This window comes from Blastomyces gilchristii (assembly GCF_000003855.2).
Source record: "Blastomyces gilchristii SLH14081 genomic scaffold supercont1.2, whole genome shotgun sequence".
In the NCBI taxonomy this organism is placed as follows: domain Eukaryota; kingdom Fungi; phylum Ascomycota; class Eurotiomycetes; order Onygenales; family Ajellomycetaceae; genus Blastomyces; species Blastomyces gilchristii.
Genome location: NW_003101681.1, coordinates 6,373,460 through 6,511,280, shown reverse-complemented (window position 1 = coordinate 6,511,280; position 137,821 = coordinate 6,373,460). Strand labels below are relative to the sequence as shown.

Sequence of the window (137,821 nt, the reverse complement as noted above, 5' to 3'; positions counted from 1 at the left end):
CTTAATTCTGCACTCTTTTTTGCAGCTGAATCAGTCAATTCATTGCTATGAATATTCATATGAGCAGGAACCCAGTGCAGATGAATTCTCAGCTTTGATGTTCTTCTCTTTTGAATTTTTAAAACAGAGTTTAAGATCAGTTCAAGATTCATTTGATCATTATGAATCTGACTATTTCTAAGTCTTTTTAAAGCAGCTTGACTATCAGAGAATATCCATGCCTCTTTCAAACAATTTCCTCTTTTATAAGATTTTATTTCAATGAGTTTGAAAGCTTTCACTATTGCAAATAGTTCAGCATCAAAGACTTCACATTCAGAGTCTAGATTCCAGAAATCTGAGATAAAATTAATATTATCTTCAGTAAAAGCAATGCCTGCACCTAATCTATTCAAGTTCTCATTTTTTAAGTCATCTGAATAAATCAGAATAGAGTCTTTTACATTGATTGTAGAAATTCTCTTCAAATGCTGTTCATATTCTTTCTCTTTTGATAGTTCACTTATTTGTAAGTCTATAAGAGATTCAAGCTTTTTTCTCCAGAGAGATAACTTCTCATGATCAACTTTTTCAACATTTAAAGAAGAAAATTGATTTTTGATCAGAGAGCATAGTCTGTACAGTTGAGAAGGCATTTTCTTTGAAGAATTATTTTCATTTCAATCAAGAAATCTATTCCAATCCAGTTCATTTCCAGAGTTAATTGATGAAAATGAAGAAGAGACTCTTTCTCTGATTATATGATTTGAGCTCATCTTTACAACTCTCAGAGCATAGTTCATACAGGCCTTTTCAAATCTAATAGTAGGAGGAGGAATTGAAGCTTCAATTTCCATTGCTTTAATAGGAGATGATTTGAATGCTCTCAGAATTCTTCTCAAGGCTCTGTTTTGCAGACTTTGAAAGAGTTCAGTGAAATTCCCTTGATTATTTCATCAAACTTGAACTTCATAATCAGCTACTGATGTAATACAGGCTATATATAACTGTCTCATAGCCTGGAAGGATAGACCCCTCTCTGTATTTGATAGTCTGATTATGTTATTCAATAGTCTTTCTGCCTTGACAGTTCTTTGTTGAATGTGATATTTAAAATTCAACTTGGAGTTTAACCATACTCCTAATCATTTGACATTTACACTGGGTTTAATCTCTCTATTTAAAAGAGTTAGAGATAGTTCTTTCTCATTGAATCTAGGAAAGAAATGAATTAACTCAGTTTTATCCATATCAAATTGAATTTGATTGATATCTGCTCTAACAAAGATTTCCTTTGCAGCTTCTTCAATTACTTTCAAATTCTCTTTGATAGTTTTTGAGCTGTAGACTAGACCAATATCATCCACATAACTCAGAGATCACACTATTCTCATATTTCTATTTTTGAATAGATATGCAGTGTATATTGCAAATAAAATGAGTGAGATTGAAGACCCCTGTGATACTCCTATTTTTATCTCAGTCTTGTCTTGTTTCATTCCATCAAAGAAGAGTTGTATAATTCTTTTAGACATAAAACAGTTAACTCATTTTATTAGAGAAAGTGGCAGTTTTAATATCTTCAATGTCTGAATTAACTTTGACTTTGAAACATGATCAAATGCTTCTTTTATATCAATAAAAACTGCAGTTGAGACCAGATCCTCATGCTTTGCTATTTGAATATCATGAACAACTGAGAGAACAGTGTCAATTGCAGAACACTGTTTTCTACCTCTCATTTGTTCACTGAATAAAAGAGAATCATCTATAGAGCTTATAAAAGATAGTTAAGTAGCTATTATCTTTTCTAAAACCTTTCCTAGGCAGTTCAATAGAGATATTACTCTATATGACTTAGGAATTGAAGTTTTTCTATTAGGTTTTGCAAGAATCACTCCAGTGGCTTCTCTCCAGCATTCAGGATGATATCCATTTTTCAAGAGATTAAAAAAGAGCTCAAAATATTCATTCTTTAAGTAGGAATATGTATTTTGAATAATCAAGTGATTAATTGAATCAGGATCTGCAGCAGTTTTAACAGAACTTGAGAAGATAGCTGACTCTAATTCATCTTGTGTAAGATCAGACCATTCTCAGTCATTTTCATCAATGTAGTTGAGAAGTGATATATTCTCTTCCTCTGAATCTGAATCTGAATCTGGTGAGTTCTGAAAGAGAATTCTCATGAAAGCTTGACATTTTTCCTCAAAAGAGTTTGCTGTATATGATTCATTCTGAAACTCATATTCTAGAGCTGGAAGTTTTACTACACTTCTTATTTTAGTATAGTTAAAAGCTTTAAAAACTTCCTTCTCTTGTGCTTCTTCAAGAAATTTATTCCAGCAGTCTGTTTTAGCTCTTTTAATATCTGAAAAATATTCATTTCTGATAGCTTTGAACTCTTCATCAGATATTACATCATTCTTTCAATCTCTTCTAGCAGTAGCTAATTCTTTCCTTTTAGATGAGATATTCTCATTCCACCAAGGTTTTGAATACTCAGAAGATTTTCTTTTTGGAATATTATCTCTAACACTTGTTAGAATAATAGATGTAATAAGCTTCACTCTATTCTCAAGCATTTCATTTGAGATATCTTGACCAGAATTCCAATATAGCTCGAGATAGTTATTTAAGAAGCTGTATAAGTAAGCTTGACTATCTTGCTTAAATAGCAAGCTTATAGACTACAGAGTTATTATGAGAATATCACAGATATAATACTAAGTATACTAAGAAGATTATATAAGAAATACAGTAACTCTTATATATATTTCAGTAGAAGAAAAACAAATCACTGACTTCTTTGATAGAGAGTCAGCATCTAGCTATTCTATATAGATAATGAGTAAATACTCTTCTCTCATTTCATAAGTAAGAATAGCTAGAGTGATACCTCAGCAGTGTCTCACTATTAAGAAAGAGTAATCTGCTGACCTTGTATAGAAGTGAGATTCTTATATTTATCAATCAGATCTTTCTATAATATATCTGAATAATGTTATAAAGTGATTGAAAACCTGTTCAGACAGTCTGTGAGATGAATGAAATCATCCGTATGAAAGTAATGAGCTGTGTGAAATCATAGTGAGGTCTTGACATGGTCAGAAGTGTAACAACTTCTCACAGAATTTAATAATTCAAAGAACATTTATACTCACTACATGATGAAGTTGATCATAGATGTGAGAGAACATCAATATAAAAATGCCTATATATATAAAGTTAATAATCTTGATTACAATCTTATATTAGAACTTATCTGACTATCTGAACAAGATATCTTATTAAACACTTAAAATAGAAGCTTGATATTCTCTAATAATAATAGAATTCACAAAGATAATATTCACAAGATTATGAATCTGACACAGATCTCTGTTTACACTTACAAGATGCTCTGAAAAAGAAGTTATTATTAAAACTGCTGACAGAGTCACTAATAAAGTCAATAAGAGTAGAATTATGTATTAATCTATTCTATCAGTCTGATCAATATTAAGAAAGCTCTAGAAAAGTTATTCTGTACTATAATAACAGATTCTTACACAAAACTCTCTTAATAATATTATAAATATCTAGATGTCTTCTGATAAGATAATATTATAAATATATCTTCTTTATAAGACTTAGAAGTCAATCACAGTATTAAGTTAAAAAAGAAGAATAATAAGAACTCTGAGTTATCATGAGACTCTCTTTATAATATATCTTGAGATGAACTTCTTCTTCTTCAGAAAACACTTAATAATCTATTAAATAAGAGATTCTGTGATAAGCTGCATCTGATTAATTATATAGACTATTTCATTACACTTCATAGATTCTTTCACTTCATTCTTGAATGTGTACACTCTGATTCTCAGTCATTCTCAATCACTGATTCTCAGCTGTTATAAACATGTATAGATTCTTCTGCTCTGAAGCTTCACTACTTACATTATTATATATATGTATAAATATTCACTCTGATCACTGATTCTTATACTTTCTCTTTCTTTTCTTCTCTAATATTTTTCTCTTTGTTATATAAGATCTATCAATATTATATTGATCTATTCAGCATAGGCCTCTTATACTAGAAAAATGTTCATTATCTTCTTATTAGAAATGTGGCGGGCTGCGCCCGATCAATCATATAGACTATTCCGTTACACTCCACAGATTCCACGTACGCTCCGATCCTCGGCCATTCTCGATCGCCGATCCTCGGCCGCCACGAACGCGTACACTCCGATTCTCGGCCATTCTCAATCGCCGATCCTCGGCTGCTATGAACGCGCGTATATTCTTCCACCCTGAAGCTCCACCGCGTACACCATCACATACATGTATAAATATTTATCTCAATCACTGATTCTCACACTTTCTCTTTCTTTTCTTCTTTAATGTTTTTATCTTTGTTATATAAGATCTATAATATTATATCAATCTATTCAGTGTAGACCTCTTACACTATAAAAACATTCATTGTCTTCTTATTAGAAAATGATTATTCACACATTATCTTCTTATTAGAAACAATTATTCATTAAGAGATATTTAAACACATAACAACATATAAGAAATAGAGAAACAGTTAAATAGTTAAGTGAATACTGAGTTCTCAGATAGAAGCTTACTTATCAGTTACTCTGACTCTGTAATAAAATCTTATAAAGAGAATATCAGTGAAAGATCTGAGAGTTCTGATACTCAGATATATGAGAATATAATTACACTTCTTCAGATTTTACAGATATTATATATTCAATAATTAATATAATCATATTTAATAATAATATGAAACTCTTGAATATGAGTATAGATATAGTATCACAGTGACTCTGAGTAATGTTGAAACTATAATAATAATAAATAGCTGATATGTATACAACTCAATAACATTAATATGAAGAGATTCAATAATTATTATAATAAGAAACTCATGCAATTTTAACATCTACAGAATTAAATACAAAAGTACTGAAAGAATGCTTAGATACTTCTGCATATTTTAATACTTCTGATCTCACTCTCTACTCATTATGAAGAATGAAAATGCGTACAAAACTGAGTGTAGATGAAGATTTCATCAGTTCATTAATTAATCAAGATTGATATATCAATGAACAATTGAAGAATCACATGAAACAGAAGTTTTATTCATGAATGAAAGTATATAAATCAGCATTGCAAATATCTGATAATATTATAAAACATCTTGATATTCTGTTCTGAGACACTGTTATATAATAGAAAGTATTAGATTGATTACAGAGTATCTGACAGAGAAATACTTCTCTTACAACATTTATCTCTGACTTCAACATCAAGATTCTAGAAGCAGATGATTAATCTTGAAAGAATTAAATAAAGATTAGCATGCTTAAGAAGATATTAACTTTTAAAATCTTACAGACTCTTATAAGTGTAGATAAAGATCAGACTTATAAAGACTTCTACACACAGCTTCAGATAATAAATGACTGTCTTATCAAGCTCAAGAATATACAGAACAGTGGTAGAAGATGTTACATCTCAGTGACTTATACACCCGCACTGAGAAATAACAATGATGCAGATGCTATGAATTGAGTAGACTTAAATATCTATACATAAGCAAGAGTCTTCATTATCTGAACAGGCTTTCAAGTCTCTGAGATCACTTCTGAAGAAGTCATTAATCAATATCAATGTGAAGTGTGTATCAACTGTAATTAATCAGAACATATTGCTTTCAACTGCTGATCAATCTATATATCTTTATATTTGAGAGAAAGATCAGTGTCTTCTCATTCAAAGAATGAATCAGTGTCTGTTCATATCAATTATGTTACATTAGAGAAAGATTCAGAGAATAATTATGAGAATACTCTAATGAAACAGAGAAAAGATTAGCTTCTGTTCAAATTCACAAACAGAAGCTTGAAGAGATCAGATGATAATAATTTAAAGAGAAGATAACAATGAATATGATTCTTATATTTACTGTGATTAATAACATGTATAATATGAAGATCATGATAGACAGTGATCTATGTTACTATACAATGATAAAATCTTCAGTTATAAGATATCATAATCTTCAGCATATTTCTCTATCAAAATCTCAATCTCTCACAGAATTTGATGATTCAAAAGATATTTATATCTGTTACATGATGAAGCTGATCATAGATATAGAAGAATATTAATATAAAGATGTCTACATGTATGAAGTTGATAATCTTGATTATAATCTTATGTTAGAACTTGTCTGACTATCTGAATAAGACATCTTATTGAATACTTGAAACAGAAGCTTGATATTTCCTAACAATGATAGAGTTCATGAAGATGATATTCATAAGATTATGAATCTGACACAGATCTCTGTCAATGTGTATGAAATACTCTGAAAAAGAAGTTATCATTAAAATCACTGACAGAGTCACTGATAGCAGAATCATGTATCAATCTATTTCACCAGTCTGACTGATATTAAAAAGGCTCTAGAAAAGTTATCTCATGTTATAATAACAGATTCTCATACAAAACTTTCTCAATAATATCATGAATATCTAGATGTCTTCTGATAAGATAATATTACAAACATACTTCTCTTATAAGATTCTGAAGTGAATCACAGTATCAAGTTAGAGAAAAAGAATGATAAGAATCTTAAATCATTATAAGACTCTCTTTATAATATGTTCTGAGATGAACTTCTTCTTCTTTGAAAGACACTCAATGATCTGTTGAATAAAGAATTCATATACATTAGCAACTCTTTCATCACAGTCTCTATTCTCTTTGCAAAGAAATCAGATAAAGAACTCTGATTCTGCATGAACTATTGAGGTCTGAATAGATTGACAAAGAAAGATTGATATCTCTTATCTCTCATCAATGAAACTCTAGCACAGATTAGACAAGCTCAATGATTTATAAAACTAGATATCATTACTGTGTTTCATAAGATTCATATCACTGAAGAAGATGAATGACTTACAGCATTCTGAACATATTATGATCTCTTTGAATGAATAGTCACACTCTTTGAACTGATTAACACTCTCAGTACATTTCAGAAGTATATCAACTGAATACTTTGAGATTTTCTTAATAAGTTTATATCTGCTTATCTAGATGACATTCTCATCTTCATCAATGAATTCAGAAAAGAATATCAAGAATATATGTGAAAGATATTATAATAACTATAAGAAGCAGAACTACTGATAGATATTGATAAGTATGATTTTAAAGTTAAGAGTATCAAGTATCTGAGTTTTATTATAGAAGCTGATAAGAGAATTTGAATGAATTCTGAGAAAGTCTTCATTATTCTTGAATGAGAAGCTCTGCATACTGTGAAAGATGTATAAAGCTTCATCAGATTTGCTAACTTCTATCAGTGATTTATATGAAACTTCTCAGATATTATAAGATTACTTACAGATCTCACTAAGAAAGACTCAGTATTTTAATAATCAGTAGATGCTGAAGCTGCATTTACACAGATGAAGAAGATGTTCATTAATATCTCTCTGCTGATAATCTTTGATTCTGATTGTAAGACAGTTATTGAAGCTGATTTCTCTGACTACATGATAGAAGAAGTGATATTATAATATGATGATGAAGATGTTCTACAATCATATGTTTTCATGTCTAAGAAACTGAGTCTCACTGAATGCAATTATGAGATCTATGATAAGAAACTTCTTACAATTATACACTGTTTAGAAGAATGAGACTCTGAACTTTAAAGTATTTCTGAGTTTGAGATAGTCACAGATTATAAGAATCTCAAATACTTTATAACTATCTGTAAACTTACTGAATAATAGATATGATAATCTGAGTTCTTAAGCTGCTTTCATTTTACAATACACTACTGTTCTGACAGTTAGAACTTGATAGCAGATGCTCTCTTACAATGAGAGTAAGATATATCATTCAATGTAACAGATACTTACTGAATGAATCAAGAGCACTGACTTCTGAATTCAAAGATACTAGTGAATCAAGATGAAACAGCTCACAGCACTATACATACTTCTCTAATTAGAACTATCACTGATATCTCAACTTCTTTCAAATCTATATTAGATGAGCTATAACATATAGTAGCTCAAACTGATGAACTTCTTCAAACACTCACTGAAGCAGTATAATAAGAAGCACTCTGATTTCTCTCAGAATTATAAGTAAGAACTGACATCTCAGAATATTCAATCAATAATAATAACACTTTACAATTTCATAAACAATGCTGAGTCTCTCACTTTGAATTCTTATACATCTGAATAATGCAAGAGATGCATCATTCATGTATAACTGATTATTCAGACTGTGAATAACTGTATAGAATGATCTTCTGAGAGTTCTATTAATCTGATATATTAAACAGTATCAGACACTTCATCTGAAACTGTAATCACTATTCTTTCATTATCTTATGAAAGAACTGTAGAAAAGATCTACTGAAATCACTTGATATTTCTGATAGAATCTGATAAGATGTAGTAATTAACTTCACTGTTAATCTATCTAAGAGTAAGAGTTGTAGAAACATTCTGATCATCATGAATTAATTAAGCAAAGATATAATATTGAAATCTTATAATAAGATTAGACTGACCGTGTGACCGTGTCTGGGACCAGGACCAGAATTTTTGATAGTCTCATTGTCAATTCGACAGATCCCATTACACGGTTCTAACATTAGATAGTAGTCCCATACTGTCTCAGTGGGACTTACTGTCTACTCTTGTCACATTTTTCAAATGGGACCATGATTTCCACTTCTCAATTTAAATTATTTTTATTGCTTTAAATGGCTTTAAATCTCATTTGAGCGTTACCAAAAAGCGTTACTTTTTAAAAAATTAAAAATAGTCTAAAAAAACCTTAAAATGTCTAAAAATAGTAACTTTATGCCAAGAATGGGACTAAATGGGACCAAATGGGACCACTTTCTCATTTTTTTCAAGTCATGGTTTCATTTTGAGATCTGATATATAGTCACTTTGCATGTTTATTTAATGATTAGTCCCAGCGGGATTCACGCCAAGAAATGTATGAGACCAGACCAAATGAGATCAAACATGAAATTCATGGTCCCGGCGGCCAGTCTAAATAAGATGAATACTGAACAAGTCACTGAAGTCTTTCTACAGAGTCTGTTCTATTGAATGCATGAATTGCTGAGATTCATAGTATCAGATCAGAGCTGTCAATTCATGAGCACTCTCTGAACTAGAATCTGTCAAGTTCTCAAGATTATACATTATCTGTTAACTGCTTATCATCTCAAGATCAATGATGCATCAGAATAGATAATTCAGACTGTAAAGAATTATCTTTATAAGTTCTATAATTACTTACAAGATAATTAATATAATCTTCTTCTACACACAGAGATCACTATCAACAGTCAAGATGCTGTTTCAACAGATATAAGCCTGTGCTTTCTTACACACAGATATTATATGAAAGTGTTGAATCTTCTAGAGACTACACAGTTCACACTGAACTCTCACAGTTCAATTCAGATCACTGATAATATAGTAATAAAGCTCTGAGATATCTGTGATTGAACAGAGATCTTCATAACAACTGTGAAACAAGATTAAGAGAATCAAATCAATGTTCACTGAGACTTCACTGAATAATATAAGATAGAAGATCTGATATGATTGAATCTTAAGAATACATAAATTACATGTTCATTTCATACACTAGATTATTATCATATCAGATATAAAGTAATAGAAGTTCTAGATAGTTATAACTATCACTTTGACACATTATCAGAGATTTATGATATATTTCACACAAGCTTGCTTAGACTGACCGTGTGACCGTGTGACCGTGTCTGGGACCAGAATCAAACTTTACAGTTGTCATGTTGCCTAAAAGCATTACTTCTGGTCATGATTTGTGTTCATCATATTGATCTCAAATTCTGTTATTTCAAATATTAAAGGTTCCAGATTCACTTTTCAAATAAAAATCTAGTCTCAGATAAAGAATATGTTTGAATTCTTAGTCACATTTTCATTCTGATCTCATTATTGAAAATGGCATCAAATGAAACTATGAAATCATTTCTCACTTACATAATATCATAACATAGTGCTCATTTGTTGAAAATTCAACAGAGAGTGTTATCAAATATCATTACTTTTCTGAACACAGATCATAATCAATATCATTTTAATTAAAAAAAAAAATGTAAAATATAAAAAATAATAAAAAAACAAAAAATAAAACAACAAGAAAAAATCACAACAAAAAAAAAAAAAAAAAAGAGAAAGAAAAAAAGAAGAGAAAGAAAAAGATAGAAAGAGAAAGAAAAAGATAGAAAGAGAAAGAAAAATTAAAAAAAAAAAGAAAAGAAAAAGAAAAAAACAAAAAATAAAAACAAAAAAAAATCAAGATTGCAGAGCTGTAGTACTCTCAAAATACTCACTTCTCAGAGTCTTTGCAATATTCATCACTAACTGTATATCTCTCACAGTGAGAGTAACACAGCTGTGATAAGCTATTATCTTAATATCATCTAACAAATAATCAGTATATATCTATATAAATGTGAATAATTAGAAAATATACACTTAAAAAGTGTGATCAGGGTGAACTCTGCTATCACTTGAATAACATCAAGAGCAGAATGCTGGAATTGATGATTTCTCTCATCAATTTCACAGACAAGGTGTGTGAAGATGATCTTGAGAAATATAAGATTCTCTGACTTCTGATAGAAACAGATCTCACAGAGAGACTCTATTTTCATCATATCAGAGACTGAGTGTTATCAAAAAGTATTACTTTAATGCATATACACTTACTGCAGTGATTCACTCTCTGTGCACATGACTGAGAGTTGCAGCTTTCTCACGCTGCATGGCTCTCCCTGGGATGCTGTCATCAGTTTGCAACTCACACAGTCTCTCAGTTCAGCACACACTGCGCATATACAGCCCTGCATGCTGAGGCTGTGTTGGCCATTATGGCCTGGCATGGTACTTGCTTTTCACAGGCCATGTTTTGTTTGATTGAGAGGGAGGGGGGGACGCGACTGCTGTTTTATTTGAAGAGAAATGAGTAATTGAATCTGTAGAAGATAATTTGATTTCTTCTGCATTTGAAATTTGATTAGTCTATACTCTTCAATTTGAGGGTTTCTGAGAGTGTTTTAATAGTTTTCATATCAGCTTGAAATTAGTGATTGATTGAAGAAGAGAAAAGAGAGAAGAAAGAAATGAGAACAACTTATCTTTATAATATAAAAAGAGAGAATTGCTATAATCATTTGTTCTAGTAACAAAGATCTGTTTTCTGCATATATCTCTGATACAGATTATATGATAACTGCATACAAAGAATATTAACAGTGCATGTATTGAATGAAGATAATGTTACTATGCAATACTGTAGCTGTTTCTGTACATCACTGAAAGCTGTTAATATTTTCTTTGAGTCTCTTTATATTTGATAAGTCAGTAATATATTTCAATGCACTCTCTCTTTCATTATCATCATCATCATTATCATTATTATCATTATCATCATCATCATCATCACTATCATTATCATCATTATCATCATCATCATCATCATCATCATCATCATCACTATTATCATTATTATCATATTATTTCTGACTGTCTCTTCTGCCTTCACCTCTCTTCAACACTCACTGAAATCAATCATGTCATTTCTCTTCAAATATTCTGCGGTCCTGCAGATTACTAAGGCGCGTGAGCGCTGTCACAGATTGAAGAAAGAGAAGAAGAAGATATTCAAGTGAGAGAAGACAGATTGTAAGACATGTTATAATGTCTTGAAGAGACTCTGTAAGAGAGTAGAATGATAATGATTTTAAGTAACACTTCTGATAGATTTAGACTGAACTAAGTATAGAAATAATGCAGATGGCACTGTCTGTGAGAGATTGAAGAAGAAGATAGTGAAGAGTCTCATATAGCAGCAGTGAGACCAGGAGAAGTTCTGAGAATGATTTGAGATCAAGATGAAGAGAGAGAGAGAGAAGAAGAGTGTTGCTGCAAATAAGTAGTAGTAGAAGAAGATTGAGAAGATGTTAAAGTAGGAGACAAAGAAGCTAAAACTGATAAGTTTTTTATTTATTGAGAGATAATGATTTTTGATAACACTTCTGTTCTCTAATTGATTAGTAGAAGCTGGCAGAGAAGGAGGGAATTGAGGTCTTGTTCAGATCTCAAATACACTCTATGATTCAGAATATTGAGAAGGCAGCCCTGCTCTCTGAGCATGTCAATCTGCTTGTCACTGAGATGAAACCTGAGGCAGCAGACCAGGAAATGCGGGATTTTGAGGTGCAGATTAATCTGACTGAGAGAGAGCAGTGAGAACCCTTCTCTGAGAAGGCAGTGAAGAGAGATTTTGAGATGATTATCATCTCAGATGAGGAGGAGAAGAAGGAGAAGAAGAATGAGAAGTGAATTGTGAAGAATGATAAGAAGAATAAGAAAGAGAAGAAAGATGATGAGTAGAAAAAGTTTTTTTCTTTTTATATTAGTTAGTTTAGTTGTAAGTTCATAATTATTAATAATTGAAATTAATTTTGAGTTTTTAAAAATTATTGTACAAGTTGTAATCAAGTCAGGAACAATATATATATATATATATATATTTAACTATCATGATTCACAAATCACTATAATGTATAAGTATCAACATTTTTTCAACATTGATATTCACAATATTAATATATTTTTAATAATATCATCTGATAATGCAATTTAGTAACACTCTCTTTCACAATATTAATATATTTCAAGAAATATGACAGAGATTAATCAAGATTGTTTATTTACTTTTATACATTGATGATATCCAATCTGAGTTAGTACTAAAATTATAACTAAGCTAAGAAACAAGATTATTTTCTCTTATATTAATTCTTCTTACACACATCAGTGATCAGTTATTGAAAATAAATTATCATCTTTCTTAAATTATTATCATGTCTTCTGAATTCACTTCTTTTACTTCTATTGAAGATTCACAAACTCTTCAAGAAATCACTGTGAATCACAAAGTCTATATTGTTTACAATTCAACACAGAATACTCTCTTTCAATCATGATGAATGATCACTTTATTCTTCACATCTGATTTCAGATCACAAAATTTATGAAAAACTCAACACAAACATTGAGATGAACTATGGAATAATTATCAACAGATTGCATTGCAGATTACTGAAGAGTCATCTCTCTGCTACAATCACTGCAACTTCATTCAGAAACATTCATTATAAACTGATCATAGCTCTGAAGAAATTTTTCAACATCTGAAGTCATCAGAATGCAGACAATAAAAGAAAAATAATCAGAAAATTACTACTGAGCTGATAAGTTACTCTACCAGGTAACAATTTTTGATAATGCTAACTTTCTAATTTGAAGAAAATCATGTGAAAACAATCTCATATCAGTACTCTGATTTCATAACTCTCATCTGATAACTTCTGTGAACAATTACTTTGCATGTGTATATCTCTGAATCTTCCTCTTTGATCAATTGAAAATCTCAAATTCTGAACACTTCTTCAAATGCTTAATTCAAATCTTTATATTCCACATCAATCCTGTCTTCAGTTCAACCTTGAGACACACTACAAAGTCAATATGCAACATCTAGGATCAGAGTTGAAGAATCATCAAAGAGTGTCTCTCACAGTGAATGCATGAACTAGTACAAACAATCTTGCATTTATGAGAGTTACATGTTATTACATTGATGAGAACTGAACTTATTAAGAGACATTAATTGAATTTGAATCATTGATCAGTAGTCATACTGAGAATTATATAGCAGAGATATTAATGACTGTGATTAAAAATGACTATTGAAATATTAGTCTCAGTCTTCTTACAATTACAACTGACAATGCTGCAAATAACTACACTATGATGAAGAGCTTGAAGCAAAAATTGACTTTGCATTTCTAAAATGATAAACAAGGTCATATTCTCTGTATTGCTCATGTGGTTCAACTTGTGATGCAAACACTGATAAAGAATCTTAATATCAAGATAAAGAATAATGAGATGGCTGATTCTTGAGATGAGAATAAGATGAAAGTGATTACTCAAGTAACTTTTGCATTCACTTTGCAAAAGATAATGTTTTTTGATAACACTTTTTGATATTGCTTTTTGATAACACTTTTTAATAACACTACTGTTAATTTTGAATAGATTGACTAATAATTTAAATATCATAGATTCAAAACATTGCTAATGTGATTTGTACCTCTTCTAAACAATAATAACAATTCCATGGTATTCAACAAACAAACAAATCAGTCACATCACTGAATATGATACAGAATGTTAGAACACAGTGAAGTTCAACATATGAGATAACTGTTCAGACTCTTCAATTGTATCAGATGATTGATCATTGAGTACAACACTCTAATCAGAAAAAGATTCAGATATTGAAACTTTCTGATATGAAGTGAACTTAGTTGAAATATGTGATTGATTTACTGTTTCAGTTTTATAAGATAACAAAGACAGTCTCAATCACTTATACACCAATGCTGCAGTCAGCCTGGTGAGTGTATAACAGTTTATTTACTCATCTTAAGAAGCAGTTGAATCACTCAAAAAGAAATTCAGTCTGAGATGATGCTATAGCACAGGCTATTGTTACTGCAAGGAATAAACTGGCATATTACTACAGCAAAACAGAACAATCTTTTGCAGAGTACTATACTGTAGCAGCTCTACTAGATCTCTTCTGTTGAGTTAACATCTACACTTCTCAAGATTGAACAGAGGAGGAATGAGACTCATATATCAAATTAGTCCAAGACTACTACAATGTCAACTATCAGAGATTTGAATGAGCAGATGTTTGAGATGTGAAGACAGTGGAATACAATTCTCTAGTAAGTAATGATCTTTGATAATACTTCATATCACATAGAACTATAATACTAACTTTGAAACAGAACTTGTATACATTGATTACAACTGAAAATCAGGCAAAACTACATGCTTGTAAAACTGAATTTGATTGCTATCTTCAAGATGATTCAATGAATTTACACACCAAATCAATTCTAGAGTTATGAAAAATTGTTGAGAGTATATATTCAACTGTTGCACTGATGATGTGTGATATTCTGACAATTCCATTGACAGAGGTGAGAATGAAGTGAAAGTTCAACTCAAGTTGAGATATTTATCACTATTATCAGAGACAATTACAAGGAGAAACAATCAAGAAACTCATGATTGTAAAACATGGAATTATCAGACAGTTTAATACCTCTGATCACAGTATATCAGAGAAGTGTAGTTTTCATGAGAAAGTGAAGAATAAACTTACACAAGAATGTATTTAGTTGTTTCATGAGCATTATCAATAATCATTACCAAATTCTGATTATATAAGCAATCACTGAATGAACTGAATAGGACTGATTTTGATCTTCAGTCTCAGTCTCATTCTGATTTTGAAAGAATGATCATCTTTCACAGTTTATTCTGAAAAATTACTCTCATTTCACTGTTCTTGAATTAAATCTGGTCATTTTTCACGCCATTTCTCTCAGAAATGATCCATTTTCAGATTTTTTTGAGGCTTGGTCCTGGTGGGACTCACGCCAAGAAATGTATGAGACCAGACCAAATGGGACCAAATGTGAAATTCATGGTCCCAGCGGCCAGTCTAAGCTTGCTTCACTGTATTATCACTGATTTATTCTCTTCTCAACTGACTTCTGACTGACAACTGTCAGGAATCATAGAAGAAGATAATGAACTTGAGTGAGAGATTGAAGAAATTCTCAATAAGAGATCACACAGTCATAGCTGATAATATCTTGTGAAATGAGTCAGTTACAATCAACTGATCTGAACTCTGAGTTTCATATTATCTGAAACAGCAGCTTATGACTGATGAAAACTGCTTCTGAAAAGAGAGAGCTAATGTGGCAGGCTGCACCTGATCAATTATATAGACTATTTCATTACACTTCACAGATTTCATATACACTTCAATTCTCAGCCATTCTCAATCACTGATTCTCAGTCATTATAAATACATACACTCCGATTCTCAGCCATTCTTGATTATCAATTCTCAGCCGCTATAAACACGTGTATATTCTTCCACTCTGAAGCTCCACCGCGTACACCATCACATACATATATAAATATTCATCTTAATTACTGATTCTTGCACTTTCTCTTTCTTTTCTTCTTTAACATTTTTATCTTTGTTATATAAGACCTATAATATTATACTGATCTATTCGGTGTAGACCTCTTATAAGAAACAATTATTCACACATTATCTCCTCATTAGAAACAATTACTCACTGAGATATGTGAATATATAATGACATGTAAGAAATAGAGAAACAGTCAAACAGTTAAGTGAATACTGAGTTCTTAGATAAAAGCTTACTTACCAGTTACTCTGACCTCATAATAAGATCTTATAAAGAGAATGTCAGTGAAAGACCTGAGAGTTCTGATCTCAGATATATGAGATATTTATATAATTACACTTCTACAGATATCACATATCTGATAAAGCGATATAATCATATCTAATAATAATATGAAACTCTCAAATATAAGTATAGATGTAATGTCACAGTGACTCTGAGCAATGTTGAAATTATAATAATAATAGATAGCAGATATACACGCAACTCAGCAACTTCAATATAAAGAAATTCAATAATTAACTCATGTGATTTCAACATCTACAGAATTGAATAGAAAAGCACTGAAAGAATGCTTAGATACTCTTATATATTTCAATACTTTCAATCTCACTCTCTACTCATCATGGAGAATGAAAATGCTCATGAAACTGAATATAGATAAAGATGTCATCAGTTCATTAATCAATCAAGATTAGTATATTAATGAATAATTGAAGAATCATGTAAAACAGAAGTTTCATTCATGAATAAAAGCATGTGAATCAGTATTATGAATAGCTGATAATATTAAGAAATATCTTGATATTCTGTTCTGAGACACTGTCATGTAACAGAAGATGTTAGATTAATTACAGAGTGTTTAACAGAGAAATATTTCTCTTATAACATTCATTTCTGACTTCAATATCAAGATTCTAGAAGCAGATAATCAGTCTTGAGAAGATTAAATGAAGATTAGCATGCTCAAGAAGACATTGACTTTCAAACTCTTACAGACTCTTATAAGTGTAGATAAAGATCAGACTTATAAAGACTTCTGCACACAGCTCTGAACATTAAATGATCATCTTATCAAGCTCAAGAGTATACAGAACAGTAATAGAAGATATTACATCTCAGTTACTTATATATCTGCACTAAAGAGAAGTAACAGCAATGATACAGATATCATGAATTGAATAGATTCAAATATCTATATACAAGCAAGAGTTTTCATCATTTAAACAGGCTTCTGAGTTTCTGAAATCACCTCTGAAGAAGTAACTGATCAACATTAATATGAAGTGTATATCAACTGTAACTGATCAGAACACATTGCTTTCAACTACTAATTAGTCTACATATCTTCTCACTTAAAGAATGAATCAGTGTCTGTTCATGTCAATCACATTGCAGCGAAGAAAGATTCAGAAGATAACTATGAGAATATTCTGATGAAACAGAGAAAAGATTAGCTTCTATTCAAATTTATAAATAGAAGCTTGAAAAGGTCAGATAATAATGATTTAAAGAGAAAATAACAATAAATGCAATTCTTATATCTACTGTGATTGATAATATGTATAATATGAAAGTCATGATAGACAGTGATCTATGTTACTATACAATGATAAAATCTTCAGTCATAAGATATTATAATCTTCAGTGTATTCTCTTATCAAAACTCTGAATTTAATGATTCAAAAGACATTTGTATCTGTTACATGATGAAGTTAATCATAGATGTAAGAGAACACTAATATGAAGATGTCTATATATATGAAGTTAATAATCTTAATTATAATCTTATGTTAGAACTTATCTGACTATCTGAATAAGATATCTTATTGAACACTTAAAACAGATGCTTGATATTCTCTAACAATGATAGAATTCACAAAGATAATATTCATAAGATCATGAATCAAACACAGATCTCTGTCAACACATATGAAATACTCTGAAAAAGAAGTTACTGATAGTAGAATTATATGACAATCTATTCTATCAGTCTGACTGATATTAAAAAGACTCTAGAAAAGTTATTCTGTGTTACAATAACAGATTCTCATACAAAACTCTCTCAATAATATCATGAATATCTAGATATCTTTTAATAAGATAATATTATAAATATACTCTTCTTATAAGATTCTAGAGTGAATCACAGTATCAAGTTAGAGAAAAAGAATGATAAGAATCTTAAACTGTCATGAGACTCTCTTTATAACATGTCTCAAGATAAACTTCTTCTTCTTCAAAAGACACTTAATGATCTGTTGAATAAAGAATTTATATATATTAATAACTCTTTCACTGCAGCCGCTATTCTCTTTACAAAGAAATCAGATAAAGAACTTCAGTTCTGTATAAATTATTAAGAATTGAATAGATTAATGAAGAAGAACTGTTATTCTTTATCTCTTATCAATGAAACTCCAGCTTACATTAAACAAGCTCAATGATTTATAAAGTTATATGTTATCACTGTATTTCATAAGATCTGCATCACTGAAGAAGATAAGTAGCTTACAGCATTTCAAACATGATATAATCTCTTTAAATAAGTAGTCACACTCTTTGAACTGATCAATGTTCTCAGTACATTTCAGAAGTATATCAACTGAGTACTCTGAGATTTTCTTAATAAGTTTGCATCTGCTTATCTAGATAACATTCTCATCTTCACTGATGAATTCAGAAAAGAGTATCAAGAGTATGTATAAAGAGTATTACAATAACTATAAGAAGCAGAACTATCAATTGATATTGATAAGTATGATTTTAAAGTTAAGAGTACTAAATACTTAGATTTCATCATAGAAGCTGATAAGAGAATTTGAATAAATTCTGAGAAGATCTCTGTCATTCTCAAATAAGAAGCTTTATATACTGTGAAAGATGTATAAAGCTTCATTGAATTCACTAATTTCTATCAGTAATTTATATGAAACTTCTCAGATATTGTGAGATCACTTACAGATCTCACTAAGAAAGACTCAGTATTTCAATGATCAGCAGACACTGAAGCTGTATTTACACAGATGAAGAAGATATTCATTAATATCTCTCTACTGATAATATTCAATTCTGATTATAAGATAGTTATTGAGACTGATTTCTCTAGCTATATAATAGAAGAAGTGATATTGTAATATGATGATGAAGATGTTCTATAATCATATATCTTCATATCTAAGAAACTGAGTTCTGCTGAACATAATTATGAGATCTATAATAAGAAACTTCTTGCAATTGTACACTGTTTAGAAGAATGAGATTCTAAACTCTGAAGTATCTCTGAATTTGAGATAATCATAGATTATAAGAACTTTAAATACTTTATAACTATCTATAAACTCACTGAATAATAGATGCAATGATTTGAGTTCTTAAGTCACTTTTATTTTATAATACACTACTGTCTCAGTAGTCAGAACTTGATAACAGATGCTCTCTCATAATAAGAGTAAGATATATCTTTCAATGTAACAGACACTCATTGAATGAACTGAGAACATCAGCTTCTAGATCTGAAGATATTAGTTATTATTATTATTATTCTTCAATTATAGATGTATGCAGTCAGAGACTATGACATCTACCTGAGAACTTTAGTTCTCAGGGTTTTTTCTATGTCTGTAAAGTTAACTATTGTACATTCATCAATTTCAGATATGCAAAATCAGAAAATTCCAGCCCAGAATACAAAAACTGTTTACAAATTGCAGTGTTTTAACATCTTTTGATACTTTGAAACCATTTGACAATATCATGACAAAAGAAAAGAGAACACAGTCTTAAAGATAGACACATTCAATAGATAGACAGAAAGAAATTTAAAGAAAAAGATAAAATAAAGAAAGACTGTAACAAAACAAATTATTAAAAGAGAGTGTATAGCTGTTTTAACAGACTATATCTGATTGATTTCCTCCTCTTCATATTCAGATAATTCTGAATTTAGCCATTTTCTTGTAGCTGCTTGAGTTTCTGATAGAAAGTCTATTAAGTATTTAATTCCTGTCTCAGTTGAGAATAAGAATCTCATATTTAATTGATTTAGATCATACTTCTCTTTCAATCTGGCTCTGAGACTATTGTATAATGCACAGTACATTATAATATACTCAGGGTTCTCATTTGTATTGTAAAATGAGCATTCTATTGAGTCAAATCTATCATCAAATCTTTGTATATAAGATTTGAAATAGCCATGTCCTAGTTTCAGCTGTATTATAGATGAGAATATTTTCTTTTTACATTTAATTGAACAAGATTTCCACTTGAGTTTTGTTTCAAATCTTGAATAATGTATACTCTTCTTTTGTTTCTGCCAGCTTTCATTCCACTTGTCTAAACAAGATTCTTTTATTTTTCTCTTTATAAAAGATCAGGACACAATTTTTTGAATAGATCTGCTTAATTCTGCACCCTTTTTTACAGCTGAATCAGCCAATTCATTGCCATGAATATTCATATGAGCAGGAACCCAGTGCAGATGAATTCTCAGCTTTGATATTCTTCTCTTTTGAATTTTTAAAACAGAGTTTAAGATCAGTTCAAGATTCATTTGATCATTATGAATCTGACTATTTCTAAGTCTTTTCAAAGCAGCTTGACTATCAGAGAATATTCATACCTCTTTCAAACAATTTCCTCTTTTATGAGATTTTATTTTAATAAGTTTGAAAGCTTTCACTATTGCAAATAGTTCAGCATCAAAGACTTCACATTCAGAGCCTAGATTTCAGAAATCTGAGATAAAATTAATATTATCTTCAGTATAAGCAATGCCTGCGCCTAATCTATTCAAGTTCTCATTTTTTGAGTCATCTGAATAAATCAGAATAGAGTCTTTTATATTGATTGTAGAAATTCTCTTCAAATGCTGTTCATATTCTTTCTCTTTTGATAGTTCACTTATTTGTAAGTCTATAAGCGATTCAAGCTTTTTTCTTCAGGGAGATAACTTCTCATGATCAACTTTTTCAACATTTAAAGAAGAAAATTGATTTTTAATCAGAGAGCATAGTCTGTACAGTTGAGAAGGCATTTTCTTTGAAGAATTATTTTCATTTCAATCAAGAAATCTATTTCAATCCAGTTCATTTCCAGAGTTAATTGATGGAAATGAAGAAGAGACTCTTTCTCTGATTATATGATTTGAGCTCATCTTTACAACTCTCAGAGCATAGTTCATACAGGCCTTTTCAAATCTAATAGCAGGAGGAGGAATTGAAGCTTCAATTTTCATTGCTTTAATAGGAGATGATTTGAATGCTCTCAGAATTCTTCTCAAGACTCTGTTTTGCAGACTTTGAAAGAGTTCAGTGAAATTCCCTTGATTATTTCATCAAACTTGAACTCCATAATCAGCTACTGATGTAATACAGGCTATATATAACTGTCTCATAGCCTGGAAGAATAGACCCCTCTCTGTATTTGATAGTCTGATTATGTTGTTCAATAGTCTTTCTGCCTTGACAGTTCTTTGTTGAATGTGATATTTAAAATTCAACTTGGAGTTTAATCATACTTCTAACCATTTGACATTTACACTGGGTTTAATCTCTCTATTTAAAAGAGTTAGAGATAGTTCTTTCTCATTGAATCTAGGAAAGAAATGAATTAACTCAGTTTTATTCATATCAAATTGAATTTGATTGATATCTGCTCTAACAAAGATTTTCTTTGCAGCTTCTTCAATTACTTTCAAATTCTCTTTGATAGTTTTTGAGCTGTAGACTAGATCAATATCATTCATATAACTCAGAGATCACACTATTCTCATATTTCTATTTTTGAATAGATATGCAGTGTATATTGCAAATAAAATGAGTGAGATTGAAGACCTCTGTGATACTCCTATTTTTATCTCAGTCTTGTCTTGTTTCATTCCATCAAAGAAGAGTTGTATAATTCTTTTAGACATAAAACAGTTAACTCATTTTATTAGAGAAAGTGGCAGTTTTAATATCTTCAATGTCTGAATTAACTTTGACTTTGAAACATGATCAAATGCTTCTTTTATATCAATAAAAACTGCAGTTGAGACCAGACCCTCATGCTTTGCTATTTGAATATCATGAACAACTGAGAGAACAGTGTCAATTACAGAACACTGTTTTCTATCTCTCATTTATTCACTGAATAAAAGAGAATCATCTATAGAGCTTATAAAAGATAGTTGAGTAGCTATTATCTTTTCTAAAACCTTTTCTAGGCAGTTCAATAGAGATATTACTCTATATGACTTAGGAATTGAAGTTTTTCTATTAGGTTTTGCAAGAATCACTCCAGTGGCTTCTCTCCAGCATTCAGAATGATATCCATTTTTCAAGAGATTGAAAAAGAGCTCAAAATATTCATTCTTTAAGTAGGAATATGTATTTTGAATAATCAAGTGATTAATTGAATCAGGACCTGCAGCAGTTTTAACAGAACTTGAGAAGATAGCTGACTCTAATTCATCTTGTGTAAGATCAGGCCATTCCCAGTCATTTTCATCAATGTAGTTGAGAAGTGATATATTCTCTTCCTCTGAATCTGAATCTGAATCTGGTGAGTTCTGAAAGAGAATTCTCATGAAAGCTTGACATTTTTCCTCAAAAGAGTTTGCTGTATATAATTCATTCTGAAACTCATATTCTAGAGCTGAAAGTTTTGCTACACTTCTTGTTTTAGTATAGTTAAAAGCTTTAAAAACTTCCTTCTCTTGTGCTTCTTCAAGAAATTTATTCCAGCAGTCTGTTTTAGCTCTTTTAATATCTGAAAAATACTCATTTCTGACAGCTTTGAACTCTTCATCAGATATTACATCATTCTTTCAATCTCTTCTAACAGTAGCTAATTCTTTTCTTTTAGATGAGATATTCTCATTTCATCAAGGTTTTGAATACTCAGAAGATTTTCTTTTTGAAATATTATCTCTAACACTTGTTAGAATAATAGATGTAATAAGCTTCACTCTATTCTTAAGCATTTCATTTGAGATATCTTGACCAGAATTCCAATATAGCTCATTCTGTCTTTCAGATTTTAACAGTTTTATGCTTTCTTCAACTGCTTTTCAATCAGCTTTTTCAAAGTTATACTGATTAGAGAGAAGAGGATTTTCACTCATTTGTTTTTCACTCAGTTCAATATCAAATTGAATAATCTCATGACCTGATCCTGATGTCTCATTTGAATCAATAAACCAGTTTACAAGTCTTCTCTCCATTAGATTTTGTGACATAAATGTTAGATCTATAATAGACTTCTGTTTCATGCCTTTTCTAAAGAATGTTTGTTGATCAGACTTATTAACCAAATCTATTGAATGCTCAAAGGTTCATTCAACCAGATTATCAGCTCTCACTGCTCTCTTGCATTCTGAATTCCATCAGAGATGATGTGCATTGAAATCTCCTGCAATTATAGAGTTTCTTGATGGAGTTATGTTCAGAAATCCTCTATCAATTGTCCAGATATTGTTATTTTTCTTCAATGACTTTTCATTATAGATATTTATGAGCTGTATAGTATCAAACTCATTTTCTTTATCTATAATATCACCCACCAGAATATCAGGGTCAGACATGATATCAAATCTTAGATTAAATTGATATCTTGATCTCTTTCTTCCATAGATCACTACTCTTGACTTTATCTCAGACTTTTGAGATAAAAAGCAGTAGTAGCTTGAATGAGAAATGACATATTTTTGCTCAGCATCAAAATTCAGCTCCTGAAGCAGTATAAAATCAACTTTTTATTCAAATGCAATTTGAAGACAAGAATAAATGCAATTTGAGTTTCTATTCACATTATTTTGAATAAATGTGATTTTTGAAGAGTTTTTAAACTTTTTTTGTTGTTTTTATTGTATATTCATACTAAAAGAGAGTAGAGAAGAATCTAATCACTATCATCAGATAGTAGATTATAACTGTTCTGAAAAGTAGGAATCTCAACTGCTTGCATTATATCTAGTTTATCACCAGAGTCATTTCTCAATTCTCTAATCTTAACAGGAGTTTAAGAATTCAAATTCTGTTTACATTTCACTGGAGAATTGAAGTTTGAAGACTTAGATAATTAAGAGTTTCTTCTTTTTGAACTTGCAGTTATGAGTTTACTGGCTTGACTCTTCTCTTCAGTTCTAGATTGACTTTGAGCTTCATCTTTTCTCCAGTTCTTTTGAGTTCTAGGAGCAAACATACATTCTTTTGAGCTAGATGCATGTTTTTCTTTGCAATTAGAGCACTTAAGCAGAGTATGTTAACAAATTTCATCTCTTTTTAAGCATGTTTCACATTTATACTCACTAGTTTTATGATCTCTGATGCAGAATGCACATTTTGAGTCTCTAAAACATGAGATTGCAAAGTGTCCATATCTTTGACAGTTTGAACACTGTGTTTGAGCTTTGAGATTCATTCTTGAGTCTTTGTATTCATGAACTCTCATTTTCAAACCTGCTACTCTTACTTCAGAGATCTTTGACTGTTCAAGTGTTTTTGTATATACTAGAACAGAGGCATTTCTTCTGCTTTGTCTAAACTCAATTGAATTTAGTCATACAGGCTTCTTTCTCAGTTGAATGGAGTTGTATTCTTTCAATTCATTTTTGAGAAGTAGCATTTCTTCTTCACAGTCAAAAATTTCAACTGAAATATCATGAAGAATGAATTTGTCCCACTTTTCATCTCTTTCAGATAGAATTATTGTGTTTAGCAAAGATTCTACTGCTGACTTTCAGAGATTCTCATTCTGAATAAGGAATTCAGCACTGAATTCAGGCATTGTAGTCAGAATGATGAAGTTTCTAAAGAATGATGATTCAATTGAAGCTATAACTGATTTTTGAACTTCAATATCAGTCATCAACTGAGAAAAGAACTGCTGATTAATTTCATTTCTGATTCTGAAAATGAGATTTGAGTTTAGCTTGTTTCTTTGCAGAATGTCCTGATTTGAGACTTTGAGAATAAGTCTTCTATTTCTGGAGATTTGAAAGTTTTTCTCTTTTTGCATTTTCTTTTCCACTTTTCTATGAATAGAGGCATGAGTAGTATTCTTCTTAGTTTTCTCAGGATTTTGAGCAGGTTTTGAGACAGCAGGTTTAGAGACAGCAGATTCAGCTGCTTAAGCATATGTTTTCTTCTGATTCAAAGAAGAAGAAGAAGTAGGAAGAAAGAAAGAAGAAGAGCAAGATGAAGAGTCAGTGATTGTACTAGGAATTTTCAAGGTTTTTTGAACTGTGTTTGAGATTCCAAGTTTGAACTTGATCATCTCCTGTAGTTGTCTAGCCTGAGCATGAAGAATTAACAGAACTTCTTTATTCATCTCACTCAGACACTGCTTTCCAAGAATCTTGCTTGCTTTTTCAAGTTCCTGTATTTCAAGAACTTGTTGTTTCTCTATTTCTTCTTTCTTTCTTCTCTTCAGAATTTCAATCTCAGAAATAGCATTTGAGAAAGCATCTTTTTCCACATCAACTGAGTGTATTTTTGAACTCATTGTTTTCACTCAATGAAAAGTTGGTCAGACTGTTTCAATTGAGATATTTCTAAGTCTGTTTTCAATTGAAAAGTTGGTCAGACTGTTTCAAAAGAAGAATAAAAGACTTTTGTGTATAAAACACCTGATTTTTTTCACACTAGTTCAGTAACTAGGTTAGATTTTTGAAGAGAATCTAATAAACTAAAATTGATTTTTAAGATAAATCAATAAAATCTTTACAATCTCTTTCTTGGGATACAGTGAGGAAAAGTATGATATCAATTAATAATAAATCAGATGATATGACAGTTTTTAAGAGAAAAACTGACAAAAAATAAATCAGTTTTTTGCAGAGAAATTGATTAAAACTATTCAATTTTATTCTAAATTATCCAATTCTCCTCACACAACAAGTGTGCAACTCAAATCAGTTAATAAAGAGTGTAAAAAAGAATTAAGTATTAATGAAAGCTCTTCAGTCACTGAAAAAGTAATTCTTACTTAAAAGAATATGAAATTATGACAGAAAACAACTCTGTTTTTAATTCTTTGTAAGAATATTGTGTAAAACCCAGAGAAAAACACCTTACTTTTTCAAGAGAAGTAAAAAACTATTTCTAAGATCTTTTTTTTGCATTAACTGCTGCAGAAGAATAAGATAGAAACTGCTAAGATATGCACTACTGTATACTCTCTATCAAGACTTTCCCTCTTCAGAGTCTTGATATTATAGAGAATATAAGTCTGTTTCTATATGATAATATAAATATTGCCAGCGGGATGTAGAGAAACTGGTTATTTATATCTCAAAATAGAAGACTTTGTCAATGATTATATCAATATAGAGTTAATTCTCAAATTCAATAGAAACCTAGTGTTGCTGTTCTCAATTCCTTGCAGAATCTATTGAATATTGAGATATTAAAACTAGATTTAATATATCTCACTGTGCAGGGATCAAAGGCTCAGTCAGACCTTGGGGTATACTGATTTTATAGTTGTTGATGTGCTGTTGACTCATTGTTCACTGATTATGTATTGAATGCTGTTGCTGAGGTATCTTTTTGTATCATTCTGCTGGGGATGGGCCAGATTGAGAGGGGTAGTACAGGGGTGAGACTTGGTGTTGAAGTCTAGATACACTGGCGGCGGACCGTGGAGGTTGCACTTCAGAAGAGTCTGTTGATTATGTGCTTGATATTATCGCTGAGGTATCTTTTTGTATTTTTCTGCCGGGGATGGGCCAGATTGGGAAGGGCGGTACGAGGGTGAGACTTGGCGTTGGTGTTTTGGAACATCAAAGATGGACAGGGTTTTCGCGGAGGTCGCTCCTCGGATATCTCCACAACTACAGGTCGGGGATCTTCCAAAATCGAGAAGATTGGTGCATATGGCTAGGTCACTTCACCTTACAATTTGTATGGCACTCTGGCCCGGGGTTGTGGTGTGGTAGGGGAGAACGGGGGATAATCCCACACTGGAGCTTTGAACAACGTCCGGTTCACGTTTGGCTGGATAACTCCACCACCACACGGGGTATGCGGTCGGCGATGGGGTCAAAATGCTCGTATGATCGAGGGCTTTTCGATGGATCTATCGGCGGGTTCTTATTCGAAAAATCGAGCGAGTTCGTGGTGGAGCGGTTTTTGTTTTTTGAAGATATTAGTTAATCAAGATGAAATAACTCATGATACTATACATAGTTCTCTGATTAGAATACTCTCTCTCTGAACTGACACTGACACTGATATTGATATCTCAACTTCTTCTGAATCTACACTAGATGAATTATGACATGTAACAGCTTAAACTGATAAACTTCTTCAAGCACTCACTGAAGCACTGAAGCAGTACATCAAGAAGCATCTCAATTCCTCTCCGAACTACATATAAGAATCAACATCTTAGAATGTTCAATTAATGACAATAACACTCTATAATTTCATGAATGATACTGAGTCTCTCACTTCAAACTCTTATACACTCAGATAATGCAAGAGATGTATGATTCATATATAACTGATTATTCAGACTGTGAATAACTGTATAGAATAATCTTCTGAGAATTCTACTAATCTGAGATATTAAACAGTATCAGACACTTTGTCTGAAACTGCAACTATTATTCTTCTGTCATCTTATAAAAGAACTGTGAAAAAGATCTGCTGAAACTGCTCAATGTTTCTAATAGAATCTGATAAGATATGATAATTAACTTTACTATTAATCTCTCTAAGAGTAAGAGTTGTAAAAACATTCTGATCATTATAAATTGATTAAGTAAAGATGTAATATTAAAATCTTGTGATAAAATGAATACTGAACAGATTGCTGAAGCTTTTCTACAGAGTCTGTTCTATCAGATATATAAATTATCAAGATCTATAGTATCAGATTAAGACTGTCAATTTATAAGTACTCTCTGAACAAGAATCTGTCAAGTTCTTCAGATTATATGTCACTTGTTAACTATCTATCACTCTGAAACTGATAATGCATCAGAATGAATAATTCAGACTGTGAAGAATTATCTTTATAAGTTCTGTAATTACTTATAAGATGATTGATATAATCTTCTTCTACATACAGAGATCACTATCAACAGTTAAGATGTTATTTCAACAGATATAAGCTCATTCTTTCTTATATATAGATATTATATGAAAGTGTTAAATCTTCTAGAGATTATACAGTTCATACTGAACCTCTGCAGTCTGATTCAGATCACTAATAATATAGTAATGAAGCTCTGAGATGTCTGTGACTGAGTAAAGACCTTTATAATAACTGTGAAATAAGACTAAGAAGATCAAATTAACATCTGACAAGATCTCACAGAGCAGTATAAGATAGAAGATCTTATGTGATTGAATCTCAAGAATATATGAATCACATGTTCATCTCATACACTAGATTACTATCATGTCAGATATAAAGTGATAGAAGTCTTAGATAGTTATAACTATTATCTTAACATATTATCAGAGATTTATGATGTTTTTCATACAAGCTTGCTCTATCACACTGTCACTGACTCATTCTCTTCTCAACTGACTTCTGACTGATAGCTGTCAGATATTATAGAAGAAGATAATAAGCTTGAGTAAGAGATTGAGAATATTCTCAATGAGAGATCTCACAGTCACAGTTAGTAATATCTCATGAAATGAGTTGACTATAATTAACTGATCTAAACTCTGAGTTTCACATTATTCAAAATAGCAGCTCTTGATTAATAAGAACTGCTTCTGAAAGAAAGAGACTAATATGATGAGCTGCACTTAATCAATTATATAGACTATTCTGTTACACTTCATAGATTCTTTTACTTCATTCTTGAATATGTACACTTCAATTCTTAGTCATTCTTGATCACTGATTCTCAGCTGCTATGAACATGTATAGATTCTTTCATCTTGAAGCTTCACTGCTTACATTATTACATACATGTATAAATATTCACTCTGATCACTGATTCTCATGCTTTCTCTTTCTTTTCTTCTCTAATATTTTTCTCTTTATTATATAAGATCTATCAATATTATACCGATCTATTCAGCGTAGACCTCTTACATTTATCTTATACACTGAATTACTGCTATGTTAAGTATAAAGTGATGGAAATTCTAGATAGTTACAACTATTATCTTGATATATTATCAGAGATTTATAATGTCTTTCACACAAGCTTACTCTGCTACACTATCACTGACTGATTCTCTTCTTAACTGACTTTTAACTGACAGCTGCCAGGCATTATAGAAGAAGACAATGAGCTTGAGTAAGAAATTGAGAATATTCTTGATAAGAGACTTCACAGCTGCAGTCAATAATATCTTATAAACTGAGTTAGATATAATCATCTGATCTGAACTCTGAGTTTCATATTGTTTAAAACAGTAGCTCTTGACTGATGAGAACTGCTTTTGAAAAGAAGAGGCTAATATGACAAGCTGCACTCAATCAATTATATAGACGATTTCATTACACTTTACTAGACTGACCGTGTAACCGTGTCTGAGACCAGAATCAAACTTTACAGTTGTTATGTTATCTAAAAGCATTACTTCTGATCATGATTTGTGTTCATCACATTGATTTCAAATCATGTTATTTTAAATATTAAAGGTCTCAGATTCACTTTTCAAATAAAAATCTAGTTCTGAATAAAGAATATGTTTGAATTCTTAGTTACATTTTCATTCTGATCTCATTATTGAGAATGATATTAAATGAGACTATGAAATCACTTCTCACTTACATAATATTATAACATAGTACTCATTTGTTAAAAATTCAATAAAGAGTGTTATTAAATATCATTACTTTTCTAAATATAGATTATAATTTATATAATTTTAATTATAAAAAAAATATAAAATACAAAAAATAAAATAAAAAACAAAAAATAAAACAAAAACAAGAAAAAATCAGAATGAATAAAAAAAAAAAAAGAAAAAGAAAAAGTGTGGTTCGGAAGAACGTACGACCATCGGATAATAACGCGGCCGCTTCCGAACTACTAGTGTACGCGTATGAGTGTAAAGGGGCCATAGCGGCCGCTAATTAATTTAGCATATGATATTATAATATATAAGAAGCCAGCATACACCTGTAATTATACACTGACTTAAGCAATCTTTGAATCATATCTGGTAGCATGTCTAAAAATCAGTGAGAAGTGCAGGCTTCTTCAGAGTGTGATAATTCTGTCTACAAAGTAATTTATAGTTATTATGTCAGTGTGGTTCTAGAACATCTTAAAAGATAGTGTATGAAGAGTGATGAGTGAAAGAGCATCTGATTGATACTGCTTCACTTATTGAGAGAAAACTTCATACTCAGGCAAATATCATGTATGCGAATAGATGAGGTGTGAGAAAGAGAATGAAAGTGATAAACCAGATTCAAAGAAGTTCACTCCCTACTCAAAAGAAGAATAAAAAGAGAGAGATGATCATTATCAGAGTTGTATGATGATAACAGAAATCATATAATGATATAGTGATACAGTAATATAGTGATATAATAATATAGTAATATAATAATAGACATCATACAATCAATGAGAAATCACTGAAATGAATATCTTTTCTAGCTGATATAAACAACACCCTTCTCTGCTACCTGAATCAGAAGATATGCAGAATCTCTCAGAGAGTTTACTTAAAGCAGTAAGAAAAGTAGCTGAGACTGCTGAACTGAAATCAAAGCTCTGTATATATACAAGAATTCTAAATGAGATTGAGGCCTTGTGTATGCAGTAGCAGGCTGAGGCAGAAGTCAAATAATAATTAACATTCACTGTGAATCAAGCATTCACTATGAAGAGCTTCACTGATGCAATTATCATTATTAATAAGAATAGAGAAAACCAGATCTTAGATCTGCAGTAGAAGATTGAACATTTACACAGATAGATAACTACACTGAATCTGAAGATCTTATCATAATCATTTACAATCTCTTTAGAAGTATACATATCATCAGAGACTGCTGTGCAGGATGAGAATCTGAGTATGAAATACATTAAGTCAGAAGATCTGCTGAAGTTATTAAGCTTTAATAATGACTGAAAAAATAATGCTGCAATCAGCTGACTAAGTCAGATATAATTATATTATTGAATTGAATGTGAACTCACAGACAGACAGTTAATGAAATTTTAACAAGTTTTAAGATCTGCTGTATTTCTATATAGAAAAGTGAAGTCATTATAAATAACTGATGAAAAGATGAATCTTACAGATCTGAAGTGATATTCATTTTTACAAATATGAAATGAGTTTTTCAAATGAATCTTGTATAACTTTAAGAAAGTGAATATATGAGATAAGTATTATTAGACTGGCCGCCGGGACCATGAATTTCACATTTGGTCCCATTTGGTCTGGTCTCATACATTTCTTGGCGTGAATCCCGCTGGGACTGGCTATCAAAAAAACAGGTAAAGTGACTATATATCAGATCTTAAAATGAAACCATGACTTGAAAAAAATGAGAAAGTGGTCCCATTTGGTTCCATTTAGTCCCATTCTTAGCATAAAGTTACTATTTTTAGACATTTTAAGGTTTTTTTTAGACTATTTTTAATTTTTTAAAAAGTAACGCTTTTTGGTAACGCTCAAATGAGATTTAAAGTCATTTAAAGCAATAAAAATAATTTAAATTGAGAAGTGGAAATCATGGTCTCATTTGGAAAATGTGACAAGAGTAGACAGTAAGTCCCACTGAGACAGTATGAGACTACTATCTAATGTTAAAACCGTGTAATGGGATCAGTCGAATTGGTAATGAGACTATCAAAAAATCTGGTCCTGGTCCCAGACACGGTCACACGGTCAGTCTAAGTATTATGAACACTTCACTGAGTGTAGACAAGTGAGTGATCTTACATTATACTTCACACACTTCAGCTTACATTATCTTGTATTGAATGAAGAGCTTTTAATATCTTTCTGTTTACAGATCTTCATTCATAATCTTACATCTAAGTTGAGAGTGAAATGAAAATGCTTAATCTTATAGTCAGATACAGTGAAGAAAACATACAACATTCTCATTATATAGAAATAAGCAAGTCAATTATGACAGAAAATACTGCAATTGAGTATGTCTCAGTAAAGAATAGATAATCAGACTTCTATGACACAAGTTACATATCTGAATGTAATGAATCTAGATCTAAATATCATTGCTAAAGTACTGAATTCTCTGAAAAAGAGATCTTCTGAGTGAAAATCTTGATATCATAAGCATCAAGCTTGCTTCAACTGTGAATGCTAAAATCATAGTGTAAAAGATTGCACTCAGCATGCACAGTCAAGAGAAGCAAGAGAGTTAAAAAACTAGCAGAATCAGTGAGCTCAGAGACACTTACTGATATTCTATAAAAAGTCTTCAAAGTGAAAGAGATGCCTGTATTAGATGACTCTCTGAATTCTGTGAATGTAAAGAAGAAGCAGGCTTCTGAATGAGATACAGATGAGAATGATGAAGTGAATACTCATCTCAATGTCTTAAGACCTGAAATGTTAATGTATAGAGAGCACTTGAGTAAGAATTAAGAGATGACTGTAAAAGTGTTAGTGAATATAGAAGCTTCTACACAATATATTGATAATTATATAATTTAAAGATTGAAAGAGATCTGCTGAGTGAAGAATCTTCAATGCATAAGATTATCTAATAACTGATATTTGATATCATCTGCAAGAGTAAGAGTTTCCTTGCACTTCAGAGAATGATCTTGCTATATTTAAGTGTGAGAGCTGCAGAACATGAAATACAACCTTATTCTTAAACTCAATTAGTTTCAAAGATTCAATTCACAGATTCAATGATGTACATGTCATATACAGTTGACTGATAGAAAGAAAACAGTTCATACAATTCTATCAACTGATATGAGAAGAACATTTCACATCTCTGATATAGAAGGATTAAATCTGCTTATACATTAATAAGCAAAGAGAATGATTCACAAGACCTCATCTGAAAGCATTCTGTGTGTTATATAGAATCTGAAAGTGAAGAAAATCAAGATAAAAGATATGCAAAAGAATAAGTGTATGAAGAAGCTTCTGAAGAAGCATGAAAAGATCTTTCAAACAGATCTTTCATCAGAATTGCTGCTGAAATGAGGATTTGTACATGAGATTGACACAGAGGATGCAAAATCAGTCAATCAGAATGCATATTCTCTGTTACAAACATATCTTGAAGAACAGAAGTATCAGATCACAGATCTTCTAGAACATAGTCTTATATAATTCTCATCAAGCACATGGAGCTTTTCAGTTCTATTCATGAAAAAGATGAGTGAGAAGTGATGAATGTGTATTGATTACTAAGCACTCAATAAGCTTATAATTAAGAATGAATATTCACTGTCACAGATTCAACAACAGTTGAATATAATTGAAAATACTTAATATCTATCAAAGATTAATCTTCTCTCAGAATACTGGCAGATTCATGTAGATGAACTGTCAGTTCTGTGAACTATGTTTAATACACAATGAGAGAAGTTTGAATTTCTGATAATATCATTCAGTCTGACAAATGTGCCTGTTATCTTTCAAATGATGATGAATACAATTTTTCATAAACAGAATGAAATCTCATATCTTATATATCTTAATAACATTCTAGTCTTTTCAAACTCATACAATGAATATCTGAAGTATCTTGATAAAGTGCTTATAACTCTGACAGAGCATAAGCTCTACATCAAATCAACAAAGTGTGTGTTTGAAATAAAAGAGTTGAAGTTCATAGAACATGTAGTGAGTGATGACTGTATACACCTTATTTCAGAGAAATTGAATGTCATAGTGAATTGACTGTGACTGAGAAATATACATTATATACAACAGTTTCTTAAGTTAATCTCATACTACTGCAGATTCATCAAGGATTTCACATGAATATCTACATCACTCTCAGATCTCTTAAGAGAAATGAATGCAAATTTGTGAAAGAAGAAGTTTTATTCAATTATCTGAAATACTGTATGCAAAGAGACTTTTCTCACACTGAGAGAATATGTAACAATATTCTCAGTGCTTATTCAATCAGATCATGATAAACCTTTCTACATTGAGACAGATATATCTGAATGAGCTATCAGAGATGCTCTTCTACAGATAAGTAAGAATGACAAGCTGCATCTGATGATGTATGATAATAGGAAACTATCAGATGCTGAGCTTAATTATTCAGTGTATGAAAAGAAATTGCTAGTAATTAAGCACACACTGGCATTGTGAAATAGATATATTAATAATAAGTATATGATAACAGTGATCACAGATCATAAAAGCCTTGTCTATCTACAATTGATAACAAAACCTTTTAAATACTTAGTATGTTGAATCTCAGAGTTTTAAGTGTATAATCTTTATATTAAATACTGAAAGAGATTGAATACTGTAATATCTGATATAATCAGTTGCAGACCTGATTTCATGAGTGAGAATTCTGTGAATTAGATATAAGAAATGTTCATGTTAAATATGCTGAGAGAATGCAAGAAATCAGAATAAGTGAATATTATAATCTCTTACTTAGAGAATGACAAGATGTTGAATAACAAGTATCTTGTGAAAGTAGTAGAAGAGATACTTTCAAACTTCAAGCTGAGAAAATTGAAAAATAATATTGTGCTTTACTGTGATTTAGAATACATAGAAGCTCTCTATCTAGAATCTTTATTTAGACATGACTTGATAGCTCACATGCACAAGAAATTCAGTCACTTAGAAAGCTCTGAACTTATGAATGTACTTGAATCAAGAGTATACTGATCAAGCATGACTGAGAACATTCAGATATATGCTCATGAGTGCCTGAATTACCAGGTTATGAAAGAATCTAAGAAAGGATTAGAATGTGAGAAAGCACAATATCAGATGAAGTGTATAATACAACTGTTTAAATGATGAGAGATGAATCTCATAGACATATTACTGTGAATGCTAAATGAAAATTGATGAATAATCACTGCTATTGATTACACTACTGACTGGCCAGTTGTGAAAGCAGTTTCAGAGATGATAGAGAAGATGATAGTAAAGTTTCTACATGATAAGATCTATATTAACTATGAAATGCTGCATGAGATTCTAACTGATAACAGTGTGAACCTTGTGAGAGAAGTAGTAAGGCATTTTGTAAGCTAGTTACAGATAAGACATTGTAGAACAATGTCATATCATCTGTGAATAAACAGGAAGATGAAACACTTGAATGAAATCTTGAGCAACATGCTGATGAAATATCTAGTGAGTAAGCCTATGAGACTATAAGATGAATATCTCAGACAGATGCTATTGATCATGTGAATTTGACAGCATGCAGTCTTCAAGTGTTCATTATTCTACCTGTTGTATGAATTGCATCCGCGCATCCTGAAGAATGCTTCAGAAAAGATGAGAGAGAGAGCAGTTGCAGATGCAGTAAGAACAGCAGTTGTAAACACAGCAGAAACAGCAGTTATGAATGCAGCAGTAGCAGTTGTGAACACAACAGTCACAGACATGAAATCAAGATTGAAAGAGATCAGCCACACATGTATAAAAGCTAACAAGTTACTTCTGAACTGAGCAATTCAATTGAAAAGAATATAAGACTCACTAGTTAAGAAATTGAGTCTCAAGATGAGAACATGAGTTCTTATATATAATGAGAGTTCTGAGAAGTTTCAATCTAGATGATTTAAGTTATATAAGATACTCAAATCACATTCTCTGAGAATGTATGCATTGAAAGAATCAGAGAAATGAGTCTTATACAACTTAATCAATAATTCATAACTTATAAAAGTAAAGATATAAGATCTGAGTGAATTATAATCATCTGCAGCACTATCATCAGTGTTGAAAAAGAAGAGACTTATAATTAAAAAGTCTCATGAGATAAGAGAAATCATAGATACTTATGAATCAGATAATCTTACTTATTCTGATCTTTTCACTATTATAAGAAAAGAATGAGAAGTAATGAAGAAATCAGATGAACATCACACTTTAATAAGTGATAAGACTGTAGCTGATTATATAATAACATACTGCAGACAGTAGATGTAACATAGTAAAGAGCAGTCTCAAAGCAGCAGACTTGCATATAGATCAGATCACAGAAGAAAAAGAAATTCAGAGTTAAATTTAACTGTTTATATCAGTTCAATTACAGAGATCACAGAGAACAAATTATCAGAAACATCTGCAGACATGTGAGACTAAGTTATCTCAATCTCTGAGAATACTCAGAGATCAGATGAGATTAGTTTTAATGAGCTGTTTACTGTAGTAATCTGAGCAGATGAAGAGAGATAGTATAATGCATGAGACAGAATTATAAAAGATAAAAGCTGTCAAATCTAGTCACTGAATACTATACTATATAAAGATCATGTAAGAGTGATGACTAGCAGATAAAGAAAAAGTGTAAGAAAAGAGATAATAAATTAATCATTAATTATAAGAATCAGCTGCAAAAGATAAATATTATCATACACACTTTATTCATTTTTATATATAACATATTTAATCTATTTTCAATGCCACATCATCTGAAAAATGTCAAAAATAAAGAAAATCTCAAAACTCAAGATCTGTAAGAAAATCAAGAGCTGTAAGCTGCTCTTGCAACAATGTTATACACATCTCTGATTTCTCTATTACTCTGTGTACAACATTAATATCATTTATCACAAGATTGACTGAAATGTCAATATAGAAATGCACACGCGTATACATAGAGAAATTGAAGAAGAGTGTGAGACCTGCAGAATCAGAAGTCAGAGCAGAGAAGATGAAGATGAAAGAAATAGAAGAAGAAGAAGATACAGAACTGAACAAACAATGATAAGAGTCACTCAGAACTGAATACTTATGACTCAGTATATACACAATCTTCCCTGCAGAAGAGAGAGAGAAAGTGATAGAAGAAGCTTGAGAATGAGAGAGAATAGTCTCTGCAGTGTTATTATCTTCAATTAGAATGATCTCTGACACTGAAGCAACTAAGAATCATTATTAGTGTATGAAAATTGAAAAATCAGAGGTGAGAACAGTTATCAAATAAACACTCACTGATCTTAGAGTTGTATGTATAATTACAACACACACAAGGCTTCTCAGAAAGAGAGAGAGAGACATGAGAAAATACAGAAAGCAGAATGCAGTGTGTAAACAGCTCATTCTTACAATGACATCTCAGATAAGATGTACAAGCCTCACATCTGCAGGTGTAAAAGAGTATAATATTCATATTTCTGTTTCTAAAAACATGAATATCTTTCACCTGCATTATGAAGTTAGATGACAGATATCAGAGAATAGACTAATACAGATCTATTATTCTGATAAAATTCATTAGAGTGAATATCTCTGTAATATTAAACTTTACAGTTATAAAAAGCTTCTTAATATCTGTGAATATCATGACTTCATACACAGTAAAACTTATAACAATTTTTCCTAAGAACAGAAAAATCAGTGTTAGAAAGAAAAGATGAAAAAGAAAAAGACTTACAATCTCAACACTGTTGAGAAAGAGAGTAATTCTCTGATATAAATGAATAATTGTCTTATTATAAATATTTAAAATGAATATAATAATCAGTGTCTGTGACTAAGCTTCAGATAGTTATATTATATACAGTCTTTGTACAATAAATTATTCTGAGAGTCAGTAAGAAGAGTGAGAGTGTACATGCTGAAAGAGGTGATTCATTAAGTCTATATAACATCTTCTTGAAACAGGGAGAGCTGATAATAAAAGCAGAGACAGTAAAACCAGAAGCAGCAGGAGTAGAGGTCGCGGGAACAGAAGTAGCAGAAGCAGGAGAATCAGACACAGAGGCAAGTGTAGAAGATTGAGAGAGAGCAGCAGAGAAAGAAGCAGCAGAAGAGACAGAGAGAGATGTGAGAGACTCAGTCACATATGACACAGACAATTTCTTCATTATCATGTTCTTCAAGTTCTTGATCAATGATTCAATATTGAGTTCACTATCATCAGTAAACACAGATCTGTCAATATGTGAAGATTCTATATAAATAAAAACAAACATATCAGCATCTGTGTTCATGCAAAATTGTGCTAGAAAACATGATCAGAAACCTGCTGAGAAGAAGAAACAGTTGAGAGTGTATAAGAAGATGAAGAAGATGTGTCATTTATGATAATATATTATTCTGATAATTGTTAGAAGATAAACAAGTTCTGATCACATTTTACAATGTATTACACTTACTGCTAACAAACTGCTCAGTATAAGCACTATGATGATGCTTGTTGTGAGAATGAGAGACTATTGCTAGAAACATGTATGATGTGATAGATGAACAGATAGAAAGAGTTGAACAGAAGAAGAAGTAAAAATCTTGAATAATGATGATATTCAATGATAATAATGATGAAGAAGATGATTGAAGAATGAAAAAAGTTAGTGAATGAGTGATGTAATATAGTGAAAGTTTCTTTGTGAGAGTGTATGCAGAATGCTAGCTGAATCAGAGATAGATCATACAATTGTGAAATGCTAGTAGCAAGTTAATTCGCATGAAGCTAGAGTGTATGATATGATCATATGAGTGTGACTGAATCTGGTGAGAGAGAATGTGATTCAGAAGAACATACAACTGTCAGATAATAACACAGCTGCTTTCAAACTACTAGTATATGCATACAAGTGTAAAGGGGCCATAGCGGCTGCTAATTAATTTAGTGTATGATATTACAATATATAAGAAGCCGGCGTACGCCTGTAATCATACACTGGCTTAAGCAACCTTTGAATCACAAAAGAAAAAAAAAAGAAAAGAAAAAGAAAAAAATAAAAAATAAAAATAAAAAAAATTAAGATTGCAGAGCTGCAGTATTTTTAAAATACTTACTTCTTAAAGTCTTTATAATATTCATTATCAACTGTGTATCTCTCATAGTGAGAGTAATACAGCTGTGATAAGTCATTGTCTTAATATTATCTAATAAATAATCAGTATATATCTGTATAAATGTGAATATTTAGAAAACATACACTTAAAAAGTGTGACTAGGGTGAACTCTGCTGTCACTTGAATGATATTAAGAATAGAATACTGAAATTGATAATTCTCTTCATTAATTTCACAGACAAGACAGATGAAAATAATCTTGAAAAATATAAGATTCTCTGACTTCTGATAAAAACAGATCTCACAGAGAGACTCTATTTTCATGATATCAGAGACTGAGTATTATTAAAAAGCATTACTTTTATGCAATACACATAGACTGACCGTGTGACCGTGTCTGGGACCAGGACCAGATTTTTTGATAGTCTCATTACCAATTCGACTGATCCCATTACACGGTTTTAACATTAGATAGTAGTTTCATACTGTCTCAGTGGAACTTACTGTCTACTCTTATCACATTTTTCAAATGAGACCATGATTTCCACTTCTCAATTTAAATTATTTTTATTGCTTTAAATGACTTTAAATCTCATTTGAGTGTTACCAAAAAGTGTTACTTTTTAAAAAATTAAAAATAGTCTAAAAAAAACCTTAAAATGTCTAAAAATAGTAACTTTATGCCAAGAATGCGACTAAATGAGACCAAATGGGACCACTTTCTTATTTTTTTCAAGTCATGGTCCCATTTTAAAATCTGATATATAGTCACTTTGCATGCTTTTTTGATAGCCAGTCCCAGCGGGATTCACGCCAAGAAATGTATGGGACCAGACCAAATGAGATCAAATGTGAAATTCATGGTCCCAGCGGCCAGTCTAAATACACATACACTTACTGCAATGATTCACTCTCTGTGTATGTGACTGAGAGTTATAACTTTCTCACACTGCACAGCTCTCTCTGAAATGCTGGTATCAGTTTGCAACTCACACAGTCTTTCAGTTCAGCACATACTGTGTGTATACAGCTCTGTATGCTGGGGCTGTGTTGATTATTATAATCTGACATGATAGTTGCTTTTCACAGGCCATGTTTTATTTGAGAGAGAGAAGAAGAAAGACATGACTATGATTTTATTGAGAGAGAATGAATAATTAGTAATGTTGAATGTAATTTAATTCTTCTACATTTAAAATTTGATTAGTCTATACTCTTCAATTTGAGAGTTTCTAAGAGTGTTTTAATAGTTTTCATATCAGCTTGAACTTAGTGATGAGTTGAAGAAGAAGAGAAAAGAGAGAAGAAAGAAATGAGAATAACTTATCTTTATAATATGAAAACAGAGAATTGCTGTAATTATTCTCTCTAGTAATAAAGATCTGTTTTCTGCATGTATCTCTGATATAGATTATATAATAACTGCATACAAAGAATATTAACACTGTATATATTGAATGAAGATAATGTTACTATACAACACTGTAGCTAGACTGGCCGCTGAGATCATGAATTTCATGTTTGATCTCATTTGATCTGATCTCATACATTTCTTGGCGTGAATCCCGCTGGGACTGGCTATCAAAAAAACATGTAAAGTGACTATATATCAGATCTTAAAATGAAACCATGACTTGAAAAAAATGAGAAAGTGGTCCCATTTGGTCTCATTTAGTCGCATTCTTGGCATAAAGTTACTATTTTTAGACATTTTAAGGTTTTTTTTAGACTATTTTTAATTTTTTAAAAAGTAACCCTTTTTGGTAATGCTCAAATGAGATTTAAAGTCATTTAAAGCAATAAAAATAATTTAAATTGAGAAGTGGAAATCATGATCTCATTTGGAAAATGTGACAAGAGTAGACAGTAAGTCTCACTGAGACAGTATGAGACTACTATCTAATGTTAAAACTGTGTAATGGGATCAGTCAAATTGGCAATGAGACTATTAAAAAATCTGGTTCTGGTCTCAGACACGGTCACACGGTCAGTCTAACTGTAGCTGTTTCTGTATATCTCTGAAAGCTGTTAATATTTTCTTTATCTCTTTATATTTGATAAGTCAGTAATATATTTCAATGCACTCTCTCTTTCATCATTATTATTATTATCATCATCATCATTATTTTCATTAACATTATTACTATTATTATCATCATTATTATCATCATCATTATTACTATTATTATCATTATTATATCATTTCTGACTGTCTCTTCTGTCTTCACTCTTCTTTAACACTCACTGAAATTAATCATGTTATCTCTCTTCAAATATTCTGCGGTTCTGCAGATCATCAAGGCGCGTGAGCACTGTCACAGATTGAAGAGAGAGAAGAAGAAGATGTTCAAGTAAGAAGAGACAGATTGTAAGACATATTATAATGTCTTGAAGAGGCTCTGTAAGAAAGCAGAATAATAATGATTTTAAGTAACACTTCTGATAGATTTAGACTGAACTAAGTATAGAAATAATACAGATAATACTGTCTGTGAGAGATTGAAGAAGAAGATAGTGAAGAGTCTCATACAGTAGTAGTAAGATCAGAAGAAGTCTTAAGAATGATTTAAGATCAAGATAAAGAGAGAAAGAGAGAAGAAGAGTGTTACTGTAAATAAACAGCAGTAGAAGAAGATTAAGAGAATATTGAAGTAAGAGATAAAGAAGTCAAAACTGATAAGTTTTTTATTTACTAAGAGATAATGATTTTTAATAATACTTCTGTTCTCTAATTGATTAGCAGAAGCTGGCAGAGAAGAAGAGAATTAAGATCTTATTCAGATCTTGAATACACTTCATAATTCAGAATATTGAGAAGACAGCTCTGCTCTCTGAGTATGTTAATCTGCTTACTACTAAGATAGAACCTGAGACAGCAGATCAGAAAATGTGAGATTTTAAGACACAGATTGATCTGGCTGAGAGAAAGCAGCAGAAACTCTTCTCTGAGAAGACAGTGAAGAGAGATTTTGAGATAATTATCATCTCAGATGAGAAGAAGAAGAAGAAGAAGAAGAATAAGAAGTGAATTATAAAGAATGATAAGAAGAATGAGAAAGAGAAGAAAGATAATGAGTAGAAAAAGTTTTTTTCTTTTTATATTAGTTAGTTATAAGTTCATAATTATTAATAATTGAAATTAATTTTGAGTTTTTAAAAATTATTGTACAAGTTGTAATCAAGTCAGGAATAATATATATATATATATATATATTTAACTATCATAATTCACAAATCACTATAATGTATAAGTATTAATATTTTTTCAACATTGATATTCATAATATTAATATATTTTTAATGATATCATCTAATAATGTAATTTAGTAACACTCTCTTTCATAATATTAATATATTTCAAGAAATATGACAGAGATTAATCAAGATTATTTATTTACTTTTATACATTAATAATATTCAATCTGAGTTAGTACTAAAATTATAACTAAGCTAAGAAACAAGATTATTTTCTCTTATATTAATTCTTCTTACACATATCAGTGATCAGTTATTGAAAATAAATTATTATCTTTCTCAAATTATTATTATATCTTCTGAATTCACTTCTTTCACTTCTTTTACTTCTATTGAAGATTCATAAACTCTTCAAGAAATCACTGTGAATTACAAAGTCTATGTTGTTTACAATTCAACACAGAATACTCTCTTTCAATTATAATAAATAATCACTTCATTCTTCACATCTGATTCCAGATCACAAAATTTATAAAAAAACTCAATATAAATATTAAGATGAACTATGAAATAATTATCAACAGATTGTATTGCAGATTACTAAAGAGTCATCTCTCTGCTATAATCACTGTAACTTCATTTAGAAACATTTATTATAAACTAATCATAACTTTGAAGAAATTTTCTGACATCTGAAGTCATCAGAATGCAGATAATAAAAGAAAAATAATCAGAAAATTACTACTGAGCTGATAAGTTACTCTACTAGATAATAATTTTTAATAATACTAACTTTCTAATTTAAAGAAAATCATGTGAAAATGATTCTGTACTAGTACTCTGATTTTATAACTCTTATCTGATAACTTCTGTGAATAATTACTTTACATGTGTATATCTCTGAATCTTTCTCTTTGATCAATTGAAAACCTCAAATTCTGAACACTTCTTTAAATACTTAATTTAAATCTTTATATTTCACATCAATTCTGTCTTCAGTCCAACCTTGAGATACACTATAAAGTTAATATACAACATCTAGAATCAGAGTTGAAGAATCATCAAAGAGTGTCTCTCACAGTAAATGCATGAACTAGTATAAACAATCTTGCATTTATAAGAGTTACATGTTATTACATTGATGAGAACTGAACTTATCAAGAGATATTAATTGAATTTGAATCATTGATCAGTAGTTATACTGAGAATTATATAACAGAGATATTAATAACTGTGATTAAAAATAACTATTGAGATATTAGTCTCAGTCTTCTTACAATTACAACTGATAATACTGTGAATAACTACACTATAGTGAAGAGCTTGAAGCAAAAATTGACTTTGCATTTCTAAAATGATAAACAAGGTCATATTCTCTGCATTGCTCATATGATTCAACTTGTGATATAAACACTGATAAAGAATCTTAATATCAAGATAAAGAATAATGAGATAACTGATTCTTAAGATGAGAATGAGATGAAAGTGATTACTCAAGTAACTTTTACATTTACTTTGTAAAAGATAATATTTTTTGATAACACTTTTTAATATTGCTTTTTAATAATGCTTTTTAATAATACTACTGTTAATTTTGAATAGATTGACTAATAATTTAAATATCATAGATTTGAAACATTGCTAATGTAATTTGTATCTCTTCTAAACAATAACAATGATTTCATGATATTTAATAAATAAACAAATTAGTCACATCACTGAATATAATACAGAATATTAGAACACAGTGAAGTTCAATATATGAGATAACTGTTCAGACTCTTCAATTATATCAGATAATTAATCATTGAGTGCAACACTCTGATTGAGAAAAGATTCAGATATTGAAACTTTCTGATATGAAGTGAACTTAGTTAAAATATATGATTGATTTACTGTTTCAGTTTTATAAGATAATAAAGACAGTCTCAATCACTTATACATCAATACTGCAGTCAGTCTGATGAATGTATAACAGTTTATTTACTTATCTTAAGAAGTAGTTGAATCACTCAAAAAGAAATTCAGTCTGGAATAATGCTATAGCACAGACTATTATTACTGTAAGAAATAAACTGACATATTACTACAGTAAAATAAAACAATCTTTTATAGAGTACTATGCTATAGCAGCTCTACTAGATCTCTTCTGTTAAATTAATATCTACACTTCTCAAGATTGAACAGAGAAGAAATAAGACTTATATATTAAATTAGTCTGAGACTACTACAATGTCAACTATCAGAGATTTGAACAAGCAGATATTCAAGATATGAAGACAGTGAAATATAATTTTCTAGTAAGTAATAATCTTTGATAATGCTTCATATTACATAGAACTATAATACTAACTTTGAAACAGAACTTGTATACATTGATTATAACTAAAAATCAGGTAAAACTATATACTTATAAAACTGAATTTGATCACTATCTTTAAGATGATCTGATAAATTTACACATTAAATCAATTCTAAAGTTATGAAAAATTGTTGAGAGTATATATTTAACTGTTGCACTGATGATATATGATATTCTGATAATTTTATTGACAGAGGTAAGAATGAAGTGAAAGTTTAACTCAAGTCAAGATATTTATTACTATTACTGAGAACAATTATAAGAAGAAATAATCAAGAAACTCATGATTGTAAAACATGAAATTATCAGACAGTTTAATACCTCTGATTACAGTATATCAGAGAAGTGTAGTTTTTATAAGAAAGTGAAGAATAAACTTATACAAGAATATATTTAGTTGTTTCATGAGTATTATTAATAATTGTTATCAAATTCTGATTATATAAGTAATCACTGAATAAATCAAATGAGACTGATTTTAATCTTCAGTCTCAGTCTCATTCTGATTTTGAAAGAATGATTATCTTTCACAGTTTATTCTGAAAAATTACTCTTATTTCACTGTTTTTGAATTAAATCTGATCATTTTTCACATCATTTCTCTCAGAAATAATCCATTTTCAGATTTTTTTGAGGCTTGGTTCTGGTGGGACTCACGCCAAGAAATGTATGAGATCAGATCAAATGAGACTAAATGTGAAATTCATGATCTCAGCGGTCAGTCTACACTTCACAGATTTCAATCATTTCATTCTCAAATGTATACACTATACTATAATTCTCAGCTATTCTCAATCACTGATTCTCAGCTGCTATAAACACATATAGATTCTTCCGCTCTGAAGCTTCACTATGTACATTATCATATACATGTATAAATATTTACTTTAATCACTGATTTTTATACTTTTTCTTTCTTTTCCTTTTTTAACATTTTTCTCTTTGTTATATAAGACCTATTAATATAATACTAATCTATCCGGCGTAGGCCTCTTACACATGCATATCAGCTATTTATTATTATTGTAATTTCAACATTACTCAGAGTCACTGTGACACTGTATCTAGACTGACTGTATAACTGTGTCTGAGATCAGAATCAGATTTTTTGATAGTCTCATTATCAATTCAACTGATCTCATTACACAGTTTTAATATTTAATAGTAGTTTCATACTGTCTCAGTGAGACTTACTGTCTACTCTTATCATATTTTTCAAATGAGATCATGATTTTCACTTCTCAATTTAAATTATTTTTATTGCTTTAAATGACTTTAAATCTTATTTGAGTATTATCAAAAAGTGTTACTTTTTAAAAAATTAAAAATAGTCTAAAAAAAACCTTAAAATGTCTAAAAATAGTAACTTTATGTCAAGAATGAGACTAAATGAAATCAAATGAGATCACTTTCTCATTTTTTTCAAGTCATGATTTCATTTTAAGATCTTATATATAGTCACTTTACATGTTTTTTTAATGACTAGTCTCAGTGAGATTCATGCCAAGAAATGTATGAAATCAGATCAAATGAAACTAAATATGAAATTCATAATTCCGGCGGTCAGTCTAACTGTGTCTATACTTGTATTCAAGAGTTCTTCTATACTATTATTAGACATGGTCACATGATTATATTGATCATCAGATATGTAATATCTGTGAAATCAGAAGAAGTTTAATTGTATGAATATCTCATATATCTGTAGTATTAGAACTCTCAGATCTTTCACTGATATTTTCTTTGTAAGATCTTGTTTTCTTTATAAGATCTTATTATGAGATCAGAATGACTGATAAGCAAGCTTCTATCTGAGAACTCAGTATCTGCTTAACTGATTGACTGTTTCTCTATTTCTTACATATTGTTATGTGTTTAAATATCTTCTCAATGAATAATCATTTCTAATAAGAAGATGATAAATGTTTTTCAAGTATAAGAAGTCTACACTGAATAGATTGATATAATATTTATAGGTCTTATATAACAAAGTGAAAAATGTTAGAGAAGAAAAGAAAGAGAAAGTGTGAGAATCAGCAATCAGAGTGAATATTTATACACATACATAATGATATACATGATGAAACTTTAGAGCAGAAGAATAGAAGTTTTTATATACAGTGAAGCTTCAGAGCAGAAGAATAGAAATTCTGTAAATTTTCAGCTGAGAATCAGTGACTATGAATCGGAGTGATAGAAATCTGTGAAGTGTAACAAAATAGTTTATATAATTGATTAAATGCAGCTCATCACAGTTCTGATCTTTTATAAAGAGAAAGATAAAAGAATCTTGTTTAAATAAGTGAAATAAAAGCTAATAGAAATAAAAGAAGAGCATACATTATTCAAGATTTAAGATAAAATCAAAGTGAAAATCTTGTTTAATTAAATGTAAAAAGAAAATATTCTCATCTATAATTCAGCTGAAACTAGAACATGATTATTTTAAATTCTATATATAAAGATTTAATAATAGATTTGATTCAACTGAGTGCTTATTCTGCAATACAAATGAAAATCCTGAGTATATTATAATATATTATACATTATACAATAGTCTCAGAGTCAGATTAAAGAAGAAGTATGATTTAAATTAATTAAATATAAGATTCTTATTCTTAACTGAGACAGGAATTAAATACTTAATAGACTTTCTATCAGAAACTTAAGTAGCTATAAGAAAATAACTGAATTCAGAAGTATCTAAATATGAAGAGATAAAACTTGATTAAATATAGTCTATTAAAACAGCTATATACTATCTTTTAATAATTTTATTTTATTATAGTCTCTCTTTACTATACTTATTTCTTTCTGTTCTTTTCTATTTATCTATTTAATATGTCTATCTTTAAGACTATATTCTCTTTTTCTTTGTCATGATATTTTCAAATAATTTCAAAGTATCAGAAGGTGTTAAAATACTGTAATTTATAAACAGTTTTTGTATTCTGAACTGAAATTTTCTGATTTTATATATCTGAAATTGATAAATGTATAATAGTTGACTCTATAGATATAGAAAAAACTCTGAGATCTAAAGATTCTGAGACAGATATCATAGTCTCTGACTGCATACATCTATAATTGAAGAATAATAATAATAATAATCAGTTAAAAATCTACAGAATTTTTATTCTTTCCCTCTGAAGCTTTATTATGTATGAAAACCTCTATTCTTTCACTCTGAAGTTTCATTATGTACATCATCACATACATGTATAAATATTCACTTCAATTGCTGATTCTCACACTTTCTCTTTCTTTTCTTCTCTAATGTTTTTCTCTTTATTATATAAGGTCTATATATTATACTAATCTATTCAGTGTAGACCTCTTATATAAAGTATATTATTATTTCAGTAATCTTATCAGCAGAGCTATTTTAAGTAAGTGTAAAGTATTCTATTAAGAGAAAATCTTCTCTCTCTCTTATATTATAATCTGTGTTTATTTTAATTTAAATTTTTCAAGCTGTCTGAGATAATGATTGCAGCTTAAGCAACTCTTATTTAAGAGTATTATAAATATATATTAACTGTATCAGATATCTTCTACTTCTAGTAATTAGTACAGATTTAAGTAAGATAATATTATCTTTAATAGTGAAACTGCTTGCAGAAGTATATTCACTGTCTATATTTCTATTCATATAAGAATATAAAGATTGCTTATGAACTTGTTATAAAAGTCTGTAGTAAGTTAATTGATTTTGAAATTAATAGAGTTCTTTTTAATTTAATTTATAATAAGTGACTGCAGAATTACTAATATAGTATTTCAGAATATAATTAAATCTTTAATTTTAAAGCATGAAGTATAAGAATTTGATTTTTAAGATAGTGAATTTTTATGTGTAAGAAGGAATATAATCTGATGAAGATGATATAATAAAGTATGTGACGGGCTGCACCCGATCAATTATATAGACTATTTCATTACACTTCACAGATTTCAATCACTTCATTCTCAAATATATACACTTCGATTCTCAGCCATTCTCAATCACTGATTCTCAGTCATCATGAATGTATACACTCTGATTCTCAGCCATTCTCAATCACTGCTCTGATTCTCAGCCATTCTCAATCACTGATTCTCAGCTGTTATAAATATGTGTATATTCTTTCACTCTGAAGCTTCACTGCATACATCATTATATATGTGTATAAATATTTATCTTGATCACTGATTCTTGCACTTTCTCTTTCTTTCCTTCTTTAACATTTTTATCTTTGTTAAATAAGACCTATTAATTTAATACTGATCTATTCAGTATAGGCCTCTTACACTATAAAAATGTTAAAGAAGGAAAGAAAGAGAAAGTATGAGAATCAGTGATTAAGATAAATATTTATATACATATGTAATAATGTATGTAGTGAAGCTTCAGAGTGAAAGAATGAGCTTATATCTATTAAAATAATATCTTGATTATTAATAGTAATCTCTGCATGTAGAAGAAGATTATATTAATTATCTTATAAGTGATTATAGAACTTATAAAGATAATTCTTTATAATCTGAATTATTCATTCTGATGTATTATCAGTCTCAGAGTGATAAACAGTTAACAGATAATATATAATCTTAAGAACTTGACAGATTCTAGTTTAAAGAGTACTCATGAATTAATAGCTCTGATTCAATACTATAAATCTCAGTAATTCATATATCTGATAGAATAGACTTTATAAAAAAGCTTCAGTGACTTGTTCAGTATTTATCTTATTATAAGATTTCAATATTATATCTTTACTTAATTAATTTACAATGATCAGAATATTTCTATAACTCTTACTCTCAGATAGATTGATAGTGAAGTTAATTACTATATCTCATCAGATTCTATTAGAAATATTAAGTGATTTCAGTAGATCTTTTCTACAGTTCTTTTATAAGATAATAAAAGAATAATGATTGTAGTTTCAGATAAAGTATCTAATACTGTTTAATATTTCAGATTAATAGAATTCTTGAAAGATTATTCTATACAGTTATTCACAGCCTGAATAATCAGTTATATATATATTATACATCTCTTATATTATCTAAGTGTGTAAGAGTTCAGAGTGAGAGACTCAGTATCATTTATAGAATTATAGAGTATTATTATCATTAATTGAATATTCTAAGATATCAGTTCTTATATATAGTTCTGAGAGAAATTGAGATACTTCTTAATATACTGCTTTAATGAGAGTCTGAAGAAGTTCATCAGTCTGAGCTGCTGTATACTATAGTTCATTCAGTGTAGAGAAAGTGAAGATATCAATATCAGTTTAAAGAGAAAGTGTTCTAATCAGAGAAGTATGTATAATGCTATGAGTTATTCTATCTTAGTTGATCAATATCAAAGACTCTTAGATTTGAAGATATTAATTGATCAAGATAGAACAACTTATAACACTATATATACTTCTTCAATTAGAACACTTTCTCTTCAAACTGATATTAATATCTTCACTTTCTCTACACTGAATAAACTGTGATATATAGCAGCTCAGACTGATGAACTTCTTCAGACTCTTATTAAAGCAGTATATTAAGAAGTATCTCAATTTCTCTCAGAACTATATATAAGAACTGATATCTTAGAATATTCAATTAATGATAATAATACTCTATAATTCTATAAATGATACTGAGTCTCTCACTCTGAACTCTTACACACTTAGATAATATAAGAGATGTATAATATATATATAACTGATTATTCAGGCTGTGAATAACTGTATAGAATAATCTTTCAAGAATTCTATTAATGTGAAATATTAAACAGTATTAGATACTTTATCTGAAACTACAATCATTATTCTTTTATTATCTTATAAAAGAACTGTAGAAAAGATCTACTGAAATCACTTAATATTTCTAATAGAATCTGATAATATGTAGTAATTAACTTCACTATCAATCTATCTAAGAGTAAGAATTATAGAAATATTCTAATTATTATAAATCAATTGAGCAAAGATATAATATTGAAATCTTGTAATAAGATAAATACTGAATAAGTTACTAAAGCTTTTCTACAGAGTCTATTCTATCAGATATATAAATTACTGAGATTTATAGTATTATATTAAAACTGTTAATTCATAAGTACTCTCTGAACTAGAATCTGTCAAGTTCTCAAGATTATATACTATCTATTAACTGTCTATCACTTCAAGACTGATAATACATCAGAATAGATAATTCAGACTATAAAGAATTATCTTTATAAGTTCTGTAATTATTTATAAGATAATTGATATAATCTTCTTCTATATACAGAGATTACTATCAACAGTTAAGATATTATTTTAATAGATATAAGCTTATTCTTTCTTATATATAGATATTACATGAAAGTGTTGAATCTTCTAGAGATTACACAGTTTATATTAAATCTGTGCAGTCTGATTCAGATTACTGATAATATAGTAATAAAGCTTTAAAATATCTATGATTAAGCAGAGATCTTTATAATAACTATAAAATAAGATTAAAAGAATTAAATCAATATTCACTGAGATCTTATTAAATAATATAAGATAGAAGATCTGATATAATTAAATCTTAAGAATATATAAATTACATATTTATCTTATATATTAGATTACTGTTATATCAGGTATAAAGTAATAGAAGTTCTAGATAGTTATAACTATTATCTTAATATATTATCAGAAATTCATGATATATTTTATATAAGCTTGTTTTATTATACTATCACTGATCTGTTCTCTTCTTAACTGACTTTTAACTGATAATCATCAGAAATCATAGAAGAAGATAATGAACTTATATAAGAGATTGAAGATATTCTTGATAAAAGATTATATAGCTGCAGCTGATAATATCTTATAAAATAAATCAGTTATAATTAATTAATCTGAACTCTGAGTTCTGTATTATCTGAAACAGTAGTTCTTGATCAATGAGAACTGCTTCTGAAAAGAGAGAACTAATGTAACAAACTGCATCTGATTAATTATATAGACTATTTCATTACACTTCACAGATTTCAATCACTTCATTCTTGAATGTGTACACTTCAATTCTCAGTCATTCTCAATCATCAATTCTCAGTCATTATAAATATATACACTTCAATTCTCAGTCATTCTCAATCACTGCTCTGATTCTCAGTCATTCTCAATCATTAATTCTCAGTTATTATAAATGTGTGTATATTCTTCTGCTCTGAAGCTTCACTGTGTACATTATTACATATGTGTATAAATATTTATCTTAATTACTGATTCTCACACTTTCTCTTTCTTTTCTTCTTTAACATTTTTATCTTTGTTAAATAAGACCTATCAATATAATACTGATCTATTCAGTGTAGGCCTCTTATAAAGTAGTTGATTATATTATTAAGATCTAGCTATTATATAGTCTAGACTAGCCGCTGAGATCATGAATTTCACATTTGATCTTATTTAATCTGATTTCATACATTTCTTGATGTAAATCCCGCTGGGACTGACTATTAAAAAAACAGATAAAGTGACTATATATCAGATCTTAAAATGAAATCATGACTTGAAAAAAATGAGAAAGTGATCTCATTTAATTTCATTTAGTCTCATTCTTGATATAAAGTTACTATTTTTAGACATTTTAAGGTTTTTTTTAGACTATTTTTAATTTTTTAAAAAGTAATGCTTTTTGATAATACTCAAATGAGATTTAAAGTCATTTAAAGCAATAAAAATAATTTAAATTGAGAAGTGAAAATCATGATCTCATTTGAAAAATGTGACAAGAGTAGACTGTAAGTCTCACTGAAACAGTATGAGACTACTATCTAATGTTAAAACTGTGTAATGGGATCAGTTGAATTGGTAATGAGACTATCAAAAAATCTGGTCCTGATCTCAGACACGGTCACACGGTCAGTCTAGTGTATTCTTTTATGTGTGATGAGCATTTGCTGAGTGATTAGTGAACACCTCACTTATGCAGAAGCAGTCGGCCCGTAGAGAGGAAATCCGACAGAAAAAAAATACAGACTTTAATACAATTAATTTCATAGAAATTACAGACTGTGATTAAGATTAAAAATGAATCAATTAAATATTTTCTATTGATTCTAGCTATTTAAATCATGTCTATAAAGATATAACAAATACTTGATTGAGATTTTATTTCATTTTAAGAGTAGATGAGTAGAATAGAAATTCTCAGTGCTGAGTCTTTAATATGCTGACTTCTTGAACACTACTGTACATACATCAACACATACACATATGCACTTCAGGCCACTGAGGTTTGACAATGAAATAATTTCCTTGTTCAAAGTTCGTTGTCACTGTTGTTTTGTTTTCTTGTCTTCTTCTCAGGGTCTCAAGCAGTGCCAATAATGACACATAACCTGCGCACTTTGATATATATCCATTCTATGTGGAGATAGTTCTGGCGGGGTGGTATTTTGAAAGAATACTCACTTACTGACCTTCCGGGCTTCCCTGATACTGATGTTACCATGGCTGTTGAATTGCTGTATTCTTTTAACAGTGCATCATTGTGTCTCATTCCGGCTCAAGGGTGTAAACAAGATCACTTGCTGCTACTGTTGTGGGGGTAGTAACCGCTGCAGAAAAAAAGCTGCATATCTCCCCATACTATAAACTATACTAACCCTGTCATGAAGAAGTGTGGATCCATCTTGTTTCTTCCCCAGTCTGAGACCCATTTCTTTCTTCTTTTCTTCTTTCTTTCTTCGCTCTCTTGTGCCGAAAGGCGGACTCTTCAGACAGGGAATATCTTTGTGATTGATAATGAGGACTCTCACCAATTTGCCAAGTAACTAATAGATGGGAAAAAGCAGCGGCAAAAAGCTCTCCCTCCAAATCCCTCGGTATGCAACTACCGTTGTTCTTCTACACCATCAATGAATAATAATCTCTTTGTTTGCTCTCACAGACCAGCTCATCCTTTTGAATGCCATTTTACTAGTAGCTCTCATGGCTCCGCCCATTGGGTGCTGTTGATGGTTTGTTCACCGTGCAACCGTAACGAGCTGTCCGTTTGATGCCCCATCTCAGGCAACCAGGAACCCGGCTGGCTGCGGTGTGTCTGATGCGGAAGGATTTTGCCGCCATTCAGTTTGAAGGTTTCGCCCCGGGCTGGGGCGCAGGTGAAATCCCTGCCCCGCCTAACTAATCGCATTGCGTCGCTGAACGGCCGGGGGTCGAAGTTGAAACTTTCGCGCTTGGATGACTGTTTTCCAGGAACAAGTCCTTCATTATTCGCTGAACCTCTACAGTGTGAGTGACAGAGGGCTCACGACTTTGTGTGTTCGAGGTGGCCTGGCGCATTTCGGGCGAAATTCTGGTGCGTCCACGTTTCACAATTTCAACCGGAACCAACCAGTTGTTCCCTGTCGAGGTTGCTCGTCTGGGGCAGACCGGCAGCTTATTACAATTTACCAGCCGTCTGCGGCTGTGGCACTTCTATGAAAGACCCGCTTTCGGGGGACGGGGACGGGGGGTGTTTTGTTCCCAAGGACAAAAAATGTCACTTGAAACTCTCCAGTGCTACGGAGCAAGCAAAGTCCCTGCACTCCACGCTCCATAACTCGCGATTCGCCGGTTCGTTGGGCTACTAAGCAACAAGAAGGATCATCCCCGTCATGTCCTTTATGGCTTAGCCGGCTAAGTTAAACTGCAGATCGTGGGGGCTGCGGATGGGATAAATATAGCTGGACCGGACCTCCTTATTTCTTCCCAGTCACTTTTTCTGTTTAATCATTTCTTCCTCTTCCGTTACATTGACTGCTTCTTTCTGCTTCCTCCTGCATCCACTTTCTTCCTCTATTCAATTTCTTTTTCGTCATTCACATTTAAGCAGTTCATATATCAAGAGCGCCTGGAGCACTTCTTCATTTCTCTTCATTTTCAACACTAAAAATTTTTGAGTTTTTTTCTCCCTCCATATCCTGTTCGAACGATCACTTCTTAAAAGTAATCTAGACGTGCATACACTGTCTCTGCCCACCATGACCAAGCACAGCACCCCGAATCCATTTTTAAAGCTTGCAATCGCAGCTTCCTTGATCACCGCAGCTTTCTCAACTCCTTTAGATCCCTCCAGGCTTGTGCCCAGAGGTGATACGACAAACGTTCAAACCACTGCAGCTAAGCAGCTTGATCTCGGGGGTGCCTTTGGCGGTTCAATTGAAGGTGCCTCCGTCAATAAGGCTGGCGATGTATTTGCGGTGGACTTCAGCGGAAAGGGCGCAACGACGACACCTACTTCCTTCGGCTTCTTTCACCAGGCAGATGATGGAGTGAGCGACGTTGCCGGTCAAGATCCTATAGTTATTGCCAAAGGGGCAAAGGATACCTTCCTTGCCGGCTCGCGATTTGTTAAGAAAGGGAAAAAAGTACTTCTAGCAGGTTGGTATCTCCTTTGATTAGCTATATCTTCCCTCGCCATTCATTCTCGATATATCTACAAATTCCTGTCACATGTAGTTTCCATTCCAGTAATGCTAAGGCACCATTGTCATTTTAGATGCCCAGAACAAACGCGTTATGTCCGTGGACGTCGCAACCAAGAAGGTCTCCGTCTTTTGTGAAAACGCTGGGATGCTCCAACCCAATGACATTGCCGTTTCCACCAAAAGAGACTGCTTGATTTACCTCTCCGGCCAAAAGTACGAGACGGATTCCATTGCCGGCGAGCATGGTGATCTCTGGATGTGTGATGGCAAGAAAGCAACTCAGTTTAGCCCTGCAATCCTCAAGAAGGCGGACATCCATCGCACAAACGGCATCGAAGTGGACCCCAAGGGCAAATTCCTCTATCTCACTTCCGCCGCAAACGTCAAGGGTGAAGTCGTTAACCTCAAAGTCTTCAAGTTCGCCTTGGACAAGAAGACAGGTGCAATACTCGAACAGGACCCAGTCGTCTTCCACGACTTCAGTCATGCAGAGAAAGGTACAGATCTCGATGGCATGCGCACAGATGTTGATGGCAACCTTTACGTTTCGCTCAACGCCGTGGGCAAAATCGCCAAGCTTGACCCCAGCGGCAAGCTTCTACAATACATCACCACCCCCGGTGTCAAGGGACCCAGCAATCTGGAGCTCGGTGGGGAGGACGGCAAGACTCTGTTCGCTGTTGGCAGATGTGAGAATGACCAGAAGGCTGGCTGTGCTGCCTCTATTGGTGTTGATAAACCTGGTAGAGCATTCGCTTCGCTTAACGCCTGACTGGCCGACAATAATGGAGCATCTCACTCTCTCTCACCACTGTCACCAACACCTTTGATTTCTCTCCTTTCTTTTTGTTTGAGCATTACGATTGTTTTCGCATGAATGACGTTTTCCTTTTAGACTCAATGGTCCTTTGCCTTTTTTCTTTTCTCTTCCCTTGTTCGCATTGTTTATGTGCTTATTCTTTGGTGCTGCTGCCCTGATCAAGAGTGGCTGGGGAAATAAATGAATTAAAAAGGGATCGGAGCATTTTAGAATATTCATTATCGAAATAAAAATCATTTTAATTAGTATCGTAACAACTGGGACACCATCTGGAGACTTTGTAGATTTGTCTTGGCAGTCGTATAACCTTCTATCCTGAGTCACGTGAATGATTTCCGACGTCACAATGTCAACCTCAAATGTTAGAGGATGGAAATGTAGATACCTATAATTGGCCTGGGTTTGGTGGATGGGTGATATCCAAGGCCTGGTAGCGGCATGTTGAAGTTCATAGCAGCCTCCATCCGGTCTGGTCGTGGTGGTGGTGCTATTACTCCCGTTTCATACAACCTAACCCGACTGTTCTCTTTAGCCAAATGTCCGCCGAAAAATACAGGGCCGGACAAAGCCTCGATAGGATTGCAGAATGGGATGTTAAGGCGAGAAGGAGACTGGTCATCTTCTTCCGTAGAATGTCCGCCAATCGTTAGCATTAGTAACGCGACCTTCTACCGCGAATATCCCACTCAGGTTTCCCCTAAGAAGGACAATCCTCCCTTATACCCTAACCTGACCTTTTCTCTTAAGTCACACATTCCAGCGAAAGCCGGAGAGCATCCTTCCTTGGACCATTGTGCCGTCATAGGCTCATCAGCCAAGTCGACCTTCCTTGACATTCTTCGCGGTCGGTATATCTGCATCCCACCAACTGCACGCTCATTCCCGTACCTGTTAGCGCTTGGAGCAGCGCGGGCGAAAGGTTCAAGTTCTTCTTCGCATGACGCGGCTCATGCGATCCAGTATGTTGGGTTCAAAGGTGACCAAAAACAAAGTGCTGGGGGTATTCGTGGTACATACATGAGCGCGAGATATGAAAGTAGAAGGGAGGAGACGGATTTCACGCTTCTACAGTATCTGAAGGATCAGATGTCCCTGAACCCACTAGTGCAGGAACTACTAGGCGATGGAAGCATTAACCCTTCGGAAAGTGATGAGCATCTAAATAAGATCATACGAGATTTCCAGTTGCAGGATCTTCTTGATATGCCAGTGGCCAACTTAAGTAATGGGCAAACAAGGCGGGCTAGGATTGCAAGAGCCCTTCTTATGAAGCCAGAAGTTCTTCTTCTGGATGAGCCTTTCAGTGAGTTCTTTACAATTATTTCCCCAGACTGCTACTTGGGAAATCCTATCGGAAACTTTAAGCCAATGCTCATCATTTACAGTGGGCCTGGATCGATCAACTGTCCCGATTTTATCCCACCTGCTCCGTCAGACTACCTTAAGTGGAACTCCCTGTATTGTTCTAGCTTTAAGGCCACAGGATCCAATTCCGGAATGGGTTTCTCAGATAGTCCTCTTGGGGCCGGATAATACCATTGCCCTTCAAGGCCCTCGTGATGAGGTATTCCGCACTCTCGAATTGTGGCAGGCTGTGGCCTCTCGAGGAGGTAAATCTACTCTCGTGAAAGGAAGCGGCGATGATAATTCTGGAATTTCTAGAAGTAGCCTGGCGTGTCCAGGGCGGCTTGAATTGATACCCCGCAACACTGATGAGGAACAAAGTTACCGCCTCCTGTCGCTTTCGCAGCGAAGGGAATATGATAGGTTAGAGCAGCTACGTGAAAGTGGCCAATTTGATGACTTTGCCAACATTCTACATGAAATGGGATTGCTGCATAAACAGGCTGAAAGAGTGGACAAAAAAATAACACCGTTAGGGGAGCCAATCGTGGAGATGGATGGTGTTCATGTCAAATATGGCGATAAAGTGGTATTGGGCGGCTGGACTCAAGCAGCAGACGGTCGCACGACAAAGGAAGGGCTATCCTGGAAGGTTCATCGCGGGCAGCGGTGGGGTGTGTTTGGCTCGAACGGCTCGGGGAAAACGACCCTCATATCCCTCATCACCTCGGACCACCCGCAAACATACTCGCAACCTATCAAACTATTTGGCCGCTCTCGTTTACCCGAACCCGGAAAGCCAGGGATATCAATTTTTAATTTACAGTCTCGCATAGGCCATTCGTCGCCGGAAATCCACGCCTTCTTCCCTCGACACCTTTCCATCCGCTCTTCTATCGTATCAGCCTGGGCGGAGACTTTCCTCTCGAAGCCAAATCTTACCCCGGAACGCGCCATGGATGTAGACTCGGCCTTGCGATTTTTCGAAGCAGATCTTAACCCCGACTTCGCCCCCAGGAGCGATCAAATACAAACAACCACCTCCTGGGCTGATTCCCTCCCCTTCTCTTCCCTCACCCCCGCTCAACAGCGCCTCACTCTCTTCCTACGTGCCCTCATCCACAAACCAGACCTGATAATCCTCGACGAAGCCTTCTCCAGCATGCAGTCCTCCCTACGTGACAAATGTCTCCACTTTCTGGAAGTCGGCGAGCAGCAGCACATGCCCAGCAGCGGCACCAGGAGAACACCTAACTACACGAAAGTGTGGCATTTGCCCCCGCCACCGTCCTCGTCGGGCCCGAAAATATGCCACACCGGCATCGCTGACCACCAAGCCCTGATCGTCATCAGTCATGTCAAAGAGGAGGTGCCCGATATCGTGGGTCAGTGGATGCGCCTGCCGACTCCCGCTAGGACGACGGACGAGCCGGGGTTGGTGATGGATTTTCAGATTGGTCAGTTGGCTGCTCAAGAATCCGTGGCGGTGGATGCGTGGGAGATGATTTGGAACCTTACGGCTGAGGGAAAGGGCGGGTTCGTTGAGGGAGATGAAAGAGAAGTGAGGTGTTGTGCGTGATGTGGTTTAACGTTGGTTTCTGTTGACCTTTTTGATTCATTTCTATGATTTCAATTTTATAGATGTTTTATATCCGCTATGAGTGGGTTAGCGATGGATAGGATATATTTTGTACATGTACATGTACATTACATATAGTAGGTGTAGTTTGATTGCTACAGAACTTAGATTAAATATAGATAATCCATAGATCACATTTAGAACATAACTTTGGCGGCAACTACTGGAATCCTTTTGATAGGTCTACCCTGTGGAGACTAACAAGCTAGACACAATAGACAACAGGACAATATATAGCGGATATCAAAGGAATACGGAATGAAATAGGGGTATGGTGCAGATGTAATATAGGATAAATCCTTAATTCAAAATGGACTCTGCGTCCGTTGAAGAAATGCCAGCTTTCCTCCTCATCTTGTGTTGCTATACCTAAAAACAAGAAAATATCAAAAAGAATTTGGAGCTAAAAAGCGTAGCAAGTGGGTCGTAAAAACTAAAATCATCAAGGAAAATAGTCCCATCCTACCATGAGAAAAGAGGGGAATTGTTTTCAAATAAGGCTGGTAGAACCCCAGTTGATATCCATCTTCAACACTGGCTGACTCAACCAACACCAACTGGTCAAGGAGTCGATGGCCTCTCGCCTACTGTGCTCGGGGCAGTGTTCACGGCTGTGCTGGTGGGTAACCCCTTCCCAACTAAATCCTTAAAATCAACCCCAACCTCCAGTAGCAACGCGGCGTGCTCATGTACTGTCTCCATACATCCTTGCCATACTGAGTTCTCAGGCTCCACACTGCTCAATTGTCGGACAAGAATTGCGTTGAAGCCGTCTAAGTGCTCTTTGGCCCATTTTATGCATGCGCTAGTCATGGGCGCCGGGAAGCACTGCTGGTAGATGGCAATGGTGTTTTTTATCAGTGTGAAATAGACGTAGGATACTTGGAAGATGTACAGTCGTAGGTCGCCTTCGAAAACGCATTGACTGGTTATATAAATTAGTTCCAAGGGCCTTTTTGGGGGGTTTTTGTTTGAGGGAGAGGATAGGAGAGTAGAGGAGGTGTGGGCAAAATACCGTGCGCGCTTTGTGATTACTTCCGTCCTGGTGTGTAAGAAGGCTTCGCGTGCTCTATCGTCGAAGCCTAGGCGGGAAAGCCAGGAAATGTTTGTCTTGGTCGCTGCAAGGAATGAATGAGTGTCCACCAAGGTACGGAGGATGGTCTCCGCCAGTTTTGTGGCACGTTCATCGATCTTTGACAGGATGATATCCTGGGCTGTTACGTTCCCCTTGATACTCTTTGCGAGTTTTCGCAGCTGTTCAACCCGCGACACTGCATTGTCGAAGCGTTGCAGGGCGGCATCAATATCAAGCTCGTCCAATTGACCTTCTACCCATCTCATATTTTGCTGCTTCCCGTCGACATCGATGAGTACATCGAGTTTATCGCGGGACGCGGTCCTACTATCGAAAATTTGAGAGCCTCTTGATAATGATAAGCGGTTGGTTGAAGGGTCGGGAGTCTTAGAACTGGATTCAGTTTCTGTCCGCATGAGCTTCCGTAAATCCTCGAGCGTTTTGCGAAATGTCATTAAGAGATCAACTTTGGCATTGCCCTCCCGTTTGTCGCTTCGATAGGTGAACGACTTCTGGCTATATCGGATATTAATAGCATTTGGAACTCCTCGCTCCTCGACATGTTGGTTCATTCCATTTGCGTCTAGATTAGTAGCGAGGTCTATCATATCGATATCCTGCAACGGCCAGCACTCCTCTGCAACTAATTTTGTGGGGGCAGGGCCCTTCATATTCTGACTATTCGGATCTACTCTTTTCCGTTTCTTCGCAGCCACGAGGAGATGGTCGTTGAGGAGGAAAATATGAACGGGCCGTTTAGGTTTCCACGTTGCAGAATCAAGCTCAACCCATTGGCCGCTTTCAAGTACGATATGGCGACCGGGGATAGCGGGTAAGAATTTCTGAGATCGCTCGACGGTCTTCCACAGTGTTTGGAGCTGAACATTCCACATGCTTTCGAGATTAGCAACGGAGCTACGATTTGGATGCCGTTTGACGGTCGAAGGCTCATCGAAGCCTGTGGCCATGGCACTGGAGCCATTTGTTGCGCTCGCCTGGCCTAGGGCCGTAGTGAGTTCCGACATGAGACCACGAAGCGTGATCATCTCTGCCTTAAGTTTTTCAGCTTCCTTGCTGATCTTGATGAACTGGGTGCGGTTCCTGTAGACATTTTGTTGTAGATCTGTGGAAGTTCTGTTCTTGAGTTTCCGTAGCTGAGCCTGATACGCGCGAATGTCTTCTTCAGAAGCATTTGCCAACAGAGTCGTGACATCTGATTCAAGAGGTTTTAGAGTTTGAAATGATGAACAACAAATATATATATAGAGATATGTGTAGGCACTTTCCAGGGAGACGTACATTTTTCTACTGGCAGACTAGGGTTTTTCAACGCACTAAGCTCAACGCGGAGGGGTTGGCCAGAGGCTTCCGGCCCAATGCCAGCTGCGGATGCTTTCTGCGATCTGAACGCATCGACACCAGATGGCAGACTGGGAACATTCGGGATATCGAAATTGAGTTGCTGGTTGTATCGAGAGGAATATCGCCGCTTGACGAGGTCCGAGGTGGCACCGCTTGGTTGTGTTTTTCGAGGAGGGGAGGAATCTGCAACGCCAGATTTACCAGACGCAGTAGAGGGAATAGAAACAGCAGCGATCGCAGCGGGAGGAGGCCTATTGCTGCTACTTGCGGTCGAGCGAGGGTCGGAGATGGGCTGGGGAGCGCTAATCTGAGGCCTTCTGGATCCCTTGCTCCGGAGAGTCAAACCCCTTCCGTCCATATTTTCGTGTCAGGAATGGCGACAACGGCTGCAATCAGACAGGCTATATGTCAATGCCTGCTATACGCAGGTGTCGCAGTTCTGTATGGCGCAGGTTTTGGCTGTCGAGTCCTTCTGACGAAGTCCTTGCATTTGACTCCTTAATAAGCGGTGGACCAAGCTTGGCTTAGTCATGCACGGCTCAAGCTCCCAAAAAATTTGCCCGATCCAAGATTCAACGCGGATACTATTTACAAGAAAAAGATCAAGAAACAGCAAACCACCGCTCCGGGACCCAGATTGGAACACCTGAGAACGAACAACTCTCTTTGTACTGCTATTTAACTTATCCAGCTACTAGACTGTCAATTCTTGCGAACAATTAGAGGTTGCGACCAGTGCCATTCCAACTTCTTCCTTGTCCCACGCAGCCCTTTCCATCTCGGCCATCCAGTCTAAGCAGACTGGGTATATTTAAAGGAGAACACATACCATTTCGAATTCGAATATGAAGACGACGACTATAGTTGCTGCCTCTGCAGGCACCATTGTGACCGGTCTTCTGGGTACGTGAACTATGCATCTCAGTCTTGTTCCGTTCAAATGATTTTCCTTAGTATAAGCAAGCCACTCATATTTCCCTGCTACAGCATATGCTATCTACTTCGACTACAAGCGACATTCCGACGCTGAATTCCGAAGGAATCTGAAAAGAGACAACCGACGACTAGCCAGGGCAGTCCGCGAAGAATCAGCGGCTCAAGGCGCGCGTCAAATAGCCGAGATTAAACAAGCCGTCGCGGAAGCGAAGGCGGAGGGCTTCCCTACCGACCCTGATGACAAGGAGAGATTCTTCATGGGCCAGATTTCAAGGGGCGAGCAATTAGCTGCGGATGGTATGCCTTTTCTACGTGCTCTAACTAGCCTTTTAAGCCTGTTGCTATTGTTTCTCACTAACGGTATCTTGTTACAATTTAGGATCAAGTAACTTTGAAGCAGCCCTTGCATTCTACAAGGCTCTCAAAGTCTACCCACAACCGAAGGACCTGATCGCCATCTATGACACCACGGTTCCCAAGGACGTACTGGAGATCCTGGCTGAGATGGTGGGCCAGGATACCACACTTCAACTGGGCTCGTTTACAGGTGGAAGCACAGCCGGGAGCAGCAGCGGAGGAGCGGACCAGCACGGGGTAGAATAAAAAGTCGACAAATTTCAACAAACAAATCGATAATCGACAAAAATCAACAAATGGAATAATTGATAACCTTGGATAAACAATTATATGTGCCGAACCAAAACGGTTGTCTCCGTCCTCACCGTGTTTTGTCCTTTGGTCCGCATTTTCCGCATTGATGATGGGCTTTTAATTGGAACTCATGACCTTTTTTCCTTGGTGTTGTTTCTTTTGTCACTCCCCCATGATTCCTCTCTCTCCCCCCTATATATTGTATATTTATTTCCCCTTGAATTGCTCTATTCACCGTACAACTTCCTCCCCACATCAACTTGCTCAGTCAACATGGTACTTTTGCATCTGGCAGCGGTTATTGGAGCGCGAGCTGAGGTGTTCTCCGTTTAATTTATCGGGCGGGGTACCACCACTACTATCCTATCTCTTGCTGGATCGCCATGGTCACGTTTTCTTTTCTTTTCTTTTTTTTCCCTCATTTATCATTTTTTTCGTCTTGCTTCGTTCTCTTCTAGTTCCATCGCTCTCGAACTATGGAAAGGTTGTTTGGATGCATGTACATGTACTTTTATTATGATAGTATCCATTTATTTTTAGACGCATGGATATGAGGAGGGCAAGTCTGTTTTCTTTTATACTGGATGCCCTAATAAAAAAGCATCATTGTACAGGCTTTAGTAGCGTGAAACATTCGCTAATCAGTTTGCTAGGTGATGGAATGGAACCGACCGGCAAGTTTCGATCACGGAACAGTCGACAGTTTTCTTCTACTCCTATTGAACGGTAGGAATTAGCTTAAAAACAAGTCCAACAACAACCCACCATAGGTGTAATCCGGATATGATGAATTGTAAATACTCAGGATGGAGGGCGAAGAACTTAAATAATAATAATAAGAGAAGAGCGGCATCTCACTCTCAACCTGAAACATGTCCTATTGTGATAGCGTCGAAATAAGCCAAGGTCCAAGCCGGGCAGATGATTGATGGGCCAATTGATGGCCATTAGTGGCTGCGTCTGATTTGATCGCTCAAACAGGTGTCTTACCACTTGTACTCCGTCTTCTGTATAATATATAATATTAAAAGGGAGGGACAGGAAGGGGAAGGGGAAGGGGTTGCTTTGTTTGCTTGGGTTGTAACTATTTTATATCGGAGCACAACTTTCTTTCAACCTCATTTTTTCCCGTTTCGTCTCTTTCTCTTCTTCTTCTTCTTTTCAACCTCACTCGCTCTCTATCCCCCCTTTTTTTTCTTTTTTTCTTTTTTTTTTTTTTGATTGGTTTAATTCCCTTACCAAATACCCCTCTACATTGCCCACGACAGCAACAATTGTCGATTTTCCCCTGCTCCCAGCATGACTCTCGTATGTGATTGATTTGATTGAGTGATTGTCATAGAAAATAAAAAACCCGCTTTTCTCCCTATCATCGGCTAACCAAGTTTTCATCCTTGTAGATCCGCGTCTTTACGGCGCTCTTTGCCCTGCTGGCCTCCACTGTCGTTGCTGTCACGCCCATCGAAGTCGAGGGTTCGCAGTTTGTCAACTCCAAATCGAACAAGCGCTTCCAGATCATCGGGGTCGAGTACGTCGCTTGCAATCTATATACCCCGTCAAGTTACCACTATCTACCTCTTCGTGGACAGCCGCTGACGACACTCCCACAGTTACCAGCCAGGCGGGTCCGCTGGTTACGACGAGGAGAGCGGAGAAGATCCCCTCACTGATGCCGATATCTGCTTGCGTGATGCTGCTCTCCTCCAACGGTTGGGTGTATGTTAATATTGGAGTCGCATTTCTCTTCATGCATATAGCTTCACTAACGCAGCACAGGCCAACACTATTCGTATCTACAACCTCAACCCCAAATCCAACCATGATCTTTGCGTCTCCATCTTCAATGCTGCCGGTATCTACTTGATCCTCGATGTCAACTCGCCCATTGCCCACCAGAGCTTGAACCGCGCCGATCCCAGATCCACCTACCACAAGGGATACATGGAACGTGTCTTTGGTATCATCGAGGCTTTCAAGGACTATCCAAACACTCTAGCTTTCTTCGGCGGGAATGAAGTCATCAACGAAGAAGCCGTGAAGGAGGTTCCTGCCTACATTCGGGTAAGTTTGTATAGCTCCCGCCGTTACCACAGTTGCATGCGAAAGTTTATCTGTGCCGTTGTTTTCTCACACTCGCGCGATTTTCCAGGCCGTCCAACGTGATATGAAACAGTACATTGCCAACCATTCTCCTCGTCAAATCCCCGTTGGCTACTCTGCCGCCGATATTCGCGAGATTTTAGAGGACACCTGGGCTTACATGGCCTGTGAGATCGAAGACTCACCTGAATCCCGCTCCGACTTCTTCGGCCTCAACTCCTATTCCTGGTGCGGCAACGCTACGTACACCAGCAGTGGCTATGACAAGCTCGTCGAAAGGTTCTCTGAGACTTCCCTCCCCGTTTTCTTCTCCGAGTATGGCTGCAACGAAGTCCGTCCCCGCATTTTCACCGAGGTCGGCGCTCTCTACGGACCGGAAATGACCAAGGCTTTGGGCGGTGGTCTAGTTTATGAATACTCCCAGGAGAAGAACAACTACGGCCTCGTTGAGTTGAACGACAACAAGACCGCTACCCTCCGCGTCGACTACGGCAACCTGATGGAACAATACAGCCAAATCGACATCACTCTCCTCGAATCCCTCGACCCGGCCGCCACTAGCGCCAAGCCCCCCAAGTGCTCCTCCGGTCTCATCAAGGACACCAAATACTTCGAGGACGACTTCAAAATCCCAGAGGCACCTGAGAGCGTCCCTGAGATGATTAAGAACGGCATCCGCAATCCGACTAAGGGCAAGCTTGTCGAGGTCACAGACACCAAGCCGAAATATGAGGTCTATGACAAGGAAGGCCGTGTGCTGGACGGTCTAGAGATTAAGAAGCTCGAAGATTTTCAGTCCAACCTTCCCGGTGAGAATACCTCTGGTGTGCCCGGTGCCTCGACAAATAACAAGAAGGCTGCTGCCAACACCGTGTCCAGCTCTAATGCTCTCTCCCTCGCCGCTGTTCTGGCTGGGTTGACTCTGCTGATGGTGTAGAGAAACTCAGAATGTATCTGTTAAAGTTCTCTCTTACTATTTCCCACGCGATTTCCAGCTGCTATATTAGTTAATTCAGCGCATCTTTCTTTGAAAAACTTTACTCTTCTCATCGCGTATACCCGCAATTTATTTCTTTCCTTGTATTATCTTGTTGAACCCCCGGTACGGTGGTTGTGATTGGCGAAATGGATTGTTTCAAGGTAGAACAAACCGCCCCCAAAAAACCAATCACGTCATGTTTAACCCCTCCTATTGCACAACGTACCCTGAAATGTTTTCTTTGGGCGCCTGTGTCAGTATGAGATATCAATTTTAATCTCTTATCACCGCCACCTCCTCCTCGTGAGATATAGCCCGCATCGCAGTTAGCGCCCCCGTCGTTTGCTCTCGTCTGTGGAATATGGGCTGACGTTCCCCTGTAAACCCCTCGTGGCGAAACATAAATACAGATCAAATGAACGCAAGGATGTTCTCACAGATTAATGTTTCACTGTTTGTTTGATGTTGCCACTGCCTCGCACTTACCCCCTGAACTTGCAATACATAGAGCAGAGATCAATAACGCCTGTCCTGCAGCTTAGGAGGTTGGAAGATACAGACGAGATTTGAGCCAATAGAGAGGAAGTGAAAAGTGTAATTCAGCTACAAGAAAGTGAGGTTTCTAAGATTATTGAATCAGAAAACAAGCGTAGCGTTTTCTTTGGTATCGAATGAAAGAGAAAAACATAAAAGCCAAGGAATCAGCTGGGATACAATATCACAAAACAACAAACACAGCACACAACTCGAATGGACAAAACTTAAACAAGAAACACAAATCTAACCACGACCGCACTCTACTAAGCTGCTTTTCCCTTCCCCTTCCGAATGCTAAGTAAAGACGCTCCACCAAGCGCCGGATACTCATCCCCATCCTCCATACCCCCTGTAGGAGGTTTAACATCCTCTGCTCTCCGGCTCACTTCCTCCACCAGACTAATTTGTAACGCATATTCCAGGTCATCGATTTCTTGCTTCATATTGCGTTCTACACCATTCGACAAACTCCCTCTGGATACGTCTTCCAACTTGAACGGACGGTCTGTTGCCGATGAAGATGAAGACCCGTCTAGAAGGCTAAGGCGGATGGCTTCCGCGATATCTGGATCTAACTCCTCGGTAACAGTGTCGAGAGTCGAGGACGAGCAGGTTGTAGATGCTAACTCGTGTGTAATAGAAATATCGTTGGGGGATATAGTTTCGCTCGAAGAACTACCTCCAGCACTACTTTCACTACCCCGTCTTTTGCGTTCGTCACTTGTATACGATTCCTCGCTTAGCATCTGCGCGTAGGCAAATAGTTCCTCTTCGCTAGCATCAGGCCCAAGAAGATCTATTCCGAACCGACCGCTTAGAAGTTCTCTTTCCTTTTGATCAGCTTTCTTTTGTCGCTCTAGTTCGTATCTTTCGTTCTCAATATAGTCCTGCAGTGCACCTCGGCCACTGTTACTGAATCGCTGGGTACCTGGAGAGCTATTACATACTCGGTGAGAACGACGTAGTCGACGCTTGTTGTTTTTGTATTGGTCGGCTGCGGATGAACTATACGACCAGTACCGAAGATGACTACCAAGGGATACAATGCCTCTTAGTACTGTTGGATCAGGGTCTAGGCAAATAGCACCAGCTGCAATATAGTTGTGCCCTACCCCTGCGGCGGAAGTCTCTGCTTGCAGCAGACGACGGCGAGCTCTCGTTGAGCAGCGAGAGTGTAGCGTTCGAATAGGCTGCGTGGACGATGCGAGTGGGTCCCATGCCTGAACTAGTCCATCACTTCCACCATGAACGAGGTAGAGAGAAGTCAAGGCGACACAGGACACCTGTGGGGAATCTGTGTGAATAATTCGAAGCGGCGAGACCTTATTTGTGATATCCGGCGTCTGAGAAGCGGCTGCTCTTATATCCCAAACATAAACTGAGCCTGCGGCGGTACCAACGGCCATGTAAGCAGCCCGTTTTCCCGGAATATCCGCGGGGGACGATAGATTTTGGCTCATCGAAGATAAGGGAGAAGACAATTGAGAGGATGTGGTGGATCCTCCACTCATTCCAATTAATGGGTCTTCCCATGTAGTCAACTGTGCAAACGTCGACGCGTCTAAAGCGCTGGCAGTGATTCGAGGCGGCTTTTGTTCTTCGAAAACAAAATCAGATACTCGCCATTCAATCGCAAGGGAAGAGTCCGTTTCTGCTTGCCGCTCGGAACTTAGGGAGGGCGGAGTGGTCGACGATGCTGAGCCGGAGCCAAGGGTGCCCCTGAAAATCGACCGGCTTGCAGTCGCTAATATTGAAGGGTAGGCCTCGTCAGAAGACTGAGGAATAGGAACATGCACCTTCTGCCGCATGAATCTTCGGATCGAGCTAGTCTGGTGCTCGCCGAAGCCGCAGTTAAAGACGATAACGGACTCTCCGGCGTTATGATAATTGTCCCCAGCGAAATCAACCTCCAACTTTCGTCTCATGTCCCAACCATCACAGACATTTCTAAAATGTTTTGGTTTAAAAGCAAGAAATTTCTCTATCTCTACGGTTTCCGCAGAAATCTGGTCTTTGGTAAGGCCCATAGAGTTTGACGAGGACCTTGGACTGTAGCTCCCATCCACCAAAAGTCTATTAAAAGGGTCAGGTCGAGCAACCCGCCGAGTGGCTTCTATAAGTTCCCAGCGCACGGTTCTTCCAGTCTCCCAAGCAACCCTGTCGAGCTCCTCAACGCTTGGTTTGGGTGTCAACTCCACTTGATGAGGAATATCTGTCAGGTAGAACACTTCACCTACTGAGTTCAAAACGACAGCCCAAACGCGTTGGTGCGAGCGACGTTTAGCAGAGTAATTTTCGTCGACCCTAATCGCAATTATAGGAATCCCTGGACACAGGGCCCATTTTGCGGTTACCTGGCCACGTTCAAAGCGTTGGTCGTATGAAGGGTTAGGTCCCAATGCATATGCAGTAAGTATGCCCAAGGATGAGCCGCAGAGAATACCACATAGACCATTCGTCATCTTGAGTATCTGAGGAGATTTGGCTATCCAGACAGAACAGATTGCAGTTCCGATGCTGCTTATGCTAGGGATACCAAGATGAGGCCGAGAGGTGGTGTCCGCCCCAGGCAAAAAACGACCATGCTTTTCACTCGAGGACAAATAATAGGTTCTCCCTTGAGGACAAGCTTCTCCATAAACCATGCCGTAGGGCTGGCTCACATCCATAACATTGGGCATACCCACCATATTGCCCGGACCTAGACCCCATTCAGCCTCACCGGGGAAAATATCGGAAAAATGTTTAAACATCTGTGGGAAGGAGAGACCCCAAGTGCCGGTGCCAGTTTTGCCAGAGGTAGGGTCGCTCATCGAAGCAACTCCCTGTTCGGCAGCGCCATGAATAAACAGAGGTGGTTTGTTGCCCAATGGCGAACCAAAAGTTCCGTCAATATGAGTAATTGGGTAGACACACATCGAGCTGTATGTGACCACAGCCCTTGCAGTATGCGCAGATTGATGTCTGGTGGAGCCGCGCGGCGAAGGGGGCTCGGGTTCTGCAGGCTTACCCCGGGACAGTGCCCGTAGCAGTCTGGTTCGCAGAATGTATTCATTTCGCCAGGATGCCAGTGCCGTCAATCTGGAAAAGGTACGCCTCTGCGCAAGGATAAGTTCGTAGTCTTCTGTATGCGTGTCTTCCCTCAGGCTTGCGGGACCCCGAAAATAGCGAGAAAATGCGATTCTCCAGGCATGAGGAGTGGTCACGAGGCTATAAAAGCGGCGACTAACAAGGCTCATTGATGAGAGCGACGAAGGGGGCAAGTGAGACAGGATATGTGTCAAAACCTCTGTATATAAATAAATTAGCATCACGCAATGTTAGTTTCACACATTGTTTCAGTGTATTATGTGTACCATTAGGGAAGTCCTCGAGTGGTTGGTGAGAGAGTCTATTGACATTTGAAGCGGCGATTTCGAACCCGGAATCCTTAGCTTCCTTTGGGGAAGGAGTTAAAGAGTTTTCATTGTTACTGATGCGATCCACAGGGAACGTGGTGTTCAGTACAGGGTCAAGTGGTGATGGAGGTGGTGAGACCTCATCAGCCGCGTTTACAGAGCATTCGCGCACTCCATCCCTACTATTCTCCGGAGAGAAATAGCACGGAAGGTGCTCATCATGCTGCTGCTGGAGTCCATGTTGGGTAGAAGTGATCGGGTAGGGGGAAAACCGTGTATCGCGAGTTTCTGGATGAGAAGCTTGGGAGGGCTCTGGGTGCATAAAAAGTTGGAAAGGGAAAAGGAGAAAGTGAAGGACTGAGCCAGAGAGATTCCGGGTCAGTCTAGAGCAATGCGCGCGAGGAAATAGACCTTGATGGTGTGCTTAAATGCTGCTGCTAATCAGGCTTGATGTTTGAAGTTGAAGGGATGGAATATCAAGGGGAAAAAAGAGCGATCGGTGTGCGGCTCCGCGGGTTGGTGATGAGTAAGCTAAGAGCCGTAACTATGTCACATGACTACACGTCGGCCACGCGATGCAAAGACGTGACAATCAGAAGAGTGGAAGTTCTCTCTAGAAACCTTGGAACATAATAAATAGCACCTAATTCGGTATCAAGTTTGTTACCTAGGTAGGGGATGCATCATCGTTGCGTATCTTGAGCCCCATGCTCGATATGGCTGAATGAACTGAACCACCACCCACCCCCCCAGCTAGATTTTGTCCCAAGTGCCCTGTTGCCTTCCGGAATAAATGCAACACATACAACTATAGAGAGGCTGATAACAGTTTGTTCCAACACACATCCATAAGATTTATTCTTTGGAGGGATCCAATAGACCACTAATTTTGTCCAGATTACCTTCTCTACAATGCCCTCCCTCACAGGTAAGACAATCAGCGTTGAGTATTGGGCCTGTCACGACCAGAGAGCTAACAGAATCCCCAAAACTAGCCGCGGATACTATTCGTATTCTAGTCTCAACAGACAACCATGTCGGGTACAATGAGCGTGACCCAGTTCGCGGGGATGATAGCTGGAAAAGCTTTCATGAAGTGATGTGTCTAGCCAAGGAGCGGGACGTTGATATGGTTCTCCTGGCTGGCGATTTGTTCCATGAGAACAAACCATCCCGAAAGTCCATGTATCAGGTCATGCGGTCGCTACGGATGAACTGTTACGGCGACAAGCCTTGCGAACTGGAAATGCTGAGCGACGCAAGCGAGAATTTCCAGGGGGCATTTAACCACGTCAACTACGAGGATATGGATATCAATGTTGCCATCCCAGTTTTTTCAATACATGGCAACCATGATGATCCCTCCGGTGAAGGCCATCTAGCTGCCCTCGATATCCTACAAGTCTCCGGTCTAGTGAATTACTACGGTCGTACTCCAGAGTCAGACAATATCCAAGTGAAACCAGTTCTACTTCAGAAGGGTCGAACGAAGCTGGCCTTGTACGGTATGAGTAACGTGCGAGACGAGCGGCTTTTTAGAACTTTCCGAGACGGGAAAGTCAAATTCTTCCAACCATCACTTCAAAAATCCGACTGGTTCAATTTAATGAGCGTGCACCAAAATCATCATGCCCATACAGAAACCGGCTACCTACCCGAAAACTTCCTGCCCGATTTTCTCGACCTTGTTATTTGGGGCCATGAGCACGAGTGTATCATCGAACCTCGTTTAAACCCAGAAACAAATTTCCATGTTATGCAGCCAGGTTCATCCGTGGCCACCTCACTGGTCCCCGGAGAAGCGGTCCCCAAACAAGTGGCGATCCTCAGCATTACCGGGCGTGAATTCAAGACTGAACCGATTCGACTCAAAAGCGTCCGACCCTTCGTCACGAGGGAGATTGTTCTCCATGAAGAGAAAGAAGCACAGAGACTCGCAAAGAAGGAGAATAACCGCACGGAACTGACCCGTTTTCTTATCGGCGTTGTCGAGGAACTAATCGAGCAAGCGAAGAATGATTGGATTGAGGCACAGGAGGATGTGGATGACGAGGAACTTGAAATCCCACTACCTTTAGTTCGACTGAGAGTCGAGGTTTCAACGCCTGGTGGGGGGAGCTTTGATTGCGAAAATCCCCAACGGTTTTCGAATAGGTTCGTTGGCAAAGTTGCTAATGTCAACGACGTTATCCAATTTTACCGCAAGAAGAAAGCCGGCACAGCGCTCCGTCGCGGTGAGACAGATGCACCAGATGAAGCGGCTATCTCGCATCTCTCTTCACTGGATACAGTTAAAGTAGAAAAGCTGGTGCGGGAGTTCCTAACTGCACAGTCACTTACTATTCTACCCCAAAACTCGTTTGGAGATGCCGTTTCCCAATTTGTTGATAAGGACGACAAACACGCGATGGAAATGTTTGTGAACGAGTCGCTGGAGAGCCAAATAAAGCATCTCCTTGCTCTCGACCAGGAACAGGATGATGATGAAATAGACTATGGAGATGGGGAAGGGCGGAGCATTATTCAGGCTGCCATGGATAAATATCGAGCGCAGCTGGAAGATATGTTCGCTAAAGGCAGTCAGCGGCGTACCCGCGGACAGAGAAGGTTTAAACCAAAGCCTGATGGCTGGGACAGCGAGTTTGATGGCCCTTGGGAAGATCAGCCTGGTGCACTCATCATCTCCGATGATGAAGCCGATGAAGTCGTGGACGAGAACCCTCCTCCCCGGAGAGGAGCCACAACCACCACGGGACGAGGCAGAGGTCGAGGGGGTAGAACTGCAAGAGGATCTGCCCCGCGAGCTACAAGTACACGTAAAGCAGCCACTCCCACTACCAGCTCCAGCAGCCGCACCCGTCGTCGTCAAGCAGTGTCCGATGACGAGGACGAGGACGAGCAAGAGGATGCAATCATGCTGGACGACATCAGCGAGGATGGCGAGGAGAACTCTGACTCTCTATTCGTCAGACAAACTCCTGTTCCGCGCCAGGCTAGATCAACATCATCCACTACAAGCCGCGCACGGAAGCAAACCACTACAACGTCAACGGCCAGTGCGACCGCGACTGCGGCAGCTGGAAAGGCTCCCACTCGGAGCTCCGCAACTACCAGGTTTAAGCCGCCGCCGAAATCCACCAGGTCACAGATAAATGAAAGTCAAACACTAGGTGGCACAGACACAGGTTCCATGGTTGGTAAGCGGCCTAGTCGAGCTGCCGCGGCTCGGGCGACGAGAAGCGTCAGCGTCATGAGCGATGATATTGAAGATGATGACGACGCATTTGACCCTGCGCCGCCTGTGAGTAGCCTGCGGAGTTCGCGAAGGAGATAGCCACTCACACCAATACTTCACACGTAATATGCAGAACTGCGAGACATTCTGTAGGATACTACACAAAATGTGAAGAAACGATTCTACCCCATGAAACATACATGCATATAATCTAATTAAGAAGAAACTAAATATATCTACAACTTCCCTCTCCCCAAAAACTTGACCGGAATTTCCACCCATCTCGCCCGCAAATACTCCGCCACATTCTTCCCCAAGAAGTCCACCTTCCGCGTCACGCCAACCCCACGATCCAACAAGTTGCAGAAAAGGAAATGCACCCCGCGTAACTTAGGTAGCTCAAACAGCTCAATGCTCATCGTCCCATCTTCTCGCCACTCCCCACCCAACAACTCCTGCGCCTTTTCAGTCGACAACAGCGTCCGCAGCCATTCGTACTCATCATCGTGCCGCACCCAGAAGCCGCAGTTGGCGTCGGAACCCTTATCGCCCGAGCGTGCGTGCACGATCCAGCCCAGAGGCCCTCGCGTCATCGGGCCAAAGTCCGTCTCCAGATTGGCTGGGCGGGCGGTTACAGGCTGCGAGGGTTGTGGAGACGGCCAGATCTTCGTGGTGGCCGGTGGGGCGATGTCGATCGTTTTATTATCGTTAATGTCGTTGAGCCAGGGGAGGTGCGCTTGATGTTTCACGTCCGTCTGCGGGATGAGAGTGACGTAGTACTCAAACACGGGTTTGGGTACACCCTGGCGCATATCCAGATCGAACGTGGCGCCGGGATAGCCTTGCATGATATTATCGAAGATGAGTTTCATGAATTTGGTCGGAGCCAAATGTTCCTCCTTTGGTGCTTGGGCTAGTATGCGAAACGTCGTCGTCGCGCTGTTCTGGTCCCTGGGATCATCGGGCATGCTGCCCAGCAAAGAAAAATCGAGCACTGTGTAATTCTTCGAATGCGGTGCCAGTAGTCGGCGGATCTGCGTTTCCAACATGCGCACTTTGGCGGGGATGTCCAGCCCTACCATGAAATAGCTCGCTTGCGCCTGATACCCGCCTCGTGCTGTTATGCCCACTTTTGTAGTTGGAGGGGGCAAGCCCGCCTTGACGCCGCACACTGCGACGCGGTTTGTGGACAGCTGCTCGAAATATATCCCGTCAAGAATCGCCGTGACATCTGAGTTGAAATACCATGGCCCCTGAATCTCATACAACAGTTGGGACGTGCATGTATCTACCGTCACAACTCCTCCGGTAGTAATCCCCGATTGTTTCGTGATAACCACCTCCCCGGCCGCGGAGATCTCAGCAATAGGGTACCCAATGTCTGCCCATCCACCCTCACTACTCTCGAGTGCCTTGAAGCCCGTGAAGTTCCCGCCGCAGACATAATTACTGCACTCGATCAGGTGGCCTGCAACAAGGGCGTTGGCTAGTTTGTTCAACTCGTGCCGGCCCCAGTTATGCCACCAGTATGCCGCGCCGATGACAGGGCTCGCGTCGGATACACGGCCGCAGAGGACGATGTCGGCGCCGTTGGCGAACGCTGCTGCGATACCCAGCCCTCCCAGGTAGGCCTGGGCGTATATGGGCTCGAATGACCAGTCCGCCAGGTTCTGGCCGGTGTAAATGTTCTTGAGCGGGGATTTCCCCGAGGCGAGTGCCTGAGTTACGGCGGGGAGGACCTCGTCGCCGGAGATCCAAGCCACCTATTTAAATCCACCGATAGTTATGTTAGAAATTTTGCGGGACGACATAAAAAAATATAAAAAAATATAAAAATAAAAAGATACCTTCAACCCCAATCCCCTCTCCCTCACTACTCTCTCGACAACCGTATATAGCCCTTGAACATCCGCCACGCCGGCATTCACCGCAACGCGAATCCCATGGCGCGCCAGATCCCCCAGGGCCGGCAGCAGCGACTCCAGAAACGACATCTCATACGCGGCCACGTCGTCGTCATCGCCCACGCGCTTAGCAGCGGCGGTCGCCATGTTGTACTCGCTCATGTAGTCGGAGATGATCACGTCGATGGGGTCGTTGGGATGGTTGCGGACGAAGCTGGCGAGGGCGTGGCGCCGGTCAGAGGCGGAGCCGGAAGCGCCTGGGTTGGGGATTTATTTTGTCAGTGTACATATACGAATAGATAGATATTGTTGGGGGGTAGCATACCGGCGATACGAATGGGGCGGTTTCTGGTGGACATGGTTTGTCGCTTTGGGTGTAACATGCACATGCGCTGTATAGGAGAAGATTCATGTGCTTTGTTTTTTTTTTGTGGGTTTGAACCAAGCAACTGTTTACATATGTGACGGATGTTGTTAATTTATTTTTTTAAAGAATAAGTTTAGCATGTTTCAGGGTGGCCATTGCGGCCGCATTATGTTATCTACTCCGTACATCGCTCTCCATTCTTCATTCTGACTTGATAGTTGGAGCAGCTATGGATTTCTGGACTTGTATATCTTCGGCCCGGCAGTCGGTCCGAGGCATCGGCATGAGATAGTCGTAGCAGTAGGAGATGGGGTGAATTAACACTAGTATTATTTATTATCTGCCAATTGATTTAACAAAAAATGAACAGCACTAGCCTTCTGAAGGTGAGGTGGTCAATGGTTCCAAGGTTCTCTCTGTAGGAGAATCAACATTGTTGTCATTATAATCTATCTACTCCATAGTGAGGTTTTCATATATAGAATGTGGGACATGTGAGTGCAGTAGTCAACAATCAGTGACACACATCTACTTTCTCACTATCAATTTCTTTACTGCTATTCTTCTTCTTCTTCTTCCTCTTCAATTAGTTACTGTTAATTTAATATTTATGTCAGCAGTTTTCGGGGCGCCCTATTACAAGCATATACCCATTGCCCAGGAAAAAGATAGATGATCATGAAAACAACAATAGTTCGAAAATTCGGGTCGATTTCATACATCAACTATCTGAATGGAGCCTCTGGTATCTCCTAACTAATTTACAAAAAATGCGTTTTGTTTTATTTTTTTATTTTTTTCCTTTTTCCCCTTTTTCCCTTTTTCCTTTTTATTTTTTATATTTTATATTTTTTGTCTTCGTAAAGTAAACTATTTGCTTGTGGCGCTAAGGTCCCTTCAAGCCAAACTCGGGGGGTGGGGGTGGCATGACAGATTTGGATTGAGGTAAAAGGTTGCCAAACAAAACAGTGTGAAGAAGTGAAAGGGCTTCGGCCCACCCCCTGGCCCGGGCCATGCACCGTAAAAAACTCCTAAAGCCTCGAAAAGAACTAAGAAATTGAGTTGGCCGTTGATTGTTGACCGTTGCAAGGACATGATGACATGTCGACATTCGCCGGTGAAACATGCACACAAGAAAAAGAATAGGAAGTTGGAAGGTCACCGGGCAGTCAACGTAATATTAGAAAAACTGGCGATACAGAGCTGACTGGAAAGGACAAAAAACCGTAAACCACACACAAGCCATTAAAAAAAAAAGAGAGAGAGATTAGGAAACATGTTTAGGCCACCTCCTCGATCTTAGGCTTTGAATCCGTGGGGCTGGCGTCCGTTCCCTCCTCTTCCAATGGCGGCATTTCGTCGTCCTAAAGATCAGATTTCGTTAGCAATTTACCTCTATTTTCCTCTATGTTTTATCAACAAGACTTCGGCGGGTTGTTTGTCACATACCGATCCATCATCCTCACCACCTTCACCCATTGCACCCATGTCACCCATATCAGGCATCCCGCCCAAACCTGCGCCTAGTTTCGAGAAGTCAATGCCACCCATTCCGCCACCCATGCCACCCATGTCGTCCAAGTTGCCGAAGTCATCAGCATCTGCGGCGTTTTGTTCGTCCTCATCGACCCACTACACCACCGTTGTCAGTAGAGCATCTTACAATGTATATATATATATTAAATCCAAGCAATTGTTCTAACCTTATCGAAGTCTGTCTTGAGGAAATGGACCTTCTTCGATTCCTTCAAGAAGCGGGGCCAGTATTCCTCCTTGGCTTCCTTCTTTCTTAGCACGAGGTCGACGCCGCGCGGGGTGTGACTCGATTTGGAGTTATCGACGTCGATCTCATCGTACAACTCTAGGTCGACCTTGTAGTCAACCTTCTTGGTGTCTGAGTGGCCCGAGAAGGAAATGGAGGTTGGAGTGAGGGAGAGTTTTGCGGAGGTGGGGGAGACATCGGGCACACCGAGGTGGACGAAAAGGATATTTTTTTCGGGTTCAGTGCTCGACGAGCGCTGGGCCCAGAGGACTGTATCAAGGATATACTGTTAGAATGGTGGTCTATGGCAATTCATAATTCTGTAGGGAGACATAGGTAGGTATAAAAAGGACAGCTCCATATTGAGGGGTTATCTGAGCGTTCTAGCCAAGGGCCATACCTTCCGGGGTTTGCGTATCAGCCATTGTGGAAAGTATGCGTAAGAGAGAATCGGAACACAAGGAGCTCAAGATGTATGAGAAGGGAGTAGGAAGGGGGTTACAACAGTAGGTGAAGCTGGGAGTTGTTGTTGTTGTTGGTGTAGTAATAGTAGTAGTAGTAGTTCAAATGTTGATCGTTCAAAATTGTGCCACTGATGCCGCCGTTTGGAAAGTACTGGAACCGCGTAGACAACAGTCACGTGGCAAGACGGCATCCTGACTCAGCAGCCCATGTGACTTGCCTAGCCTGGCGGGCGATGATGTCGGCAGGAGAGGAACAAGACGAACAAGACGAACAAGACGAACAGGTAAATATCGGTATTGGCAGAAGCATCCTCTAGTACAGAAGGGCTCAACTTATCTCCTACTACTTTCTCTTCCCTAACCAGCTATTCCGATACACCAATAACCAACATTTACAATTTCAAACCAACGACGAGGGGCAATGAACACTACCGCCATCGCGCTCTCCATATATATATAGACCCATAGTTGCTCGTGAGCCATTCGCACAAATCCCCAGGCCTTGTGGCTAGTTTCCTCTCAATGGAGTCCCTCAAAGCAGTGTTTTTCGGCCCCGACCCCGCCGCCCAGGTATGCGACTGTCCATATACATCCAATCTCTCCCTTCTCCAACAATCGCTTGCCCGCAGTTAGCGCTAATGTAACGAATTGACAGATGAGAAAATGCAACAGTCTCATCCGCGCCAACGCCCGCAAGCTGGATCGGGACATTGCCCAACTTAAAGCCCTCGAAATCAAAACGAAACAATATATTGTCGCCGCCTCGCGACGGGCAGAACGCAACCCATCCCAGGCCGCGCAGGCCGCCAAGGAGTCCCGCATATTCGCCCGCGAGATGATCCGCATCCGGAAACAGAGCAGCCGGCTGACAACGAGTAAGGCACAGCTAGAGAGCGTGAAAATGCAGGTCAACGAAGCGTTCTCTGTGCGGAAGATTGAGGGGAGTCTCAGGGCTTCGACGGGGATCATGAAGAATGTCAATCATCTCGTGCGGTTACCGGAGCTTGCAGGCACTATGCAACAGTTGAGTATGTATACTTCCCAAATTTCGGTGATTATGATAGTTCCTGTGGATTTTCGGTCACTAATGGGGCGATACAATTAGGCATGGAACTGGTCAAGGCTGGTATAATCGAAGAACTCGTCGACGACATGATCCCGCAAGAACAGTTATTAGAAGGCGAAGAGGAAGAGGCAGATTCTGAAGTTGACAAGGTCCTTCAAGAAATTCTACAGGGCAAACTGGCGAAAGTGGAAGGGCTCAAGCCGGAAAACCAGGTAGAAGAGGAGCCGGTGGAGGAAGAATTCGAGGACCAGGAAGAGACGCTTGCTCAGATGAGAGGGCGACTGGAGGCGTTAAAGAGTTGAGACGGATATTACCTTATATACTTTGACTTGATCGTTTCCCGATTATTTATTTGAGCATGTCGCAGTGAGAGTATGATTATAGCTTTCCCCTGGGCGTTTTGGCTGGCGGTTATTTACTACTCTGGTATAATTATAACGGCATAGATGACAGTTATGACTCAGATGTTTCAATGTTGATATTCCCACTGGTATATTTATGTTGATACGCCTTATCCATACTTTACACCCATCCGCTTGAATTCTACGCTGAAGGGTATCGTATCGCAGACTCATTTTTATGTCCGCGCTACCTTCGGATTAGGAGTTGTTCCGATGCCCTAAGCCCTAGTCGCTACATCCTCGCACTGCGGTGCAGATTATGTACATACATACATACTGTGCGTACATGCTTCACCATGGCCGGTTCAACCATACGGCCTCTTAGTCCCTGTGGCTGTGAAGTCCACCAGGTTCTTCAACTGCATGGCCTGTTTGATCTCATGGCTGTCAAGTCCACAGATCTACATTCTTTGAGTCTTACAAAAGTGAATGCTTAGAAAGCCTAACCGAAAAGTTTTACATAGAATTGTCATCTATTTAGTTCCAGGCTCTACAGGCATCATCTTGAGAAAGGACCTTCCAATCTGCAGCTTTCTACCGGCAAAACAAGAGAGCCAAGTCGGCCAGCCATGGTGGAGTTATGGAGTCCCCGAGGGGTCGCCCGTCTACCGTCTTTCATTCTAGTCGCTTGTCTTTCAGCTTTCTTCCAGCCTTGGCGTCTTGGAGAGATTTTCGTGACATTTCACTGGGGGCCTTAAGCCATGGAATTCAGGCTGATGATAATGAAAAGCACTTCTCCTTCCCTCAATTAATCATATTTGCATCACATGATCTAATAGCACCACCAATAACTGCCGGTCCCCTTCACCAGTTGTTGAAAGTGTCCTTCTGGGTAGGAAATGGAAGGGCAAAAAAAGGCCCAAATGCATACCGCGAGGAAAGCATGACAGGCGTCATCAGACAGCGTAAAGCGAGGCAGATAACTTACCTATGGAGGCGGTCGTCGGAGCATTGAAATCTCACTGGGAGGGCAACGGTTTCAGTCAGCGCTCCGGCTGCATCCCAGAGGATTAGACGTTGACTGATAGAGGACGCGCAGGCGGCGTAGACGATGCGCCCAACGCCCCAGTTGTACTCTCATCGATACCCCGGATTAACCTCCCGTGCAACTGCGGAAGCGTGACCTCGAAGAAAGGCGGACGAAAGACTTACTGAATAAATTAGCAATGAAATTGTCATAGCGCAGGGCATGGTTGGCAGCTAGAGTACTGTACATTCCCATTTTGATCTCTTTCTGCCTTTTTGTGTTTCTGACTTTCGTTCACATTTAGGACACCCCGGAATAATGTAGGTTTGACCTGCAACCAGACCTCAACTATCACCCATTCAGGGGCTAGGCCACTGCATCGAGCCAAGGCTTAGCAAGTAAATCCATCGTTGTCTTCCTCTCTTTCGGATCAATCTTCATGAGCGATCTTAAGAACATAATAAATATCTTTTTGTTTTCCCCATTCAATTCCCCGAGAAATGCCTCCGATTCCAGCCCCGGACGGTTGAGTGGAGGCAAATTTTTTATCCTTTCCTCACTGTCAAAGTATCCTTGGACAAGCTCTTGGTCACCTTTTTGCAGAAATGATCTTGGAAATGGCCCAAATAAATCCACAATTTCATGGAGGTGGAACCGAACCTTGTAATAACCATATGGTGGACCTCTCCTACTAAACATGTGTACAGCGCGGAACACTTCCAAACAACAGCTCCTAAATTCCAGAGATCGGCAGCTGGGCCCCAGGGAGCTCTGATGAGTACTTCTGGAGCTCAAAGAGCTACAGGCTGAATTAGCTCGGAAAGGTGAGAATCAGTCCAACTAGCGACACCCCAGTCACCCAATGCAATATTAAACTTCATGAGATTTGCTCCCTTCCGGAAGTAATCCCACTTAAGAGGCTGAGACCGGATGGTTGAGGGATCAGTTGACGTGTCAAAGTCTGCCAGATCAGCAGGGTTATTTGGCAGGTATAGTTCTGAAATTAGCGAATAATCCTGGATCTGGAAGAAAAATGTTATCAGGTTTGATGTCTGGGTGAAGTGGTTAGCAGGTGGGTAGATAATAATAGTAGAAGGCAAATGGAAGATTTACCAGTGTGAATGACACCACAATCATGAGCATAATCCAGCACCAGGAGGAGCTGGATAGTGAAAGGCCGCATAATGTTGTTGGGAATCATTTGGTCTTCAAACCAGGTTTCAAAGCTCCGGAGCATCTCGCCCATAACCGGGAAGACAAGTCAGATATGGTATCCATTTGGACCTATGTGTCCTTTTCACCCCCATAACACTCCGCACTCAAAACTTTTAATCCCCTAAGATTTCCTCTGAATATGGCTGTTATTTACTGTATGCTTGCTGGCTGGATGGAGGGAACCGATCTTGTACTTTGAACAAGCCACACCGTTGAATATCTCCCGAAGCCTAGTTTCCTCAGCACTTTGTGTTTCCCATCGTACACCTCTCCAAGATGAACAGGGTGGAAACCACTAGGACGATACACTTGTGGCCCTTCCTCTGCTTTGAGAGGCGGGGTAAACTCCTGGGTATTGCTGGACATTTTCTCGCCGCAAGATCAGATGTTGACCAGTCTGTGATTGAACAGCTCAGGTATGAGCGTAGCTAATCCTCCTAGAGCCCCCAAAACCATACGCTTTCTAAGAGTATCGGCCTCTTAAGTTGGCATAGTGGATGAGAATTTACCTCTATCAATTGGCTACATTGGAATATGGCTAAGTAAACATTCTCAACATGATGCTAGAGCATGATGCAAGCTAGGTAAGCTACTTATTGACGATCACTCAATGCCAACCACAATGCCACATTGAGGGCAACTAGTCACCTAAGCGCTATCTCAATGATAGCCAGTCAAGATCATGGAGAACAGAGAAATGGTGGATCTCAATGGTTTCCTTCTTTCTGATTTGTGCCCGCTTCATCTAGGAAAGCAAATTCCTCTTGGCGAAGATCTGGCGATGAGCTGGGGGCTGGCTGACGAGCCAAGCGCACCAAGCGATTCGTCTTGTATTCAACCCATAGTATATCCTATGATATTCAGACCTGCTAAGTCGGAGCACATACACTTCGCCTAAGTTAGTTCTATTCTCGTAGCAAGCTACTCGACAGTTCATCGACATATTCCAGTACTACTACTTCGACGTGAGATCCTCGCTAGTGATTCTCCCCTATTGCAAGGAGACAGGGTATACACTACATAGATGCAAACAGTTAGAGGTTGGATTGGTAGCGGACAAAGTGAGGGAGACTACATACCAGGGTACGTGACATAGGGGAAGCATATCATCCAACAGAAAAAGAGTGGTTCTGTGTGTGAACCTCTCTTCAAAAAGCAGCAGTGGTTTTCACGCTGGTCTCTTCTGCCATCTTAGCAGGACACTGATTAGGTAAGTTAACTAAGGAAATTTCCTTGCTGCAATGAAGGAATACTCTTGAAACTGCCAAAGCCATTTTGGTACATTTATTTCAAATAACAGACCCAGGTTCTCACAGTGAAGGTAATGGCACATGAGACTCTTGCTGGTGTTAGCTACTCAATCCATCAACTGTCCTAACGGCCTAGAAAATAAGAGTGGTTCAGCCAATGAGAAAAGGATGCAATGAAACTGACCTGATCGCTAAACAGGGATTGACAGGCGCGACTTGGGTGCCATCTGCCATTGTCGGTTAGTTGCTGTAACCACTGAGAAATGCTTGTAACACGGTTTGCAGCAGCATCACGATCAAGCACAACCAATTCTCCATCATCACCGTCATCATTTCTACCCACCTCATCTCGAGCTTCGGCAGCCCCGCTCATCCCTGCGACCCTTTGTAGATGCCACTGTAATTCGAGAAGGGGCCAGCTTGGAAGCGGACGTTTAGCGACATCATCTGTGGTAAGAGTGATAACCTGCCCTGAAATGAGAGCTCCGTATTCCGGCTGACCATCCATCTTACGTTTGCCTGTAGCAACCGGCGAACCTTCTCCACCGTCATAATCATATAGCCCTTCGGACGTTGCTGGCGCTTTGAGGAGGTCGATTTCCTTTACCGTGGAATCCCAAGCGAGGAACAAGAGATTCTAGAGAGACGTGGTTGGAGAGTAAAAGAAAGGGGAAAAGATAATGGCATCCAACCAAATGGATAGAATTGGAGGAGGAGCGGGAATGGTGCCAGTTGAGCCAACAAGAGGCCTGAATTAAAGCAAAGTCGAGGGTACGGTACAGAGTACAGTACGTACTGCGCTGTGAGTTGCGGGTGAATGATGAATGGTGAATGGTGGGGAGTAAACAAGGCGGCGGGAGAGGGTCGACATGGCGCTTTACCCGATCGGGCGGCACCAAACCCTGTCCGCCTAATAATACAGATGAATGTCTACGGGTTATCTCCTTGTTTGGGGGCGGCGAGCACTATTTAGCGTGGTTTTTTTGGCTGTACATTAGCGTATTAAATACAGCAATTTCATTGATTAATAAGTGCGATCACTAAAAAGTAGCTGTATTTGACTGTTATAGTTCAAGAAAGCGGCATTGTTGCGCTAAACCATACAAGGCAAGGTATACCTGGGTAGTTCATCAAAGCGGTGATATGGAGCCTTACCCGATTAATGCGGCGCTAAACCCTGTGGAGCAATCTCCCAAGATACGGGAGTTTAATAAGACAACACCCATCTAGTAGATAAATCTACTAAGCCTATATTGATCTAGTGAGACGCTTAGTCATACATTCCTTTGTTGTTCCCTTCAGGCGGCAAAGTCAACGTCCTCAACTCTCGCACTCTCTTCGTTTTCGAACATCCCCAACATCTCGATTCACTCGTCATCCACAGAGTTTGCTTCTTCGCCATCCACAGAAACCGGTGACTGAAACCCTTCTCTGCTACTATCTCTCCAAGTCGCTATCAGACTGCTTCTATCTTTCCTCTTTGTCATAATCAGGCTCTCCCCACCAACATCCATCGCCACGTCAATCAGGAACGACAGCCTGGTATTGGCGTAGAGTCGGCTCTATTCTCCCCGCGCATCCTCCCTAGCTTCAGTGAAATTATCTCGTTTCGCGACATCACTATTACTACATAACAATGGCCGACAAGCTGGACAAGTCTCTTGACGATATCCTCAGCACCAGGCGTGCCGCCCGTCGTGGCTCCCAGCGACGTCGCGATACCAGGGCCTCGAGGGCCTCTCAAAACGCTGCCCCAGTAGGCGGCGTCAAAAAGACCGTCAGGAATGCGAAATCTACTTCCAAGGCTACCCCCACCGGCCCATCTATGGGTCTGGGCGAAAGCAAGATCATCGTGAGCGGCTTGGTAAGCCCTTTTCTTCCTTTTTTTCTCCTACCCGCTGTTAGAATAATGCAGACGCTAACTTCTTTCAGCCCTCCGATGTCAATGAAGCGAATATCAAGGTATGTTGATAGAGGGTATCTTTCTGGGTTTCCATCGCCGTCTCCGTTCGAGATATATCCCCTTCGAAATGTCACGAACGAAATCGTCGCTCCTTTTTCCTTTTCCCAAAGTCGCATCTTGCCTATTCTGTGGCGTGTACACTCTCATTGCCGTTGTTGCTTTCGCAACACGAGACAGTTTGGCATCCTCGCCGCTTTTGCTCGCCGGTCATTGGCCTGATGCAAAGCATAGCAAGTTGAGCCCTGTCATCATCTCGCGACTCCTCTGCGCCCCAATGCTCGTCTGGCTGCTACTCTTCACATGTCTCTTGAGCCAACTGGGGCTCAGGCCGTGTGAAAAGATAAGTTGGCGTGGGGACCAACTCTACATGTAACCATGGATCGCGTGGATGTAAACCACTATTTTTCTTCCTGGAGTGAGGCGTATCAGCGAGCGCAGAAGTGATTGAAGCAACACAGTACACAGAGCCTAGCTATCACTCGCCTCGAGATTCCGACGCGACTTTAGCCACACATCACAAGGCGAAACACAAATCGATTGAGGACCTCCAAGAAAAGGAAGGGATGAAGTCGATCATTGCCATCAGCTTTCGAGCAAGTCATGGTCTCTAGAGCTGAGCCATGTCCTGCATACAATATCTGCTTGACACCGTGTCACATGTGCAAATTTGAGAAAGGACATATTCTCACTCCGCGATTCATTTTTGCCTTGTTTGCATCTAGTCAGCGGAATCGTTGCTCGACAGCTAGCAGCAGGTGGCCCCAAGATCTTGTATTACGGAGCCCTACCTTCTACGCTCTTGCACCTGGCTGCGGGGAAATTTGTGGTTTTCTATCGTGGATTGGGTAATTCTGGGTGGATACCGCTTGGCCTTGGTAGTACATGGCGCGGACTCGTCTGAGACAGGACTGCTTGCTTTAAGGAGAGGGAAACGGAAGGATTAAACCGGAGTTTCGCGATATACCCCCCGCGCACCGCCTACCCCGTTCTACTTGGGATTCGATACTGACTACTAACGCTGTGCTGTCACTCTGTGCTCGCTGACCCGCATTCAAGAGGTCGATGACGGGGCTTTGTGTTGAAAATTCCCTGTTTTTTGAGATTGGACCGTGGATGCAGCTCGTAAATCAAACCGATGCGCATTTTAAAATACTGATGTCTTATCTTGGCATTGCCTTAGGAATATTTCCACAAGTCCGCCGGACCTGTAAAGAAGGTCATGCTCACCTATAACCAGAACGGTACTAGCCGCGGCATTGCCGCCATTACCTTCGTTCGTCCAGATACTGCCGCCAAAGCCGCAAAGGAACTAAATGGTTTACTCATCGACAAGCGACCCATCAAGGTATGATGAGGTATACCCAGAAATATATATATTAAATATGGAGGTTATGCACGCTAACATTGGGTCGATAGATTGAGGTGGTTCTTGATGCCTCCCGTGCTCCCACTCTGCCTGCAGTGAAACCTCTGACTGAACGTGTCGCGTAAGTTTTTGTGAAGTCGCAATCCCACTTGCACCGCGCATCCCACGTACCATTCTAACATGAACATAAATCAGTCAACCAAAGCCTCAACCCAAACCCGTATCAGCCACAAAGGCCAGCGCGGGTTCAAAGCGTGGCCGTTCCCGCCGCGGACGCAACGCTGGTCGCCCAAAGCCCAAGTCAGTCGCAGAGCTCGATGCTGAGATGGAAGATTACTTCCCGACAACGAATGCTGCTCCTGCCGCGACCAACGGAGCCGCACCACCAGCTGCGACTGGCGGTGAAGATCTTGGAATGGATGAGATCTCTGTACGTTGAAATACATAGTTTCCCACACTGGCGAATCCGCCTAGTCGGGTTAATCAGGGACACATTTGGCTAATTTATGATGTGGCAGTAAACCGATCAATGATAAGCACACCGCACCGCATAGCGTTTGAAATAAAAGGAATAAAAGCACACTCTTCCTTTTTCTGTAGTTTTAACTTTCGCCGCGGTCTTAATTCCTTACTGCCATCTACTGGACGATGATTTGTCAGGGACAGGACTGTGATCTTTTCTCGATCGAGCATATCAAAATCGCTGTTCTGTGCGCGGGACAATCTTCGTTCAATCAAATGAGCATGCCTTACATACATCCCCACTTCGCAATTCGTCCCATTTTATCCTGCGGCTGTGCTTATGCTTGTTATTTATGCACGGAGTTATTTTCTTCTGTTGGGGAGCCGGGTTTTCTTTTTTAAGTTATTTCTTTTGTGTGTTGATTCTGATCCTACTGGACCAAAGATAACCGACGTTGATAGCAGGTATCACTCAATTATCGATTCCATGACGGTCATACATTTGGGAAGTTCAGCTATTGAGGGGGATTCATGGAATAGAATGGATTGCGTGCGTCTAGGTTTTGGGTTTGGCTGGGTTGAGTACCGAGTTTCGTTCGGGCCGTACTGTTTTTTTTTTTTTTTTTTTTATTAGCAAACCAGGTTGTGATTTAAAATTTATTCTTTTCATCTCCTGTTCCCTGGGAAAATCAAATCACTATTTTATATATTATTATATGGCGCGCCCCTTTGCCGGTTTCATATCGGACCTTTTTGATCTTTCGAGAGCTACGGAGTACTACGTACGTACCATTATCTCAACCGTCAAGAAGCCGCACGTGGTGACAACCGAAGGCTAATTACAATAATGAACTGACACTGTCACATTGCCCACTCCAACCATTACAGCGAATATACCACCCAGCAACACGCTCCTCATACCGGTGCACGAGCCTCGGCTGTTAGTTAGATAGATGTTATGGTTTTGTCGGCATCTGACCTGGGTTGATTGTGGAAGTATGTAAGCATTCCAGAGTATGATCTCCGATATTTTGGCCCAGGGTTCATTTTCATTCCATTGAAACTAGCGGGAGTAAATAGAATGAGAGAGCGCATGGGACTGACTAGCCATGGAACTACGGTTGATCGCGAAGCTGGGATATTATCTACCAACAACAACCTACATAGCTATAGATTTTACCGGGCTGTTTCCATCCATGGGGATACCGTATCTCATGCTGATTACGAGGGCAGACGCCCCCTGTTTTTATTTTACATCAGTACAGCAGTTTCGAAGCCATCCATGGCGCTGGGTGCATCCTGATAGTTATAAAGAAGTATAGGAACTAGGTAGGAATCACTGCCAGATGAGGGGACAACCCAACCGGAGCGAGCCTCTTCTCCTGCTTTTCGGGATAGAGGTGGGAGAGAAGAGAGAGGTTTGGAATCGCCGCTTTCTTTCAAGAGAATGTACGCAGTAAGGGGAAATGAAGCCGGAACTTTGTTTTCTGCTCATCCATCCCTCCATCCCTCTCTCTAAATTTAACCTACGTGCAGACAAGATAACAGAGATCGGTGCGCATACTCTGGGTCCCGAAACAAAAAAGAAAAAAAAGGATACAGTGATACAGTGATACGTGTAAAGGGGAGAGAGAGCCGCAGATGCATGCCCAACGGACGAAGAAGTAAGTAAAATATCTTTATTATTATTTATATTTTATATTTTATATTTTATATTTTTTTGTTTTTGCAAAAAGTAAAACCAAACCCCCAATCAAATGCAACGGAATGAATGCAAAACAATGACGGCCTACCTATTCGATTCGGCGATTTCCATGTGCGGATATATGTATGATATGTAACTTAACCCAACCCATTGCGGCACAATCACCCGCCCCGAATCCGCAGCACGACATCATCCCCCGCCCCGTACGTACATGTACATACATACTTACTTACATACATATACATAGATGGTCGTTGGTCATCGTCGTGCGTGGGTCAAACGTCGTTGTTAGATAGAGTTAATAATAGTTGGTTGCCGCCCTCGTTTCCCCATATCATATCAGCCCCATATCATATCAGCCCCAGCAACAACCCATCCCACCGCATCGCATAGTTACTCCGTACTCCGTACTTCCGTACAGAGAGGAGTTAACTAGTAAGTAGTTAGTTACTGCGTAGGTTATCTCCCGTAACTCCTCCCGCATAATCCAAAGAATGAAGGAAGAATCAATATCAATACGAACGAAAACTACGGTGACATGGACATGGACATGGACTTCCATTCCAACAATGGATATACCTACCCCCCCCCCGGCCCCAACGCCCGCTGGAACTGTAACCGCTCACCAGCATCCATCATTCATCGCTGTTCGCTCATTGCGCGTCGCTTCTGCCCGGACACAGCCCATACATACTTACATACATACATACATAGGCCGACAGAGAACCAAATCCCCATACCCGGGCATCCATACCTCCAAGAACGCGCTGGATAACTGCCGGAATCCCCCCAAACGCCGACAACGACCATCCATTCCACGGTCCCGCTTCTACCCGGACCGAGATGTACATGTACTTGAATATTTGAAAAAGGCTGCATAGGATCATCCATAGTTATATATTGTATTATATTATATTTCTTCCCCCCCTTTTTGTCAACATCTGGTGAGTGATAGGACAGGTTAATCCCATCGTACCCATAATAAATAACTATTTCTAGCTGGATTAATCCCGTATGTACGGGTTATCTCTTTGTATATATATATATATATATATATATGCAAGGTGGAGGAAAACGAGAAACACCCCAATCAATCAAGGTGTGTGATACAGTATGATGCAATGCCATGCTAAAAAAAAGAAAGGGAAAAAAAAAATCGGTTTCACCAGCACAGCTGCGATCGTATCGACAAACAATAATAATGAAGAAAAGTCAACAGAAAAATGAAAAAACGAGGTCGATACCAATTTGGTCCGGGAGGGTATAATGCCAAAAAAAAAAAAAAAAAAAAAAAAAAAAAAAAAAAGAGGCGCTGAATGAATATGGACAAAAAAGGAAAATTCAAGGTGTTCTCCAACACTGCGCTGTGCTTCGCTGGTACGGAATACAGAAGAGAGAAATAAAAAAGAAAAAAAGATCAAAACCCGAATGCCGAAGGTAACACCACGCAAAACACAAAGGGATATCGGAAACCAAAAGCCAAGGAAGAGTATTATAAAAAAATAAAAAAATAAAAAATAAGAAGCCGGAGCGGGTGCGAGGGGGAGTCGAGGCGTGGGCAAGGGATAGGCAGAGAACGAACAACCCAAGAATAAAATAAACGATGATGATAATTATGCCAGATCTGATTTGTGATGACAACACAGCGCGATCAACAGGCGGTGAAGAAAGCGACGGGGCGAGCAGGGCGAAGCCGGCAAGGCGGATGACATCTTGCGTGCGCGGTAATAGGCTGCTGAAGAATTGGTTGGATAGATAGGGCCAAGGCGGTGGCGGCCGCGGCGGTGGTGGTGATGGTGGTGATGGTGGTGGGGAGAGAACCATGCTGCGTGGGGTGAAACACAAACATCTTCACACGAAAACCCAACAGCAAATCGATCTCCTCGCATCGGGCAGCAAGAAAACACCCGCTGCCCCGCCCAGCCAATATGCTTGCGGTATTTGCTTCCGAGCTGGGAAAATCACAAAATCGTCCAGTTGACACCCGCGCTGACAAAAATGAGTCACCACCAACGAAAAAAAAAAAAAAAAAAAAAATTAAACTCGGGGCCGATTTCCTCATCAGGCCTTGTCGGCTGCGTGGGCGGTGTATAAGAGGTGTAAGGAGGCGATGCGATGGCGATGGAAATAATAACAATAATAATCAGAATAATAATATTGGGTCGTATCTGACGCCCGTAAACTTAACCCCAGACTGAACGGCTGACAAACTGTAACCAAACGACTGGCTTTGGGGCAATCAGAATAACCTTTCTGCCTGCTGGTTGAAACATTTTTGGGTTTCGTTCCAGTCACGTCACGTCACATCTGCCACATGCAAGTCACACCTGCCAATCCGACATGGACAAGGGGCGTTCGGATAACCAAGAACGATAAAATTGAAAAAAATAATTAAAAAAGTTAAATAATTTTTTTTCGCGTTCCGAATGGGTGTTGCTGAAAAAAAAAAAGGGTGTTGTTCGAATAATCCAAAGGGCGGTAAAGAAGAAACAGGGAAGATTCTGTCAAAGTGGAATGCGCGGTCAAAGAGCCGAGGGATCGCGGGGAGTTTGGCTCAGCATTAAGATCGGGTGATGCTTTCACATTGCAAGAATAACGCGCAAAAAAAAAAAAAAAAAAAGGCATCGCGTCTCTTTTTTCTGTCCCGACTAATTCCTTCCGGATCCGCGACACCGCTCTTTCACATGGTGGGGGGCCCTGGAGGGAAAATTCCGACGAAAAATCAACAAAAATAAAAAGTCGTTTTCGCGTCTTCGGGTTTCCTTAGAGTCTCCACATCATCGGAATTTAACCCATGTAGGATGGATGTTGGGCACACCGGGTAAAGTAAAACAAGCGAGGCAATGCACGTGTTGGCATATGCTCCGTCGAGGTTGTTATCTTCGTAGAGGAGGTTGAGTTTTGTTGAGTTTAGGAGGTTCTAAACTTGGGAGGTGTGTGGAATGAGGATTTTGATGAGTTATGCATGTGATGCAATGTGAGCATGAGCACACGTCACATACTTTTAGAATAAAACTCAGCTAGAAGACGGTTTGGAGGAAGCCGAAGCCGAAGACGGTGATGGCGATGATGATGATGATGATGTTGTCCTGCGCTTCTTGTCCGCAACAACGCGTCGCTTTCTCCTCTTGCCGCTTGATTGCTCAGCAGCAAGTATCTGGGCTGCTCGTTGTGCTTGTTGCGCGCGGAGCTGAGCGTGGGCGTTGGCAAGGTATCTCTGGCGTCGCTCCTCTTCATCTACTCGCCCGTTGATCAGGGAGATTTGCTCTTCTGTGGTCAGGTCTCCGGCGGCAAAGACTGGGTGGTAGGAAACGGCATCTTCTTCAAAGGCGGATTCGGAGCTAGGCGAGGGCGAGGTTGGGAAGAGATCCTCGTCTGAGAGATAGGAGCTGGCGGAGGAGTCTGAGTCGGAGAAGAGTGAGGAGCGGTTGGGCCAGGAGGGAAAGGCACAGGAGGTATTTCTGCCCGAGGTCATGGAGAACGAACTCTTGCGGGGAGCAATGTCCAGCAGAGAGTCGTTGGGCGAGGGAGGAGGCGGCGGAGGAAGAGAGGACGACGGGGAGCCTGATGGCGAGGAGAAGGTGCTGTTGCTGAAGCTGAATCCGGACCACATTCTGCTGGTAGTGGAGGAGGAGGAGGAGGAGGATGTGCTTCGAGGTTTATTATTCTTATTGAGAGACTGATGCCGATTGTAGAGGTTGTTGTAGTAGCAGTCAGGTATTGACAAGATAGCTTCTGCCATGAATACTGTATGGAGGAGGAGTAGGAGTAGTAGGAGTAGTAGTAGTAGTAGTAGTAGTAGTAGTAGTAGTAGTAGTAGTAGGAAGATATGGTAGTATGTATGTTGTATGTTGTTTGATATGAGTGAAAGAGGGAGGGAGGGAAGGAAGGAAGGAAGGAAGGAAGGAGGAGATAGATAATCAGAGTCCGGGGACCAAGGTTTATATAAAGCGGAGCGCGGAAAGGAGGTTTTATTCAGGATGATTCAGGATGATTCAGGATTATTCCGGGTGCGAATGAAGACAATAATAATCAACCCAAACGGGCGGGACGGCGGTATTGATATATATAGTTCGAATAAAATAATACAACCAGATCTCGGGGTCAAAGAGCAAACAAAAAAAACCGTTGCGGCGGGATCAAAGAAGAAGGAGAACTGGGCCAACAAGTATAAAAAGATGACAGCTCTTTCTGTCCTGGTTGGTCTTTTTTTTTTTTTTTCTTTTTTGCTTTTTCCTGGCTTTTTCTTGCTTTTCCCTTTTTTTTCCCTTTTTTATTTTTTGCCTTTTGCTTTTTTTAATTTTTGCTTTTTGTTGGCTGGGCTGTTGGCTGGGCTGTTGGGGAGGGCTGGACAACGAAACCTTGTAAGGTTGGTTGGTCCATTATTATTATTATTACAGTAACTTAGTTACCACAGTTACAAATAATAAAATACTGATAATTATAGTAAAAGTAAGAGTATTTGGTTCCCCCCCCCCTCCTCCCCCCTCCCCCCGGTACCCGCTACCCGCTACCCGCTACACGCTCCCATGGAACGGTCCGCCGGGGGAAGGCGGCGATGCTTGGGTTAGCGTTTGATCTTCTCTATCTGTCTGTCTCTCTGTCTGTCTATCTCTCTTTTCTTCTTCTCTTCTCTCGCGGGGAGCCGGAAGTCCCACTTTTTTACTTTTTGCACTTTGGTGCTTTTGCAAAATAACAACTTACATACCTACCGTACCGTACCCTACGAATCAGATTTTATTTGAATTATGATTATTTCTTGTTGTTGATTGCTAGATTAGATTCCTATTATTCCACCCGTTTAGTCCCCCCGCCCCGTACAAAAATGAAGATGCTCGTGTCTTTGTTCGTTTGACCAGCTCGGGCGGCGTCGTCACGGGCGCTGCTCACAAATCCAAATCCAAATCCAAATCGAAACGCCTGTAGTGAAGTGAAGTGCAGTTGAGGGCTGCGTTTTCCAAGCAAGCTGGCCAGGTCAGATGGCAGAAGATGGGCTGCTTTGAGAACAGGGTTGACAACAACTCCATAACCTGATTTGATTATCCTGCTGTTGTGTTGTTGTATTTTTCAGGTTTGAGGTGAGTCAGGTACCACACCCTACTATCTTCCTCCGTGTACGGGAGTATGTGGGGTGCAGATGCAAAAAAATAATATATATATATATATATATATATCTATCTATTTATCTATAGTGGGCCACGTTTGTTGAAGAAGGTTGCAAGCGGGGCGGTGTCGCGATGTTGGATGTTGCGGTGACAAAGGGAGAGCCGCGATTCGGTGCTTTACCTTATACAACAAAAGATGTGTTGGATGTACACCTCATCTGGGGTCTGGGTTTGGGTTTGGGTTTGCGGTTTGCGGTCTGCGGAGAATCACCAGCTGCAGGGAGGAGGGGTTGAGTGAGTCCCGGCAGCAGCAGGAAGTGAAGGTGAAGCGTGAGATCGATCGTTGGGCAAAAAAAAAAAAAAAAAAAAACCAAGGCCCAGTCCAACGCGCGTTTGTCGTCAGAGAGAGAGAGAGAGAGAGGGGTGATCTGGTGGTTTGTGATAGGTATCTTTGTGTGTCTTTTTTCCAGTTTTGTAGATTTCGGGGTCTTGGGTCGGTGTTCTTGTTTAGTTAGGGCTTGATAGTTATATTGATAGTTATATTGTGGAGTTAACTTTTATGTTCTTTCTTTCTCTCTCTTTCTTTCGCTGCAAAACACAACAAAGAAACAATTCCAATATCACTCCCTCCCTCCCTCCCCCAGCAGCATCAGAGGAAGGCGGCAGGGAGGGGAGGGGATAGGATGAGTTGTTTTATTCTTCCAACGCATTGTTGTCTCGCCTGGTTGCTTGGAACGTACGCTGTATGTACGCTGTAACTAACTAATAATGTAACAGACAACTCTTTTTTATTAACCGTGCATGTGGCGGAAACGAAACCTGGGGGGGGAAAGGAAAAGGAAAAAGAAAAAGAAAATACAACTAAAAAAGAGCACCAATCAAACAAAAATGGTCGATGCGGCAATTGACTGAATAATAAATAATAAATAATAAATAATAATAACCTTGGCATAGTTATTGTCTCATGTCTCTGGCTGATTGGCTGGCTGTCGCCCTATGATTGTGATTGGGCCGCGCTGGTGGCAGAAATCATAAATCAGTCTTTCTAGATATTGTATGTACTCTGTATGGATGGAGAGATGAAGAGATGGAGGATTTCAGCTGGTATGAGGGAATGGGGGAATGAGGGAATGGGGATGGCAATGATATTGTGGCCAAACAAAGGTCGAGGCCATTTTCATTCCAGGAGGGGTTTGATTTACTACTCCCTTGTTTTTGTTTGTATCCCACACTATGTAAAGGGGTAACTAAAGGGACAGGACAGACAGGACAGGCGCGGAGTTGGGATGTTCAAACAACAAGAGTTTTATAACTTCTACCCTACCCGTAACTAGTTATCAGGCAATCAGATGAAAAAGCAACCGATCTTCCTTATACTTTATATGTCCCCGTGGGGGGGAACTTAAACCTCAGACGGCGTGGGGGATGCTTCTGTTTTGCCGCTGCTGCTCGTCAAACCCAACCAACCAACCCGGAGCTGGTTTCAGGTGAGAGAGATGGAGATGGAGATGGAGATGGAGATGTCTTTTGCGCACGTTTGTTTGGCCTGCTGTGTGAGGTTTCTGTTTCATTAATTGCTGTGTTGACCGAGTCCCCCTCCCCATTTCTCTCCCTTTCCTTTCTCTCCCTCCCTACGCAGTAGATTCTCAAAAAAATGATACGCCCCTTAACCTCAAGAACATCACCTCAAACCAACCAACACGACGGGTAATCACTCACTCACTCTTATCACTCTCATCTAACTCATGGTTCCATGGATGCTTAACCCTCCCTAGTCGAGGCCGGACGGACCCGACAGAGCTGACAATCCCCACTCGGCCCCACCCGGCCCCATCCATCTCTTCAGTAGCAGTTGTAGTAGTTAGTAGTTGTTGTAGTAGTAGTAGTAGTAATAATAAGTAGTAACTACCAACCCCCCCACCCCACCGGCGATCGAGACGACCATATCCTCAAGGTAACTACCCTACCACAGGCGGCCACAATAATAATAATAATAATAATAATAATAATAATAATAATAAATAGCTATGTAGTTTCTATTCGCCGATCAAGCGTTCTGTTCTTGGATCAAACAAACCCCACGGGACAAGAAACTTCAAACCGAGCGAGCAAGCAAAGCAAAGCAGAGAAAAGAAAGCCCACCACCGCGGTGGAGATGGAAAAAAAAAAAAAAAAAAAAAAAAAAAAAAAATTTGACCCAGCCTTCTGGGCCGTCGCGTATACGCAGTAAGCCGGTAGGTACATTGTTATTATTATTATTACCATAGCATAGGCTGGCTGGTCAGCAGCTTATAGCGTGTAATTCCAGTTCCCCGACAGCGCGGGATGGATGGGTGGAGGGAAAAAAACGCCACGCGAGTTTTTAGGGAGAGGCGGGAGGGGGGGGTGCTGTCAGCAATTGGAATAATGTACTAACCGTGCCATGCTTACTCACTCTCTGTAGTGAGTGCGCCACAGCGTACGGAAAACCACACCGTAAAGAAAATATTTTGAATATAGTAATCTTCAAAAATTAATTAATAACCACCACCATATCTATCTATAACATAAAGATTATCTATATACTCATTAGAAGGTGTAGAATCCACTGTAAGTTGAGATTCTATAGAATTATCTTGTTGTGGTTGAGTGGCTGTAGATTTTGTAGGTTTGATTCCAATCAATCAAAGAGTCTTATTGAATGTCTTTTTCATCTCATCTGCTCTACAGGTCGCGATCTTGCAATTGGCATTCTTAATAGTGAGGACTCCACCTACTTGCACCTGCCTGCGGGAGGATTTGATGACCTGACATCTATTTGCTTGATAATGACCTGCAAGTTCACCCTCACAGTGCACATTCAATTCCACCTGGACCATGCTACCCTTGAAGATCTTGTTCAACCGCCTTGTCAAACCAGGTGTAAGGGTATTCTTCACATCTTCTAAGGCCTTGACTGCTGCATCGATTTGGTGACATAGTTTTGCAACCATCTCTGAGGAGATTAATTGCAAGAAGACAGTTGACGGTTGATCTGCAGGTGGCAGGGTAAAGTGATCGCATACATCACCATCACCATTGTATATGTTGAGATCCGGGGCATCATCAATGGTAAGAGGTCTCAATCAATTGAGAATTATATCGCGATTAACTGGATACATTTCACAGTCAGCAAAGCCAGCTCTCACAGTGCCAGGTTTGAATGCTTGCAGTCAGATGCTCTTCAGATTAGCAAGGAATTCATACTGCTCATATCTGTAGTGGGCAGCCTCATTAACTGCCTTTGTATGATAATGCTTATACTGCTGAAAAGGTACATTATCAAGAGGTTGTAGAATATGACTTGTATGAGATGGGAATCTGAACAGAATAATCTTATGAAGGTCGCAGTATTGGATGAATTCTTCTGTGAGATGAGAATCATGATTATTCATTAATAGCAGTCGATGACTGCTCATTTGACACTTTTTTGTCATCTTATTGAACCACTTGATCCATTCAAATCCAATCTCATCATTTGTAAAGCCAGACTCAGATGCGGTGATGGTGTAGTTGTCAGGTAAGTTGAAGTGTGTATACCAATCCTCTAGATGGACCTTCGATTTCATTATAATCAGCTTCGATATGCTCGATGATGAGTGGGCAAAAATTAATGTTCAATTGATGAATTCATATCTTAATTGCCTCTTCCTGGCTGTCATTCAATGCTCAATTCAGTGGAACCCTCATAGTCCTTGATTTCTTCCCGTTGATCCTCCCATACAAGGTGGCATATGGGACTTTGAATTCTCGCGACAGAGATGTGATTTTTAATTTTGAATTGCTTTTGTACGCGTCAACAGCTCTTTGCAACTGCTCCTCAGTGTAATTAGAAGATTTAGGCATGGTTATAATTAATGATGATTATTTGAAGATGAAGAATGAAGATATTGAAAATATTTTCTTTATGGTGTGGTTTTCCGTACGCTGTGGCGCACTCACTACAGAGAGTGAGTAAGCATGGCACGGTTACTACGTATACTGAAGGTATGAAGGTTGAGGTGAACGAGTTGAAATCGGGATAGCTCCACGCGCGTCGTTGCCCAGGAGCCCAGGAGCCCAGTCTGACATTATTATTACACAGTATTATTGTATTATGATGATAATTCTAGTCCCCCCCTGGCAGCTGTAACGTTAACCCTGTCATCCTGGGGGATGGATGGGACCGTTGTGTCCTTGAGTGCCAACATCTCGCCGGCGGGGATTCTGGGCTTATTATTGTTTCTTTCTAGCCGAGTTCTGGAAGGAAATTGGCGGACGAGGGTTCAACCAAACCAGCAGGGATTGTTAACTAACGCTACGGGGGGTGAGCATGATGATGATTATTATTATTATTATTATTGTACTCCGTAGTCCGAACAGTAATAAGAGAAAGGAGACAGACATAAAGCAACTCCCCTCCCCTTTCCCAACCACAGCACACAAAAATAATACGCAGCGTATATCCCTCGCCCGGGCAATGAATGGTATTCCTCGTGGGTTGTCAAACAATAAACAATAAATAATAACTAATAACTACCCTCCCGATGCTATCTCCGCAGACTGCTGCTGCATGCTATCGCGGCCGGACAGATATCGATAGTTAGTTAGTCTTATCGATAGATAGGACCCAAAGATCGATAACTATGTACGCTGCGTATGGGTAACGTATCCAAGCAACACCAAATTAATAATAAATAGCCTTCATGCACATCCCCCCGTCCTAAAACCCGCTACTATCCAGGTTCCCGGGCTTGGAGTAGAGTAGGAAGCCTCGCTCCTCCTCTGATATCATATCGTCTTCTTAAAAAATAAAACCTTTTTTTCTCCCTAGAAACAGAACATTTTGTCTACTGACCAAATTGGTGATGGTCGCGACTAAGCTTCAACCATGACTAGCCAACCGGATCCCTTTCCTCCGCTTCAAACCATCCCAGCGGCGCGGGAAGAAGAAAACAAAAAAAAAAGAAAAAGAAAGAAAGAAAGAAAAGAAAAGAAAAGAAATAGAGATCATATGCACTGGACTATTCTGGCCAAAATACTCGCAGCCAAGAAGTCTTCCTACGTCCGTATCGACAGGTCGAAACCCCCCAGGGCAAGCCTCATGGCGCGGTGGCGTGAAGTTAACACAGCTTACGCAGAAGGTTAGAAATAGAAGAACTTAAATGGAAACCTGATGAGTGGCCGTATGTACTGTATATACCATTGCACAAGCTATCGGTTCTTACTTATATAAATAACTATGGAAGCGTTGGGAAGTTCGAACCTCTACGCAGCCTACGCAGCGTAACATCCGCAGACAAAACGCCGCCGATCTGCAGTGAGTTATTGCCATTATTATTATTATTATTATTATTATTATTATTATTATTATTATTGGGAGGCGGACGACTCGTGCTCGGGATTCAGCTAACTAAACCCCTCGGGCTCTAGAGTCTAGAGCTAGAGAGTAAAAAGAGAGATCGATCAGCTTGCACTAACTACCACTAGTACTTAAAATAAGAGATTACTTCAGGAACAGTCAGCAGTAAGGAATCGGAATCGGAATAATACCTAGGTAATGATTGGCACCGGCGAGGCAGGCATGCCTTCCCTCTGTAAAACCCGGTTTATTAGACCAAATGCGGTCTGGTCTGGGCCCTTGGGAACCTTGGAGGTTGAGCGTCCGTCCAAGGTCAAGTCTATTTTCTGTATCTATCAGATATGTACGGAGTACGGAGTAGTTATATATCGGATATCAGATGTGAGAGGTCTCACCTCTGAAAAACTATCTGTCCAATCTGTATTATTTTAAACCCAAAATTCAAGCTGGGTTTCAGGCCCGAACCACCCTATTGTCCAATAACCAGTTAGATCTCCATCGCAAATTGTCTTCAAGAAAAGAATGACCTTCCCCCGACCGACCTCAGCCCAAGAAAAAAAAAAAAAAAAAAAGCAAACATCCCCGTTTCCCCTTTTCCCCATTTCCCCAACGTCCCGTTTCTTCCAACAGTTCCCCACTTGCGCGGATTCCCCGTTCCCCTTTCTCGGCGATAAGAATACAATCCTTAATCAGAAGAAGAAGAATAGTAAGTTAACTACAAATGCGCCCGGCGGCCACACTAGACTAGCCCGAGATCCCCAATCCCACTAACCACCCGCCTGGAACGCGCCGTCCCGCCGGAAGCCAGGGTGCTGCATTTCCGCCGACGCCAGTGGTGCGAAGCCATTCGCCATTATTCGCCAGCCTACGCAGGGTGTGGCCTGGGTGGTGGTGGTGGTGGTGGTGGTGGGAGGTTGGGAGTGGAGAAATCCCATCTCCTCCTACTAGGGTGGGTGGGGTCGTCGTTGTGCCGGGGATGTAACTTGTCCCTGGCTGCTGGGAGCGAGTTAACGTAACATGCTAGGAAAAGTGGCCCCCTTCCCCCCCCTTGTCCGGCTCTTGGGTTGAGTCGGGAGTTCTGGGATCCTTGAAGGTGGTTCGCAGTTTAGTTTGGTAGCGTGCGTGGGGGTTGGGTATCGGTTTAACTATTAGGGTTATTTGTCGAGGCCACGAGTACAGGAGGACTGGACTTGTGGGGGGGGCGAAGATGAAGGGGGGTGGTTGTCCATAACTCGCCCTTTTCATAAATAATGTAAGGAGGAGTGGTATCACGGATGAGCAGAGGTGGTGGGTGGGATGCGGCTTTTGGGGGGCTTGGCACGATTATTAGTGAGTCTTGAGTACGGAGTAGTTTGGCTACCATTGAGAAATAGAAATAGAGTATCTGTCTTCCTTCAACGGCAGGCGAAAAACAGTCCGATGACTCCACCAGAGAGAAGGGAGGTTTCAGCGGGTGGTTTCGGTCGTGGGCTCCAGCAAAACCTCCACGTTTCAAGGTCCAAACAGAATGATCGCCACGCCAGCTGACGACAGCCAGCGACAAAACCACTCGGAATCCAGACTCCAGAATCCGTTCACAGGTCTGGACTTTTGTGTGTCAAGGAAACGCACCGCGGCAGTCGGGCGGCGTTTTAGGCTGGTAACTAGTTATCAACTCCGGGGTTGACTTGGCCAATCGACAACTCCGGAGTTGCCAGCCAAGGCACACACTCACCACCACTAACTCATCACACTACACTACACTGAGGAGTTGGTGATCGCGCCCATGCCCTATCATCTATCATATCAGCGCGTGAAAGGCTGGCTGGGATGGGAGTGGAATGAGTGGAATGGGCACGCGAAGCCTGTGATAAAAACAGGGAAAATGAGAGGTCTTCTCGTGCTCTTTTTTTTTTTGTGACTTGGAAGAAACGACTGATCACCAGCTTCGGGATGAGGAGTTGTTCTCTCAGTTTGTGTTTTTTGTTTTGATATCAACTGTCCCTTTATTATTCCATTCCAGCATTGCTTGTTCCATCCAACTCCCCCCTCTCCCCCCCCTAGGATAGTTACAACGTATGTGATTCGACGCGAGCGAGAACAAAGAGGAATACTCATTTTTTAATTGGATAGTTTAGTTATCCATTAGTTACCCTTGCCCAAACCACTAAGTAAAATACTATAGTGTATCCGGGGCGGTCTCCGTCTGAACCGTGCCAATAATCACACGTTATTTCCGAGATAGCGTTGCGCTATAAGCTTCAAAGATTCAACTAGAAACGGCATTTCAAGTTCACGTCGCCAGGCATTCTTGTTCCAAGGCAGACAGACATTTACTCCGCAGTTGCCGATGGATATATCGCGAAAGTACGGAGTAAGGCTGGGGGACTTGGTCATTCTATTTGTGCCTCTTGGTCCGGTCCAATTGCTGTTAGATTTGCCCGATATTGTCTATCAATGGTTGGAATCTCAACACTCCATTCAACTGCCTCCTCATTCACCCCTTTTTCCCTTTCCGAGGACAGGTTATTTTCTATTATTTATTTTTCAATCACAGGTTCCGGTCTCAACTGCGCCTGTGACTATCACGGTATTTCATCACTAGGAAACATGTCTGTTTGGCCCCGAAGCCCCTAAGGAAGCCTGGGTGTGGAAGGGGTGTGATGGATGGGCACAACGCACAAACATCAATCACAGTACTCCGTATAACTTAGATCAAACGACGCGACGGCCGCACACATGCCGACAAACAACCCTCGCAGCTGACTGAACCACAGAGTCAAAACAGAATTCGAAAATCATATGCCGCCGACCGCCTCCGTGATTTTTTTTTTTTTTTTTTTTTTTTCTTTTAGCTACGGCGTGATAGTCATATTTGTCGTTTCTCTCTTCCTCGCTTGACGCCCGAGATCTGTCATCACTTATCTCATACCGCCCCGCTATTAAACAAACAAAAATGTGCAGTCCATGTAAGGTAACTTACATGTATATGTGTTTACGTCGCGATATCTGACGGTCCATCCTACCAAGGAAAACTCAAGCAAGATCAAGGCGAGAAAAAAAAAAAAGAGATCGAGATCGATGCTGTCCCGCTCTTCCCCCCGCCGTCCCCGCTCTCGCCCTCCCGCGAACGTGCATATCTAGCCTGCATAAACCCTGCCAGTGTTTATTTTTTATTTTTTTTAATTTTTTAATTTTTTTTAATACAAAACATAGTCGGTGAGGTCACCGCCTTTCCTTCCGTGGGGTGGTTTCATTCTGATGGAAATCTTCTTCCTGAAAGGATCAAAATTCTATCTGCAACATGCTGCTCACAAAGGTTTGTACAGTACCTTTTTTTTTTTTTTTTTTTTTTTTTTTTTTGTGAAAGCATGAAGAATATAAAGGATCAGATGCTGACTTCTAAAAATTTATGAAAATTTTTCGAGAGTATACTTTCCAACAGGGATGGATCTTTTCTATTTCCTGACCGCAAGACAAGACAGTGCGATATGGATGGGGTTGTATCGGTGGGTTTGAAGCGGTTGTGCGAGATCTCGTAACTCCGGAACTGGGATAATCGATTCCACATACTCTGTAGTTATGCCGCTCTTCTTTGAACTGCTTTTCTCTTACAGAGTAGAGTGGAGGACTCGGGAATGTTTTCCACTGGCAATATGAAAAGAATATGTATTTTTGACTTCCCCTGAATGATTTCAAGTCGTGTGGAGCTTGTCACAGGCCAGATACAATTGAACGCGAGAGGAAAAGTAGCCTTTGAAAATTTAGATGTAAATCATTTTTTCAGCTCATGCGTGAGGATGGATGACATACAGTGCTGGGCGTGGGGTTGGGGTTGTAGATGTCAAGGAATGGACGTGAGAGCGTTTCAGAATGCCAACGTGCTAGAAGGTAACATTGATGTTTCCAAGCAGCGTTTGCCAATTCCGTTTCTTTATTATTATTGGAGTTACATACACACACACACACACACTGACACACACGCACACACTGTTGGAATCGTGGCTGGATAATCAAATTCAAAGATGCGACGCTTCAGTCTTCAGTCGCCGAGAGAAAGAAGTTTCTTCCAACGCCAACTCCTCCCTACCATGAAACAATACAGCATTATTATCCCCAGACAGCTGACTTGTCCATTCGATTAATTTTACCATGAAGCTAGCTATCTGTTGCTCCCTTGAGTTGAAACATAACACAGGGTCCAGTAATTGAAACCTGGGGTAACATACATGTATGGAAACAATTCGCGCGACTGCTTGCTTGCCTGCAACAAAGAAGATATTTTGCAAAATACCTCTCTCTCTTTTATCGCTTTTATATAATTTCATAAGTTATTTCACAGTGAAATAACATCTTTCCTTTCATTTTCTCCTTCCCGTTCGTCTTTGTCCTGGATAGATAAACCACTGCCCATTGATAGTGTTATGTGCAATAACTCTGTTTCCTTGCCGCGTCATATGCGGGCGGCTGGTCCCCGAAAGTCAAAAATAAAGGCGGACGGCGTCAAACTTCCGCTGCCCTAGATCCCTATGCAGCCACATATAAAAAGCCCGGTCGCCGAAACCGCATCGACGAACGCAGGGCAACACAGAGAGAAAACAGGGGGAAGGGGCACATCTTGTAAATCCGAGAGAGCCCTGCCACATCCCTCCTGCAAAAACCCTGGCGTTCTGTGATATGAATGCGATATGGCGGTGCCCATCCCATCCTATCTATCCTACTAATGGCACCCCTTCCCCCCTTTAACTGCGGCGATCCATATATACGTACGTACGTACGTACGTACGTCAATATTAATACGTCTGATCTGAGCTTCTGCATACATTGTGCTGTCAGATATATATATGTACAGGTATGTGGGCACGGCGCAGGGAAGCGGCTACCAAGCAGAACGGTGACTCCCCCCTATCCTGGAAAGAGAGACCAGAGCAGGGTCCCCCCCCCCCCGCATCATTGCATGGTCCGGGGGGGGTGGTTGGGGTTTTGCCTTGCGGAGTACTCCGTAGTAAAGAGTACTATAGCCAGCCAAAGCACGAGCCTCTTAAATCGCCGGATCACACAACCCGTTCCACTCTGTCGGGTACCTGAGCCAGAGATCATCAGTCCCCTAGAGTTTGCTTTGTCGTTGGCGCCCGTCGACCCATGGGCCGTGGATGCGCGGTAAAGTCTAAGTGGGCGGGGAGAGGCGGATGGCTGCGGCGGGTGAAAAGTGACAAAGGACACCGACAGGCCGTTTTCTTTGATCAGGTAGATATTTGGCTTTCATTGAATGCGAAGTGCCCAAGAGGCGTAGGGCAAAATATGGGGGATGAAGCGGGTTTTCTTTGACGGTTAGTTGGCGTGAAAGTTTATCTGTCTAAGATCTAGACTCTTTTTAAATAAAAAGTCGATTCATTCATTGCGAATATTGAGTTGATTTTTGCGACGAATTATTGCCCGCCGTTGCGGGCTTCTCCTAATTATTGACCTGGTTCAACATAGGAGGATCGTCGCTCTTCTGTCAACTTTGGCGGCTGCTTTTGTTTGAACTGCTGGAGGCTTTTATGAAATCATATTTCTGAAGCTGTCGAGAGCTTTTCGGTCTCTCTCCTTTTCATCAATCCAAAAATTTGTGTTTTTGATTTCTCACGATTATTGACACATCTAGCTTCTTCAAGCTATCCTCAGCTACATGTCCATTATAAGAGGAGGTAGCGAGGTTAGCATGTTGTATAGATATCGGTGTCTTAGTCGCCGGTTGCGAAAGGGCTATTTCGTGAAGGTTGAACCGCCTGCTGCTGACCTCTAAGTTACTTCTTTGGTCCCCCCATCATTACCAGGGTACTTGATGGATGATGATTCAAAATCGAGACACCACATCCCGGGATGGATCCTCATAAAGCTTCCTAAGCTCAAGGCTAGTAGTACGGCGTTGAATGTTGAGATGCCCTATAATCAATATGATTTCCGTACCGGCCGTGAAATGTTACCACCGGCTGCGATCCGAATGCCTGATTCGGGTGCTTTGGCCGTGGCCGTAGGAAAGAATGCTGATTTTATATATACCGATACTTTATACGGTCCTTACATGATGGCGTGAAAGTAAGCCCTCAACAGCAGCGAAGTGCTAGAAATGACTCTGTCAGCATCGATTATTCCCTCCCTCGCAGTTAACATATCATCCGTGTCGGTCTGGAAGAGCTGCTTGCATGGCTTATCGGTGCCTGAAATTCGAAGTCTCGGATGACTCTGGGAATTGACAGGAGCCGGACTGGGCCATCGTGAACACCACTTTTCAGTCTCTATCTTGTTGGAATCCTTTTGGATTTGTTCCAGGTTTGAACAGTATATCTATACAAAGTCGAGGGATAAAGCACATGACGATTTACTGTCGGCGATATACTTTAACAATATATGAATGAACACGCATTCTGGGTGACTCTGCACGCAACTGCGACATATCTACTCTAGCATCTAGGTACGGGCGAATTGCAGACAAACCCTCTGGCAGCATGGTTCCCAGGTAGCCATTGCGGTTTACATCACAGATCCCTGGTGAGAGCATCTCTACATGCCCTCTCTTATACACAGCCTTTTTCACGCTTGAGCCTTAAATGCGCTTCCCAGGGAATCATCTCGCTCCCAAGGTAAGTAAGACTAGTCCCCCAGTTCTTGCGCGTATTTTTCTTTCTCTCATGTCGGATGCTCACCGGTTTGCAAGGGCCTTCGTCCTAATGACTGGAAAATCTCCATGTGGATTGAAAAGGAATAAAGTTAAACATCCACGACAGAGGTCGATTTTGCCAGATTGTGCTGAGGCTAGCTGTGCCAGAACGGAACATAAATTGAGAATCCCCCCAATTTATCACTCCCGACAGAATTGTCATGCTTGTTATCTATACACGTCTGGATTGGCTGCCTCACTGAAGATTGTGAGTTTGCTACGGTTCGTTTCTAGAATATAATATCCCCAGTTTTCAGCGTGGGGTTCCCCCTGTGAGGCCCTATTTATTTTTCTATATTTTCGAATCTTGCCTTACAAATCTGCAAGGCGACAGCAGGGAACCGCACTTTTATATCATCAGACAATAAAACTTCATCAACGCTGCCTAGGAAATGAGATGACTCGCCACCGTAGAATGCATTTTGTTTGGTTGATTCGGTTTTGCTAGAAGAGACCCTCTGATGTTATAAATTTTTTTTTTTTTTTTTTTTTTTTTTTTTTTTTTTTTTTTTTTTTTTTTTTTGCAGACCAAGTGCCCATCTCGATTCCTAGGGCGAAGTGATTCTAGTTTTTAGCGGATAGAGGAGTCCTACTTTTGAATGGCCTTTTTTCTGGGGCCTGAGAATGGCTACATTATTCTAACTCGGCCTCTCTCTCCGCAGTGGAGTCAGTTCCGGCTATTATCCTAATCATAAAGCATCATCAGTCGCTCCCATTTCTTCAGAGCTGTTGTTGCAGCCAAGTGGTTTAACCCAACATCTACCCAAGCTATGAAATTTGTTAAAAACTTTTCATCGTAAGTCCTCCTCTCTGCTTCGGGCTTCCAATGCTAGTGTTCATTTTCAACCTAGGTTTTCTCTTTCACGGAGCCCATATCAGGGAAGCCGAGTGGCAGCCCAACAGCGCGGCTATTCGTCGGCAAAACACCTTGAAATTTTCTCCTACAGCCGGCAGAGCCCAGCATCATTGAACAGCACAACTTTGGGGAACTCAAGGTATTTTAATGTCAACTCCTGATTTATATTTCTTGATATCTTTGATTTGCTCGTTTAAACGAAAATTTTCGAGAGTAAATTAAAATAACATACCTACCCCACAGATACACATCGCATCGCCTGGCACGGGCTTTTGCAACTATGCCGAACCGCAACAGTAAGAGCGACAGGAGTGCTGGAAATCCCGAAGGAACTATCACAACATCTATAACCATACTCCCATCCAAAAACCCCGTTGCAACTATCACAATATCACGGCCGGCCAAACTCAACGCCCTGAACAGCCACCTCCTGACATCACTCCCGTCTATGATCCAAACACTCACCTCCACCCACCCCAATCTGCTCGCCATAGTCCTCACCGGCGCAGGCCCTAAATCCTTCATAGGCGGTGCCGATATCGCCGAGATGGCCGCCATCTCCCCAAGCCCGGCCGCTGCTAGGGTATTTATTCAGAAAGTCCACGCGGCATGCAAGAGCATCCGCGACTGCCCTGTGCCCGTCATCGGGCGCATTAATGGGCTTGCGCTGGGCGCCGGCTTGGAGATTGCTGCGTCCTGTGACATTCGCGTGGCGAGTAGCAATGCGCTGTTGGGCATGCCCGAAACTCGTATGGGCGTGCCGAGTGTTGTGGAAGCTGCGTTGCTGCCCGGATTGATTGGATGGGGGCGGACGAGGAGGATGTTATTGCTTGGGGAGACGATAGGTGCACGGGAGGCGCTGGAATGGGGGTTGGTGGAGAAGGTGGTGGAGCCGGAGGAGTTGGATGAGGCAGTGGCGGTATGGGTTGACAGCCTGGAGAAGAGTGGGATTGCAGCGGTGAGGAATCAGAAGGAGTTAATTGGGAAGTGGGAGCGGATGGGAGTGAATGAGGCTATCGAGGCTGGCATTGATCATTTTGGGCGTGCCTTCGAAGCAGATGGGAAGGGTGTTGGCGGAGAGGAAGGGTCAGAGACGGAGCCAGGGAGGATGATGGGAGAGTTTCTAAGGAGAAAGAGAGGGACTAAATTATGATTTTAGAGTGCGATGCTATATCAAATGAAAATGACACTCCACAGATCTCCAGATCCCTTAACTCTTCTCTGACTTGTTGAAGTCAGTCAATCCATCGTGGCCCGAAGACATGTCACCAATCAGGGAAAAAGCTCTAATGAGACATGATTGCCTTTGTTTAAAACTTTTCCAATACGGACAGGCAGTTAACTTGAATCAATCTATACAGCACAGTCTCTCGTCTTGAGGGGACGAACGGCAAACTGTAATAATTCTATCTATCAAGTACATTTAAGCTGGGTTAGACATTCTCAATCGACTATTCAAAAGGGGATTTACCCGCATTGGGTACTCGAGTTGTGACACCCTGTTTCCATGTATGCGTCTCGAGTTGCACCGACGGATACCTTTATCCATTGTGGATATAGTCCCTCGAGAGAATTGGGGGAGAGGGGTTGGGGGGATACAGGTGCCGTGCAAGCAAGGCGGTGCCGAACTTGGTTGCCATTGTATGGTATGCTGATGAGGTTCTTGAAATGGAGTGAAGAACAGGATGAAACGAGGAAGAAGCAATCTTCTTGTTTTCTTTTCCAGCTTCATGTGGTTGCATTTTCTCCCCCTTTAATAACGATCGTGCACCCAGCAGAAACAGAATCTGGCCTATGTCCGTTTCTTTCTATCATTCTAATGTTGCACTGAAATGATTGACAAAAGAAATTTTTGTAAGAGATTGGTTGTTCAGATAATGGCCATTGCCTGCTTGGTCGACAATGCTACCAATCCGCTGATGTTATACTCCTGCGGTGTATCGTTGCAGGAACTGGGCGGGAATGCCGTTTCACTCGGATAGGTCAGGGTCAGGGGTAAGGGGATTTAAGGATTGCGGGCCGAACCAGCCGAGGCGCTGTTTTAGGAATCTTCCTTGCAAACGAAGAGAGACGGGAATACGGCGACAAGAAAGACAGTACTCAAGTTCGAATCCCATCCCCAGTTCTCAATCAACCCAACGTGGCGGCCTAGATCGCTCAGCCAGGAAAGATGTGCCGCGCAATGCCCAGCTGGAATTGCTCATCACCATTGAATTATAAACTCCCAAGAACAAAGGCATACCACATACGTATCAGCGCATGGCAGTATAGGCCAGTACGCTGTTGTGGCATCCAGATAACGGTACGTTTCGTTAACATCTATGGGGCTACAAGCAAGAAACGTGAAGCCGAATCAATGGGTCAATGCGTAACGATGCTGCGACGTTTAGTAACCAAAGATCTCAAGAAGAGCTCTTCTTACGAGTGAACAAATATTATAGATTGCACTCGTCGCACGCCCCAAGCGCAATGTAAACTGGGGAGATGTTGTTTGCCTGTTCCTTTTTCCTATTTTCCCTCTCTCCTGGGCATGTGGACGCGCTTGCATGACGCTGGGCATGTACAAAGGGCCGGAGTCATAGACACCGCCAGCGCAGCACAGCGTTTCTGGAACGACTAGGTGGAAGTGGGTGTGCGAGGGAGAATATCATATTGCGCCTGGAAGGGCTTCGGTATGGGCAGCTGGCTGTTCATATCTGTAGGCCCTCATGTTGGGGGTGTAACTCCGTGGCATTCGAATAAACATGCATGCAGATAGTTAGCGTTCATAACCCCCGTTTCTTCCGTTCTAGATGATCTGACGCACATAGTTAACCATCTCCTGGCGTAGTGAAGCTGAACGTTAGTGTAATGATCACTACAAGCTGAGCTCCCATAGTGCTTTATCACAGTAGTCAATACCGTAGAGTACTCTCCGCGCCAAACCATCGACTTTGAAAACCATAAGACAAAAGAAAAAAAAATACTTCCCCTGATTTAGAAAGCTTCTAGGAGAAAAGTACCATAATCAGGTACGGATTTTTTTGGGCTTTTTTGAATTAGTTACAGCCACCAGAAGCGTCGAGGATAGGAGGAGCAAATTCTTTAAAAGTCCTGTATACATAGATGATAGAGTAGCTTTCCCTCGTGTTGTGCAGGGACATCAAACCCTTCGTCGCAGTTGTGTAATGGCACAACGGAGGAGCAATTCCATTTTCTGCCACGGGATCTTCCAACAGCCCCTTCAGCTAATTCGACGTGCTGTGGATGGAGCGTCCAAACTGCTTGGTTTTGGACAACCGTGCGGCTGGCATTTCCTACCTTTCTTACCAAAGTGGTGGAATAAGACGCTGGATTTCAGTGGACGAAGATCGCTGCGAGCAATTGCTTAAGAAGGAAGCGCGGGATGCAAAATAAAGCCGAACCGTGTGTGTAGGGGGATGGGCATTTTCATATATTTTTTCTATGGAGATCAGCGATGTTCAACGCAGCGACGCGAAAGGGGTTCAGAGCGCTCTCGTTTGCTTCGCCAGGCCAGCCAGTAGCGATTCGCCTTCGGATGAAAAAAGAACGAGCAATGGAGCTTTACGATGTATCTTGATGTTTATTTTATTTTCACCCAAGTGCGGAATTTCCAACTTTGGATAAAATGGGGTTTGTTAGCGGTCAGAAAGGGTAATTATATCACCCATTGGGAAATGGCCGAACCCCACGAAAAGCAAGCCAATAATTCACCGTTAAGAGTAAAAAACATGTTTGCATGAACAGGTAATTTATTTCCTTGCTGCAGATAACATCGTCAATTCCGGCGCGCGGTGCAGATTTGGGCGATGGAAACAACGGTAAGCCGAAAATGGTGCAACCTTTCCAAGCATGCAGTTTTCCTAATTGAGTCCGGACACCGGAGAACCTACAATTTCTCCGCAATGGCAGCTCTTAACCTCAGAAGTATGTGGGTTCCCCTAGACCTCAAAAGCCATATAGCAGTATCCTTTGTCAGTTGCAGTAAAACATGTTACATAGGGGGCGATACGATTTTCCTCCCCAGCGTGGATTATTTTAGGGGAATTTGAGCCGTTGAGGGAGAAGAGAGCTCAACAAGACACTTTGTTTCAAATTACACAGCCGTAGTAACCAGCGTTCCCATTGAGAATCGCGTCAAAGAGAGGAGGGGTATGTAAACCTCCCAGGCGAGCAGAAGACTGACGCCTGGAACAACCTGGTGGCGCAAATATGCTGAAGTTCGAGTAAAAAACAAGCCCGCGATTGGTTTCCAGGTGTTGAGCTATATGCATTCTGACGTCTTGTGAGTGTAGCTCGTTGAAGGAACACGCTTGAAGCGGAACCCTCTGGTGACCATCTCGCAACTGACGATCATGGAAATGAGAGCTTCAAGAAAAATTCGCAGATTATGGATTTTGTGAACAGGCCCCAACCGTTGATGTCGAGTTTACATGTGAAGGCATTTCGTTATTCAGTGCCGTTCGTAATCACTCTCATCATCTCGACCCAAAAGAAAGCTGCGGCAGTGAACCACAATGTGTTGTGTTGAGGAAGCAGCTTCATCTTTCATACACTGAGTAGATTGAAATGGGAACAGAATGTATGATGCTTGTGAGGTTTCCAGCTCCGTGCTTTTGTGCGTCGTGATAACTTAATTTTGGTTAGGATGCCGCTTAGCTTGCGGCTAGCCTGGCCTTGTTGAAGCGTGATCACCAAAATAGACGGGTCGATCGAGGCGGGGTTAAAAACAACTCTTCCTAGTAGCAAAGGAATGAGTGCAAAAGTGTTGACACATTTGTATCATAGAAATGAGCGAGGAGATCGTGGTTATTCTGCACAATCCCTATTTTTAGGCGTGCTTATTTTTTTATTTTATCTTTTTTTATTTTTTCCATAAAAAAAGAGAAAATAAGAATAATCAAAATAAACTAAGTAAAAGGAGTTTTTCGGTCAACCAACTCCTGTCAACCAGGCGGGACGGGGCGATCTTTAGTATGTTCTTCTGTCTTTGGGGGTGACTGATTTTATTGGGCAAGATTGATCCTGGATGCCTATCAGATGGTATCCGCAGTACTCCGTACACCGGGTCCTCATGGGCCACCACCTAGCACTGTGAAGAGCAAGATACTCCGTACATACATACGTACAGACTACGGAGTATAGTATGGCGAAATGGATCATAGATCGGTGCCCGTACTACGGAGCAGATCCATGCGTGCGCGTACGCTTTCGTTTTGAGAATATGGCGACCGGAAGGCCGCATGAACTTGGCAAATAAACCTTGCTTGGCCCCTCTTGGAGGAGCGCCATTTCTCCTCGCAGGCTGCGACCAACCGGTCTCTCTGCCCATTAGCACCATAAGCACTGGCGACTCAATATGACGCTCAGGAACGATTGTTGGGGCCACCGTCACACTCCAAGCCACCTGTCTCTGCCAGCAAAGCAGAGATGTAGTTATTCAGTCAGAAGCAGAATTCAGAGAGCAAAGTAAACTTCAGGGGCGGCGACAAAAACTGTTTCGTCGGGTTCAAATCGGCCAGCAAAGGAAGTAGTAACGTGGGAGAATGCGTCTTGCAACCTCTACGCGCCCAGTATGATAGTCATGTCTGGGGGGGGGGTGACGGGGTCCCCACCCGCGAAAAACACAGGCATTCGAGTCCCGCCAAACAATCACAGGCTCACACACAGCACGACGGCTTGACTCTTGTCACGGGTAGTGTAGGCAGACCGCGATTGGGCGAAGGTGGAAGGGCGAACGGGGGTGGTGATGAAGCGTGCAGAAGGGGCAGAACGAGAGCGAGGCAGCGTCCAATCGCGTGACGAGGAAGCCCTAGCGGCTGGACCCTAGCCCTAGCCCCCAGCCCTAACATCGTTCCTGGCCAAGCTGATTTGCCTGGACCACACTCTTCACCATCGACATCCTTATTATTCCACCAACTCCAACTCCAACTCCAACAACAACAGCGACCATGACAACCCCCCAGCGTGGAGCGGCATTTCCTCTTCGCTAGTGGCTAGGCGGGCGGGGGGGATTTGCCATGCTTGTTGCTGCCAGCCATCCGTGCGGATTATTACCATGCTGCGTCGCTGCAAAAATAGCCTAGCCTGCAGGTTTAAGGAGCTCAATGGCCGTGGCGATGATGTTTAATTTTCCGCCCCAGCAATCAAAACGCCGTTATCCTAATCTATGAGGCCAAGAAGAATGGACTAAAAGGTTTTGATTCCTGAGCAAGATTACGATCGATCAAGCCTGAAACCATTGCCTGCCAATCGGTTGGCTGCAGCTTCTTCTGTGCAATCAAGGAGTGTACCTGACAGAGTACTCTGTAATCTGTACTCCGTACGGTCGCTGCCTCAAGTCCATCTAGCCTTCGCATCTCCAATGGTTCGTCTGTCTTACTCGAGTGTCCTCTATTTCTCTGATCCGTACTGTCTCCACCAGTTGTGCCACCCAGTGCGCAACGCCCCAGCAGACGGAGGGCTACCTTGTTAAGATAGAACGCAGGATTTGTGAATCCAATCCTGCTATTTCAGGATAGACATGCTCTCGTTTATACCGTCTTTTCGGGGAGCCAGAAAATATGATCAGATTCGGATCTTGATCTCATCATGTCAGTGCTCAAGAGAGAGTTGGATCGGCCGACTTTATAAGCTCTTAAAAGCTGAATCATTTGTAGCCAAAAATAAAATTGAAACGATGGGCCGGAAAAAGCAAACATATTGAGCGCCGGCAATTCGAAGTGCCCGTCAGCGCCAGCCAGCCTATCCCTGTCGTTTGCGCCTTGGTTGCTTTTTCTGCGTCGAGATGCTATGCTAAGTTCAACTGACAAAAGAGCCAAAAATGTGATGCCGCCCGGCCCCCCCAGTGCTCATCCTGGAGTCCGTGTATGGATGTACTGTACTAGAGCTACACGAGCCACTAACTCCCTGTCTCCCCCCGCCATTCCTCATCAGCCTTCATTCGCTGCCAGCCTTTCCTCCATATTTCCACCAACTGACGACTAGGAGGGCGAATAGCAGTTTCTGGAGACATCGTGTCAATTATTGATACTTGGACTGACCACATGTTATTAGTGGCTTTTCTTTCTTGCACTTTTCTCTTGCAGTAGAGAATGGGTCCTTTTGTTTTTCTCCCACAATTTTGCTGGCTGTCACTGATCCCTCATCCGTTCGTATGTATTTTGTAGACATCTCGGACTGCTCCTCTTCCGTCTGCAGCTGCTCACCTGCCTTCAGACCTCATACAATATCTCCTGGTTGAATTCCACCGGCCTCCTAAGCTCGGTTTTCACTTTTCTTTTTACTACCTTTGACAAATTAACTATCTCACCCAGCCGCCCGCCGGTGGTCGCTCTTCTGAGATTAGCCTACACACAACCATCTCACACGGCGGTTATTTCTCTGGCCACCTGTGGAATCCTTTTTCCCAACCCCCGAATTCGACCAGCAATAGGGCTACAATCCTATCAAAAGGGTTTCGTGGCCGTTCTCTCCTGTAATCTACCTGCATTTGGCCGTTTGGCCCCTGATTCTGTAACAAATACAAATCCCTGCCTTCACCGTTTTACATTTCTGTTTCAACCCTTCCCTGTTCTTTCTTCTCCAGCTGAAATAAATTCCGATCCTGTGCGACGAGGACGCTGACACATGTATAGACACACCTACGCTGGCGTCCTCATGTTGGTTTGAACATCCTTTGATCAGATCGTCAGTCGCAAGGCAATGTCTACAGGTTCGAAATCCACCTCGGGTGCTCTGGCAGTGAGCCAGATAAACACCCACGACGATTTCGACCCATGTGCCTCCACTGCGTCATTGTTTCTCTACGCTCAAGGCTCTTCTATCCTCTGTCTACACCATGATACTCTGGCAATCGAGCGACGGTTTGACCGCCACCAGGAGAAAATCCAATTTATTTCGGTTGATAACGTTAGCGAAAGGGGTGCAGGTAGGCTGGTAGTTAGCTATGATGTTAGTCAGACAGCGATTGTTTGGGATATATTCACTGGTCAAGAGATATCGCGATTTGCTTCCTTCGAACACATCCGAGTTGCAACCTGGTTGCGGAACGGAAATGTGTCGTTTGGTAGGAAACCTCTCCAAAAAGATTAGACATAAAAACTCTTTTGGCTGACCGGCATTCAGGAAATGTAAAAGGGGAAGTAATCTTATTTGAGCCTGCAACTTCTGAACATGTGTCGGCCCGCACGATTTTCGATCCCATCACTGCTTTGGCACCGGGAAACGATTGTCGGATTTATGCGATCGGGTATGCCCTCCAGGGAGAAATCGTTGAGACGCGCCGCTGACAATCATCTTTACAGATATAACAATGGCTCAATTTTAATCGCTACCATTCAACCTTTTACGATATTGCACACACTTACTACCTCCCGGGGCCCTTCCTCCATTGTTTCACTGGCATGGCATGCCTCATCAACGAAACAGAAGTCGGACATGCTTGCCAGCCAGACGGTTGAAGGAGATTTACTTGTGTGGAGTGTATCGAAACATCCGGCGAACGAAACGCCTCGCGTCATTAGGTCTTTGAAGAGGTCTGAATACGGCTCACCTGGACCTAAATGGCTGGCTTGGTCTAAGAATGGGCGAATTGTTCAATATGCTGAAGGGTATGTTTGTGTATTCCCCTACCGTTGCCTCGCCATTTTCATTGGCTCACTTATGTTTTAGGGAAACCTGGGCGTGGGATGTGAGAACAAAACACGTTACTTATGAACAAGTGCCAACCGTACGAGGTGTGAGAGGTTTGGCCAACTATGGATCAACAGCTACTCTGTTCACATTGGGGCCGAACCATACTGTTCAACAATATGACCTTGAGAACCCTACCATGGTCGCCAATGTTCAGCACATCCCTCTTACTGCTTTGACCAGCCAACCCGCTGAAACGCAACCCGAGAAGGTTGAATCGGGTCTTACGACACGAAATCTTGCCCAATATCAGACTAGCATTGTTGAGAGAATGAGAAGTCCATCCCCAGCTTCGTCAGGCCGACCCATTGAGCCGAATGCCCTAGAACTCGCCCGGCAACGGGCTGGGCTAAAGAGTCCACTGTCCACCGGAAGCCAGACCACCTCGACCAGCTCCGCAAACTCGTACAATCGCGGTATCCGAGGCGCGACGTCGATCCGTTCTAGATCTTACAATAGCGGAACTACCTTTTCAATGGGTTCACCAGCCCATTCAATACCGGAATCGCGATCGGTAACCTCATTGAATTATGCATCTTCACTTTCTACGTCCTCTAGAAGATCATACGGTCGCGGTACCTCACGGTTGCGCCACGAGTATGTTCCGAATGGTAGCAATAGCAGTAATACCAGTTCCCTCGACAAGCCAATCACGGAACTATTCCCTTATATCCGGAGCCGTGTGAACAATGTTCCCTTCCAACCTCCTCGCCCTCAGAACGATGGCAACCTATCTCCGGATGAGTTAAGGAAACAGATGCTCCATGTCGTTTTCGGATGGGACGGAGATATTGATGAGTTGATTCGAGATGAGTGTGAGTTCCATTCTATTTTGGCTGTTACATAGTCATTCATTATCCTACTAATTATCCTATTCTTGTAGTGCGCCGTCACAACCCGGGAAGCCAACATGCCATTCTCCTCGCCCGCTGGCTGGGAGAAATCGACACGAATCTTATACTATCAATGATGGGACCAGGCTCTAGCCAATACAGCGACTGGATGTTGCTTGCATTAACTCAGCTTGGAAATCAGGGCCATAGCAAACATCTTGGTCAAGCACTGGTCCAGAAACTTCTGGCAAAAGGCGATATTCATGCATCGGCAGCAGTTCTTCTCGGGATGGGTGATTGCAACGATGCCATCGAAGTTTACGTATCCAGAAATATGTATATGGAGGCTATTCTTTTGACGTGCTTGTTAATGCCTTCTGAGTGGCAGCGGCAATCGTATCTAGTCAGAAAATGGGGTGAGCACGTCGTTCAAAACTCCCAACAACATCTAGCTATACGGTGCTTCGCTTGTACCGATGCGGAGACATCCGAAGCCTGGGCTTCTCCGACTGCCCAGATGACCACCATTTTATCAGATCAGTTGTCCAGATCTCGAGGCCCGACACCAACAAATGCTGAGCCTTCCGTTACTGCCAATGCTCCCCGTCCACCTTCTCGCGGCACTCTTAAAAGCCCTGCCCTGAAGCTCATCACCTCTTTCAGTCCGCAGCCTAGCGGCCAATTCAGATTCCCTGGTCTTACTTCTGCGGATCGGACCCCAACAAATGCCCCCGGGGTAACTCCAATTGCGGATTCCGCACTGGTAGACCCTAGCTCACCGGGAGGATTTGGTTCACACAAATTACCTACAGGCCGAATGGGCCGCGTGGGAACACCGAACAGCTATGGTAAACATCGCCTCCCATCCATCGGTGAAACTCCAATTGATGTAAATCCTCCGGCTTTTAATATTCCAAAGGGCTTGCCAACACCCGTTGACTCAGGATCGGATAAAGAGAGGGATGCTCGTAATGCGGAGATGGCCAACGCACAGCGACCATCTGTGGACACCTCGGAACCGATTCTATTATCATCTGCTAGGTATACGCCTGTATCCGAAATCCCAAGGAAGACTCCAACAACGGCAGTTTTGCACGGTGACGATGCATCTGACGGAGGTCGTCCATTTTCGCCTCCGAACGATATATTTGAAACACTGAAAGCACAGCACAACAATAGAACGAAGTCGCGTGAACGGAAGGGCGATCGCAAGGCCGAGGGTCTCCATATTCAATGGCCACCGTTGGATGATTTCCCACCCAGTGGACCCGAGCCTTCAATGTCCTACGACGTTATACGTCGATCAATATCGCAAAACCAGCATCGAGGAGCGACACCGGATAATTTTTATACCTCAGCTATGTCTACTAGCAGTGCAAGGTCAACAAGGAGTGCGAACGCCAGTGTCAGAAGTATTGATCAATATATCAGTAGCTTAGACGAAGCTAGCTACCGTTCAGGCCACCATAGAATCGGACGCGAACGGCGAAACACAGATACCGACTCGAATATCAAGCTTCGTAGCAAGCAGAAATCACGAAATCACTCGAAAGAATCCCGCGGACGAAGCAATCAGCGGTACATACAGCCAGCGAAGAGGTCGCCATCGTCGCCCATCCCGATGTCTCCAGATGACTTAGCGCTCTATACTACAGGCACTGACAACATCGATTATCAATCAAAATCGAACACGGACCAAGGACGCCGCCACAGAAGCAGCAGACGTACGAAATCTCGAACACGATCAACCTCCAAGAGTGGCCATCGACTCCGCAATCGTTCCAGTTCTTTGGCAGGCGATAAGTCTAGTCAGGTCACCACGCGTCGCCACACCCCGGATCCGTTATACTCTCTTGAAACACGGGGTAGAAGTTCGCAAAGGACAGAAGGATCTGGCCCGAGATCTCCTTCTTCCCCGCTTCCCATGTCCCCCACACTTGGAGACTACAATAGTGGCCAGGATATTGAGAACGGCCTTCGACTAGTTAACGTGGATAGAAAACACCGTGTGCGATCTAGACAAGCGAGTCAGACTCGCCGTCCAGAACGTGGCACAAGTGCCCGCCGTGATCCGTCTCCAGACCGAAGGAGAGAGCGTAACAGATCTCAAAGTAGACAGAGTCAGGACCGGTCAACTAGTGCATGCAGAGATACGCACGCCAGTGGAGATGGTATTAGAGGCCATCGCAGGCATGCCTACCCTATCGATAATGAAATGCCCTTAGTAGCAGGCGTTGAAACCAGTGGCCAGCCAACGTCGCTTCAATCCGTGGCGGAACGTAAAAGAAAGGAATTAGCTGCCGCTGAACTGGAAGCTCGCCGTCTGTCCCTCGCACGCCGACCTTCTGCTCCCTCAATTCCGCTTCCGGGCGAGAATAGCAGTAACCTGTCCCACCGACAAAATGCAACTGACAGTCCTCCATACAGCGGCTCCTTCCATCAAAGGATGGGTGGAAAAAACCTATCTCCAGCCAATTCAAATAATTCTGACTCCAACCACTCGGGACGTGGACCCTCGAATGTTCCGATTGGGCTACCCGCAACGCCGAGGGCAATGAGACATCCAAAATACAGCACCGGCTATGCAGACGTCAACGCCCCTGCTCTCCCTGAGGTCCCAGACAATATAATGACACTGAGCGACGCTGTTTATCGACCGAGTGGACATAATATTTCGCGGTCAGCTTCTGCTCCACCTGACCACCTTGAGCTCAATGGGAAGCCACACGGGCTTTTAGCCCACCCGCATTATCAGCAACAGATACCTAGTAGCAAACCAGCACAGAAATTCGCTCATCGTCGACAGACCTCACAGGATATGGGCCAGAATCATTCAACTGGCAACAATGGCAACGGACCGCCACCCCTCCTCCCAGAACTTCGGCATCTTCAATCACCTCCACCACCGCCCCCACCGCCTCCCATGATCCATACGCATAACCATATGCCGTCGACGTACGATTCACGAAACTCACTAGTTTCCGGCGTGGGCACTATCAATATTGCCATCGATGATCCCGGAAAGATGAACGATATTCCCCTGCAACACCAACAACAACCACCAGCAATCTTCTCCCCCATCGCCGAGTCGTCAGGAATGTCGCCCTCGAGAAGCAATGGCGATACCTCCCATCGCCGTGGCCGCAGTGTGAATGAAAACTTCACGAGTAAAATCCGCAATTTTACGGATAGGATGCGTAGCACAAGCCGGGGCCGCAATACACGGCCCACGCCTTCGGAATCCGATGCGCCTTCACCCTATGAAAGTTTATCCATACAAAATGTTATAGAGAACAGGATATAGATTAGTGACAGCAATACTCTCACCTCCAGCGATTTATACATCTAAGGGCCAACACTGCGACATTGACTAGGCCGCTGTTGAAAACCGGAGGGAAAAAAAAAAAAAAAAAAATTAAGGAATGGTAACAACAAGAAACTAACTGTTTTACTACGTGATGTTTTGAGATTTGGAATTACCAATCAGAACATGAAAGTTGGCCAAGTTTAAAGAAGGGATACCGTCGGCGGTAAAAATGCGTTTTTTATTCTAATTCATGTTATTTCAGTTTCGTTTCTTTTCTTTTCTATCCTCTACTCATGGGCAAGAAGACTGTGTGAATATCGTGTAGCAGCGAAGCTTAGCGACCAATGGCTGCTAAAGGTTAAGGCGGCACATAATATCCTCCCACCCGAATATTCATTTATATTCCCATTTTAGCATGTTCGTTTTTCCGAAAGTATCTATACTAGCAAAGGTTGAATTTATAAGCTCCTTAACCCCCCTTGTTTTTTTCCCCTTTCCTTTTGCTTTTTCTGTTCAGTTTCTATGTCGCTTCTGTTCATGTCGTTCTGATATCCCCACTTCTCTATTTCGATTGTCTTTCCTTGCGATATTCTTCTTCTCAGGGGATTGATGCTTCTTTACCGGGGTGGCTTTGATGAAAGATTGTGGTAGTGTTTTTTCCGTTTCTTGTAGCGCACCCCCTCTCCATATCTATAAAATTATATACGAATAATTTACTCTCCTCTTAACCTACGTAGTATCCCCGATGGTTCTACTTACGGAAAGCATGCTACATGAAACTTTTTGACCTTGTAGTTTGGCTTTCATTCAAGTGGGTAATATAATATAGAAGTTGTGGTATGTAGATACAAGCAATGCACACAGGTATAAGAAATGTGTACATTCGCATACCCGTGAGTGAGCCCAAATTCAGGGGTTATATTCCCCCCCCCCCCCCATATGGAAACGGCTGGGAACATGCAATCGATGAAGAGGCTAGTGTTATCCTAATGCTCCATTCGCTTGAAATCCTCTGAAAGGAAAGTCGAATAAAAAGAGAGGAGAATAGCCGGCGAGACCTCAGAAATAAAAATGAAATATCAGCAAATAATATTTACAAGTACAAAATCACCTTCGCTATGAACCCCTACCCCACTCCCCCATTTGTTTGGTATAACCGTCGCTGTCACCGCTGTTCTGCCTCTCCTTCTCAAGCAAACGGTCAAACTCGCGTTGCGCCTTGTCCTTGGAGTGTTGTGTAGACTCAGAATAGTTATCTTGTTGACTCTGAGACCATTGCTCAGGTGGCGGTTGGAAAGGGGCGGATGAGGGGAACGCGGATGCGTTGCGTATTCGGTCCCACGAGCTGCCGGAGGGCGTTGGTAATGACTCGGACGATGCGCTCTCGGTGTTCGATGTTGGGGAATCAAATGTTGAGCCTCCCCTGTTGGTAGATGCGGGGGTGGAAGTGGACGATGACCCGCGTAGCCTGTCCCAGGCACTTCCCGAAGGCTGTGATCTAGTGGCCGTTGAGCTGGCTGCTGGTGCTGTGGTATCGGAGCGGAGATCAAATATGTCTTCATTATCGCTTTTATTGACTGACTGACGGCCCTGTCGATACATATCCCAACTGCCTTGTTGTTGTTGTTGTTGCTGCTGCTGTTGCGGATTCCGTTGCTGTGAACTCGATTGTCCCAAAATCTGCGAATCCGCTTGTGATTGAATTCCGTAACTTTCATTTGAGGATCCGTACTGGATAGAAGAGTACATCGAGTCACCATAGCCGGTTGACTCGAATCCAGCGGATGGGCTGGCATGTTCATGCTCTGGTATATTTTGTTGCGCGGAAGGGTGGCGATGGGGACGCGGCTGAGTATGGCGAGTCTTCCATCCAAGTTTTTCTAAGCTCTTTTGAACCTTCTGAGGATCCTGATTTGCACGGTCTTGCCGATACTGGGTTAATCTGGGATCGGATGTTAGGTCTCGTACAGCCAGAGAAGCGCCGCTTGCTTTTCCGAAAGTATTTCCCGCAACGGCGCAGAACGGCCAAAGCAGGGTTTTAATGATTAGCTGTCTATCTACCATACTCTTCATTTGCGCAATAGGTATTAGACGACCGTTCTTGAAGAAAGGTTTGGCGACTAGCACGAACCCCAAGAAGGAGCCAAGGTAAGCACCGATTCGAGGTTTTGTCGTTAAGCCTACGGCCTGGTCAACGAAAGAGTCGGTTTCCAGTTGAGTAAGAGGCCGGTCCACAAAAGCCATTCCGATTTCAATATGCTGCTTGATACGAGTAGCCATATATTCCTCATATGCCTCTTTTGACCGCAGGAATAATAATTGTTTCCCTAATCCATAGGGCGGAATCTCAATTCGAGCGGCAAATTTTCTGAGAGGTGATAGTGAGTTTTGCGAGAACGAGTAGCTATCGTCGGAGTCCATGGCAGCATTACCATAGCCATCCGCCTGGGACGATACTTCGTTCAGAACCATATTGGAGAAGGTATGGGTTTGTCGGTTGTCGGGATCTAAAGAGGGAGAGAGGTTAGGGGCTGCTGAGACCAGAAGCCGACCAGAAAGTGAGAATGGGGAGCAAGTCACGACGCCAAGTTACTACTTACTCCATCCATGTATGGGGGGTGTCTTATCGCAATAGAAAGGCCGCAATCACGGCGTTGGTACTTTGTTGCTGCGACTTTGGAGCATGTTTCGGAGAATCTTTAAAAACGCAAAAGGCGTGGTGCTTAGTCATAATGACATAACTTGCTCTGCGAACCAACATACAACAAAACATACGATGAGGGACAATCAAGATAGTATTATTATCATTGTATTTCCTAACTTTTATAATATGCAAGAAAAACCAAAAATATAGTTCCAATCAGAATCCATGGCCTTCATCATTTTTTTACTGATCAGTCGGTGAATGAGGCGAATACCAGCGAGAGCCATAGTTATACCACCCGCCATTTTCCTAAGATTACACTGTGCCGCCCTGGCTAGGGGATCTCGTAGAAGGGGTACTGTTTTACCATTTTTCAACATAAGGTCGCAAGTCAAGTTCTTGGGTAAATGTGGTTCTCGGCTGAGTGTGCAGGAACCAATACGTATCCGCAATCTAGAGACATAAATAGAATGTTAGCTAAACGGTAACTTATCACTTAAGCTCGAGGTAAGCAAGGCAGGTCTTTTCTTCATCAGTAGCCCTCCTTTCCCCGTTTTTCCCCTTGCTTTAGCTAGCAATGACACTAAAATTCCAGCATTCGTACTGACCGAATTGGGATTCAATTTTGCATCTGGGACATCAAAATGGAAGCCTTTCGTGCGTTCAATATCAATAACGCCATCAATAATAGTATGGCAAACGTGGATCCCCTGGGGACCAAACTCCCTAGCTAGAGACTGGGACAGGGCGCGCAGAGCAGACTTCCCCGTTGCAAAAGATGAGCAAAGGGCAGATCCTCTGAGACTTGCCGTAGCGCCTAATATAAGCCATATTAGCTTTATTCAGCCAATTCCGAGGAGGAGGTTGTAAAGGCTGTAAAGTGGGCGGGGGTTGGTTGTACCAGTGAAAATGAGCGTAGGTGGGTATTCCAGGTTTCCAGACTTCAAAAGTAAAGGCAGGGCGGCCTGGGAGAAATGAAAGGCTCCTTTGCTGCAAATCGTTTGATACATAGCATATAGTAAACACGTTAGCATGTTCGTTTTGGTCACAGTTCACATAACAGAGATGGCCTTTTGGGGTTGGCGCAAGGGCCATAGGATAGGGACTGGAATAACAACGTGATTTTGATGCAAAAAGACATAATTTAGAAATGTGATGTGCATACGCATTGCTCTCAAAGCCAGCCGTGAAATCCTCCTGCGAAAGTTCGAGAAAGGGTTTCCGCACGAAGCCTCCGCCAACATTATATATCGCAGCCGCAACTGGCGCGCCAGGGAACGCCTTCGATATTTCTGAGAAAGCATTTTTCACGCTCGCGACACTAGTGACATCCGTGTTTATGCCAACGGCGTTCCCGCCGCTGCTACTTATTTCTTGGACGAGAGACTGATAGCTGGTTGGACTACGAGCTAGGACGGCCACGCTGTATTTTTGGGCAAATTTTCGGGCGATGGAAGCTCCCTGCCACATTACACAACAGTGTTAGAACAAAAGAATGCTATGTGATTTTCTTCCCCAAAAGTAAAATGGAAACGCCTTACTGTGCCAGCACCCACGCCAGCAATCACTGCGATAGCTTTCGCCATTGGTTCAAATGGTGCCGGGTCGCGCCGGATAGTTATACTTGGGTTGGGAAATAAGTGGAAGAGATGGCTATAGGATTGACAAGTAAATATATAACTAGATAAACAGCAAAGGGATTCAAAATCTCAGAGAGATGAATGACACATTGGCTTATTTATTAACTTATGATATCAATGAAGTTTATTATTATCTGCTAACTAATGGCAAATGGCAGGCCAATACTCATGTCGTCATATTTGCCTATTAATAAACAGTTAACTACGGAGTTACTGCGTAGTACTAGTTACTTGCTACTTGGCGGCCCCATTCACTATGCCCCAATAAGTTAGTGGGTAACTAACTTAACTAACTAACTAGTTATCGGGGCAACTGGTGGAAGGGCCGATCAACCCGGGACCCCCCCAACATTAACGTTATTAGTGGTAACTAATTAATAAGCGAGGAGAAGGGGTGTTAGGATAAATTACCAACTTGGGATATGTGCTGTAGCAACTTAAAACCACCTCCTATCCCTCTCCCTTCTTGTCATCATGGCCCGCCATCAAAACCAAGGTGCGTTATTCATGTTCATTACATTACCAGCTACTTTGACTGACCGTTGGTAGGAAAGCGACCCCAAGGTGTCGGGAAACGACCACAAGTACCTGTTCGCAGGAGTCCACGTCTGAGTGGCCATGATGAGCAAATTCAATCAACGGACAGGAAAACAGAACAAAACCACCCATATCCCTTTCCAACAGGCTATAATTCCAGAGAGGAGGCATGTTACTTTCCTCTTGCAATAAGTTACTGCACTATGAAGCTAACTCAAAGCTAAGGCTCCTCAGGCCCTGCTGGCCTCTCCGCAAGCTAAACATCAAAAACAAAAGCAGTCGCGAGAAGCTGGAGACTCACTCCACATTCCAGCTGAGCATATTGTAAAACGACCGCGAACGTCACTTGCTAGTGATGGGAATATACCTATCCAGGAGTTGGCAAGCAACGGCTGCAAATATAATATAAATCCAATCAATTACTGGAGGAACGAAGGAATCTGGCCTAAAGAATACTTTGAACACGGAAGAAACATGAGTCATCTACTTGCAAGAAAAAAATCGACATCTTCTCTACACCGCAAGCAATTGGAAGCTAGTTCTGTCATCAGCTCCACCACACCCAGCGACCAAATGCCGAGGGAGGAAAAGAGTGCTCCATATGAAAATGCACACTACAGAATGTTGCTTCAAACCAAGGGCAGTTTTATGAAAGAATCAAAACTGGGTATCACAGATGCTAGCAAAAGCAGTTATCAAACTTTGCTTGATGCTGAACAAAGAGTTCCGGAGAACTCGTTATTCCATGACAATCTATTTGAAAAAACCTGTGAGAAGATGCAGGATAGGAATGAGGCCATGGTTATTCAGGACATCACTCGATTGATTGTCCCTTCAGCAGAAAATCTAGCCATATATGGCAATGAGCATCTCAAATTTTTGATTGAAAGTGTTAGTGAAGGCTGGAACAATGCTATCCCTGTAACTAAACCTCGTCCGCAGCCTGATTACTCTGTGGGTTTCAGACGAGAGGCATTTACAGATGACCAACTGCAAAGGCTTCAGCCCTTTGTCGGTGACCTGACTGATACATCCTACTTCATGGCAACATTCTACATGTACTTCCCATTCTTAACATGTGAAGTTAAGTGTGGTGCAGCAGCACTTGATATCGCTGATCGACAGAATGCCCACAGTGCCACTATTGCAGTGAGAGCTACTATTGAGCTATTCAAGCTTGTGAAGCGTGAAAGAGAGGTCAACCGAGAGATACTCGCCTTCTCAGTCTCACATGACCATACAGCAGTGAGGATCTACGGTCATTATGCAGTTCTTGAAGGAGAGAAGATGAATTTCTACCGCCACCCAATCCACAAGTTCGATTTTACCACTCTGGATGGCAAAGAGAAATGGACAGCATACAAATTCACAAGAAATGTCTATGATATATGGATGCCAACTCATTTTAAAAGAATATGCTCCGCAATTGATCAGATACCCCCTGATGTGGATTTTCACATCTCACAGTCAGAACTTCAATACTCCTAACAATCGAACGCTAAATCGGTACCCCTGGAAGAGGACAACAACCAGTCAAGCTAGCTGGGATATCTTGACTCAGCAGGTGTTACCCCTACCGACTCTTTCACTGAGCAAACGCAAATATTCAAAAAGCCGAGGAAGAAACGTTTGACCGAATAATAAGGCTTTGTTGCCGGAGTTTGGATGCCACGTCAAAGACGAAGCCAATTACCGCCACACCAGGCCAGTCTTCAGAGATGTCGACGGAGACGATGTGGCTTCCACAAAATTGTTGAAAATATTGATAGGAATGAGGCACAAGGTTTTTTTTTTTTTTTTTTTTTTTTTAACAGAGTCGCGCCACCCTGGGCCACCCGATTCACCCTATGTTCATCATGAGGTTTGGAATTTAAAAAATTATGGCCCCTTCAACGATCTACAAATATTTCCATCAATCATTGAATGCTATTCCTCACGCTGCAGTCCTGAAAGGTTATCATACCATCTCCGCAAGTGCACTCTAATTGTAATGCAGAGCAATTGGCTAGGTGCAGTAGTAGAGATAAGTCTCAGCAATTTCATCTCGTGCATGATCAGCTTCCTGTAAGAAGAAAGTTATGGTCCTGGTTAGTGTTTGACTATGACCTACAGCGTAAGTTGCTGTAAATAGTAGATCACTCACTAGTGAATCTGCAAGTTGAGACACCATTAGCTCTTCATCCTCAGTAAGTCCTACTGTGTACAGCGTAGTTGTCCCCACGATCGAAAGCGTAGCCTGACCACTTTTCAACAGCAAAGGGGATAAAATTTTTGCAGTACTAGATCCCTTATTTACCTACCATGTTATGCCATTGTAATGCTGCTCCTACCTCGGGCATAGAAGCATCTGGAGGTTCTCTAATAAATTGATCTTGCAGTCGAACTGTCCCATAACAGCCGTCCTTCTCGCACACAGTTTCCTTATTCCACGCCTATGGTGCTCTGGTTATACGGGGGAGGAAATAATTGATATGATAACTTACACCATATAGGGGTCGAGCACGCACCCGCTTGTCATGCCAGGGGCCCAGAGAGTAGTTGGAAATTTGACAGGGTTTGAGGTAGCGTAATAATGGAAAATCAATCATAATAAACACCCTGAGATTCATCTGTGTGAAAATGTAGTCACGCAACTTTCAAAAAGACACCAATCATGGAGTTTCAGGCAAATAGTTAACTAGTTATTTAGCTGGGCCGATGAAGCGCTGTGACAGTCATTATTCTGAAAGAGCAGAAGCGATCATGGCCAAAACATCAGAGACTTCTGGACTAACTATCTGAATAGAGTTGGAGGCAGATAAACAACAGCAATTGTTAAATGGTCTGACAACACAGCCAGATTCATATCAATGAGCATGTCCTCGACGTCTACCAGGACCCAGAATGTTTCTTCCAAGTGATTGTGGGCTATGCTACGCTACGCTACGATGAGCGACGAGGAGGAGCTGGGGCTCGACACATTCACGACATGGAACGTAGAAGGTGGCAAAATGGTATTATGGCGGACGTAGTTAACTACTGCTTATGAAAACAGTATATATCTGCTGAAATCATGCAAAGTATTTGATTATTAACTATCTGATCACTGTATATTAAATTCAATAAAATCTTCACTGCTTTGAAATCACTAGAGAACTCTGTTTAATATATAGTTAGTATAAAGTCAAAGATCATATCAGATATCTTATCAGAATTGAAGAATTCTTTTAAAATATATTCAACTGTATATTATAGATAGAGAGTTACTAAATGCTAGTTAATAATCATGCTATTTATGCTACAGAGATCGCATGTTCAATCCCAGCGGAGATAAGTATCTATGTTAGCATGATGATCGCTTAAATAACCGTAGATGAATTTCTATTATTAAATATGTAAAGCATCTTCTGTTTTCCTCTACAGGAACTTGGCAGAGGATAAATAGACAAAGCCCGCTCTCAAGAGAATATATCAGCTATTGACAATAACAACGACCCTCGAATTCAATACGATCTCAATCCGCCTCACGCCTCCATTTCCAGCTTTAAGTATCCATCAAATCAATAGGAAGATGCAAGAAAACATATGTCATTCAAATATCCAGGTCGGCGTCGGTAATCTACAGCAACCCAGGGATAAGAACACCACCCATAAGGCCGCCCTTCTTCGTCTGCTGACCACCAAGATCACCATTTAGACCTGCTAGAGATCCGCCGATTTGTCGACGAGAAAGTGTCCCAGCACCCTTCTCCGCATCATCTACCACACCATTAACCGTGTCTCCAAGGCCTCCGGGCAGAGTATCGGTCACACCGCTCACAGTGCCACCAATGTCTTGCCGGCGAGCATTTTCGTTACGGGCCTTCTTTACGCCCAGACCACCTCCAAGCGCGCCCCCAGCTGTTCCCGTTGAACTGTCAATTGCAGACCCAAGGCCTCCGGGCAGAGCACCAGTCACACCGCCCACAGTGCCACCAATGTCTTGCCGGCGAGCATTTTCGTTACGGGCCTTCTTCACGGCTGAGCCTCCAGCTACACCACCAAGTGAAGACCCCAGGGCTCCGCCCAGGGCATCACCCACGCCACCCAGAGCATTCACGCCACCCAGAGTTCCACCCAGATCTTGTCGGCGAGCGATCCTGCTGCGGCTGATCTTTGGGGCTTGAGCCTGCGCAGCGCATGTTTTGTCGACCTCAGCCTGCAGGTTTTCGACGGGGAGTGATTGGACTTGGGCCAAAAATTCGTCAATCTCGGCCTGGTCTCGGGTAGGGTCTAGTTTCGCTTGGTTCTCTAGATCCGCCAGGGTGGACGCGAACTCCTCAGGTGTACGGTTCGCGAGTAAGGCGCAGGCTTCTGATGTGTCTGCGGGAAGTGTGCTGTCTGCGATGGTGCCCAATGGGGCGACCGCGACGAGGAGGCCGAAGAGGGAGGCGCTTGTGAGCCGCATGTTTGTCGTTTCGGAAAAGACTGTTAAGGATATAAAGTTCTGAAAGGAGTGTCGAGGTATTTTGGAGTAGTGAATTGTGAGGAGGATGAAAACAAGTACTACTAGATGCTCTCTGGTAGGATAGGGTCGGGGTATAAATAATAGGTGACGAAGGGAGTTTGTGAACTACCCCTGATCCAAGACTGCCAACTTCTCATGCGTTGCAGGCTGGCTGGGCTCAACAGGTCTGCCAATGGCAATGATAATCCATGAATCTCCTTGGAAATATGGCTGGGTTTGATGTAATAGTGAGATTAGCCCTGGCAGCACTATCGAAAATCCCGTGTGTGATCTTCAACACTGCCCTTCCGTCCATATTGGTACATGGTAAAAGATTTTTTTTTTTTTTTATCAGGCGCTCCAATGATGATGCCATGAGACCTGTGAATCAAACTCGTTTTCTTGCACTTGTCCCGCGCATTAACTCTGTGACAACAGTCTCCTGTTTTTGAGGAAAGCTATCTGACAAATGGGCTTCGAGTATTTAGAACCACCCAGGGGGCTCACGGCATGAATTGATGTCGCCCAAAGCCCGAAAAATTTGCACTGGCATAACTCCGTACATATCTTGCCTTTGGCTGACGGAGATTTCGAGGTGCAAAAGTTGGATGTGGCTAAAAATGGGCTTGCTGATCATGATATTATTTGATATCGGGCGCTAGTCAAATTCGCGCTTCCTAAAGGGAATAGAAAAAGAAAAAGGGAAAAGGAAAAAAATGGGGAACCCGCTATACAAAGTCAATAAGAAGAAGAACTCGATTAGTCCTGATTTCGTTTTCTTTTTTCTTTTTTCTTTTTTTTTCCCCTAACTACCTTTTCCCCCCTCCGTTTCCTTTGTCTCCATCAACGTGAGTTTCAAGTTCGAGAGTATTTGCGGGTGGTGATCTAGGGAGATCTACGGAGTATGGAGCAAATATCAAAACTTCGCTCTCCCCCGATAGTCTAAGGGTAACAAGAGGAGCTTGAATCAACGCTCAGATCGATCGGGAGCCCTTCCACCCCGTCGAGAATGGAATTTGGGGCAGAATGGATTAAACTTGAGCTTGATATCCCATTGGGCACATAACAATTCCCTCGTTCCCAAACGGCTACTGGCACCACTATTGAACTTTGCTGGCCGAATAGCGGCCGGACCACTCAGAATATCAGAAAAGAAAGAAAAGAAAAGAAAAGAAAAGAAAAAGAAAAGAAAAAAAAAAGAAAAAAGTACGGAAAGCAGAAAAAGAAAACAACGCAAGAAAGAAGAAACACAGCACAGTCTGCTGCAGTGTGATCAGATTTTACACCGTGCTTCAAGCATGAAAAACAGAACCCCTGAGCTAAATAACCAGTTTAGGTGTGATAATTATTGGAATTCAGGTTGGTTGGGAGCACAGCATGCCATGCCGATGCATCCATTCATTCCGCCTCACCGCAGGCAGCGTGTTTGAGGGCTGAACGAGCGCCGCTTGATAAATATGATCCAAAGGCTCCATCCATGTGCGGAGGACAGGATTCGTTTCCATCCCATACACACACACATCCACGTCAAATATCAATCTACAGAGGAGTTTGTAATCAACTTGAAGATAATGTAGTTATTTGAATTTCCCCATTACTGACAAATATAACAGGTATTGCAATGCGCAGAACGGATGATGACCGGAGGATGAAGAAAAGAACCAGAGTCAAACCAACCGAGCCACTTTGAGTCCCGGTCTCCCGAAGCAAAGCCATTGCAAGACTGAGTGGGGCGTATGTTGTGTGGAAGAAATGCGCAGTTAACTAGTTCTAAGGACGAGAAGAACGGATAATTGCCCCTTAGGAATGAAATTGGGCAGTTAGAACTCAGTCGAAGGGCTTCCTAACTTTCTTACCTCCATGGCATGCGTGCTGCGCCGATTTCGCCATGCCGAAGACTCAGAAGGCGGAATTCCTTGGGCCGGCAACTCGAGGTTTCCCCAACATCAGGGCAGCATATGCAATGAAATTTCAGAATGGATTGATAAGTTGGTATTCCGTGTTGACTCCACTAACTACTACTCAGACATCCGGAATGTCTACGAGTACAAAATATCAACCACGCTTGAAAAGCACTGGCGACATCGCTCTAAATCCATCGAGTCACTTGGCATCTAAAATTCGCCAGCTGGGCGATCCAGGAGTTCCAGAAGTGGGGTGGATTGAAAAGGGAGTTTGTCCTGAGAACGATAACGCCGCGGAGAGATGTGGATTAATGTGTTAAGACAAGATCCGGACACGACGATGGATGCAAACATGCCGTCTGCGAAGTTACATGTAGAAAGAAATTACATGATCAGCCAAAGCGAGTTGCGCAAGGGCCAAGGGGAGGGCTAAATTTAAATACACGTAGAACTTTGCCAACATCCAGAAATAGGGGGGTTGCTAGTGCTAGCAGAGTATGGCAACTGGCCAGACAATAATAATACCCTGATAGAAGGGTAAAAATAGGGGCCTGTCCAGGCTCGCTACGCAATTACCGTAGACAGGGAGAATCCAATGATTCACGAGGGACGGTTTAAAGGCAGACTTCTAATATCTATGATAAAACATGATCGTTGTGGATATTTATAATATTGCTTAGGTTGTGATATAAACCAACCACTGCAACGCATCTAACTTTAGTGGGAATTTCTTATATATATTTCTATAGAGAGAGAGATACCCATTAGCCGGCCGAGATGAAACTTGAAGCTCATGTAACAAAGAGGATCTAAACAAAGACCAGTAACCAGGATAGCATAAAAGCTGTACGTCGGGAGAGAATTGGGAAACGAGAAAAGTACACATACGACAAGGAAGATAAAAAAAAAATAATAAAAAGAATACACTTTCTATGTGACATAGCGGAATCTGGGGTTCCGATCACCCATCTCAGAGATTTCTTCCTCCGTCATCCCGGCAATCTTGTCATCCTCCAAGCCCGCTGCACGTCTTTTGTTAATCCTCTTATAATGGAACCACATAAACGCGAATATCGCCGCCGAAAACCCCGTAAGGGCAAGGGTTACCCCGTGGCCCATTAGGTAGCGTGGGCCGTCCCTGTTGAGGTACAAGAACGGCGTCATTATGCCACTGACATTCCCCAAGGTAAGCTGGAGACCAGTGGCGAACGTTCTCTTACCAAACCGCGGAAGATTCGTTGGCAACCAGGCGAGCGGCAGGCCAACGCAGACATACAGGCCGATTGCGACAAGGAAGCAACCGAAGTAATGGACGCCGGCGCTGCTGTCTGACATCAGAACTCCATAGCCGACCATCGCAATGATACAGAATGCAATCGTGAATATAGCACGGCGCTGCATGCGGTCGCTAAACCAGGCGACAACAAGGTAGGTAATCGCGCCCAGGGCGTAGCAGGGAATAGTCAGCGCCTGGACTTGCGGGACGGTCCAGTTTCCGATACCGTTGATGATGGTGGGCAGGAAGGTGCTATACCCATACAGGACGGTGTCAACGCCATACTGACTGAGACACATGAGCCAGATGGTCCAGTCTTTGGCGCCCTCCTTCGCATCTTCCTTGTGAAACTGCTGCGCCGAGTCGGTCTGGCCAATTTCCAGACTACGGCGGGCCCGCATAAGCTCTCTCTCTTCCGCATTGAGGTAGTAGGCAGTATCTGGATCATCGGCAAGGCCAAACCATGTCGCCACGCCGATGAGAACTGAGGGGATACCTTCGATGATCAAAATCCAGCGCCAGCCCTTCTGCCCTGCAACTCCACTCATGAAGCCAATGGCATAGGCGAGCAAACCACCGCACGCCCCGGCAAGCGCAGCAGCACTGAATAGATAACCAACTCGCAGCGCTATCTCGCGCTTGCCGTAGAACAGAGTCATGTATGCCACCAGGCCAGGGAACAGACCGGCTTCCACGCATCCGAGGAGGAAGCGGCATACAACCAGACCGGCGAAGTTTTGAACAATTCCCGTCAGCGTGGCAATGATCCCCCATGATACGGCGATGAAGGCAATGTAGCGAGATGCTGTGAATTTTCGGATTACGAGGTTGGACGGGACTTCCAGAAGCTAGCAGGCAAATAGTTAGCTTTGTAAATTGAATTGAATGTTGCGCCCCCTAAGGTTTTCGTTTTTTTTTCTTTTTTTCTTTTTTTCGTCTTTTTCTCCCCCCCCCCCTTCTTAAGCTCTGTGGGCTATTTTTCCGCTTGACGCGGGCAGCGGGGTGCGGGGAATGCATACACAATATGGGATAAACAGGATTGAGATTGCGATCTGGTACTGATTACCAGTGAGACCCAGGTCAGACTCCATATCATAGAGTCGCGCATTGCCGATATTCACTATATAGAACCATCATTAGTTTAGGCCTTATGTGACTCATGCCAAAGAAAGAAAAAACCCACCCCGATCCAAAAAGCTGAAGACATATAACAGGACCAGGAAAGGAACAATATGGCGGTCCACCTTCTTCACCAAAGCCTTCGCTTTGACGAGATCAATCTCGACAGCGGCGATGTCAGCCCCATCCTTCTTTGTACTCGATGACGGCGCTGGACTCGACGCCAGCCTGTCGGCAATCACTTTTTCCTCCATGTTGAAAGACGTTGATTGAGAGCCCCGAGGTTTTGGTAGGGACTGGGGAGTCTACAGGAGACTTTAACGCAGGGTTACATCAGACCATTTGAAAAGAATTGCAGACGAGCGAGGGTGGGCAGTTATAAAAGGGTGGGACGAAGCTGCCCAGCTTCCAGGCCCCTCGGAGCGAGCTTAGCGGCAAGAATAGCGCGCTTGATCGACGTAGTTATAGAAGTTAGGGAAAGGGATGAATCATGGCCTGACCATTCCCCAGCTGTCGGGGACTGAGGACTGGTGAATGGGGACCTAGGTGGAAGCTCTGGCTGTCCGACGAAGGGTGGAGGTTAGTGATATGACGAGGGTGGTGGGTCTGGAGGAGGCGAATTTTATCGGCGAGGGAAAAAAGAAAAAGAAAACGAAGGACGAAAAATATTAAGCTCCGGGCTAGAACATTAGAACATGGATCGAAACTTTGGAAACATAAATGCATGTCGCCGGGCTATAGATAACTATGTAAGGGAACCAACCAGGACGAAATTCGTTGACATTCATATCACAGATACGGCAGGCAGTAGTTGTAGATAGATGCATCAGTCTCAGTCTCCGGATTAGGAATCTTGAATCTTCATCAATTCATACAGCGTCCATTTGGTTCGGAGTGTTTCGCTGATAAACGACGTGATATTGTGCTCGAGGGGTCGACAGGAGTGGGGTAACATACATCATTCATACATCACACCACTGATTGGCGCGCTGGCTGTCACCAAGCGACTCCTTCAAGTAGAGGACTTGGCCTAATCCTCGCCAGTCGCCCAAAAGCTCCCTCCAGCTCCAGGTCCAGCTTCAACAGAGCTGTCCGAAGATATTTTTTGACTAGCTTTATAATTGGCCGTTGGCCTAAGTGAATAGGGGGTAGACGATGCAGGGAACATGAGCTAACAACGTCGAGCTTCGGTCCAAAACGTTGTTAAGCTCTGTTTCTCCAGGGAGGTCACAGCTTTGCCAGTCCGGCCCAGGATTGGGACATTATTGAAGTCTAGCGGTTGATAAAGTGCTTGATACGTTATCGCCAGCTCGTATGGGTACGCTCATTCTACACAGGCGCCTCGGTTGACTTGACAGAGGCATATCAGAGGGCTGAGCACATTAGAGCGCCGAGGTGTCAAATTCGACGATTAAGAATGCAAGATACCAAGGATGCTGGAGAGAGAGAAATCTCAATTCGACTTACAAGTTACAACCTACCGTCCCCCTCCCTTTTTCGACAAAATCCGGGGGGTCAGAGACTAGTTGGTTGGCGTGCTGATATCGCGGCGTTAGGATGAGGTTATTAACTAGTTAATTAATTAGGGCTAGGGCTGAGTCCGCTGCTTCGGGCAACCAGCAGCCCTAATCCCAGACTGTTCGTTCAATTCCTCTCGCTATATCAACATTATCCTTTTCCCTTTGCGATCTCCAATGGTGATAAGGCGATGATACAAAGACATGGTGGGTTCCTACCTTCACTCCTCATCCCAACAGTGTTTAAGGCGGAAGCACCGCTTAGCTCATCCGGGGCTTGAGCTAGTTAACTAACCTTTCTAACGTTCCCGTCACCCTCGGCCTGGCTCCCCTTCCCACTCTTGAGCCTGGGGTTTCGCTGCCCACTCTTGGTTCCCAATTTCAATCCCGATGCTCAAGAACAAAGTTGCGCAGATGCGGAGAAACCCAATCGTCCCGACCCAGAACACTTTTGACGGGCTGACTCGGCCATCACAGCGAATTGCATCTGAGATATCTTGCTGATAGACCTCAGCTTTGCTTTGCCATCAACCTAGCTCATCTCTGTTCGAAGTTGCGAGAAAAGAAGCAATAATTGGTCAGTAACACTCAGTCGAGACACCCTGAATCGAGCAGCGGAACCTTCGGCTCTGAAATGAACTCCCTGCTCAGAACCAGAAATCTGGCTGCCAATGTCAGCATTGGACTTTCTTCTGATATTTGTCCTTGATTTGGCCGATCTGAATGCTGGATGGAAGAACGGGGTCAAACTCGACACCGCGGACTGCCTAATCTGCGGGCCAGTTAGCCACCGGTCTGAAGGTTATCCCTTAATATCGAGATGTTGAATGACATTGAATTCCGCCCTGCACTGCCCAAAGTCTGGAGATGAGTGCTGTTTCCGGGACTAAGCCGCTGTCATCATAGTGCCTTGCCACATATTTGGATTCTTTCGCAAACCAAATCGACGTACATAGTACTTTGCCTCAAGAAGATGTGCGTAAAAGGTTCAAACCTATCGAGGGCGCTGCTCCTGCATAAGACGTCATTGTTTCCGGAATAAGGCCTCAGTCGTGAGGCGAACTACGAGGAAATGCCCTGAGTTATATATAGATATTCAAATACATGACGGTAGGTATATTCATAAGGAGAGAGACCGGTTTTATCTTCGAATGATATAAGTGTTTTCTTCTATCTACACTCCCTACCGCTCACCTAGCCATGAGTTTTGTCTTGCTGAAGAATCATCGATTTTGTCTCTTTAAAGACAACATCATGGCGACTCATATTACGACAATGATGTTACCGGGGTAAGGCTGAGTGTCTGTGAATACCAAACTGATTACTACACACCGTCGTTGGGCTGGGGGCAATATTGGCCCTCCAGTCATGGCCGAATTTCTCAAATCAACTTTCAACATCACAGTTCTTGCCCGTGAGGCATCAACCTCGACGTACCCGTAAAACATCAAAGTTGCCAATCTGACTTCCCCACATCCTCCCTCACTGAAATCTTGCAGGGTTAAGACGCCGTCATAAGTATTTTTGGCCCCCCTGCCTTTGCGGACCAGAAGAAAATTGCCGACGCCGCCATCGCCGCCGGAGTTATCCCGAGCGATTGAAGCGATATCAGGAACCCTGAAGTTTTAAAAAATGCCCCTATTCAGGCTGTAAAGCGCACCCTGGTAGAATATCTTGAGAGCCAACAAGATAAGAATTACTTGGACTGCTCTGATTCCGGAACTCCTTGCTGATTGGGTAAGTGTTCCCATATCGTTTGTACTTTACCCTCTAGGACGAATCAATAGATACGCAACAAGAGAGACCTTTTATCCACGTTAGATGGATTAACAATTCTTTTATTGTATAACACACGGTTTCTTGCAATATGATATTCCCAGCAAATCCGCACTTGCCTAGGATGCCGGAAACGTTCCTATGAGCATGCTCACCCAGCCGCAAGTGGGGCGCGCCCTGGTGGCTATCCTCGAGCACCCGAGCGCGACTGCGAATCAGTATGTCTACGTGTCCTCGTATACAGTGACAGCGAGCGAAATGGTTACCGTGCTGGAGAAAGCCACGGGGAGCAAATGGAATGTACGAAAGATTGATCCCAAGCAGACACTATCCGAGGCGAACGAGAAGCTTGAATGGAAGGGGGTGGGCTAAGTGTTATCTGGTACTTGATTCGGGTAGCCTACTATTCCCAGGACGCATGCTGCGATTTTCGCAAGTTTTTGTGGAATGATAGACTTGGTTTGAAGGAGGAAAGTGTGGAGGTTGTGATAAAAGGGTTAATCGAGTGATTGTGTGTGCTTAATGGATTGAACGATTGATTGCCCTATATATTCCACAAGGGGAAGATTTAATATTGATGGTTTCTAAGTTATCTGGAGCCCAGCTGCATGCTTCTCTTAGAAAGGCACGGCACATACTACAGTACAGGTAAAATATCAATCCATTAGGGGGTTTCGATTATATGTACGAGTTTAACTTCTCACGGAGGAATATTCCGCAGTCTTGTTTTCCTTCCGCTGAAATCGAAATGTTGACATCCATGCTGTACCACCTACCTAACCACCCAACCACATCAATACGACTTCGGCAGCCCAAGCACCCTCTCCCCAATATAATTACAAATCAGCTCAGGACTAACAGGGGCAATGCGCGGAATAAAAGCCTCCCTCAGGTATCTCTCGACGTGATACTCCCTCGCATATCCCATACCGCCATGGGACATCACTGCCCTCTCGCACGCCCTAAAAGCCGCCTCAGCAGCCAAGTATTTGGCCGCATTTGCATACTCGCCCGATGTGTATCCTGCATCATACATCCTAGCAGCCTGGTAGACCATCAGCCGCGCAGCTTCCAGGTTCATCCACGAATCAGCCAGCGGGTGCTGGATGCCCTGGTTTTGCCCAATTGAGCGACCAAACACCTGTCTCTCGTTCGCGTATATAGCCGCCCGACGTAGGGCTGCGTAGCCTAGTCCTAGAGCCTCCGCGGCAATCAATATGCGCTCGGCATTCATGCCGTGCATGATCATTTTGAAGCCGTTGTTTTCCTCGCCAATCATATCAGCAGCGGGAACTTTCCAATTTTCGAAAAAGAGGGTGTTGGTGTCGACGGCGGCACGGCCCATTTTGGGGATCTCGGAAACGTCGACCTGCGACCTATCGAGATCCGTGTAGAAGAGTGAGAGGCCCTGCGATGGCTTTGTAACTTTGTCCAACTGGGTGGTCCTGACGAGGATTAAGATCTTTTCCGCGTGTTGCGCGGTAGAAATCCAGATCTTCGAGCCCCTGAGGATGTAGTGGTCACCATCTCGCGTAGCCATTGACCGTAGTTTTAGTGTGTCAAGCCCGGTATTAGGCTCCGTAACGGCAAAGCAGGCGCGCTCACGGCCCTGGATTAGCGGTATCAAGAACCGCTGCTTTTGCTCTGCATTACCAAACCTCACAACCGGCTCTAAACCAAAAATATTCATATGCACCGATGACGCGCCAGACATGCCTGCGCCGGACTCGGATATGGTCTGCATCATCACGGCAGCTTCTGAGATACCCAACTGGGATCCGCCAAATTCTGTGGGCATGCAGACACCCAGCCAGCCATCTTTGGCCAGAGCAGCTTGGAAATCGAGTGGATAGCGCTTCGTCTCCTCGGCATTTAGCCAGTACTCATCGGGGAATTTAGAGCATACTTTTGCTATCGATTCGCGGATTGTGCGTTGTGACTCGGTCCAGTCGGGGTCGTGCGCCTGGAGGTATTCTGTTGCTTTGGCATGGAGGGATCTATGTCCGATACGCTGCGAAAGACGGGGACATATGTATTTCGGGCCGCGTAGGCATCTCGTTGATATCTCGTACAGT

The 137,821-nt window shown here is 40.8% G+C and overlaps 28 protein-coding genes across 34 annotated transcripts in view; 15 read left to right on the top strand and 13 right to left on the bottom strand.

Moving 5' to 3' along the window:
• Positions 1-26,671: 26,671 nt before the first annotated feature.
• On the top strand, positions 26,672-27,330 carry BDBG_16432 (the record flags this gene model as incomplete). 2 transcript variants are annotated; one of them, XM_031724385.1, is made up of 2 exons in its annotated part: positions 26,672-26,716; positions 26,872-27,330. In XM_031724385.1, the coding sequence occupies exon 2, from the start codon at positions 26,899-26,901 to the stop codon at positions 27,328-27,330; it is 432 nt and encodes a 143-aa protein (XP_031576596.1). In that variant the 5' UTR covers positions 26,672-26,716; positions 26,872-26,898. The 2 variants fall into 2 exon arrangements, with proteins under 2 accessions (XP_031576596.1, XP_031576595.1); XM_031724384.1 differs by having other exon boundaries at positions 26,672-27,330.
• Positions 27,331-52,715: 25,385 nt separating this feature from the next.
• On the bottom strand, positions 52,716-54,211 carry BDBG_01631 (uncharacterized protein). The gene has a single exon (XM_031720419.1). It carries the CDS (start codon positions 53,786-53,788, stop codon positions 53,582-53,584), a length of 207 nt encoding a protein of 68 aa, XP_031576594.1. The 5' UTR covers positions 53,789-54,211; the 3' UTR covers positions 52,716-53,581.
• Positions 52,856-56,185, top strand: BDBG_01630 (gluconolactonase). The gene is made up of 2 exons (XM_031720418.1): positions 52,856-55,017; positions 55,136-56,185. The coding sequence occupies exons 1-2, from the start codon at positions 54,618-54,620 to the stop codon at positions 55,834-55,836; spliced, it is 1,101 nt and encodes a 366-aa protein (XP_031576593.1). The 5' UTR covers positions 52,856-54,617; the 3' UTR covers positions 55,837-56,185.
• Positions 56,186-56,233: 48 nt separating this feature from the next.
• Positions 56,234-59,290, top strand: BDBG_01629 (ABC transporter). Its single transcript, XM_002628675.2, has 2 exons — positions 56,234-57,187; positions 57,270-59,290. Exons 1-2 carry the CDS (start codon positions 56,323-56,325, stop codon positions 58,805-58,807), a joined length of 2,403 nt encoding a protein of 800 aa, XP_002628721.1. The 5' UTR covers positions 56,234-56,322; the 3' UTR covers positions 58,808-59,290.
• Positions 58,620-61,769, bottom strand: BDBG_01628 (exocyst complex component exo84). The gene is made up of 3 exons (XM_002628674.2): positions 61,242-61,769; positions 59,883-61,155; positions 58,620-59,792 (listed from the first exon to the last, which is right to left on the bottom strand). The coding sequence occupies exons 1-3, from the start codon at positions 61,660-61,662 to the stop codon at positions 59,429-59,431; spliced, it is 2,058 nt and encodes a 685-aa protein (XP_002628720.1). The 5' UTR covers positions 61,663-61,769; the 3' UTR covers positions 58,620-59,428.
• A 122-nt stretch (positions 61,770-61,891) lies between these two features.
• On the top strand, positions 61,892-63,808 carry BDBG_01627 (mitochondrial import receptor subunit Tom20). Its single transcript, XM_002628673.2, has 3 exons — positions 61,892-62,207; positions 62,292-62,537; positions 62,620-63,808. Exons 1-3 carry the CDS (start codon positions 62,150-62,152, stop codon positions 62,841-62,843), a joined length of 528 nt encoding a protein of 175 aa, XP_002628719.1. The 5' UTR covers positions 61,892-62,149; the 3' UTR covers positions 62,844-63,808.
• A 212-nt stretch (positions 63,809-64,020) lies between these two features.
• On the top strand, positions 64,021-66,841 carry BDBG_01626 (beta glucanosyltransferase Gel2p). Its single transcript, XM_002628672.2, has 5 exons — positions 64,021-64,199; positions 64,292-64,419; positions 64,502-64,607; positions 64,668-64,952; positions 65,041-66,841. The coding sequence occupies exons 1-5, from the start codon at positions 64,191-64,193 to the stop codon at positions 65,926-65,928; spliced, it is 1,416 nt and encodes a 471-aa protein (XP_002628718.1). The 5' UTR covers positions 64,021-64,190; the 3' UTR covers positions 65,929-66,841.
• On the bottom strand, positions 64,130-70,373 carry BDBG_01625 (F-box and WD domain-containing protein). Its single transcript, XM_002628671.2, has 2 exons — positions 69,864-70,373; positions 64,130-69,796 (listed from the first exon to the last, which is right to left on the bottom strand). The coding sequence occupies exons 1-2, from the start codon at positions 70,225-70,227 to the stop codon at positions 66,771-66,773; spliced, it is 3,390 nt and encodes a 1,129-aa protein (XP_002628717.1). The 5' UTR covers positions 70,228-70,373; the 3' UTR covers positions 64,130-66,770.
• Positions 70,374-70,514: 141 nt separating this feature from the next.
• BDBG_01624 (double-strand break repair protein MRE11) lies at positions 70,515-76,116 on the top strand. Of its 3 annotated transcripts, XM_031720416.1 has the most exons (4): positions 70,515-70,733; positions 70,803-70,833; positions 70,901-73,308; positions 73,364-75,980. In XM_031720416.1, the coding sequence occupies exons 2-3, from the start codon at positions 70,818-70,820 to the stop codon at positions 73,237-73,239; spliced, it is 2,355 nt and encodes a 784-aa protein (XP_031576591.1). In that variant the 5' UTR covers positions 70,515-70,733; positions 70,803-70,817; the 3' UTR covers positions 73,240-73,308; positions 73,364-75,980. The 3 variants fall into 3 exon arrangements, with proteins under 3 accessions (XP_031576591.1, XP_031576590.1, XP_031576592.1); XM_031720415.1 differs by having other exon boundaries at positions 70,901-76,116; XM_031720417.1 differs by having other exon boundaries at positions 70,522-70,833; positions 70,901-75,782.
• Positions 73,067-75,656, bottom strand: BDBG_01623 (DUF1446 domain-containing protein). The gene is made up of 3 exons (XM_002628669.2): positions 75,370-75,656; positions 74,988-75,301; positions 73,067-74,903 (listed from the first exon to the last, which is right to left on the bottom strand). Exons 1-3 carry the CDS (start codon positions 75,431-75,433, stop codon positions 73,377-73,379), a joined length of 1,905 nt encoding a protein of 634 aa, XP_002628715.2. The 5' UTR covers positions 75,434-75,656; the 3' UTR covers positions 73,067-73,376.
• BDBG_01622 (uncharacterized protein) lies at positions 75,838-77,792 on the bottom strand. The gene is made up of 4 exons (XM_002628668.2): positions 77,574-77,792; positions 77,115-77,443; positions 76,861-77,043; positions 75,838-76,775 (listed from the first exon to the last, which is right to left on the bottom strand). The coding sequence occupies exons 1-4, from the start codon at positions 77,596-77,598 to the stop codon at positions 76,692-76,694; spliced, it is 621 nt and encodes a 206-aa protein (XP_002628714.1). The 5' UTR covers positions 77,599-77,792; the 3' UTR covers positions 75,838-76,691.
• An 85-nt stretch (positions 77,793-77,877) lies between these two features.
• On the top strand, positions 77,878-81,500 carry BDBG_01621 (vacuolar protein sorting protein 24). Its single transcript, XM_002628667.2, has 4 exons — positions 77,878-78,207; positions 78,293-78,665; positions 78,743-80,309; positions 80,376-81,500. Exons 1-3 carry the CDS (start codon positions 78,160-78,162, stop codon positions 79,003-79,005), a joined length of 684 nt encoding a protein of 227 aa, XP_002628713.1. The 5' UTR covers positions 77,878-78,159; the 3' UTR covers positions 79,006-80,309; positions 80,376-81,500.
• Positions 79,475-81,652, bottom strand: BDBG_01619 (uncharacterized protein; the record flags this gene model as incomplete). Its single annotated transcript, XM_002628665.2, has 4 exons — positions 79,475-80,255; positions 80,319-80,855; positions 80,913-81,123; positions 81,497-81,652. 3 exons carry the CDS (start codon positions 81,650-81,652, stop codon positions 80,617-80,619), a joined length of 606 nt encoding a protein of 201 aa, XP_002628711.1. The 3' UTR covers positions 79,475-80,255; positions 80,319-80,616.
• A 983-nt stretch (positions 81,653-82,635) lies between these two features.
• BDBG_01618 (uncharacterized protein) lies at positions 82,636-83,407 on the bottom strand (the record flags this gene model as incomplete). Its single annotated transcript, XM_031720414.1, has 3 exons — positions 82,636-82,668; positions 82,721-83,173; positions 83,333-83,407. The coding sequence occupies 3 exons, from the start codon at positions 83,405-83,407 to the stop codon at positions 82,636-82,638; spliced, it is 561 nt and encodes a 186-aa protein (XP_031576589.1).
• Positions 83,408-84,172: 765 nt separating this feature from the next.
• BDBG_16431 (uncharacterized protein) lies at positions 84,173-86,304 on the top strand (the record flags this gene model as incomplete). Its single annotated transcript, XM_031724383.1, has 4 exons — positions 84,173-84,400; positions 85,680-85,844; positions 85,916-85,986; positions 86,061-86,304. The coding sequence occupies 4 exons, from the start codon at positions 84,173-84,175 to the stop codon at positions 86,302-86,304; spliced, it is 708 nt and encodes a 235-aa protein (XP_031576588.1).
• A 1,722-nt stretch (positions 86,305-88,026) lies between these two features.
• BDBG_01614 (uncharacterized protein) lies at positions 88,027-89,327 on the top strand. Its single transcript, XM_031720413.1, has one exon. The coding sequence runs from the start codon at positions 88,527-88,529 to the stop codon at positions 88,911-88,913; it is 387 nt and encodes a 128-aa protein (XP_031576587.1). The 5' UTR covers positions 88,027-88,526; the 3' UTR covers positions 88,914-89,327.
• A 1,695-nt stretch (positions 89,328-91,022) lies between these two features.
• On the bottom strand, positions 91,023-91,779 carry BDBG_01612 (uncharacterized protein). Its single transcript, XM_002628658.2, has one exon. The coding sequence runs from the start codon at positions 91,772-91,774 to the stop codon at positions 91,049-91,051; it is 726 nt and encodes a 241-aa protein (XP_002628704.1). The 5' UTR covers positions 91,775-91,779; the 3' UTR covers positions 91,023-91,048.
• A 7,079-nt stretch (positions 91,780-98,858) lies between these two features.
• Positions 98,859-100,777, top strand: BDBG_16430 (uncharacterized protein). The gene is made up of 2 exons (XM_031724382.1): positions 98,859-99,202; positions 99,301-100,777. The coding sequence occupies exons 1-2, from the start codon at positions 99,019-99,021 to the stop codon at positions 99,510-99,512; spliced, it is 396 nt and encodes a 131-aa protein (XP_031576586.1). The 5' UTR covers positions 98,859-99,018; the 3' UTR covers positions 99,513-100,777.
• Positions 100,778-101,779: 1,002 nt separating this feature from the next.
• BDBG_16429 (uncharacterized protein) lies at positions 101,780-102,017 on the top strand (the record flags this gene model as incomplete). The annotated part of the gene is made up of 2 exons (XM_031724381.1): positions 101,780-101,794; positions 101,904-102,017. 2 exons carry the CDS (start codon positions 101,780-101,782, stop codon positions 102,015-102,017), a joined length of 129 nt encoding a protein of 42 aa, XP_031576585.1.
• Positions 102,018-105,892: 3,875 nt separating this feature from the next.
• Positions 105,893-107,925, top strand: BDBG_01610 (enoyl-CoA hydratase). The gene is made up of 3 exons (XM_002628656.2): positions 105,893-105,974; positions 106,030-106,173; positions 106,278-107,925. Exons 1-3 carry the CDS (start codon positions 105,949-105,951, stop codon positions 107,185-107,187), a joined length of 1,080 nt encoding a protein of 359 aa, XP_002628702.2. The 5' UTR covers positions 105,893-105,948; the 3' UTR covers positions 107,188-107,925.
• A 3,133-nt stretch (positions 107,926-111,058) lies between these two features.
• Positions 111,059-119,634, top strand: BDBG_01607 (WD domain-containing protein). Of its 3 annotated transcripts, none has more exons than XM_031720411.1 (7): positions 111,059-113,188; positions 113,253-113,511; positions 113,672-114,102; positions 114,162-114,285; positions 114,341-114,646; positions 114,708-115,543; positions 115,612-119,634. In XM_031720411.1, the coding sequence occupies exons 3-7, from the start codon at positions 113,739-113,741 to the stop codon at positions 118,863-118,865; spliced, it is 4,884 nt and encodes a 1,627-aa protein (XP_031576583.1). In that variant the 5' UTR covers positions 111,059-113,188; positions 113,253-113,511; positions 113,672-113,738; the 3' UTR covers positions 118,866-119,634. The 3 variants fall into 3 exon arrangements, with proteins under 3 accessions (XP_031576583.1, XP_031576584.1, XP_031576582.1); XM_031720412.1 differs by having other exon boundaries at positions 111,059-112,627; positions 112,694-113,511; positions 115,612-119,633; XM_031720410.1 differs by having other exon boundaries at positions 111,059-114,102; positions 115,612-119,633.
• On the bottom strand, positions 119,613-121,645 carry BDBG_01606 (uncharacterized protein). The gene is made up of 2 exons (XM_002628652.2): positions 121,469-121,645; positions 119,613-121,375 (listed from the first exon to the last, which is right to left on the bottom strand). The coding sequence occupies exon 2, from the start codon at positions 121,338-121,340 to the stop codon at positions 119,985-119,987; it is 1,356 nt and encodes a 451-aa protein (XP_002628698.1). The 5' UTR covers positions 121,341-121,375; positions 121,469-121,645; the 3' UTR covers positions 119,613-119,984.
• On the bottom strand, positions 121,646-123,328 carry BDBG_01605 (7-alpha-hydroxysteroid dehydrogenase). Its single transcript, XM_002628651.2, has 5 exons — positions 123,054-123,328; positions 122,678-122,973; positions 122,414-122,502; positions 122,121-122,329; positions 121,646-121,965 (listed from the first exon to the last, which is right to left on the bottom strand). Exons 1-5 carry the CDS (start codon positions 123,096-123,098, stop codon positions 121,876-121,878), a joined length of 729 nt encoding a protein of 242 aa, XP_002628697.1. The 5' UTR covers positions 123,099-123,328; the 3' UTR covers positions 121,646-121,875.
• Positions 123,329-123,532: 204 nt separating this feature from the next.
• Positions 123,533-126,304, top strand: BDBG_01604. 2 transcript variants are annotated; one of them, XM_031720409.1, is made up of 4 exons: positions 123,548-123,648; positions 123,707-123,856; positions 123,915-125,875; positions 125,944-126,304. In XM_031720409.1, the coding sequence occupies exon 3, from the start codon at positions 124,164-124,166 to the stop codon at positions 125,175-125,177; it is 1,014 nt and encodes a 337-aa protein (XP_031576581.1). In that variant the 5' UTR covers positions 123,548-123,648; positions 123,707-123,856; positions 123,915-124,163; the 3' UTR covers positions 125,178-125,875; positions 125,944-126,304. The 2 variants fall into 2 exon arrangements, with proteins under 2 accessions (XP_031576580.1, XP_031576581.1); XM_031720408.1 differs by having other exon boundaries at positions 123,533-123,648; positions 123,702-123,856; positions 123,915-126,304.
• On the bottom strand, positions 125,695-126,028 carry BDBG_16428 (uncharacterized protein; the record flags this gene model as incomplete). Its single annotated transcript, XM_031724380.1, has 3 exons — positions 125,695-125,751; positions 125,833-125,925; positions 125,990-126,028. 3 exons carry the CDS (start codon positions 126,026-126,028, stop codon positions 125,695-125,697), a joined length of 189 nt encoding a protein of 62 aa, XP_031576579.1.
• Positions 126,305-126,907: 603 nt separating the features above from the next.
• On the bottom strand, positions 126,908-129,321 carry BDBG_01603 (uncharacterized protein). The gene has a single exon (XM_002628649.2). It carries the CDS (start codon positions 128,113-128,115, stop codon positions 127,288-127,290), a length of 828 nt encoding a protein of 275 aa, XP_002628695.1. The 5' UTR covers positions 128,116-129,321; the 3' UTR covers positions 126,908-127,287.
• A 41-nt stretch (positions 129,322-129,362) lies between these two features.
• Positions 129,363-134,057, bottom strand: BDBG_01602 (MFS transporter). Its single transcript, XM_002628648.2, has 4 exons — positions 133,217-134,057; positions 132,518-133,133; positions 132,354-132,454; positions 129,363-132,182 (listed from the first exon to the last, which is right to left on the bottom strand). The coding sequence occupies exons 2-4, from the start codon at positions 132,705-132,707 to the stop codon at positions 130,989-130,991; spliced, it is 1,485 nt and encodes a 494-aa protein (XP_002628694.1). The 5' UTR covers positions 132,708-133,133; positions 133,217-134,057; the 3' UTR covers positions 129,363-130,988.
• Positions 134,058-137,612: 3,555 nt separating this feature from the next.
• BDBG_01600 (dermal papilla derived protein 13) overlaps positions 137,613-137,821 on the top strand; it is a 2,995-nt gene continuing 2,786 nt past the window's right edge. The window contains exon 1 of the mRNA XM_031720407.1: positions 137,613-137,821. This exon is cut by the window's right edge and continues 696 nt beyond it. The gene's annotated coding sequence lies outside the window, so the exon portion shown is untranslated.

Coding starts and splice junctions, on each gene's coding strand:
- BDBG_01631 (XM_031720419.1), bottom strand. CDS start 53,788: ATGCGATTAGTTAGGCGGGGCAGGGATTTCACCTGCGCCCCAGCCCGG.
- BDBG_01630 (XM_031720418.1), top strand. CDS start 54,618: ATGACCAAGCACAGCACCCCGAATCCATTTTTAAAGCTTGCAATCGCA. Junction 55,018..55,135: donor GAAAAAAGTACTTCTAGCAG/GTTGGTATCTCC, acceptor TTGTCATTTTAG/ATGCCCAGAACAAACGCGTT.
- BDBG_01629 (XM_002628675.2), top strand. CDS start 56,323: ATGTTGAAGTTCATAGCAGCCTCCATCCGGTCTGGTCGTGGTGGTGGT. Junction 57,188..57,269: donor TCTTCTGGATGAGCCTTTCA/GTGAGTTCTTTA, acceptor CATCATTTACAG/TGGGCCTGGATCGATCAACT.
- BDBG_01628 (XM_002628674.2), bottom strand. CDS start 61,662: ATGGACGGAAGGGGTTTGACTCTCCGGAGCAAGGGATCCAGAAGGCCT. Junction 61,156..61,241: donor TAGTCTGCCAGTAGAAAAAT/GTACGTCTCCCT, acceptor CTCTTGAATCAG/ATGTCACGACTCTGTTGGCA. Junction 59,793..59,882: donor GTAATCACAAAGCGCGCACG/GTATTTTGCCCA, acceptor TTATATAACCAG/TCAATGCGTTTTCGAAGGCG.
- BDBG_01627 (XM_002628673.2), top strand. CDS start 62,150: ATGAAGACGACGACTATAGTTGCTGCCTCTGCAGGCACCATTGTGACC. Junction 62,208..62,291: donor CATTGTGACCGGTCTTCTGG/GTACGTGAACTA, acceptor TCCCTGCTACAG/CATATGCTATCTACTTCGAC. Junction 62,538..62,619: donor CGAGCAATTAGCTGCGGATG/GTATGCCTTTTC, acceptor GTTACAATTTAG/GATCAAGTAACTTTGAAGCA.
- BDBG_01626 (XM_002628672.2), top strand. Junction 64,420..64,501: donor TTCCAGATCATCGGGGTCGA/GTACGTCGCTTG, acceptor ACACTCCCACAG/TTACCAGCCAGGCGGGTCCG. Junction 64,608..64,667: donor CTCTCCTCCAACGGTTGGGT/GTATGTTAATAT, acceptor AACGCAGCACAG/GCCAACACTATTCGTATCTA.
- BDBG_01625 (XM_002628671.2), bottom strand. CDS start 70,227: ATGCACCCAGAGCCCTCCCAAGCTTCTCATCCAGAAACTCGCGATACA. Junction 69,797..69,863: donor ACTCGAGGACTTCCCTAATG/GTACACATAATA, acceptor ATTTATATACAG/AGGTTTTGACACATATCCTG.
- BDBG_01623 (XM_002628669.2), bottom strand. CDS start 75,433: ATGTGCATGTTACACCCAAAGCGACAAACCATGTCCACCAGAAACCGC. Junction 75,302..75,369: donor CCGCCCCATTCGTATCGCCG/GTATGCTACCCC, acceptor TCCCCAACCCAG/GCGCTTCCGGCTCCGCCTCT. Junction 74,904..74,987: donor AGAGGGGATTGGGGTTGAAG/GTATCTTTTTAT, acceptor GGATTTAAATAG/GTGGCTTGGATCTCCGGCGA.
- BDBG_01622 (XM_002628668.2), bottom strand. CDS start 77,598: ATGGCTGATACGCAAACCCCGGAAG. Junction 77,044..77,114: donor TCAAGACAGACTTCGATAAG/GTTAGAACAATT, acceptor ACGGTGGTGTAG/TGGGTCGATGAGGACGAACA. Junction 76,776..76,860: donor GTGGTGAGGATGATGGATCG/GTATGTGACAAA, acceptor TCTGATCTTTAG/GACGACGAAATGCCGCCATT.
- BDBG_01621 (XM_002628667.2), top strand. CDS start 78,160: ATGGAGTCCCTCAAAGCAGTGTTTTTCGGCCCCGACCCCGCCGCCCAG. Junction 78,208..78,292: donor GCCCCGACCCCGCCGCCCAG/GTATGCGACTGT, acceptor ACGAATTGACAG/ATGAGAAAATGCAACAGTCT. Junction 78,666..78,742: donor AGGCACTATGCAACAGTTGA/GTATGTATACTT, acceptor CGATACAATTAG/GCATGGAACTGGTCAAGGCT.
- BDBG_01614 (XM_031720413.1), top strand. CDS start 88,527: ATGAAGGAAGAATCAATATCAATACGAACGAAAACTACGGTGACATGG.
- BDBG_01612 (XM_002628658.2), bottom strand. CDS start 91,774: ATGGCAGAAGCTATCTTGTCAATACCTGACTGCTACTACAACAACCTC.
- BDBG_16430 (XM_031724382.1), top strand. CDS start 99,019: ATGACCTTCCCCCGACCGACCTCAGCCCAAGAAAAAAAAAAAAAAAAA. Junction 99,203..99,300: donor TAATCAGAAGAAGAAGAATA/GTAAGTTAACTA, acceptor TCCCGCCGGAAG/CCAGGGTGCTGCATTTCCGC.
- BDBG_01610 (XM_002628656.2), top strand. CDS start 105,949: ATGAAATTTGTTAAAAACTTTTCATC. Junction 105,975..106,029: donor TTTGTTAAAAACTTTTCATC/GTAAGTCCTCCT, acceptor TTTTCAACCTAG/GTTTTCTCTTTCACGGAGCC. Junction 106,174..106,277: donor ACAACTTTGGGGAACTCAAG/GTATTTTAATGT, acceptor CCTACCCCACAG/ATACACATCGCATCGCCTGG.
- BDBG_01607 (XM_031720411.1), top strand. CDS start 113,739: ATGTCTACAGGTTCGAAATCCACCTCGGGTGCTCTGGCAGTGAGCCAG. Junction 114,647..114,707: donor ATTGTTCAATATGCTGAAGG/GTATGTTTGTGT, acceptor CTTATGTTTTAG/GGAAACCTGGGCGTGGGATG. Junction 115,544..115,611: donor TGAGTTGATTCGAGATGAGT/GTGAGTTCCATT, acceptor CTATTCTTGTAG/TGCGCCGTCACAACCCGGGA.
- BDBG_01606 (XM_002628652.2), bottom strand. CDS start 121,340: ATGGTTCTGAACGAAGTATCGTCCCAGGCGGATGGCTATGGTAATGCT.
- BDBG_01605 (XM_002628651.2), bottom strand. CDS start 123,098: ATGGCGAAAGCTATCGCAGTGATTGCTGGCGTGGGTGCTGGCACA. Junction 122,330..122,413: donor ACCTACGCTCATTTTCACTG/GTACAACCAACC, acceptor GGCTTATATTAG/GCGCTACGGCAAGTCTCAGA. Junction 121,966..122,120: donor CAAAATTGAATCCCAATTCG/GTCAGTACGAAT, acceptor TTATGTCTCTAG/ATTGCGGATACGTATTGGTT.
- BDBG_01604 (XM_031720408.1), top strand. CDS start 123,627: ATGGCCCGCCATCAAAACCAAG. Junction 123,649..123,701: donor GGCCCGCCATCAAAACCAAG/GTGCGTTATTCA, acceptor GACCGTTGGTAG/GAAAGCGACCCCAAGGTGTC. Junction 123,857..123,914: donor GCTATAATTCCAGAGAGGAG/GCATGTTACTTT, acceptor CTCAAAGCTAAG/GCTCCTCAGGCCCTGCTGGC.
- BDBG_01603 (XM_002628649.2), bottom strand. CDS start 128,115: ATGCGGCTCACAAGCGCCTCCCTCTTCGGCCTCCTCGTCGCGGTCGCC.
- BDBG_01602 (XM_002628648.2), bottom strand. CDS start 132,707: ATGGAGGAAAAAGTGATTGCCGACAGGCTGGCGTCGAGTCCAGCGCCG. Junction 132,455..132,517: donor CTTCAGCTTTTTGGATCGGG/GTGGGTTTTTTC, acceptor GGTTCTATATAG/TGAATATCGGCAATGCGCGA. Junction 132,183..132,353: donor TCCTGTTTATCCCATATTGT/GTATGCATTCCC, acceptor TTTGCCTGCTAG/CTTCTGGAAGTCCCGTCCAA.